Source organism: Hylobates moloch, unplaced genomic scaffold (genome assembly GCF_009828535.3).
Source record: "Hylobates moloch isolate HMO894 unplaced genomic scaffold, HMol_V3 SCAFFOLD_17, whole genome shotgun sequence".
Lineage (NCBI taxonomy): Eukaryota > Metazoa > Chordata > Mammalia > Primates > Hylobatidae > Hylobates > Hylobates moloch.
Genome location: NW_026652292.1, coordinates 79880490 through 80022255, shown reverse-complemented (window position 1 = coordinate 80022255; position 141766 = coordinate 79880490). Strand labels below are relative to the sequence as shown.

Genomic DNA, 141766 nt, shown 5'->3' with positions numbered 1-141766 from the left:
AAACTCCATCTCTACTAAAAATACAAAACTTAGCTGGGTGTGGTGGTATGTGCCTGTAGTCCCAGCTACTCGAGAGGCTGAGGCAGGAAGATACTGGGAGAACAGGAAGTGGAGGCTGCGTGAGCTATGATCATGCCACTGCACTCCAGCCTAGGTGACAAAGCAAGACCCTGTCTCAATAAAATAAAATAAAAATAAAAATTATGGCATGTTCATATTCATACAATGGAACATTATTCAGCCATAAAAAGAAAGAAGTACTGATACATTTCACAGCATGGATGAACATGTGTGAAAGCATGTTAAGTGACAGAAACCAGACACAAAAGGCCACATCTATGATTCCATTTATATGAAATGTCCAGAATAAGCAAATCCACAGAGACGGAAATAGTTGAGTGGTTGCTGGGGGTGGGATGGGGGAGAGAGGCCTGGGGAGGACCGATGATTGGCACAGGCTTTCCCTTTGGGGTGGTGGAGCTGCCTGGGAACTGGGGAGTGATGATGGTTGCACAACACTGAGAATTTACCAAAACCGCGGACACTTTAAAATGGATAAAAGGGTGACTTTGATGTTAGGAGAACTACGTCTCAATTAAAAATACAATTAAAAAATAAAGACCTGTGGGGTCACAATAAAACATCAAAAGTTTGTGCTCATCAGAGTCTCAGAAGCTGAAGAGGAAGTGGGTGATGCAGAAAAAAAGATACTGAAAGAAATAATGGCTGAAAATGTCCCATATGTGGCAAAAGACATAAACTGGAAACAAACCAAACAGGTAGGTAAATGGATGAACAAAGTAGACAACACCTACAGCCCACACAGACGCTGCTCAGCACGGAAAAGGAAGGGCCCTTGGCATGGGCAGCAATGCCAAGCGCACAGCCCTGCTACCTGGAGCACTCCTGTAACAGCGGCTCTAAAGTCTCTGTCAGAGGATGTCCATGTACACGGCATTCCCTTGTTCTTTTTTGTTTTCATTGAGACAGGGTCTCACTGTGTTGCCCAGGCTGATCTCAAACTCCTGGGCTTAAGGGATCCACCTGCCTCGGCCTCCCAAAGCGCTGGGACTACAGGTGTGAGCCTCCCTGCCCGGCCATGTGGCATTCTCAATAAGGCCAAGCTAAAGTGACAGAGAGCAGGTCACCGGTTGCTGGATGACGAGGGGTGGCGTGGGGAGTCTCTTTGGGGCAACTCAGTGGTTCTGCGTCCTCGCTGCAGGGGGGGGGGGGGGGTCACACGAATCCATACACCTGTTAAAGTTCATAACACTGTGCACCGAAAAAGATATGATGACGGCATGAGAATCTAAAAAGTAAAATATACAAATTTTAAAAAATTATTTTTCAACCTTGGCTCAGGAAGAGACAACCTGGGGACCCCAGAATGAGAGAAGGTGGAAGGTCATCACGGCTAGGATGCTAGGATTTTGTTTTCACAAAACACTCCGTACGCGGAGGAGTTTGCCGCTCACAAAGCCCAGTTCCACCATTTCCGAGCGCGTCCTTCACATCCACCGGGTGAATAGATGAGCAGAACTCCGCTCCCTGGTGAGGGCAGAGGGGCCCCTGGAGGCACAAAGAGGAGAGTGCCCAACATGGGACCACGTGTGGCTGTCCGTGGCAGGGCAGGTTCTCTGCCTCCCACACTCAGCTTTTCCTGCACACACCTCATCTGCCTGGACAACCTCGCTTTACCCCCGAAGCCTGGGCTGTGGGAGGGCCTTGCCTGAGCTGAATAAGGAGGCCGGAGGGAGCACGGGTCCCTTTCCCGAGGGCACTGCCAGGGAGCTGGGTTCCCAAGGGAGGCCCACTCTCTCCAAACACCACCCTGGATCCATGATGTGTGGGCACCACGCTGGGGCCCGGGAGGGAGCTCACACCCAAGCATTTCCTCCTCAAGCTGGGTGACCTAGAGCAGCCACAGGCTCTCCCCGTGCCTCGGTTTCCTTAGCTATGAAAGTAGAAACAAGACATGAGGATACAGAAATAAGGAGACGTAAAGATCCCAGCTCATCGACTGACCCTCCCACTTCCCGTCTCTGAGATAGGCTGCACCCCGCACCCTCACACTTGAGCCTGTCATTGGCCGGCAAGTCCCATGCACTGTTGGCAATGCATGAGTGATGGTTCTTTGCCATTTACAATGTCCTCAGATTGTCAGCTGGTGCCAGAAGGAAAAGCGCCACACATGCTTTAATTGGCAGCAGTTTTTCCTCTTAGTGATGTGGAGATGATGCCGCCACGTCTTGCAATGGGTGGTGTCCAGGAGTGGAGGGCATGTGGTATTTATTTATTCTTGCAGCCTCCCGCGAGCCACCCACTATGCTGGCCTGGGGTGTAGAGAAGAAGAAAGGCCACCCCCAGCTGGCCAGGAGATGGCAGCCCAGCAGGATGGCCACACACAGATGATGCAATTCTGCCCAAGCAGCGGGGACGGGGAGCGAGGCCCGCGGAACCTGTCCCAAATGCTTCCCGTCTTGAGGCTCGGCTCCAGCTTCCACACCACTGGGGGCCTGGTTCTGCCACAGCCCCCTTCATCCCCCCACACCAGCCCACGTGCTCCCCAGAAGTGCCCTGGCTCACCGCCTCACTGCAGAGCTGCCCCTCGGGAGCCGGCAGTGTCGCCCCTAAAACAAGAGCCTAGGCACGCCCATCTCCAGAGGCCTCCTCGGCCCTCGTGGCCCAGGAACATAAATTTTCATTTCTTGTAAACTTGGAATGTTTGGAATTCCACAAGTTGCCCCATTGAACTTTTCCAGAAATATTTTCCAAGCAGCAAATTCTTGGGCCTCCTTTGAAATGCATCTTCCTTCAATCCTGCTTCTCTATGCCCTTGGCCTCCCCTGAGGTCCAGAAACTCCTGAGGTTCACTGGGAGGTCTTTTGAATGGGTCTCCCTGAGGGGTCTCCATGAGAAGCTGTGAGCTTTCAACCCCCATGCCAGGGAGACCAGGGGGATGGGGCTCCAGGAGGTGGAATCTGAAGCTCATGTCACCCTGGAAACACCTCTTCCAGGAAGGCCCCCTGACCACCACCCCTTCTCCCAGCAGGGTTACTTGGGCCAGCACATGTCCAGCCGTCTGTGGGAAGAACTAACCTACCCTAGGCCATCTGCAGTCCTTCTGAGTGTGACTAGCATGCGGCTCTCAGCACACGAGACTCACCGTATGAACAGGTGTGTGCACACGCTCCAGCCAGGTAAGCCATCTCCCAAGGATACGCCTGGGTGATACCACAAGGCCAGGCCACAAGAAAGTCTCCAAATACTCTGATTTCTGTACTTGTTGTGGGCCTGGAACAAACATTTTGCAGACAGACCCCAATCTGTCAACTGTGCTGTGTCACCCTGTAGGGGCCCCTTAGCTCTGTGGCCAAAGGGCCCACTCCAGAAGGTCACCACATCCCATTCAACCCCACATACCCAGCACCCCAGGACAGGGTGTCCTGATAAGGAAATGGCAGGAGGAATCAGCGCCTGAGAGCGTGAGCCAGGAATAAGTGCACGGAGGGGCGAGTGCAGGGATGGAGCCGTCTTTTCCTCGCTGATCTCTGGAAGTGTGGTGTGGGTTTGGATGCCAGTCCTCTGGTTCCTGTGTGGGAAGCGTTCTCCCATCTGTGGTTTGTCTTTGCACCTTCCTTGTGGCACGATTCTGCACGCAGAATATATAAAATCCTTTATGGCTTGAACTCTTCATGTCCCAGCTGAGAAATCATTCTCTTCTTTTTTTTTCTCTTTTTTTTTTGAGATGGAGTCTCACTGTTACCCATTGCACAGGCTGGAGTTCAGTGGCGTGATCTCCGCTCACTGCAGCCTCTGCCTCCTGGGTTCAAGCAATTCTCCTATCTCAGCCTCCCGAGTAGCCAGGACTACAGGTGCACGCCACCACACCTGGCTGATTCTGTATTTTTAGTAGAGACAGGGTTTCACCATGTTGGCCAGGCTGGTCTTGAACTCCTGGGCTCAAGTGACCTGCCTGTCTTGGCCCTCCAAAGTGTTAGGATTACAGACGTGAGCCACTGCGCCCAACCCTTCTTAACATTTTTGAGTTTTGCTTTTCACGTTTAGATCCCCGATCCACCTCAGATTTGTTTTTGTGCATGGCGTAAAATAGAGCTGAAAGGTTTTCATTGTCCATACAGATAGCCAGTGACTCCAGCCCTATTTGTCAAAGTAACTGCCCCTTCTACACCAAATGACATGGAAAAGCCACAGCCACTGTCTGGCGAGGAACCTGGTGTGCTCTCCCTCACCTCCTCCGCTGGCCAACTCCTGTTCATTCCTCAGGACCCAGTGGTGTGCTCAGGCCTCCAGGAATGCCCAAGTTTGATGCCTCCTCTGGGCTCCCACTAGCTCTCTGTTCCCATCTGTCAACAGCAGAAAATAAGTGGACAAGCCGTCCAACCCCCTGGGATCAGCCATCAGAGGCTAGAGCTGCTTCTCTTACAGCTGTGTGACTTTGGGCACATTCCTTAACTCCTCCAAGCTCAGTTTCCTTGTCTACAAAGACAAAGATTTTAATGTGTGTCACAAAGTTCTGATAAATATTAAGTAAAATCATCTTTATAAGCTTTCTGGCCTATCAGGAGGTCTTTAGAAATTATTGTTATTATGGCTGCAGTGCTGCTTGCAGATGTGAGAGCCATCTCTTTCCTCGGCTGCTTCCCCACAAGACTGAGCACTGCCCGGGCTTGTGGCCCTGCACTGAGCTGGGGCTGTCCCCAGGCCTGCCTGTGGGGCATTTTGTTTGCTGAACTGGGTGTACACAGCCCTGGACGAAGGCGGGAAGAAGGGAGGGTGCCATTATGGCCATCGATGGGGAGAGGAACATCAAGAAGACAGAGCAGCCTCGGGCTTGGCAGGGAAAGTGGGTTCCAGTCCACGTGGCCACCTCGTCCCTTCCAGGCGTTCCTTTCACTGTGGAAAATCAGCCCTGGCACCCTCCTGGCTGAAGGCACAAAGCCCTGGCAAGTTTTGTGAGGACTTCTCCAGATGGCCCGGGAAGGCCTTGGTGGCATTCTGGCTAAACACCCTCCAGTCACCCTCAGCAACCCTGAGCCGGGCACAGATTGGGGAGCGGCTCAGCACAGTTGCTGGGAACAGGAGTCCTCCCCTCGACACCACTCTGGCCTCCCCCAATCCCCGCCTGCCTGTCACCCCACCAGGGACACAGCTGAGCAGCCTCAGCATCGAGATCTCAGCCTTCAATGTCCTCTCCCCAACTAAAAGTCAAAATGGGCAACTTGAAATGTTTAAAAGGCATCAGTTTTCTCAACAAGGCTTCCCCAGGCCCTCCCAGCATCCAGCCCTGTGATAAAAGCAGGAGGTGGGAGAGGATGGAGACCCCACCCTGCCCTCCACTCGGGGGCTGCTACCCAAGTCCTGGGCCACGACCTCATTGTGAGAAAGGAGCTGGCGAGGCCGACAGAGCCAGCCAGTCACAGTGTCAGGGCCGCTAGCTCTCCTGTCCAACGGTCTGTCCTCACCACCGAGCACATTCACCACCAAGCCAGGCCCAGCTCCTGCCCTGCTCCTTCTGGCCAAACCTGGCCCTTCCTGTCAAAGGCAGTCTCTCATTTCGAAGACCCTGAGCTTTGGGGCCAAACTGTCCATTCATTCATTCATTCATTCATTCATCTCTCTGTGCTTCAATGTCCCCATCTGCAAAATGAGCATAACCTCAGCACCCACCACCCCACAGGAATGCGATGTGGATTTCCTTTGTGGGTGAAATCTCAGTTAATCATACTCTCTCTTTTACCCTGCCTATGATTGGAACCTAGAGATGAAGACATCAGGCATACAGGAATGAATATAAAATATCACCTTTATCATTTAAAAAAAAAAAAGGCTAGGTTCAGAACATTTGCAGATGTGCAGCAATGACTTCCTAATGCCACCAGGGTTAGGTCACCACCCGGCCACAGCAGCACAGGCCACACAACCTCCCCAGGTGGGCTCCCCAGTCCTGGCGGCTGGAAGGAGCTGGCCATGCCCAGAGCTGGGACAAAGAAGGGAGCTGGACACAGTATCCTCCCCACAGGCAACTCCCTCCCTGCCGAAAGGCAGGGCAAGGAGCAGGGCAAGGGCTGTCCAGTGCCCTGGAAGGTTTAGGAAAGGTAAGTAAACCAGGCAGAGGAAGATGCATTCTATGACCACTCCTACCCACATTCCATCCAAACAATGTCAGGATATCAATAAAGGGCTTAGAACAGTGCCAGGAAGAGAAAGTGCACAAAGACCATTAGCTATCACCATTATTATGACTTGTACTTTTCAAGCCTTTACTATGTGCCCGGCACCAAGCGAGAAGCTGAGGATGCAGAAGCGTGCAGGGTGGGCACAGCCCTGCCCTCCTGAGCCTCAGCCCCTGGCACTCACTCCTGTGTGATGTTGAGTAAATCAGTCACTTTCCCGAACGTGTTTCCTCCTGTGTCAAAAACCAGCTACCCTTCAGAGCTGTTGAAAGGATGTCACGAGATAAAGGTGTTATAACACCTCCCTTCTTCAAGACATGTTAATTCTGCAACTTTGTTATTTTTCAACATGTTTTAGACACTTTAGGTCCATTGCACTTTCATATGAATTTTATTTTATTTTAGTTATTTTTTCTGAGATGGAGTTTTGCTCTGTCACCCAGGCTGGAGTGCAATGGGGTTATCTCGGCTCACTGCAACCTCCGCCTCCTGGGTTCAAGCGATTCTCCTATGTCAGCCTCCTGAGTAGCTGGGATCACAGGTGCACACCACCATGCCTGGCTAATTTTTGTATTTTTAGTAGAAATGGGGTTTTACCATGTTGGCCAGGCTGGTCTCAAACTCCTTACCTCAAGTGATCTGCCCACCTTAGCTTCCCAAAGTGCTGGGATTACAGGTGGGAGCCACCATGCCTGGCCTCATATGATTGTTAGAACTGATTTATTGATTTTTACAAAAAAGCCTGCTGATGCTGGGCAAGGTGGCTCAGCATAGAAGTTCTCTTCTATTCCTAGTAAGCTGAGAGTTTTTATCAAGCATAGATGTCAGATTTTGTCAAAGCTTTCTTGCATCTATGGAGATAATCAGGTGGTTTTTCATCATTAGTTTGTGAATGTAGTAAATTATATTAATTGCTTTTAAAATGTTAAACCAACCTTGCATTCCTGGGCTAAAAATGCCTTGATTATAATTTATTATCCTATTTTTATATTATTAGATTCAATTTGATAAAATTTTATTAAAATTTTTGCACCATGCTCTTAAGAGGTATTCGCTTATTTTCTTGTAATGTCTTTGTCAGGTTTATGCATCAGAGTAATGCTGGCCTTACAGAATGAGTTGGGAAATATCCCTTCCTTTTCCATTTTCTAGAAAGCTTGGGTAAAATTGGGGTTATTTCTATCTTAGATTTTTGGTAGAACTTGATAGTGAAACCACTTGGACTTCAATTTTTTTATGGGGAAGTTTTTAGCAACAAATTCAATTTCTCTAATAGATGTAGAGCTATTCAGGTTATATTTTTCTTCTTGAGTGATCTTTGGTATTTTATCTTTCAAGAAATTTGTCCGTCAAGGCTAAGTCATTAAATTTATTGGCATGGAGTTGTTCATATTATTTCTATTTTCTTTTCAATATCTATAGGGCCTGTAGTGATGTCATCCCTCTCATTCCTGATTTTGATATTGTTGGGCTTTGCCCAAACAGGATCTCCTACAAAATAGTAATAATCTTTCAAGCAGACATGCTCCATTAGCGTTTCCAATAGTTATTTCACTTTCTTCCTGGAATCTCCCAAACATTTTCTCACTGCCTTCACCTCTATTTGTACCATCAGGTCCTGCATGGAGTTTTGCCCCATGGGATGGTAGTGCAAGGTAGGGCTAGGTACAACTGTATACAACAGAGGGCAGAATTAAGTGGCTTAAGCAAATGAAAGGTTTACTCTCTCAGGTAAAATAAAAGATATCAGGAGATGGGCAGTCTGGGGCCAGCGTGACAACCCCACACTGGCTCCTTCTCTCTTTCTGCTTCAACATATTTGGTATGTGGTGCCCATCTTCAAAGTCACAATCTGGCTGCCAGAGCTCCAATAACCACATCTGCATCCCAGGCAAGAAGGGAAGGGCAGGGGTCAGAAGGGGTGAGCACCATTTATCTATTCCCTTAGGGAACTTTCCTGGAGTCGGCTCAGGTAAATTCCACTTGCACCCCATGGGTCCCACACTGCAGATTAAACTGCCTGCCTCTGCCTTTAGCCTGGGGCCTCTCCCACGCCACACCATCCCTAATACTTCCCTTTGCCCCCAGTACAACCCCACACCTGATGAAGCCAGGGCACCTTCCCTAACTAAGGCCCAGAGGATGGTCTTCATTCCTCTGTTCTACAGATGGGGAAACTGAGGCCCAGAGAAAAGGTGTTTGGCCCAAGGTCACTCACAAATTTGGTGGTCAAGCAGGGCAACCACACCAGCCACTCTTCCTAGCCAGAGCACCTTTCATTGCATTCCTTCTGGTTCTTTGAAGATGACGTTCAGGGAGATTGACCAGGTGGACCCAAGACCACCCAGTAGGCGGCTGAATGAGTCGTCTCAGGGTAAGTGTGCCAGGTGCCACTGAGCCCCCCAGAACATGGCTGGGTGTGGTCTTACTTATCACGAGTGATCTCTCATTCACCCCACGGGTTTGCTCTACCCTGACCCAGACCAGAGCAGAGCTGCAGGTGGGGCACCCCGAGAAGGTTCCTTTTGTCTTCCTAGAGCAGGGCTTCAGTACCTGACACTGCTGACTCATGTTCCCATCTCCCAGAGTGAGGGATCTCACACACACACGCAAGTGCACGCACAAACACAGACATGCGTGCACACTCTGGAAGAAGCAGGGCTGTGCGATTTTCAGGGAGGCATCTTGCACGTGGGAATGAACAACTCTAATTCCACAAGCACTCACTGAGTGCCTCATGGGCTTAGACCTCTGCGCCCTTGGAAGCATGAGTGTTGGCCACAGGGCTGCCCCAACGGCACCACTGACCAGGAGGGAGTTGACAGCCCCTGGGATGGCAGCCAGCTTACCCTTCTCCTCAACTGAGATAATACTGGGACAGAAAAGAAGATTTCGAGGCAAACAACACCCCATGCGTGGCACATCCCACCCCGCCTTCAGATGATCAGAGTCGGAGAGAATGGGAGAAAATATTAGATGAAGCTGCAGCTGTCTCCCTGTCTCCCCACACCCCTGCCCATTTGACAGGGGCAGCCCAGGAGTCCCAGTCACACCTCTGCTGGGCTGGTGCAGCTAGAAGAGGAGAGGCAGCTCCCAGAGGGGCTGTGAGCAGAGAAGGGCCTGCATCAAAGGCCATTATTATTATTATTATTTATTTTTTTTTTTTTTTTTGAGACAGAGTCTCGCTCTGTCGCCCAGGCTGGAGTGCAGTCACGCAGTCTTGGCTCACTGCAAGCTCTGCCTCCCAGGTTCACGCCATTCTCCTGCCTCAGCCTCCCAAGTAGCTGGGACTACAGGCACCTGCCACCACGCCCGGCTAATTTTTTATATTTTTAGTAGAGATGGGGTTTCACCGTGTTAGCCAGGATGGTCTTGATTTCCTGACCTCGTGATCCACCCGCCTCGGCCTCCCAAAGTGCTGGGATTACAGGCATGAGCCACCACGCCTGGCCTGAAGGCCATTCTTTACCCAGGATGTGGGGACACCCTCTGACATTTCCCAGCCACCCCGCATGGTGAGGGCTCCTTTCTCATTTTGCAGAGGACAGCTTAAATTGCCTGAAATTAGCTGGGGGCACATGAGACCTGGTACCCAATTGTCCAGGCCAGAGCCCACAATCCCCAAATCCCAGCATCTTCACTGCTGCTTCTCTCTGGGACAAGGAGAAGCCCAGCAGCTTCCTCCCCCTCCCTTCTGCCCTAATGCCCAGCTGCAGCCTGGATGGACAGAATCAGTCCCTTCTAGGAGTGCCGGCTCAGAGAAAGGTCACTTTCAAAATAGAGAGATTCTAGAATGCGCTTCAGTTCTTGGAAGTCACTTTTTCCTTCTCAGCCAAAAGAGCGAAAGTAGTTCCCCAGGCCCCCGCCCTCTCTTGTCCATGCCAGAAGTTTGTGCCTCGTGCAAACTCAAGAGAAATGGGCGCCTCCCAGCCATGGCCCACTGCTGACGTGGCCTCAAGTCTGGGCCACCACAGGGAGAACTGGGACCTTCCAGAGCTTGTGCAGGAAGAAGCTGGTCATGCCAAAGTGTCAGGCCCTGCCCTGGCCAGAGAGACTGGGCTCCAGCAGGCATGCCTTTGGGGGCTCTGTGAGTGAGGGGCTGGAGGTGGAGCAGGAGAGGCCCTCGGCTGGGCTGGTGACCCTCTCATGCTGTCACTAAGTTCCAGGGATATGCAGACCCCACAGGGCCCCACCCAAAGCTACCCCACTGGCCCCACCCTCGCTGAAAGCCAGGAGGTGCCATCCGAGCACCCACCCTGTGTAGGCAAGGACAGGAAGGGCCTAGCGCAGGTTACTCAGGTACATGGGCAAGGCCGGGTACCAAGCCAGGTGTGTCTGACCCCAGAGCTGGTGCCTTCTCTCCTGCATGCCCTACCCTCCCCCGAGCCACAGCCTCATGGGGCCAAAGACAGACTCCTTGAAAGGGCATAACACCCGGCCGGTCATCAAGGTCAGGGGACTCAGGACAACTAAGCTGGAAGGACTCTAGAGCCATGTGGCCTGTGTGCAGATATCAGATGAGGATCCAGAGGCCCAGAGAGGACAGGACTCCCCCAGCCTCACATGGCACGTTGAGGAACAGAGTCAGGACATGCCTGCTGCCCCCTCCTGAACCCTGGAGACCTCAAGCTCCCCACCAGATGGCTGTTGCTTCCTCTGCCCCCCTCCCTCTTCTGCTCCCTGGCACTGAAGGAGGGGCAGGAACCTCAGGAGGGCCCTGTCTTGACATGCCATGATCACCACTAGATACAAATGAATTTTTCAAATAAATTTCTGGATGAATCATTATACCAGGAAACTTTGAAAACTGCCTGTGTCTCCTGGAGGCTTCTGTCTTCTGGTCCAACAGCTGCCTGCAGTCTCCTTTCTTGAAAACTTGTAAATAATTCATTTGGCTGACGGGGCTGTTGATAACTATGCCAATGCCTGCTGCAGCCCCAGCAGCTGGAACCCCAAGCCTAGCGAAGGCCTCTGGCTGTTAAAATCAGCACTGAGTCCTTAGCTCCTCCTTCAAGTCCATTCTCTCCCCAGACACTCACGAACTGGGCAATAGAGCATGGCCCTCATGAGGCTCCATCTGTCTGCACACCACTCCTTCAGGAGTGGAGCTGCAGACCTTCGCGGTGAGTGTTACAGCTCTTAAAGCGGCGCGTCTGGAGTTGTTCTTTCCTCCCAGTAGGCTCGTGGTCTCGCTGGCTTCAGGAGTGAAGCTGCAGACCTTCGTGGTGAGTGTCACAGCTCATAAAAAGCAGTGTGGACCCAAACAGTGAGAAGAAGCAAGATTTATTGCAAAGAGTGAAAGAACAAAGCTTCCACAGTGTGGAAGGGGACCCGAGCGGGTTGCCACTGCTGGCTTGGGCAGCCTGCTTTTATTCTCTTATCTGGCCCCACCCACGTCCTGCTCATTGGTAGAGCCTAGTGGTCTGTTCTGACAGGGCGCTGATTGGTGCGTTTACCATCCCTGAGCTAGACATAAAAGTCCTCCACGTCCCCATCAGATCAGTTAGATACAGAGTATGGACACAAAGGTTCTCCAAGGCCCCACCAGAGCAGCCAGACACAGAGTGTCGATTGGTGCACTCACAAACCCTGAGCTAGACACAGGGTGCTGATTGGTGTGTTTACAATCCCTGAGCTAGACATAAAGGTTCTCCACATCTCCACCAGACTGGGGAGCACAGCTGGCTTCACCCAGTGGATCCCACACCGGGGCTGCAGGTGGAGCCGCCTGCCACTCCCGCACCGTGCACACGCACTCCTCAGCCCTTGGGTGGTCGATGGGACTAGGCACCGTGGAGCAGGGGGCGGCGCTCATCGGGGAGGCTGGGGCTGCACAGGAGCCCATGGAGGGGGTGGGAGGCTCAGGCATGGCGGGCTGCAGGTCCCGAGCCCTGCCCCGAGGGAAGGCAGCTAAGGTCCGGTGAGAAATCAAGCGCAGTGCCGGTGGGTCGGCACTGCTGGGGGACCCAGTACACCCTCCGTAGCCGCTGGCCTGGGTGCTAAGCCCCTCACTGCCCAGGGCCGGCAGGGCCGGCCGGCTGCTCTGAGTGCGGGGCCCGCCAAGCCCACGCCCACCCGGAACTCCAGCTGGCCCACAAGCGCCTCGCACAGCCCCGGTTCCCGCTGGCGCCTCTCCCTCCACACCTCCCCGCAAGTCGAGGGAGCCGGCTCCCGCCTTGGCCCGCCCAGAAAGGGGCTCCCACAGTGCAGCGGTGGGCTGAAGGGCTCCTCAAGTGCCACCAAAGTGGGAGCCCAGGCAGAGGAGGTGCCGAGAGCGAGTGAGGGCTGTGAGGACTGCCGGCACGCTGTCACCTCTCACCGGGGTCACATCCCCCTGGAAGCCTTTCCTGACTCACCTGACTCGGCTTGGGTAAGGCACTCCTCTGGGCTCCCACAGCCCTGACCCTGCCCCTGGTGACACTTGCTGTTCTTCTGTCTCTGTTAGGCTGGGAGCAGCTTGGGAGCAGGGGCAGCGTCTGCTCAGGAAATGCTGTGGATGCCAACTGCTGTCGTCATTCTCTGGGCCTGCTGCAGGGGCAAAGCCAGGACAGGCCTTCATCGCTGCCCTTCGCTGGACCGTGAGTTCCCAGTGGTCAGCCTGAATCCTCCATGACCATTTCCTCCGAGCCTAGAACAGGACCCAGAACAAATTGGGTGGTAAATAAATAAGTGAAGCCAGGTGCATTGGCTCACACCTGTAATCCCAGCACTTCGGGAGGCCAAGGTGGGAGGATTGCTTGAACTCAGGATTTCAAGACCAGCCTGGGCAGCATGGTGAAATCCTGTCTCTACGAAAAAATACAAAAATTAGCTGGATGTGGTGGCACACACCTGTAGTCCCAGCTCCTTGGGAGGCTGAGTTGGGAGGATCACTTGAGCCCAGGAGGTGGAGGTTACAGGGAGCTGAGATCATGCCACTGCACACCAGTCTGGGTGACTGAGACTCTGTCTCAAGATAATAATAATAAATAAATAAATTGAATGGTGCCCCACCAAGTGCCCAGTGCACGTGGAGCAAGCATCACTCTGCGGCTCCACACCCTGTCTCCTCCCAACACGCCTGTGTGCTCCGCACTGCTGCTGCTCTTACTGGGTAGGCCTGAGCTTGGGGGCCTTTGCGGGTAAATGTGTTAAGTATAACATTTTTAGAGAAAGTACCAAAGCAGTACAACTCAGTGAATTTTTATCATTTGGACACATCCATGCTGCACTCCCTCCTCAACCGGGTCCCAGATCAGAAACTGTAGAACATGACCTCACTCTGAGGTCCCCTGTTACCGCCTCAAAGGATGAGGGCAGCCACCATTTCACCCTCCATCCCCACAGATGCTCCTGCCTGGCTGGAGGGTTGAGTAAAAGGTAATGCACGCAGTGGCTCACGTCTGTCATCCCAGCACATTGGGAGGCCAAGGCGGGTGGATTGCCTGAGGTCAGGAGTGTGAGACCAGCCTGGCCAACATGGTAAAACCCCATCTCTACTAAAAAAAAAAAACAAAAATGAGCTGGGCATGGTGGCAGGTGCCTGTAATCCCAGCTACTCAGGAGGCTGAGGTTGCAGTGAGCCAAGATCACACCACTGCACTTGAATCCGGGAGGCAGAGGTTGCAGTGAGCCGAGATCGCACCACTGCACTCCAGCCTGAGCAAAAGAACAAGACTTTGTCTCAAAAAAAAAAAAAAAAAAAAAAAAAAAGTCAGAGCCTGGGCCTGGTCTTCTGGGTACAGCGTCTGCTTGGCTTGTTGGCAGTGATATGTGCCAGGTGCCCTGTGCAGAGCTGGCTCATCCCTGCTCACCTAAGCTTCCACTGCACGTGTGGACCACATGTAGTGCCTCCATTCCCTATGGACGAGTGCATGGTGGCTTCCATTGGGCTGGACCTGCGCTTTGGTGCACATATGTGTATGTTTCAGTTGGGGGTTTCGCCAGGAATGGGAAGGCCCGGGCACAGCAGGGCTGATGCTGCTAGATGGTTTGGGTTCAAACCAATCCTTTCCCACCAGCCCCACCCAAGAGTTCTGGCTGCTCCACACAGCACTTGCAGGCATCTGCCTGGAGGGTTTTGGGCACCCTGGTGGGTGTGTAGTGATCTGGCATTGTGGTCTCAATCCTCATTTCCCTGATGGCTGATCAAGATGAGACACCTTTCCATGTATATTGATGATCTGAATATGCTCTTTTGTGATGTGTCTTTTTAAAAACCTTTATCTATTTTTATGTTTGATCTAGCGTTTTCTTATTGATTTGTAGTGATTCTTGATATAGTCTAGGTTCCGATTCTTTGTCAGGTTTGTATTAAAGGGATCCATTACAGGGATAGATTAAGTCTCTCATCTCAATCAATAGTTGCTTCTCATCGTTTAGGACCTGACTCTCCTAGAATTTCATCAGCTGGAAGAAACGCCAGTGCAGGCAAATAATGCAGTTTTAAACCGAAGTTTTTGTCACTACCATACTGCCTGGCCAATCCACTCATTTGGATTTTTTTTTTTTTTTTTTTTTTGCCAAATGCATTGGGCTGAATGGAAAAAAACAAACTTTATTGCTAACACCTTGAAATGTGCTTTTAGAAGCCTTGATTGAACCTAATTCCAAATCTGTCATTATGGTTTAGGGATTCAATCAGATGTTAGGGATTTTAGGCTTTAGGGATGTTGATCTTTCAGGATTTTGACATTCCGGATCCTGGCTTTTGGGATTGTGTCTTCTGGGGTAATGACCAGCACCAAGCCAAGATAACCTCCCCATCTCAAGATCCAAAATCACTTCTGCAAAGTCTCCATTCCATGTAAGGTCATAGGTACAGGAATTAGAGATTAAGAGGTGGGCATTTTGCGAGGGAGGGGGGAACATTATTCTGACTCCCAGTCAGCGAAACTGCAAGTGCAGACCACCACGGAGAAGGGAAGCACCTCCACAACCAACCCCCAGGATCCAAGTGCTCTTAACATTTTCAGGCCTGTCCCTCTGGGCGTTTTTCGGACTGTGTGTGTTTTCGGAATGGGCCCACACACTTCTGCAACTCGCTGTTATTAAAGCTCACGGCGCTCCGGGCATCTGCCACATCGCTAAGCATAGACACTTCCCCCACGCTGCCCCGAGGCTGCCTGGGGTTCTGCTGGACCACATTGGAGTAACCAGTCTCCCATGGGGCTGCCAGGCCGTTCCTGACCTTCTGCGCCATGCACAAGTACAGGGAGCATGCTCCTGACCCATCCATGCTCACCCTTCACCAGTGGGACCCTGGTGCCAGCTCATTCCCCAGGACATCTCAGGCCAGCCTCAGCTTCTCTCCATCCTCACTGGGTGATGATGGTCACTGCTGGTCACTGCCGTGGGTGCTCAGGCATGGGAGGAGGGGTGCGGAGCAGCGGCGGCCCTGAGGCAGACCCAGGACCTTGGGGAGCCCTGTGCCCCCTCCACCCCACGACTCCCTCCTTGGCCTCCATGTGCTAGAGCCGCAGGGCAGCCCCCCAGCTTCCCCTACCAGCTCCACCCTGCTGTCCCATGGGCACCTCACACCCAACACGTCTAAACCAAATGCTTTCTCCTTGCCGGGCCCTCTTCCCCTGACACCCCCTGAGGTCCACGCTTCTCTCTCTGAACACATCCTGGTGTTCTCTTCCCCTCCCACCACTCCAGTTGCCATCGGGGGTCAGCAGAATAATTCCCCTCACCCAAGATACCCCAGTACCAATCGCCAGGACCTGTGACTATGTTAGGTTGCATGGCCAAGGGTTGGAGACACCATGCAGGCATGACGGCAGCTCACCGGCTGACGTTGGAGGGAGGCCACCTGGATTGGCGGGTGGGCCGTGTGATCACAGGGGCCTTCAGTGTGGAGGGAGGGCCAGAAGCAGAGCCCCATCGAAGGGGCACATGGCTGCCGAAGGTCAGGGGACACACCATGGCCAGCTCTGAGATGGTGAAGGGCCCCTAGCCCAGGAACGCGAGAGGCTTCTAGGAGCTGGAAAAGGCAGGGAACGGATTCTCCCCTGGAGCCTCCAGGAGGACGCAGCCCTGCCGACACCTTGACTTCAGCCCACAGGACCCGGATAACCAAGTCCAGTGAGAACCGATCACGTGTCTGGGCATTCCCACCGCTGAGTTCCTGGGGATTTGTTGTAGCTGCAAACAGAAGCAGGCCACCTCCACTGTGTGGGTCCCCGTGTCTATGGCCAGCCCGGATCTCGCTCTGGAGCTGCAGACACAGGTACCCATTCTCCCTAACATCTCCATGGGGATGCCAAATCACTCAAACTCACACTCCACCCCACCTGGCCACCCCCTCGGGTGCCACACCCAGGGACCCAAAACCTTAAGGCCTGGCTCAGAGTCCCGTGTGCGGCAGAAGCAAGTGAACGCCTCTGACATCCAGACGGCAACACCGCTGCTCTCGCTTCCCTGTGAGGTCTCGCTCGTGGCTCACACCCGGCTGTGTTCTCCTGCCTGCAGTGTGGAGATGGGGTCGCTGGATGCCGCAAACAAGGGCCTCCTCCTGGTGAGAACAGCGACGTGGTGCAGGACTCCAGCGCCGCCCCTCCTGGGTGTGGTGTGGGGCCTGGGCAAGGCCCTGGGTCTCTCCAAGCCTCAGTTTCCTCATCTGTGAAATGGGGACAAACACACCACTGCAGAGAAAACTGTTGGTCCTGATCAGGCCCCTTCAGGGCCACTGCCCCTCCGTGGCAGCTGGGAGCGCCCTCTGCAATGGAAAGTTGCCCATGGTCAGTGCCGCCCTGGCTCGGAGTTGGGGCAGGGAGCAACTTCTTAGGAAGCACCCCCAATCGCATGATCAGGAATCCCCATCTCAGCTCTGCTTCTAGGGAACCTGGCCCAAGGCTGCCCGCTTCACGCAGGGCTGCCCGCATGCCCCTGCCCAGGCACCTTACACACCCACTCACTCGCCACTGCCACTCGGGGGCAGCCACCGTCTTACACATGAGGCTCGGGAGGCCCAGAGGGATCACTGCCACTTTCTGCAGTGGCCTCCCTCCCTCCCCACTCCCTCCCTCCCTCTCCCCTCCCTCCGTCCCTCCCTCCCCCCTCCCTTCTCCCTCCCTCCTTCTGTCCTCCATCCTCAGGGCTGCGAAGGAAGGGAACTCTTTCGTTCCTTCAAAGCCTCAGCTTTGCATTTGCAATGAATGTCCTTGTGTTTTTTGGTTACCAGAGAAGAGATGCAACTACAAATTCTCAGATGCATCTGTGTTCTATTTTCCAGTGTCCATAGTAACTCCCAGTGTTATCTGTCATCTGCTCAAGAGACGGGTGACGGCTGGGCCCTCTCTGGGTCCTGCCAGCTGCCAGCCCTCCAGGGCAGCGGCCGGGGTGGTGCATGAGGCTGGGCTGGTCAGTGGCACGGCCGAGAAGAGGAAGGGACCCCAAAATAGGTGGCAGGAGAAGGAGGAGGAAGGCAGCCAAGGACACAGAAGAGACACTTGCTCAGACAGGGGCGTTCTCCCTCTTCACAGGTGAGCATCTGTAAAGGAAGGGAAGGGCCTCACCCCAAACCCAACAGACCAAAGCCTCAAGATCTATCAGCGAACACGGGGTTGTATTTGTGTGTCTGTGGGCTCACGGGAGGTGCAGGCGCCAGCACCTCACACTCGCGGGGGATCTGCAGCCCAAGGCACCGCAACCCCATGGCCACAGTCGGTCTGCCAGACCCCGGCCATGAAGGCTGAGGATGGGGTCCCTTCCATCCAGTCCCACAGACACTTTCGAATGTCTGCACCACTCAGAGGTGACTCCGAGCAGACATCAGGTTCAACTCTGCAGCCCGGCAGAGGGGGGCAAGGTGGCCAGGCCTGGCTGGGGGTCACTTGGGGAGGGGGCTTGGAGACTCCTGTGGGCTCCCCAGGCCCAAGCAATAGCCCACACAACAGACACAACCCATGGCACCCAGACCCACCCGCAGGGCCCCAGCAGGCCAAGCTCCAGCCACAGCCCCTGCTAATAACAAGGTCATGTCCTTAAAGTACCTCCTCACCCTCCCACAGCCATAAGAAATTGCCCAGGGGCTGCCTCGGGACCCCACACAGAAACCTGAGCTGCAAAACCTGCCAGGTGTGAGGCCGGGCGTGGTGTCTCATGCCTGTAATCCCAGCATTCTGGGAGGCCGAGCAGGGCAGATCACCTGAGGTCAGGAGTTCGAGACCAGTCTGGCCAACATGGTGAAACTCCATCTCTACTACAAATACAAAAATTAGCTGGGCATGGTGGTGGACACCTGTAATCCCAGCTACCTGGGAGGCTGAGGCAGGAGAATCACTTGAACCCGGGAACTGGAGGTTGCAGTAAATCGAGATTGCACCATCACACTCCAGCCTGGGTGACAAAAGTGAAACTCCATCTCAAAACAAAACAAAAACCTGCCAGATGTGAGGCCACACCTAAGCTTCCCAGGGGGCCTGGACTTTCTGGGCTCAAGGCTCTGCCTGCTGCCAGATCCGTCACTGGGGGACGGGGCAGGGGTGAAGGAGCAGGGGCCGGAACACACTGTGGCTCCTCAAGCTTTTCCTGGACTCCTGTCTGCACATGGAGCGACAGCCCTACCTCCAGATGACCAGGGGCAGGACCCAGGATCCCAGCAAGCTTGCTTGTTTGAACCCTTTTTGGATGCAAGTAACAGAAATGAATTCTGGCTTCAGCCAGGAAAGAAGAAAACAGAAAGAAGGGGAAAGGAAAGGAGGGGAAAGGGGAAAGAAAGGGGAGGGAGATGGCAGGATGGTCCCAGAACCCACAGGCAAGTTTGCACGCCGAGCTCGGGAACGCCCGGAGCAGGCGCTGGGGGAGGATGGGAGTGCTTCCGGCACGCAGCCTCCCCTCCTGGGGTTTTCAGCCACGTCCCTCTGGGTACAGTGTTACTCAGCAGAAGAATTCACTGCCAGGCGATTCTGGGCTTCTCAACTATCAGCCAGACCCTCAAACAGACTTGTCCTTCTTTGCTCACTTCCCCAGGGTGGACACAGCCTGGTCCTGCCTGGTCAGGGGCCCCCGTGGTGTGAGCACGTCCTCTGCTGTGCCCACGCAGGCCAGGGCTGAGGTGGAGGGAAACGGCCCCCATTGCCTGCTTGGAGCCGGCCACGCTTCTGCAGGAAACACAGCTCCATCCAGCTGTGGGCGCTGAGCTGGGAAGCCCTGAAAGGTGCCTGCTGGCCTCCAGGCCCAGGCCAGGTGGGAACCTGCTGTGGTCGCAGGCCTCCTTGTCCCATCAAGCAGCAGCTGACTTCCTGTCCACAGCCAGCTGCATTCCAGTGGGGAAGCTCCATCCCAGGCTGGTCTGATGACAATTCCACAGTTCCATCCATGCTGCCTCCAGGAAGCTCTGCTGATGAGGTTCCCGTGGCCCTGCCTGTTGCAGGCAGCTGACCGAAGGCCGGCGGCCCGGCCAGCCCAGCTCACCAAGCAGCATTTCTCACTTGGAGCACGGGAGAGCTGGAGTTGTGTTTTATATTTGTGCCAAGAAATGGCTCCAAGCACTGCAGACGTGGGCTCTGGCGGAGCCTCCAACAGGGCAGGCCACGCGGGGCCAACAGCCTCCTTCCGCCCAGGGGCTGGCCCAGGAGGTGAGAATTCCACAGAGGAAGTGCACACGTAGCACTTGGCCCGCTCCCCCTGGGGCAGAGCCGTCGCCTCCCGGCCCAAGAGGACCCCAGGCTGACGGGGTGGATGGGGCTGCCCAGGTCACACAGGGACCCTGGAATGCGGCAGAGCCCAGCACCAAAGGTTAAGTGAGGCCAAATCAGCACTGAGGGTGGAGCAGTGCCAGGGCTGGAAGGACAGTCACTACCTCCCACCCCAGCAGGCGGCTGAGGGCTTCTTTGTTTTTGGTGGAGTCAGGATCTGGCTAAACAGACTGTTAAAGAAATGCGGAATTCCAGTCTATGCCGTTTTCTGGGTAACAGAGGGTTTAGGAGAAATCCCTTCTGCTCCACTTCTGTTGAAAATATTTCTGCACTCCAAGCGCCCTCAGCAGTGTCAGCAGGGCACAGCCCCTCAGGAGCTTGTGACGCCCATGTGCCCTGGTCTCAAGGAGGTTCCCAGACGTTGCACTGAGCACCAGGTCTCCTTGTGAACGTCCCCATGAGAGCAGGGAGAGCCCCTTCTCTAGCTGGTGTCCCATGTCCTCATCAGGAGCACATATTCAGGGCCACACAGCCCTCGTCCCCAACTATGGTGCTGCGATTTGCTGTGTGTATTTGTCCATTTTCACGCTGCTATGAAGAAATACCCAAGGCTGGACAAATTACAAAGGAAAGAGGTTTACCTGACTCAGTTTTACATGGTTGGGGAGGCCTCAGGAAACTTACAATCATGGTGGAAGGGGAAGCAGGCACATCTCACATGGTGGCAGGAGAGAGAAGTGCGAGAAGGAGGAAGAGCCCCTTACAAAACCATCAAACCTCATGAGAACTCCCTCACTATCACCAGAACAGCATGGGGGAAACCGCCCCCATGATCCAATCACCTCCCACCAGGTCCTTCCCTCAGCACCTGCAGATTACAATTCAAGATGAGATTTGGGTGGGGACACAGAGCCCAACCATATCAGTGGCCTTGGGCAAGTGTCTCAGCCTCTCTGTCTCTGCTTCCTCATCTGAATGACAGGGTGACAGTGAGGACTCCCATCTCTTAGGGTTATGTGGGCATGAAACAGCGCAGCTAGTGCAGCTGAGGGCAGGCACATTTGCTGCTCCCCTTACCCCACAGGGCATGAATCGCGCCCCCCACACCAGCTGCCTGTCCAGGGCCACAGAGGAATCCTGGGGATCTCCATCCACCCTACCACGTCTTGCAGACGAGGATGCCCAGGCTGCAGAAGTGCTGGGAGATCAAGGTGGCAGAGCTGGGGCTGAGCGCTGGCCTCCCGGGGCAGGAGGCTCCTCCTGCGCCCTTGAGCCTGGGGCACCCTCCCTGCATCTGGCTTCAGTGCATCTGACTTCCCACAGGCAGAGATGCCACCTCCTCAGGGGCTGCAGGCTCCTGTTCGCAGATAGAAGATGCGGCTCTGAGGGGTGAGGAGTCACAGCCAGAGCGGCACCCGGTCAGAAGCCTGCTCCAGCCACAGTTTCTGCCACCTCTGTCCTATCTCTCCTTTGAAAGGTGGGGGACAGGGACCTAGAGAGGCTGCCAGGGCCCTCAGTGTAGCACCAACTCTTCCTGAGGGGTCACGCAGCCAGGAGAAAGGACAGATCAGCTGTTGTTGGTGGAAAGAGTGGGACATGGAGGGGGCATTCCTCTGCAGCTGAGGGCAGCACGCAGGGGAGGGCGGGTTGAGCAGAAGGTGAGTAATGACCAGAATCAGGAGGACCCAGACCAGGAGGCTGGGGGAAGCAGTAGATGCAGCAACAGGTACCCTGCAGGGGCCTATTTAGAATCCAGAGAAGTGGCATTCAGCCCCAGGGAGCTCAGGGACTGGGGTGGTGAGGCAGAGGGGGCTGGCACTGGCAGGGCAGGGCTGCCACCAGAGTGCAGTTTGCAGGTGCGGCCAGGGTGCCTGGAGTGTGACAGGGGCGAGAGCAAGGGTTTGGAGCAGACCCTTAGGACCCGAGGAAGAGCTCTGCCAAGCCTCAGTGCCCTCTTCCCCACAGGGAGGATGATGAGAACTTCCTCCCGGGTAGAAGAGATGAGCTATTGCAGGTGGATACAGACTTGGCGCAGGTCCACACCCAAGGACTGGCAGGACCTTCGTACACTACAGACTCGGCACAGGTCCACACCCAAGGAATGGCAGGAGCTCCGTACATGCTGGGGGTCAGGAGCTGCCGGCTGAAAGGCTGGAGCTGGCACAGCTCCAGGGGAGGGCAGCAGCCCAGGCCCAGGAGGAAGAGGGAAGGCAGTAAAGCTGGCGCAGGGACCTGGTGGGAAAGGGAGCAGGCACGGGCAGAGGGGATTCCCTGCCTCAGTGAATGGGGGCCGTTGCTCAGCCCTGCAGGAGCTGCAGGAGACTCAGGTGGGCCATGGGGAAAGCCTAGGAGGTGGGGGCATGAGCAGCATGGAAACGGCGCTGAATGTCAAGCTGAGGGGCTTACACCACGCCATGTCCATTCCATGTAGTGCAGACCCGTGATGCAGCCCCTGCCCTGCCCTGAGACCCGCCCAGCAGCCACCACCAAGATGCCCACCAACCCCAGAGGCTCAGAGGCTGGAAGGGGAGCAGAAGAGAGCAGGTGTGGATGGGTGTGGGGACTGCAGAGGGCACCGCAGGCTCGGGAGCCTCGGAGGAGATGCCCTGTCCCATAGCTTGGGAGCGAGGCCAGGACAGGCTGAGGTTTGCAAGCCTTGGCACCGAGGTGCGTGAGGGCTTGCTGGAGACGAAGCTAGCCAGGAGGATAAGAACAAGAGGGGCTCAGAGCCTCCCGGAACTCCAACATTTCGGAGGGTGGAGGGGAAGCAACTAGGGCACTGAAGAACAGCATCAGGTTGTCGACGAAGAGAGTAGAACCCTGTAAAGTATCTGTTTTCTGTAAAATATTTGAAGAGATTTATTCTGAGCCAAATATGAGTGACCGTGGCCCGTGACACAGCCCTCAGGAGGTCCTGAGAACATGTGCCCAAGGTGGTCGGGGCGCAGCTTGGTTTTATGTATTTTAGGGAGGCATGAGACATCAATCAAATACATTTGAGAAATATGTTGGTTTGCTCCAGAAAGGAGGGACAACTCAAAGGTCGGAGAGGGGGAGGGAAGCGTCCAGGCTACAGGTGAATTTAAACATTTTCTGGTTGACAATTGGGTGAGTTTGTCTGAAGACCTGGGATTGGTAGAAAGGGAATGTTCAGGTTAAGATAAAGATTGTGGAGACCAAAGTTCTTTGAAGTCTGATAGTGGCTGCCCTTAGAGACAATAGATGACAACTGTTTCCTATTCAGATCTTTCAAAAGGTGCTAGAGTTTTATCTCCTCAGGATTGGGAGGGTCTGGAAGAAAAAGATCTAGCTATGTTAACAGAGATTCTTTACAGATGCGAATTTTCCCCCACACAGAACAGCTTTGTAGGGTCATTTCAAAATATGGCAAACACATTTTGAGGTAAACTACTTTGATTTTTTTCTTCCTTGACTTGTAATGTTATGCCAGGGTCAGGTTGGAAAGTAAGTCATAATATACAGGGTTAAATAAAACCATCTGATGAGAATTTCTGATTTGCAGGGCAGGACTCCCCAGACCCCTTAGATAGGAATTTGGGCAAGATGAAAAATCAGTTTAGTCCTCAAGGTGATGGTCCTGCAGTTGTTACACTGGCTGTCTAAAAATGACCATTGGTTGCAGGCGCCAGGGAGAGGCAACTTCCCAACAGATAAAGGCACTTGAAATTGCTCACCAGCGGCTTCCAATAAAATCTCAGGAATTGGGTGAGTGGGCAGAGCAAGCGCATTAAGAGACAAAATGGCAGAGCATGACCCTCTGGGGGCATCCTACCGGAAAAGGGGAAGCAGCCTCAGGTGAACATACATACAACTTCACAAACCCACTGTAAATGCTCACGTCCTGAGTGCAAGGAGGGCACCGTGCATGCAGGCAGCCCACCCTAACAAAAGCATCACAGGAAAAGGGACACAAGACCGCACAAGTATGCCAATATATGACCCCAAGTCAAAAGGTCAAATGCTGCACTTCACCTCCACAGTGCGTGTTTGGGTCTCTTCCAAGTGTACTTTCTTTTCTTTCCTGCTCTAAAGCTTTTTAATAAACTTCCACTCCCGCTCGGAAACTTGCCTCAGTCTCCTTTTTCTGCCTTATGCCCTTCAGATGAATTCTTTCTTCCGAGGAGGCAGGAGTTGAGGCTGCTGCAGACCCATGTGAATTCGCCACTGACAGCTCAGATATTTGCCACCCCTAACAGGAGGATCGCTTCAGTCCAGGAGTTCAAGACCAGCCTGGGCGACATGGTGGCACGTGCCTGTGGTCCCAGCTACTTGGGGGGCTGAGGCAGGAGATCAATTAAGCCCAGGAGGCTGAGGCTCACTGTAGTGAGCCGGGAGGGCGCCACTACACTCTAACCTGGGCGACACTACAAGACCCCATCTCAAAAAAACAAATAAAAAAGTAAAAGGGAAAATATTTTTGTACAGCTGTACAGTGTGTGTTTTAAGCTAAGTGTTACTAAAAAAGAGTCAAAAATGTTTTTAAAGCTCATAAAATTTAAAAATTAGAAAAAAGCTCAGGTGAACGTGTTATTGAAGACATTTTTTAGTATAAACTGAGTGTGGCCTAAGTGGGCTGTTCATCCAGCCTGCAGCAGGGCCTCAGAGGCACTCCCTCTCCCTCACGGACACCCACAGCCTTGTCCACAGGCCTCAATCAGGGTGAGTGCTCTCCACAGCTGAAGCATGTTTTCTCTTTTACATCATATTTTCACTGTGCCTTTTCTACGTTTAGATATACAGACACTTACCATTGCGTTACAACTGCCTACAGCATTCAGCACAGTTAACGTGCCGTGCAGGCGTGTGGTCCAGGAGCAACAGGCCGTCCCCCACAGCCTGGGTGTGGGGCAGGCTGTCTCATCCAGGAGCACGGGGCACACTCTGATGTTGCAGGATGATGAAATCACCTAACAACGCATTTCTCAGAATGCATCTGCACTGTTAAGTGACACATGACTGTGCTTTCTCGTGAACCACCTTTTCCCTGAACGATGAGGTCCACAATATAGTTTTCTGAGCAAAAACAGCAACAAGAAAGGGTCAAGCAGAAATGAGCCGGGGGCAAGTCAGCAGAGGGCTCAGCTTCTCCTCTGGGACTCTCACCCACACAAGGCTCTTCTGCACGAGGCCCGGGTTCCTCGTCCTGTGACAGTTGTGGCCCTGGAGAGTAGCCCCAGCTGATGGCAGGATGAGAGGGAGAATACGCAGCCTCAGTCCCTCCTCTAGGAAGCCTGCCCTGCCAACCTCGACAGACCCCAGGGCTTGGCCATGCCACGAGCCAAGGCCTGTGTGACCTGGTGTCTGAATCCCTAGCACCAGTCCAGGGGGCTGCGGTCACCATGGCAACTCCACAAGGGTGCCTGCAGGCCCCAAGACCACAATGCTCACCACAGGTGGGCCTCCTCTGCAGCAGATGGGGCAAGTCGGGGTGCCTGGGGACAGAGGCTGCCCCTCAGCCAGTGAGACCTAGTGCCTGCCTGGCACTAGTCTGGAAAGCAGTGTAGACAAGCTGTACCACTGGTGATTCCCCTCATGACCACCTTCGTGGCATTCCCTCGATCCCACCTGTACAGGGGAGATACTCAGGCTCCGAGAAGTCACCGGGAAGCCCTTGGGGCTGGCCACGGCAGGCTGCCATGATCAGTGCCCCGCCCCACCCGCTGCCAAACGTCTATCTGCCCACCTTCATCCACAGATGTATTGTTCATTGCTGCAAGGGAACCGTGCCTGACACCCAGTCACATGACCTGTGGACAGGGGCACAGTGGTGCTGGGGGGCAGTAAGAAACGGTACCTGGAACCTGGAGATCAGGTCAGGTGATGTGGTCCCCAAGGGCTGTTTCTACCAGCTGATTACGCCAGGTGACACGGAGGGGCCTATGGCCATGGTGGGCCCCACTAGCATAGCTCTTGGTCTGGCAGGACCCCACCTGGGAGAGCCAGGGCCACCCCACATGCCCCCAGCCCCATCTGATGCTCCTTTGAGACTGTGTCCTTGCGGCTTATGACTGGAAACTGCCATACCAAGTGCTGGGGAAGCTCATCTTCCCCAGGGCCACCACCCTCACCAGGACTGCAGCGCTGGAGCCAGGTTTGGAGTCCAGCAGCACATAGCACAGCATCAGGCTCTGTGGCCACTCTCCTGTCTCCCCACATGAAAATTAAAGCAGGGGCTCTGGGCTTGGGAAAGACCTGGGAAGGGGAGGGGAAATGGGAGTCCAGCCACCTGGAGCTATCCCGGGCCTGGCAGAGGCCGCACGCTCGGGCATGGGGGACACCCTGGGAGGCCCCGAGGCTTGGGCGGCATCCTGGGCTTAGCTCAGGTGGTGTGCCCCTTCCAGGAGGCGGCAGCAGGGCTGCTCCTCTGGGCCGGGCTCCCTGCATTCCCCGCTCTGCCATCCCTTGACGTCGCCCCAAGCCCCTTTGTGGTTGGGCTCAGCCCTTCCTGCTGCAGGGAGAGCTCCGGCGAGGCTGCAGGGCTGGGGGGCTGAGGGGCATCAGGTGGCTTGTCCTGAAGTGCGTGACCCTGGATGTGCTGAGCAACAAACCCCGAAAGCCCTGAGGCAGCTGGGCAGGAAGATGCCTCACGGCCTAACACAGGGGCTGAGGGAGGGTTGCGGCTCTGCGGCTCATCTTCGGGAAGAGAGTTCTTTCCATCTTCCTGCTCCACCATCCTCAGTGCTGGGCTCCCGGCCGCTCCCTCGGGGCTTCTACACCAGGTGTCCCCTGCAGGGAGAACTTCCCTGCGTGGGGACCCCAGAGGCCTCAGCAGAGCTCCCTTGTGCCTCACTAGTCAGAGCTGCAGCTGCTCGACCAACTGGGGCCTGCCCCAAAGGGCCACGGAGCGCCTGTCTCCCAGTAAGATGAAGGGTGGACCCTTCCAGGGCCAGGCACCTCCTGGCACATCCTCAGCCTGGGATCTGCACTCTGGGACTGACTTGGAACTCAAAGGGCAGGGTCTGGGCCCGTGGCAGCGCCGCCCCGTGGTGCTGCAGAGCTGAGGTGCCTTCAGAGAAGATGCCCGTTTATTCTCACTGCTCAGCAGTGATGAGTGCAGCGCTGCCACGGAATGCCACAAGGCTGCTGCCAATAACCAGGCAGATACACCCAACGGAGGGGCACCAGGGTACAATGCAGAAAGTCAACAGCAGAACAGTGTGGACTGCATGTGACCTTTTGTATAAAACCACAGAAATAACTTTAAATAGAAACATCGGGCGTCAGATGCCATGGCTCACGGCTGTCATGCCAGCACTTTGGGAGGCTGAGGTGGGAGGACTGCTTGAGCCCAAGAATTCAAGGCCAGCCTGGGCAATACAGCGAGACCCCGCCTCTAAAATTTTAAAAGTTGGCCAGGCATAGTGGCGTGCATCTACAGTCCCAGTCACTTGACAGGCTGAGGCAGAAGGATGGCTTGAGCCCAGGAGTTCAAAGCTGCAGTGAGCTATGATCTTGCCACTTCACTCCAGCCTGGGCGAGAGATCAAGACCCTATCACTTCATAAAAACAAAAGAGAAGCAAATCAGGACTTTTTTTCTGGAAGGACTAAAAAGGCCTGCTGCAGTATTTCTGGGGAGACGGTCTCGTGGAGGAGGGAGGAAGGTGTAGGTCTTACCTTTCTGTCATCTGTGATATTTACATTTTTAAAGCCCTGTCAACAATTCACTTAGGATTTTTTTTTCATGCCACTTAGAGTGGCCCATGTGAGGAAATTATGAGTGTTTTTATTCTCTGTAACTCTAAAAACAACCTCAACATAGCGAGCCTTATGCCTTTTTTAAAAATACCAATCTGACGGATCCCTGCTTCAGAGCAGCTGCTCTCCAGTGTGGTGAGAAACGCTGGCAGATACGGTCTTACTTCTTGAGAAGCCCCATCCTCTTCACAGATGTGGACATGGCGTCGGACAGCGCCCTGGGAAGGGCCTGTGCGAGGCAGCCTCAGCCGCTCTCCCCCAGGAGACACTGTAAGGATCCATGCACAATCTTTATGATATGAAGATGCTGTGCACATTTCAAGTGGCTGCATCTGAAACAAGCCAGGCACCCAGCTGGGGGCTTCCCAGTAACTGTGGCTTCTCTGGCGTGTGATGTTTATGAAATATGGTTCATCACTGTGAGGATCTGGAGAAAGCTGGGAGGAGGTGGGCTGAAACACAGCCAGAGCAGAGACCGCAGCACTGAGGACTGCCAGGGAAGCTCTCCTTGGTTTGGCCTTCCCGACCAGGCCTCAGCTGGCAAGGACGCAGCTCACGGAATCTTCTTCCTCGGGGTGGTCCGGGGTGGCCGCAGCTCCGCAGGCCCATGGGCAAACGGACAGCAGTCCGTGGACAGAGCACAGCCATCAGGGTGATGCATGAAGAACCAGCAGAGGCGGGTTTTGCAGGCTTCGGAGAGCAGTCTCTGTTTCGCTTCCGGTTGCTTTGTCTTCCACAGCGCCTCCTCTCGCCAGTCACGGATGTGAACTCTCCCATTCACAACTATGGTTTGGAACAGAGAAAAGACACACTGAGAAGTAAACCTGAAAGTTCCTTAATTCACCAGCCTCTGTTTAGCTCCCACGCCATGGCAGGTGCCAATCCAGGGTCAGGGATACCACCAGAACACAGCCTAGAGTTCCTGCTGGTCACAGTGAGTTTGCCTCCAGTGGGAATGACCGAGGTATGGGATGCATCTTCAGGCAAGGCCGGGGAAGGTGAGCCCTGGGGGAGGTGAGCAGCAGCCCCGCACAGACCCAGGAAGAGCATTTTAGGCAGAGAGGCAGCAAACCCGAGTGTCCCAGGACAGACTGCACCAGGACTGGCCGCATTTGAGGGACAGCCAGAGGGGAGGGCAGAGGACAGAGCTGGGTCCCGTGTGGCCTCATCATTGAGGCCACGACCTTCCCTCTGGCTGAGTGGCAGGTCCTGCAGAGCCACCATTTTAAAAGGATCACTTGAGTAGAGGAAGGAGGGACCACGGTGTGAGAGCCAAAACACGAGAAAACATCTGTGCTGCAGCCCCGACCTCCGAGGACTGTCTCAGCATTACAGGCAGAAAGAGGGGCAAGGCGCAGGTCCCTCCACACAGTCTAAGGACAGGGCTGGAGCAGGGCGGCCTCTGCTCCTTGGTGCCGTCCCGGTGCACTGGGTTTACATGAGCCTCCCAACCAGAGCCCCTCCAGGTGCAAGTGTGGAGTAGGAGAGGCCAAGGAGCTCTGGAACAGGAACACGAAGGGGGATCTGCCTACGTGCAGTGGTTTAGATACCCCCTCTGGAAGTGCCACTGGGACCCAATGGCCAAGGCTGATCTCCAAACTGGGGAGCTGGAGGGACATCAGAGTGGGGTGGGGCCAGGAGAGGGCTGCTGTGGGCCCGCTTGTCACCTGGGTGCCAGGTCTCACGGGCCTCCTCTAGGTTGCCTCCTGACCGGGCCGCCCAAATTGGGCCGAGATAACCCCCTACATTCCCATTTGGCCGTTTCCTTGTGGGAAGCCAACAACTCCCCGTGAAACGTGGCCAAAGCAACCACCTCCTTCCTGGTTCTCACTGGAAGCTAGGAAACCGCTCGCAACAGAAGGCTCGGGGGAACAAAGGAGCCTCAGTGCGGAAGTCTGGCTCACCGACTTCCAACGAGAACTTGAAAGTGTAGGAATTAAAGCCTGAATTCTGCTTTCAAATCACCTTGTGTGTGGCAATAACGAGCCTGTGTGCTTTTGACAGACCGATATTTTACAAAGTTTCCCCTGAAACTAGAGAAATGAGCCCAGAGAGCGGCGCCTCGCTGCGTCCAGGGACACAGTTGGGGGCTCACCCTCACAGCCTGGAAGCACTGCCAAGGCCAGGCCTGACCCCGTTTGCCCTCCCACGGCCGCCTCTCTGTCTCGCCTCCCAACATCGGAGCTGAGGTTTCTTAACCTGAAGGCTCGGGTGAAGGCAGTCCCACGACACTCTGCCCATGTCCCCACAGCAGCACCTCCTGGCGCAGCACAGAAGGGCACATCCTGGCCACTGAGGGATCTGGAACCCTCTGAAGGGTGCTCAGGAGAAGCCCCAGGGGCCAGAGCTTCCCCCCAACTCCCATGGGGCACATGATCCCAAACAGTGAGGGGCCTCTGGCCTGACGCCCTGACCTATCAAGAGAATGGGGGGTGGGGATCACTGAGGCCAAAGGCTGAGCACAGATTCCCACCCTCAGAGCCAGCCTCTGCACCCCCTTCCCCAGCGCGATGTGACAGGCCAGCTGGCGGCAGGCCCTCCCACGCGGCTCCGGAGTTAAGAGCACACCCAGCCATGTTTTGGAAGCAGGACCTGCAGGGTGTCTAAGGACTGAGGAGCGGGTGCTGATGATAGAGATGAGGCTCCCAGAACGGCGCAGGCAGGCTCCAGGCTGGCCCAGCCTCCCTGACCCACTCCCCGTGTCTACAACCCCGGACATGGCAGGCAGCTCCCGGCCGCCCCTCCTAACACCTGAGCTCCCATCTGGCCAGGTGCCAGAAGTGGTGGCCTTCCAGGGGCACTCGCTCCAGCCAGCTAGAAAGACAACCAACAGCTAGAAAGACTCTCCTCCTCTGGAAATGTGCTCCTCATTTTGAAATGGAACCACAGGGCCACAGACTGCTCAACCCAAGTTCCTGCCGCCTCCTCCCTCCCTACTGTGCGTGTCCCCTCGGACTCTAACAGCACAGGAACTGCCATCTCCACCACTGCTTCTGACAGCAGACACTCCCTCTCACCAAGTTGTTCTGAGGAACGGGTTGAGGATTAGAGTCCTCGGATGATGCCATAGGCTCAGGGGTGCCAGTGCTGGCTCAGACCTGGCCTGGACTGTGGCGTGGCCTCTCCACTCACTGGGAGACTTCGGGCCGGTGCGCTGACCTCTCTGAGCCGTGTCTGCGTGTTCAAGGAGGAAAGGCCTGCTCTGCCATGAGTGCAGGATGAGATGAGGCCCCGCGTGTACCCAGCAGCACGGTGCCAGGCTCCATACCAGACAGCATGGATGGAGCAGCCACCCCTTGGCGGCCTCAGGAAGGGGCGGGGACAGAGGCAGGGCTGGCCCTCGTGGCCCTCACAGGTCATGCTCAGGGCTGGCTGACCTGAAGCCATCTGGAAACATTTCCAATTCCTCACTCTCATAAACATTTTCTGAGACTAGCCACGTTAGCTTAAAACAAAACCTAAACCTCATACAGAGATAAGACCCAGCTTCAGAGCATAGTTTTCACATGACTGGAGGAGTATGTTTATTTGGAACCCAATCCCCAGGCCTCCTACTCAGAAGCGTTTCCAAAAACAAGTTTGCCCCCCAGGGTGACCTGCACAGAAAAACACTGACATACAAGCAGACTCATCGTGGGTGAAAAAGACAGTATTTCAGGAAATCAACAAAAACAAGTGTTGGGAAAGACAGAAAAAGGCCCCGTGGAGGTGGGAAGTATTCTAACTGCCTAAAGCTCTATGCAAGGAAGAGCAGACTCCAGGCAGCAGGCCCAGCCCAGCCAGCACTGCAGGCCCAGTGTCTACTCTGGAGGCAGCCTCAGGGACATGCTTCTGCACCTGCCCCGGGAAACAGAGGCTCCAACCATGCTGACGGGCCCCCCACCCAACAGCAGCTCACCTAGACAGGCCAGTTCAGCTGAAAGCCAAGTTCAGCTCTCCAGGAGCAGGCAGGCACACAAAGGCAGTGTGTGTGTGTGCACAAACCCACACGCTTGTGCTCTGGTGTACACATGAGGCATGGCACACACACCTGTGCTCTCTCACACACCCACAGGGCCAGATACTGCACTGCACCTGACCCCCCACAGCTGCCTCATGGGCAAGGGACCCAGAAGCCAGGATGTGAGCCAGGCCACTCCTTCCCACTGTGACTTCGGTGTCATCCCTACCCATCAGTCAGAGGCCCAGTCCTTCTCCTGGTCATGGCGGCTGTAACCTGACCAGCTCCCACTCTTACTCCTCCCAACCCTGGCTCTTTGCAAATGCTGTTCGCTCTGCCTAAAGCTGTTCTCTGTTCCTGACTCCTCTTTTCCTTCCAGGCCCAGCTCAAGTGTCATTTCCTAAGTAAAGCCCTCCTGAGCCCACTTGGGCCAGGCCAGTTCTCCCTGCACATCACAACTCACAGAAATGTGTGCTTGGGGCATGGTGGTGACACAAGAAGACACCTACTATTCTTAAAGATGCACGTGGAAGTACTTAGGGGTGAAATAGCGTGCTAGCTAGAATTTGCTTTAAAATACTTACAGAAAGAGGAAAAAAAAAAAAAAAAAAGCTCCATAAAGCAAGTTACGGCAAACTCCCCAGCCGCTGGCGCTGGTAAACCGTGGCTCCCTGCCGTTTTCCCGCCCCCTCTGTGCACACCTGGAAGCTGCAGATGATGGAACTGTGTACACCGCCGGCACCTGGGTGAGCCCCTGCTACATCTCCCCCTCCCTCACTGCACCGCCGGCTCCGGCAAGCCAGGGATGTGTCTGCCTTGCTTTGAGGGCTGAGTGAATGGCCAAGCGGGTGGAGGGCCCTCCTGCCTCCCTATACCCTGGCAGTCCTGGAGTCACAGGGTGTTGGGGAGCAGGAGAGCTGGGTACCAGGACCTCCCCTTGCCCAGGCCCGCGGGGCGAGGGCCACAGGAGTCCAGGCCTCCGCCTGTGGGGCAGGGCTCACTCTTCCCACTCCCCACTCTGGCTCTGTGGCTCGGGATGCTTCCAGTTTGCAGCAGCTAAAGATGACGCCAAACAATGACCCTCAGCCAAGAGGGGCCCGGCCAGCGGCTGCCCGACTTGCTCTGTCCTGCATGGAGCAAGTGCAGCTGAGGCGTCAGCAAGCACAGCATAGGGGGAGGGAGACCAGCCTGGGGACATCGCATGGGACGAGGTCCAGAGGAGCAAGGAGGGAATGAGGTGACCCACGTCCCACCCTGAGGTCAAATGCCACCCATGTCAGAGCTGGGTGGGGCACTGCGGAACTTGGTGCTTCTGCCAGATTCTTCTGTGAGTCTAAACCACTCTAAAAGAAAACATTATTTAACTGAAAAAAGGGGGAAAAAGAAGGAAAGCACAGCGGGGGAGAGGCGGACTCCATACCTCGGAACACCTGGTGGCTGTTCCGGAGCAGCGTCTGCAGGCCCCCACACTCCCGCTTCAGCCTCCGCAGGGTCTCCGTGTCCAGCTCATTGGCTACTTCTGCCAGAGATAGGCTCTCTGTGGACAAATGGGGTTTTTTTCCCCAAAACAACAATAAAATATTACGAACCTGTCACACAGGCAGAAACAGTCCATTTCAGTTCCATACACTCACACGCTTTATGCACTCCAGCATGAAGGACCACGATTCCATCTCACCTAACCCACACCACACTGCAGCCAAACCGTGAGGGCCGCGGTGTCTCCACCCAGCTGAGGTGGCGCAGTCTGACAAGGCGCAGCCCCACACATGCCCCATGCCCGCACAGGGCCAGGTGTCAGGTGATGCGGCCTGCTCTGGGTAGTCACCTCAAGCTCTTCTCACTGGTGACCCATGAAGGGGGGTAGCTGTTTGGAGCCAGGGTTTCTCAGACTAAAGGAGGAAGGCCAAGCTGGCAAGCCTGGGGCCTGAGCCTTCCCAGTGGCTGCTCCAACCATGGGGCAGCCAGCCTGGCGCTACCAGCTCTAGGGTGGCCAGCAAGGCCATGCTAGGCGTTAAAAAAAGGAACAGCACAGATACCACAGTGATGGTCTCTTTCCCATTCGAATTTCTGCTTTGAGAGCCTGCATGTATTTCAAAACGCTCTAATCAGAAAACCTGGTGACAATAAAGTCATTTATTACTGAAACATCAAATTGGATATGAATGAAAGCTGGTTTTCCTGCGTGTATTTGCCAGGAACTTCCTATCTGCCAGGCGCTGCACTTCATGTCTTATCCGCACCCTCCCAAGCTGCAAGAGAGCAGAGGAGACGGCGCCTGTCTGCATGCAGCTGAGCCTGTCGGACCCCCACAGATCAGGGGGGTCTGGACCCAGCCTGGCCAACCTTCTGAGTCCACCTTTCGGCTGTCTCAAATCCATTCTGAGAGGAGTGTGAGTGTTTTAAAAAAGATAACATATTGTCCCAGTCAGCCTTCCCTGTCCCCCCGGCTCTGGCCCAGCACGGACTCCATAACGGGGACTCTCACTCTCGCAGCCATGGGTGCCTCCGGGCCTGGCACATCCGACCTCTTGGTTACTCATCCTTTGGCGTGTGCGGTCTTGACTCCTAGCCAGGCAGGACTTGAAGCCTCTAGAGGGCAGGGCCCTTTCCTACCCTATTTCTCAGCAATGTCCCACAGGGACAGACGCCGAGCTAGGATGGGTGAGGTCCTGGAGACAGAGCCACATATGGCCCACAGGCACAGAAATGCAGAGGTGCCTGCCTGAGGACAGGCTGGGTGGGGGCGACCAAAGGCCCTGAAGGCCACCTGTGGGCGGGAGGAAGGCAGTGGGCTGAAAGGCCAAGGGCACAGCTCCTCCCTTCTCACAGCAAGGCCACATGGAGAGTCCCCAACAAGCCCCAGACCCACGGACACCAATCTGATGGGGACGGGGGCCCAGGGCCTGTTAGGCACCCTGGCTCCCAGGTTCCAAGGGGCAGGCAGGACTGAGCCCACCGCTCAGCCATCCCCACTCTCCATCTCCAGGTCTGTTCCTCCTTCCTCCTCACCCACTGAAAGCTGCCCATCCCAGGCACAGCTGATGTCTGTGCGCCCCTCATCTCCTGGGAATTTAAAGGTCAAACTGCACTCAAGAACTGTCACTGTTTACTGAACATGGGAACTTTCAGACCACACTGATGTCCCTGGGGCTCCGGGGCCCAGTTGCCTGTGGTGGGCTCCACGCTCTGCCAGCCTCAGCCTTCTTCCTCTGTGCTCCAGCCCCACCACAGCAGGGTGCCTTTAGTCAGCGGGGCCAACCCAGAGACCCCATGGTACCTGGTGGTTTGCAAGCAGCTAGTCGGCCCCATCAGCCACTGAGCCAGGGCCCCTCTCGCCAGATGGCTAGAGGCTCTGCTGACCAGGTGCCATCAGGTTCGAATGATTTCTGGAGGGGCTGTCTGTGCTCGATGGCCCGGCCCCATCCCACATACACATGGTGCAAGAGGACAAAGGATAAAGAAGGAAACGGGCATGATTTTGTCCCAACATTCACAGGTGAGGAAAGCAAGGCCTGGAGAGGAAGGGTTTCCCTCAAATGGGCAGCCAGGCAGGAGTCACTGACAGAGGGGATGGGGCTCCGTGCCCTTCTCCAGTTCCCAAAACTGCAAGAGAAGCCAGGCTCCGGCTGCAGCTCTACACCACCCTCTGGCGGCCAAGCAGTATCCCTGCCCGGAAGGAGGCGAGGTCCTTACAGCCCTGGCTGGCTCACTGAATGCCTTTAACTTCAGCACACCACTCACCCCATGAGAACATAGTTTCAGCACACCACTCACCCCATGAGAACAATCGATGTAATTTTCTCCTTTTGCCATGGCTGATTGTTGTGTTTTGGGGATTTCAAAGAGAATTAAATTATCGAATCACAACAGCTCCAAATCTTACCACATACTCAAGGGGACAGTGCATTTTGCTTGCACTCAGTAACCTGTTTTCTCTTTGGATAATTTCTAGATTGAAAATGAGTAGTTCTAGCCCCTAAACCTGCATGTTTGGTAAAAGTTAATTAAGGGTCCAAACTCTGTCACTCCCTGGCCTGGCCTTGGCCTTCCTCCCTGGAAATAACAAAGTCCTTTATGTTTGTAAGAACTATTTGGAAAATTTTAAAGAATTTGCTTGAAGAGAGCCTATTCACCCACCATCAACGGCTTTTTCAAAGTGTGTGTAGTCACAGGGCCACACCATTCCATGTCGGTTATGAAGACGTGAATTCCTGCCCTCAAGCCTGGGAGCATGCTAGCCCCTAAGGTGGTGGGCAGCTTACCTCCCCCGTTCCAGGTCTTCAAACTCCCATTTTGAGAACTTCTTGTGTTTAATTTCTTTCCACCTAACAATAAATTCGCCACTTGCAAAACTACTTGGTCAATAAAATCTCGCGGCAGGGCGGCACAGTTTCTTACGCGCTCAGCCTTTTCTCTAGGATGAAATCCAGGTAGCCAGGGTCCTTCAGCCTGGGACCCTGCTCCATGCTCAGCAGCCCAGGCCCTGGCTACACACCCGACCCCGGTGTCCAGAGCTTGCTGACCGTCACAGTGACCAGCACTGCCAGCAGCAACCCAGGGTGGAGAAGGGGAAAGCTCCCGGCCAGGTGGGCTTACAGGGCAGCCCCGCCTGCTCTTAATGTACTGAGTCCTCTTTTCATCCACGGAAGCTTCTCTGGAGGAAGGGTATGTTCTGGATTTCCCAACGAGACAGACCTGAGTTTGAAAAGAGCAAAGCAAGTATTTTAGCTGGCTAGTCTATTTCAACGTTCTCCATGGAATTCTCTCATCCTGGAGTACAAATCACAAGTTTTAAAAGTCTATCATGAAAAAATCCTGATTTAAAAAACTGACACCAGCTGGGTATGGTGGCTCACTCCTGTAATCCCAGCACTTTGGGAGCCCAAGGCGGGCGGATCACTTGAGGTCAGGAGTTTCAGACCAGCCTGGCCAACATGGCAAAATCCCATCTCTACTACAAATACAAAAATTAGCCAGGCATGGTGGCCCTCACCTGTAGTCCCAGCTACTCAGGAGGCTGAGGCAGGAGAATCACTTGAACCCAGGAGGCAGAGGCCAATGAGCCAAGATTGTGCCAATGCACTCCAGCCTGGGTGACAAGAGCAAAATAAATAAATAAATAGAAAATAAAAACTGACACCAATATAAGTGACTTAAAAATTAATAAAACAGTAAAAGCCCATGGTTCCCTCTCATTACTTGGACCTTCACAAGATCTAACAAAGGCACCTAAACTCAGAGTCCACACCCCTGGGCCCGGCAGCCGCACCGTCCTAAAGGTTTCCTGCTGCCACCCCTCACTCCACCCCTCAGCCGCCCCGGGGGGCACATGCTGATGGTAACACTGCAGAGCGCCCCAGGGGCTTGGAAGGGAAGCAGCTTTGTCCCCACCTTGCCAGAGCCAGCGAGTGCACACGGGGGCTGTGCAGAGGGCCTGGAGCCATAGAGGTGCTCATGCGTGCTCACCTCCCTTCGTGGCACACCCCGACGGAGGGTGCCCTTCAGACAGTCCCCTCCGGACAACCAGGCCCAGCCAACCATGGCAAGGGCGCCTCATTTCTGGGCTTCTTCTCCAGGCATCAACTACAAGGCCAGGCGCAGGTGATAAGGAATCCGACGTCCTCACTATGTGACAGCCACACCTCTGCTCCCCAGCTCTTCCGGTGGGATTTTAAATTCTCAGTGCCTGTCACACACCCAGTCCCCACCAGACATGTGCTGTGTGTGAACTGCTTTAAAAATGACAAAGCATATTCACATCCACTCTTACATTTGATCCCCAAACCTGCCACTGATAAGGAAACTGAAGCTCAGAGAGATGAAGCAACAGTCCACGGTCTCTACCAATTAGTAATGGGGCAGCAAGTGCAAAAATCAAAGCCACGGGCTCCACGGACCTGCCCAGAGGACCCAAACTTTAGCAGTTTCTCCAAATCAATTCTGACCTCAGAAGCCCAAGACTTGCCAAAAACAGAGGACACTGAGAGGATGACGGGATGGTTCAGCAGCGAGTCCTAAGGTAACTTCCCACGGTAGCAGGGCAATGACAGCACCAGCGGCCCTGAGGCCTGTGCCACCAGCCAGCGCTGCTCCTGGTGCACGGCTATGACTGCAGCTGGCCAGCGAGTGCCCACGACATGCCCTCCCCGCTGTGGGCTCTGAAGACATCATCCCGTCCAGCCCCCACAAAGCCCCGGGCAGCCTCCTCCTGGTCTCACAGATGAGGACAGGCTTGTGGAGCTCTGTAATCAGCCCGAGTGCACGGCGGGCAGCAGCAGAGCCGAGGCTTCGCTCAGATCAGCCGGGCCCTTTCCTGCTAAGGCAGCCATCAAACTCTGTGGCCTGGACACGATGGGGTTATTTTTTAAAAGCACACTGTCTACCAGCCACAGAGTCTTGTCAAATAAAGTTACCAGAGACTGAGGTGAGCTGCTGTAAACACTTCCACGGTACTTTCAAAAGGTCAAGTCCTCGGAGCGGCAAGAGGGCATAAGTCTGCCCTGTCCACACAAAGGTCAGAGGCACAGTCCCACTGCTCACAGAAAGCCCCCGCGCCAACTTCTGCCCAAATGACATTTCAGGTGAATCTGAATGAACTAGGCCTTTAATGAGAAAATGGGAAATCATTGTGAACTTCTGAAACACACTTCAATCGCAGCCAATTATTTGCGACTTGAAGGAGCAGGAACTTTCCACAGGGAGTTCAGCCACAGGCCACACTGAGGCCTCCTCTGGGCAGGTCCCCTGGGGCCACTCAGAGCTTCTGGAGAGGCAAGGAGGGCTTGGCGAGGGCTCCTGCAGGCCTGGAGGAGGGAGCACCGGGGTGCCTTTAAGGAGGGCACCACGGGACAGAACAAGCCTCTGGGCCTCGTCGGTGACAGAGGCACAGAAATCAGCACCGGCACATTCTGGAACATTGTGAACGTTACAGCATGGTTCACGGCTCTGTGACAGAGCCCTGAGCTCTCCATCTGAATGCCGACACACTGCCAAGAACAACAATGAGAATCACGACATACTCTTTTGGTTGAAGGAATCCTGAGGCAGTCTTCGTCCACGTGAAACCCACAGGTGAAGCCCACTTCTTTAATGAAGTCAAGGTATTCCCGGTACTGAGTCTTCTTACTGTGCCTCCGGGAGTATCTTCCAACGAAGTCAAAGAAGCAGCAGGGGAGGACAAAGAAGCGGCAATTGTAGGAAGACCTCCAAAAAGAACCAACAACCACAGTGTCAAGCATCCTGAGCAGACGCAGTCAAGGAAATTCGGCACAAAGCCACATGGCAATCGCGTATCAGGGCAAAATAGGGGAGTGATGTTCCTGGCCAGTATGGTTTCTTTTTTTTGTATATAATGTCCACTTTTATTTCAGCTTCAGTGGGTACGTGTGCAGGTTTGTGGCATGGGGGTACTGCAAGATGCTGAGGTTTGGGGTAAGACAGATCCCATGACCCAAGCAGTGAGCATAGTAACCACCAGGGGGTTTTTCAACCTCTGCCCTCTCCCTCACTCCCTACTCCAGCAGTCCCCAGTGTCTACTGCTACCATCTTGATGTCCCTGTGTACCCAGTGTTGAGCTCCCACTTATCAGTGAGAACACGCGGCATTGGGTTTTCGGTCTCTGCAACAGTCTGCTGAGGATAATGGCCTCCAGCTGCACCCATGTCGCTGCAAAGGACATGATCTCCTTGTCTTTGTGGCTGTGTAATATTGCTTTTCACATTAAAAGATGAATTACAGCCTTCCCCAAGTTAATTTCTAGAAATAAGGCAACACAGTATATCTTTTCAATAAAATATGAATCTAATTACTTTGATAAAAATGATTTTTTTTCACAGTTACTGTTATCAAGCATCATCTAAAACTTCTTGAAGTACTTTAAGATGTCAGCTTTTAATAGGAACTGTTAGAGGGAAGCACAACCAAGCCCGAGTGAAGACCTGATCTTTAACCTAGTTACTCCTTGAGAATGAAAACAGCTCAGAAGAACCTGCGATAAGGAGACTCAGCAATGAAACATCAATGCGCAGCAGCACAACCTGCTTTGTGACCAAGTCTCTCGGACACACACAGCTCCCCGTGCAGAGGCAACTGTGGCTGCAGAGGGTCTATCGATGGGTAGATTTCCCCTTTAAAGGCAAAGCCTCATGTTTTTCAGAAAAAAACTTCCAAAAAGGACACCTCTTTTGACACCGGATATAAATACTGTAGAAGTAATCACAGTGCCAATCCGTGCTGGCCAATAGAGATATAATGTGAACAATCTCAGTAATTGTATATTTTCCAGTAGTCATATTTTAAAAGGTAAAATAAAACAAGTGGAATTTATTTTAAATTTAACCCAATATAGGCAATATGCAAACATCTCAAAAATTGGAACTACCCACGGTTCAAGTGCTTGACAACCGCACACAGCTAGTGGCTACCCTTTTGGACATCACTATTTAGAAGCTGAAGCATTTCCCAGCCATTCACCTGATAACTCCTCTACTTCTCACCTGGCTGCAATGACAGGTATCCATGGTGTGAGTTCATCAGAATGGTTACCGATTAACCAATCAACATCAGGGAAAAGGGTCTTATCATTGGGTGTGACTGCATCTTCCTAAAGGAATAACAAAACAAGACAAAATGTTTTGTGAATCAATGTAGAGCTACTGCGTGGGCAGGACACGGCGGGAGGGTACAGGCTCTGGAGTCACACAGCACAGAGCCGCACAGCACAGTACAGGCTCTGGAGTCACACAGCACAGAGCCACACAGCACAGTACAGGCTCTGGAGTCACACAGCACAGAGCCGCACAGCACAGTACAGGCTCTGAAGTCACCTGCTGCATGACCAAGAGCGGGGAAGTCGATATATCCACCCTAGGTCTGCCTAGAGGGCAAGAAACGCTGGCAACTTGTAGAGAAATCACCAGACAAACTAACAGCACTTTTCTGAGTGCTAATCGCCTTTGGATCATTTAAAAGCTGATTTTTCCATAGGCATGAGAAGGAGCTCTAGGAGAGACAGCCACGGAACGGTTTCACCTCTGGCAGAGTATGGGAGCAAGCAATGGCTTCGGAGGAGGTGAATAAAAGGCAGAGAGGTCTGAAGCTGATTTAAGTGCATAATACAACACAGGGGTCTAGCCTCACAGGCCTTTCAATCTAGGAAACCAAGTCTATGAATAGACAGAGAATTTACATATGTAAATACACAAAATTCTTTACCATTAGGCTATTGCCTTTTGTAAACTATCAGAAAGTGATGAAGATCCCCCTGAATAGGCACTCTAACCATTCTGACAAATTCTGCAGTTAAGCCGAGGACAGCTTGCTTTTATGATTTAAGAATTTAAATAGGCACCCTACCCTTTCTGGTAATTAGCAGGCCATCATTAATTACTGAAATCAACAGTTTCAATAGCAATTCTGTCAGTAAAAACTGGAAAGAGGGGGAAGGGAGACCACACAACCACTGAAAATCTTCTTAATTTTCCAGTGGTAGGATGAGTCCCCAAGGTAAGTACACAGAAGTTATTCCCTGATCATAATGGGGAAGACATTCTGAGAACACTCACTCTTCAAGGCTATTCTTTCTAACAGCAAAACTATAACACCAGAATGTTTTAGACATGATAAGTAAAAAACTAAAACTGGAATTCTGTCTCTCTCTGGTTCTTCAATAAGCATATGTGCTTCTATATACATAGATGTTAAAATACTGAAAATAGTGTTGTTCAAGGGTATATGTATAATCTACAGAGATATCAAACCTTTGGGACTGTTTATTCTTGATTCCCACTCATTCTAGATATAAGTTTGCCTATCTGTCTCTTTAAATGGCATGAATAAAGCATAAGTGACATTTAGTAAAGACCATAATCATATTTTATATTATCTTGCCAACAGCACTAGACATCAAAGCCCCACCTGTTTTATGAAGTTTTTTTGTTTTGTTGTTGTCGTTTTTGAGACGGAGTCTTGCTCTGTCACCAGGCTGGAGTGCAGTGGCGCGATCTCGGCTCACTGCAACCTCCGCTTCCCAGGTTCAAGCAATTCTCCTGCCTCAGCCTCCCGAGTAGCTGGGATTACAGGCACCTGCCACCACACCCAGCTAATTTTTGTATTTTCAGTAGAGATGGGGGGGTTTCACCATGTTGGTCAGGCTGGTCTCGATCTCGTGACCTCGTGATCTACCTGCCTTGGCCTCCCAAAGTGCTGGGATTACAGGCATGAGCCACCACGCCCGGCCGTTGTTTTTCTGTGAGATGGAGTATCGCTCTTGTTGCCCAGGCTGGCGTGCAGTGGTGCGATCTTGGCTCACTGCAACCTCAGCCTCCCTGGTTCAAGAGATTCTCCTGCCTCGGCCTCCCGAGTAGCTAGGATTATAGGCATGCGCCACCTCGCCTGGCTAATTTTGTATTTTTAGTAGAGATGGGCGGAGGGGGGGGGGGGGGAGGGGGGGGGGGGTGGGGGAGTTCTCCATGTTGGTCAGGCTGGTCTTGAACTCCCGACCTCAGGTGATGCACCCACCTCAGCCTCCCAAAGTGCTGGGATTACAGGCGTGAGCCACCACACCTGGCTTTTATGAAGTTTTAATTGGCCTTTTGAACACAGCAAATTCCAATATTCCTGTTTCATATACAGGTTCACACAATTAAGACAATTTGTGTCACCACCAGGCTGTTGTTATAAACAGGTGTTTTGTTTTTAGTTTTTTAACACTCTCTTGCTTGCAATCAAATGAGGTTTTTGAAAGAAAGAAAAAAGTTATATTCTACATATATTCTACGCTTGGCCTTTGACTTTCTAGATTGTACCTGTTCATGGAAACCACCCAACTGCAGCTGGAAGGAAATCATTCACTAGAAAATCCACAAACACCATGTGCATGTCAACGGAACCACCCTCATTCTGGCCACACTCCTCCCAGGCAGAAAGCATGACAGAACTCCTGGCATTTATTTAACACTAGAATAAACATGGCTATTTTAGCACCGAGACTGAAGGTTGGGAGGTAACAAGGAAAAAACCTACAGACTTGATTAGAATACAGAACTCTCATCAGCAGGCCTTTCCTGACTAAGTGCTCGGGCTAGGGTCTCCCCAGGGCAGACGACCCCACAGAAAAGTCTGATGCAGGCTGCTGGGGAACCTCAGCTAAAGAACTAGAGCTTCTGCCCGTTTTCCAAGGGGCACCCCCAGCACCAGCTCTTCCCTAGGGTCTGGGCTTACACAGATGGCCTACTCACTGCTGCTTGAATTTCCTACCCAAAGGTGCTTTTTCACCTGGGGACACATGGAATTTTGAAATCAACCACATCACTACTGCTTTAGCTTTGGTCATTAACTTCACAGCCAAGTTTAGAGGCCGATTCTGGGACATGTGTGAGAAACTACAGTCTGCACACACATTTGCAGAGCCTCCCCAGTGCACTGGCTAGATTACCAACATTCCTCAAACCTGAGGTTTTGAAAACATTTCCTAATGTACTGTAATGTATGAGTGGACAAGCAACTGCCAATCACTGTAAAATAAAGCAAAGAGTAAATATACAACCAAAGAGTAAGCACCCCGGCCTGGCGCAGCGGCTCACATTGTCATCCCAGCCCTGTGGGAGGCTGAGGTGGGAGGATCACTTGAGCCCCAGAGTTTGAGACCAGCCTGGACAACACAGGAAGACCCTGTTTCAACAAAAAACAAACACAAAATTAGTCAGGCGTGGTAGTGTGCACCTGCGGCCCCAGCTACTCGGGAGGCTGAGGTGGGAGGATCACTCAGTCCAGAAGGTTGAGGCCACAGTGAGCTGTGATCACACCAGTGTACTCCAGCCTGGGCAACAGAATGAGACCCTGTCTCCAAAAAAATAAGAGGGGGGCTGGGCGTAGAGGCCCAGCACTTTGGGAGGCCGAGGCAGGTGGATCACTTGAGGCCAGAAGCCAGATCAGCCTGGCCAACATGGCAAAACCCTGTCTCTACTAAAAATATAATTAGTCAGGCGTAGTGGTGGTGCGTGCCTGTGGTCCCAGCTACCTGGGAGGTTGAGGCACAAGAATCCCTTGAACCTGGGAGGCGGAGGCTGCAGTGAGCCGAGATCACGCCACTGCACCACTCCAGCCTGGGTGATAGGTCTCAAAAAAAAAAAAAAAAAAAAAGGGAGTGAGGCCAATGGAAAACATAAAAATAGTTTTGGAATATTTTTCTACTTACTTATTTTTTATTTTCTATTTCTATGAAATGATATGCCTGAGATTTGTTTCAAAATAACAGTGGGAGCTGCTTGAGGGTAAGTGATAGAGAAAAGAATAATCCTTGCAGCTGGCTGGGTGACTACGTGGAGTACCTACGTTCCTCTCTCTACTTTTGTATATTCCTGACATTCTCCATGATGAAAAGTCAACATTTTTTCATTTCATAAAACAACATTCTGCCCTCTGGCAGATGAGGCTCTGTGACCTAGTCACACCCAGAGGGAGAGGTCACTCCCACACCACCCTGGGAAAGTGAGGCCATGCCCACAGAGCCACTATCACCTGTCCCAGGACTGCTCCTGAGGCTACTCATGACTTTTTTCCCATTAGGGAGTCATTTCTCTGTCCTCAGTACCAGGAGAAGCAAGCTACTCTTGACCAAGGTCTGACTGACCTGAGTGCACTTTAACCCCACGGTCACACGGCTCTAGTGCCCAGGGCTGGCTGACAGCGTGGAAGAGATGTGCTGTCAGGCCCAGACCCCCAGGCATCTTGATGTCTGTAGCCCACCCCGGCCCAGCCTCTGTTCTGTTCTCTTCTCCAGTGGCGGCCACTATGCAACACCCCCGGCCTCCTCCTCAGCACCTACTACCAGCTTCCAACCTGCTGCACACAGTGGCTGTGTGTCTGCAGGCTGTCTGCCTCCCACCCCCTGCCCATGACCATAAAGGCAGGGGCTCTTGTCACTGTTGAATCGTCGGCACCTAAGAGTGCCTGGCAGGTAGTGGGCACTCAAATATGTGATAAATGTGTACAGCTGTTTTTTCTCCTATTGGATGCATCTCTTGTAGTGCTCAGAATTCTTGCTGAAATGAAGTATATCTGAAGTAGGACCTTTTTGAAAAGCATTATGGCAATATGTATTGAAAATCTTTAAAGTCCAGGTAGGAAAAATATTTTTGAAGTGGACTACGATTTACACACAAAGATTCATGTAGTGGAATTTTGTAATGTGAAAACAGATGGTCAAGAACACAAGAGCTGAGTAAATAATTCTGCCTTCACCGCTTGCCATACACATGGCTGACCTAACTTCCCCAAGGGTACCTCAGTTTCCTTGCCTGTAAAATGGGGATAATAAGAGAATCAACCTCCCAGTGCTGTTGTGCGGATTACGGTAAGTTACTGTACATAAAATACATCTACCTTTAGGAAGGCATCCACACACAGCACTGGATGACTGTCAGTTTTTATTACTATACAGCTGGCCCTTGAACATTGTGGGGGTTAGGGGGTTCTGAACCCCTACAGATGCAGTTAAGAATCTGTGTATAACTTTTGGAGACAGAGTCTACTTGCGTTGCCCAGGCTGGTGTGCAGTGGCACAATCTCGGCTCACCGTAGTCTCAACCTCCCCAGCTCAGGTGATCCCCCAACCTCAGCCTCCCGCGTAGCTGGGACTACAGGTGCATGCCACCACGTCCAGCTAATTTTTTTTTTTTTTAGTGGAGACAGGATTTTGCCACGTTGCCCTGGCTGGTCTCGCACTCCTGGACTCAAGTGATCCTCACGCCTTGGCCTCCCAAAGACCTAGGATTGCAGGTGTGAGCCACTGTACCTGGCCCATGTATAACTTTTGACTCCCCCAAAACTGACTACTCATAGCCTATTTTGACCAGAAGACTTATCAACAATATAAACATAAAAGTCGATTAAAACACATTTTGTGTATTATATACTATAACCTTAAAATAAAGCTAGAGAAAATGTTATTAACAAAATCGTGGCTGGGTGCAGTGGTTCACACCTGTAATCCCAGTACTTTGGGAGGCCGAGGTGGGTGGATCACTTGAGGTCAAGAGTTTGAGACCAGCCTGGCCAACATGGTGAAACCCCATCTCTACCAAAAATACAAAAAATAGCCGGGCATGCTGGTGGGCACCTGTAATCCCAGCTACTCGAGAGGCTGAACTGCTTGAACCTGGAAGGCAGAGGTTGCAGTGAACCTAGATCACACCACTGCACTCCAGCCTGGGTGACAGAGCGAGACTCCGTCTCAAAAAAAAAAAAAAAAGGAAAGAAAAGAAAAGAAAAGAAAAGAAAATCATAAGAAAGGGAAAATTAACTATTCATTGAGTGGAAGTGGACCGACCATCACAAAGATCTTCATCTCCACCCTCTTCACACCGAGCAGGCTGAGGAGGAGGAAGAGAAGGGGCGGGTCTTGCTGTCTCAGGTGTGGAAGACATGGAGGAGGTGGAAGGGAGGCAGGAGAGGCAGGCACATTCAGTGTAACTTCATGGAAGTACATCATAATTTCTGTCTGCTTTACTTTTTAGTTTCTCTAAAAATGTTTCTATCAGTGCCAGTCCTTCTTCCACCATTTCCTTTAGTTTCAGTGCATATCGCAGAAGAGTCTATGTCATAAAAGAAGTCAAACGCAGTCTTGAATAATCAGGACCCTTCTGCCAAACTGTCTGCTGCCAACTTGCTTTCTGGCGCTGTCTCTTTTACATATTCTTCTTCATCATCTGGCGCTCGGTTGGAAGCACTCATCTCCATCAGGTCGTCTGTAGTTAATTCCTCTGGAGTGGTGTCTATTAGCTCCTGAATTTCTCAAGATCCGTATCTTGCACTCTTCATCTCCTGCCTTTGTTTGCCATATCCACAGTCTCTCATGATTTCCTTGACTGGTTCTGTTGTAAATCCTGTGAAGTCAGGCACAACACTTCCACTCTTCATCGCCCACCTTTGCCATATCCATAACTCTTTCATGATTTCCTTGACTGGCTCTGTTGTAAATCCTGTGAAGTCAGGCCAACATCTGGACACCATTTTCTCTGGCGGGAATTTGTTTCAGGCTCGGTAGCTTTCATGGCCTTTTCTGTAGCAATGACGGTGTCTTCAATGGTAAAATCCTTGCAGGATTTTCATGATATTCTCTCTTGTAGTTCTCTTCCACAGCATCCAATCCTTTCCATTGAATACTGTGCATAATGAGGCTTAAAGGTCCTTGTAACTCTCTGATCTAGAGGCTGAAAAGAGATGCTGTGTTTGGGGTCAAGCAGACCACATCAACACCATTGGTGTTAACTCAAGAGGTTCTGGGTGGCCAGGAGCATTGTCCAATATCAACAGAACTTTAAAAGGTAGTCCCTTACTAACAAGGTACTTCCTGACTTCAGAGACAAAGCCTTGATGAAACCACAATAGAGTTCTTGCTGCCCAGGCCTTCTTGTACAATCAAGCGACTGGCAGCTGGTGTTTCTCTTTTCCTTTCAAGACCGGGGCTTAGCAGCTTTACAGATAAGGGCAGTCCTGATCATAAATCTGATTGCATTTGCACAGAACAGCAGACCTAGCCTGTCCCTTCCTGCCTTAAATTCTGGGGCTTACTTCTCTCCTTTTTGGCATTTTTTTCCAGAATAGGGTACTTTCATCTGCATTACAAATCTGTTCAGGCAGACATCCTTTCTCCTTGATGATTTTCTTTTTATAATGCTTTATTTTTTGTAGAGATAGGTGAGGGGGTGTCTTGCTATGTTGCCCAGACTGGTCTTGAACTCCTGGCCTCAAGCGATCCTCCAGCCTTGGGCTCCCAAAGTGCTAAGATTACAGGCATGAGCCACCACACCTGGCCTCTCTGGTGATTTTTCTTAATGGCGTCTGGGAACTCATCTGCTGCTTCTTGGTCAGCTGAAGCTATTCCTTCTAGATATTCCTCCTAGTTATCTAGATATTTTTAAAACCCAAGTCACTTTCTAAAACTACCAAATCATCTTTTGTTGGCATTAAATTCTCCAGCTTTAGAACCTTCACCTTCTTTCTGCTTTGTCATATAATGACTTCACCTTTTCTCAAATCATGTTAGAGTCTGTATGTATGCTTTTCTTGCAGGAATCCTGCAACCACATCAAAGCTGCATTCTAGATATGAGATGAAAAGGTATTTTGCAAAAAGTGAAGGTTTTCCTGCCTGCTGGTGTAGCTGCAGTGACAGTTTCACAAATTTCTTTCCCTCTCTCTTTTTTTTTTTTTTTTTACAACGGTCCTTACACTGGATTCATTTATCTTGAAATGGTGGGCAACTGCAGCTGCAGACCGAAATCTGTAAGACATATCAAGGAACTCAGCCATTTCTTCTAATGCCATAACTTTTCTCTGCTTCTTGGGAGACTTCCAGCATCACTAGTGGCATTGTGTATGGGTCCCGTGGTGCTACTCGAGGTTTACAGTATTGCACCAAACATGTTGGAAAATACCAGAGATCACGTTTCACTGGGCTATGCAACTGACTGGAGGAATGAGCTGGTGCCACGGAGGTGATCGGTGTCACACAGCCTTTTAAATGGGCACTTGCAACACTTGGGCTCACTGCAGTAGCAACGAGCAGTGACCAGGAAATTTTACAGTAGCACAGAATGGACTACAGTTAGTTTCATGCAATTATGATTCAATACTGCATCTTTACGTTCGCGTTTCTCATGACAGAGAATGACACCACATACAGTCTGGGTTTGTGTAAGTTTTGATAGATTTTAACCTCTTATAATAGATTTGTGTATATTTCATGGTTGTAAATGGTAAAATAGACTAGTATGTATGTATATTTAATGCATTCAGGACATATTTAACTTTTTCTGAATTTTTTTCAATATTTCTAGGTTATGCATTTCATCTGTAAGTTTTTTCAAATTGTTGCAAATTTCCAAAAAAATTTTCCAATGCATTTATTGAAAAAAAATTGCATAAAAGTGGCCCACAGAGTTCAATCCCATGTTGTTCACGGGTCAGCTGTACTTGTGTTGTTACCTACAATTCAACGGAGCACTATACGGCCATTAACAACATGCTTGCAAATAATTGTCAAAGACCTTCAGAAAATGCCTAGAACGGGATGTTAAACAAGCACACGCAGCCAGGGTCAAAGTTCTGTATACACCATGGTCATAAATATTATTTTTTAAAACTGTAAATGTGTACATATTGATTTCCCTAAATAAAAGAGAGTGCTTATCTCTGGGTGGGGGCATTAAGAAAAGTGAGACTGTCTGTTTCAAGTCCTAAAAAAGGGAAACGTGAAGGGTAAAGAGGACTGGCCCAAAGATACGAGAGAAACTACGTGGGACTGCACAGTCTGCCCTACACATCATCTGTGTGCCTGGAGGTGATCCCACCACGGGGGCACCTCGCTTCTGTGCTGGGCACCTGGCTGCCTCCACTTGCTCATGGGGGTGCTCCAAGAAGCCTTCTCAGAGGCCCCAAGTGGGGTTAAGCCCCTCCTCTGAGTCCCCACAGCCCTCTAAACCTTCTATCCCAGCCCTGTCACAGCCACCACCCTTTGTGGCTCATCTGCAGATGTCCCCATCCCTGGTGCAGTCCTGGCAGGCAGGGTACTAATTGCTTGCTGACTGAACGAGCAGCCTTCGGGAGGCCTTGGAGAAGACTTCGCAAAATGCACGGGGCACAGCCCTCACCTCAAGGCGGCACGGGAGCACCCCACACAAGATACAAACGGCACCAACAGACTCAGGGAGAGACAGCACTTCCGCCTGGAGGTCAGCGCCCTTCAGTCAGTTTAACTAGAAGGTTCTGCAAAGTGTAGTTTCATCTCTCTTTTTCTCTTCTCTAATTTCAGAGCACTTAGATTAATGTGAAGGTTTACTATCAGCATGTCTGCTTGACCTATACAAAGAGACACATTCATTACAGCAATTCCCACTGGGAGCTAAGCCATGCTGAGATCAAGGGCATGCGTAATAAAGACGGTACCTCTAACTGAGTTTGTGGTCCATACATGTCCCAGATTTTTCTTCTTCGGACATCAATCCCTCTGCCTGGATGCTGAAAAAATTAATTTTAGAAATCAAAGGTTAAGCTTAGTACTTCATAATAAGTTAGCAAGAACACATTAAAGTTGTGCAGGCACTGCCAGCAGGACAAAGGGCAAGAGAAGAGCTTCCTGCCAGCAACTCATACCCCTCCTGATGCGTCCAGCGCACCAGGTGCCATTACCCCGTGATACGATGGCCAGCTTAGCCACTTCCTGCCAGCAGCAACAGCTGGAACCTGCAGCCCAGTCTGGTGGTACCAAGCTGATTTTCTTCCTGCTGTACTGTACAGTACTGTACTGATGGGCTGCACATATTTGCCTATGCCTCTAAGAGCTTGGAATGGTTGTTACAATGCCCTTTTTCAAGTGTGTCATTAGCATTCGTGGATGGCACCAGAATTTCTCAGCTGTCTAAAACAGACACCCACACCCCTGCAAGGCAGGTAAGAAGGTGTACTGTGCTAATGGTCATTATGAGTCTTCAAGATGGGACATGGAGTTGAGTGACCACAGTGGCTTTTAGTGTGGGAACATTTCCAGGGCCAGTGCCCCAGGGAGCACACCTGAGAATGTGAGCCAATTCTCTGCTCTCAGTCAAGGTCAGCTGCCGGCTCTTCTTGCACCTTGGCCACACTCATTGGCTCTCATAGGGCAAACGTATTTATTCCAAGCCTGCAGAAGAAGAGGGGTGCACGAGACACCTCCCAGCTGTCTCCAGGTACCGGCTTCCAAGCTGCCACCTGATACGCTACCACCCCCACAACCAGCTTATAGGTATTATGATTAGAAACTCATTCTTTAATAACACACTTGAAGCATTGTAACAACCATTTCAAGCTCTTACAGGTGTAGATAAATATGTGCAGCCTATCAGTACAGTACTATACAGTACAGCAGGAAGAAAATCAGTTTGGTACCAAGACTGGGCTGCAGGTTCCAGCTGTTGCCACCTAGCAGGAAGTGGCTAAGCAGGCCATCATATCATGGGGTAATGGCACCTGATGCGCTGGACGCACCAGGAGGGGTATGAGTTGCTGGCAGGAAGCTCCAGGCACAAGACACCCACCCCTACTGACCCTGCTACCTGGGCAGGTGCCACTCTCAGCCCAAGAGTGCTTTCACTGCCATCAGCTGAACATCCCAGAAAATGAGGGCAAAACCCAGTACCACACTGTTCCATACTGTAGTCTGTGTATACATGACTGGCTGTCCGAGCCAGAACTGAAGCTTCTCTTATTTGTTTTTACTTTTTTGCAGAGACAGGGTTTCACTATGTTGCCCAGGCTGGTCTCAACCTCCTGGGCTCAAGTGATCCACTCACCTTGGCCACCCAAGTGCTGGGATTGCAGGTGTGAGCCCCATGCCTGGCCTGAAGCTTCTCAAGTGCAGAACCTGCCTTGCTTTTTATCTCCCTCCAGCTCCTTGAGACGGTGGGTTTCAAAAGAAAAATCTGACAGCAAAAAAACATCCATACTACTCAAAGCCTGTCATCTTATAGGTCCATGCCGGGGCCTGGGGACTTCCTCTTAGGTCCAATGAGATCACCACGTTTCCCTAGTTTTAGGAGCTGTTTGTTTATCAAATTAACAGAAATTTATAAGTCTACCTACTCTGATAGCTGGCTGACTCCAAATCCAGGCTGTATCAGCAGAAAAAGATGTCAGTGAACCCTCTGCCTGACTTGAGCAAACTCTGGACAAGTTACCAGAAAAGGTGATGGAGCCGGGCCTTACCCCCTCACTGCTCAGGATGTGGACCAGGAGGCCATTTCCACATCCCAGGTCCACAAAGGACTGCCTGGCAGTTAGTCCCCTCTCAGCCCTTTCTTCTTCCCATAGAATCTAAGTGAAGAGAAAAACAAAACAAAGTCAGGTGGTAATTCACTCTACGCAAGAATAATTCAGACACAAACTGAACTCTGAGTGAAAGGAAACTGGAAATTATCTACACTAAACATTTTTTTTTTCTTTTTTTGAGATGGAGTATTGCTCTTGCCGCCCAGGCCGGAGTGCAATGATGCAATCTCGGCTCACTGCAACCTCTGCCTCCTGGGTTCAAGCAATTCTCCTGCCTCAGCCTCCCCAGTAGCTGGAACTATGGGCACCTGCCACCACGCTTGGCTAATTTTGTATTTTTAGTAGAGATGGGATTTCACCATGTTGGCCAGGCTGGTCTCAAACTCCTGACCTCAAGTGATCCGCCCACCTTGGCCTCCCAAAGTGCTGGGAATTACAGGCGTGAGCCACCAAACCCAGCCTACTCTAAATATTCTTCTAGATAAGTAAACCAAGACAATTAAATCAGAGAGCATGTCCAAATGTTGCCAGCTAGCGAGCCAGCTGAGGAAAGGGCTAGAAGGTTTTAGGCCAGGGCCGGAAGACACGCGTTCCTCAGTGCTTCCCTGTGCCAGCCGGCGCCTCCACGATGACTACTGAGTGCGGACATACAGTTCCGCCTTCAGGTCAAGTTTGAACCCGCAGTCAGGTTTCAACCCAAACTTGTTGTACACATGTCAAAAGGACCACATGAAGCCAAACCATTACATGGGTAACCAACCTTGGCCAGCAGAACTGTGAGCACCAGCAGTTATGGATTTGGAAAATGTCCTTCACTACTGGGAGCATCTGCCTGTAGCAACCTCCACCCACTCCAGAGAAGCTGAGGTCGCTTACACCCTTACCAGCAGGTATGCTGCGATAGCCACATCTTCATACACGAACTTCTCAGGATCAGTGACTTCAGGCCACACCTAAAACAGTTTCAAGAGCAAACGTAAATTGTTCAGTTTCCCCACCATTTCCCAATACTTAAGTATCCCTATAAAGCATAAATCAAACTGGACTAATCATGCACTAAAATAGGAAATATAAGCTCAAAGGTAGGAATTCACAACTGGTTTCTTACAATAAAAGATTTACATAAAGAAACAAGGCATGCCAAGAACAATGCAATCCAAAGCAAGATTTCACAATCAACAAAATGTACCTAAGGCATTTAGCTGATGCAGTGGACATAGAAGAAACACTTAGCTACACTGTGCTCACTGTCTATGCAGATAAGGGCAACGAACAAGGAAACTAGGCGCGGGAGTGAAACTAGGGCAGGGAAAGCCGCGAGCCACGAACTAGGAGACCAGTGCTCCAGCCCCTGGTCCATCAGTGGCTGCTGTCGCCCTACCTGTCAAACAGGGATAAAGCCCATGCCTCAACTAACACACAGGATAATCAAGGTGCTCTGAAAACTGTAAAGCACTAGCTGTGCAAAAATGAGCTCTCATTATTAAAATTAGTCGTGTTCAGAACCGGCATTAGGCAAAAGAGGAAAAACCAACGGCCAATGTTGAAAGTTGAAATTTCTATTTCCAGTCACAGTGCCTTAGACAATACAGATGAACCACCTCACTAGAAACAATTCCAAAAGCTGGAAAAACATAAAAAGTACCTTCTGGACAGTACTAAATAGCTAACAAGATGGCAAAGCACCACGAGGCCAGGATGTGGGAGGGAGCCCAGCCTCAGTCAGCCAACCTCAGGGACCCACAGGTGCTTCAGCAATAATGAAAGGTCACAGCTTTAAGCCTGTGACCTTTGGGGTGCTTTTGTTACAGAGCAAGAGGTGACTGATTAAAAAAATACGTGGAAGCTGGGCACAGGGGCTCACGCCTGTAATCCCAGCACTTTAGGCGGCCAAAGCGGGCAGAACACTTGAGCCCAGGAATTCGAGAACAGCCTGGGAAACACGGCAAAACTTTGTCTCTACAAAAAATACAAAAAATTAGCCAGGCATGGTAGCATGCGCCTGTGGTCCCAGCTATTAGGGAGGTTGAGCTGGGAGAATCGCTTGAGCCCAGGAGGTTGAGTCTGCAGTGAGCCGAGATTGCACCACTGCACTCCAGCCTAGGCGACAGAGTGAGATCCTGTCTCAAAAAAAAACAAACAAAAACAAAAACAAAAAAAACATGGAAATGACAAATTGTGGTTACTCCCAGGAGGGGGAGGAAGATGGGAACTAAGAAGAATAGTAAGTAGCTTTGACTCTACCAGCAATGCCTTCTGCCTTAAGCTGGGCATAAACACACAGATGTATTCGGGGAACCCACCCCCAATTTGGGGTCCCTGACTTCCTGCAACACAGATGTTTCTTGTTATACAGTTTTTACGTCTTAGATAGAAAATTTAAGCACACGTTATCATGAAATGTATCTCCTTTTGGGAGCTCTTTTGTACTTTAACTTTTCATATATTTTTTTAAAATATATTTAAGTTTATACAAAGAATTATGGTAATGTAGCCATTTTTTTCAAGATTCCATTACTTTTTAATTAAATATTTCCCTTTAGGTCTCTTGAAAACAAATAATATACAAGTAAAGATCAATCCTTTTCCATTATAATATCTGTCTATGTTTTTATGGTGTGCACCCCTAAGTATGTCAAAGTACAGCCTGCAACAGGAAAAACAATTTTACCTGGCAGAGTTTGATTATTTTACCTCATTTAAATTAAGGGGGAGCTGGGCACGGTGGCTCACGCCTGTAATCTTAGCACTTTGGGAGGCCAAGACGGCGGATTGCCTGAGCTCAGGAGTTCAAGACCAGTCTGGGCAACATGGTGAAACTTCATCTCTAATAAAAATACAAAAAATTAGCCAGGCATGGTGGCGTGTTCCTGTTCCTGTCCCAGCAAGTCAAGAGGCTGAGGCAGGAGAATCTCTTGAACCCAGGAGGCAGAGGTTGCAGTGAGCCAAGATCACACCACTTCACTCTGGCCCTTTTTTTGGGGTGACAGAACAAGACTGTTGCAAAAAAAAAAAAAAGAAAGAAAGAAAGAAAGAAAAGAAAATCATGAAGGGGGAAAAATCAGACATTCTCCACCAGAATTACCTTAACCATTTCCTTATACTTCTCTTTAAGTTCCTGGTAAGCCTTGCTATACTTCATAATGGAGATGAGGGAAAGGGTGCTTTTAAAGTCACTCTTCTTATTCTCTACAGACCACTTGGCCAACTTGGCCAGCAACTCTTCTCCAAGCCACGTGGGTTTGGGATACACGATTCCATCTGAATGCCATCTTTCTGGACAGAAAATTAAAACAGATATGAACCTTTAAAAATAAGAGAAATATGAATAAGCACAGATATGTTCAATTCTTATTTTAAAATTATCTATTTATTTACCTAATGAAGAAAACAGAAGCTAAGACATCTATATTACCAAAAACATAAAACGAACTAAAACTAGTTGCAGAACTTTCATCTAATAGAGAAAAACATGTAAAAAGCACAGAGAATCCCTCTTTTCTTGCAAACTTTGTTAAGAACATATTTACACACCGCAAAGCCCCTGAGGCGGCCGAACAAATAAAGGCCTCTCTCCTGCTGCTTCATGCCCAAGGAGCCACGGTCTAAGTGTCCGAGGATTTTCCTAACATTTCTATTCTTTACCATTTTCACACGTGCAATTCACATGAGTATACTAGCTCACCGAACAGCTACTTGCCAGAAGGCGAAATGCTCGGCCACAGACATAAAGGCTGCTGTGCATTTTGCCAGCTTATTTTGTCTTTCACATGTCTTCTGCCATCAGAAGGTTCACGACGGCGGGGGGCTTCGGTCTGTCTTGCTCACTGCTCCACCCCCAGGTCCCAGCAGTGCTGACACATAGCAGGCACTGTTCATGGATGCATTCAATCAATAAGTAAAAGCTCACAATCCTTGGGAGGACTGGCGGGACAGATACAAACCCAGATAACAATACACTGTCCAAGGGCTACGTTTGGGGCAGCACAAGGAAGGGGAGGGCATTAAGTTTGCTGGGCAGATGAGAGAAAGCTACAATAAAAGTGGCATTCAATGGACATTCCTAAGAACAAGCAGATCCCAGACACTGGGTGAGCGGGGCAGAACCGGAGGGCCTCACAAGTGTGCTGAGGGCGCGACAGCAGCATGGCCCCACTGCAGGGACAATGGCAAGTGGTCCGTCTGGTGAGAGCTGTGGTTTCCAGGTTTTCTGCCACCACGGTGCATCAGAGGGACCCAAGTCACTTCCAGAAGATTCTCCAGAGAGTCAACCCCAGAGTGGGTCTGAACTTTTCCCCTGGCCCAGCTCCCTGCTCGGGACTGTGAAGTCTGCCCTGCTCAGTCCAGAAGCATTCCTGCTGGGCCTGACGCTAACTTTGGTGGCCCCTGCACGCTGCAGACAGATTCTGCCCAAGGGGCGTTCCTCGCTCTTCCCTGGGCCTCATGCTCTTCCCCAGGGTCCCCCAGAGGTCCATATGGCCTCCTCCTTCATCCGCCTCTCTTCCATGTCCCTTCTCAGAGGCCTTCCCACATACCTCGGCCACACTCTGCCATTTCTAATGAGGGGACACAGTCCTGCTCGGCTGAGTTTTCCCCCCTGCACCACCTAGTATGGGAGCAGATATTCTCCACTGCCCCAGGAGACTCACTTCCTGCTGCGTGCCAGCCCTAGCACATGCTGGGCACACAACAAATGTTGCTGAAAATGAATCAAGCTGCAAAGAAGCACACACATCGACAGTGGAGCCCCTCATTTGTGTCCAACTCAGTGTGACCTGTGCCCAGAGACTGCGAGGAACAGCGGCCCAGTGAGGCTACGACTAGAAATGCCACCCTGGGAAGGTGGGGGCAGCAGCCACGTCCTCGGTAGCTCATCAAAGAGCAGTGAAGGTCACTCCCATGCTGACTAGAAATGCCACCCTGGGAAGACAGGAGCAGCAGCCATGTCCTCAGTAGCTTGTCAAAGAGCAATGAAAGTCACTCCAACGTAACAGGCACATGCCAAGCACCTCCTGCAACCCCGCCCTGCACCAGGTGCCCACTGCACCCAAGACAGGCACCACTTTCTGGCTAACGGGCACACAGCTCAGCATCGCCGAGCACGGAGGTGCCTGGCACAGGTAAGCATGGCTTCTCCTAGTGTCTGCTCTCACTTCCCACTCTCCAACAAGGGCATGCTGGCAGGAAGGGACCTCAGGGCAGGATCCCCTGACAACTCGGGGCAACCTCTGGATGGTTCTCAAAGGGCTTCATGTTACAGGGCCTGAGCACCCCTTTCAAGCACGAAGGCTGCAACAGGTCCATGTGAGGCCCAGCCCTGCCACCTCCTCAGAGGCTCAGGAATGATTAAACCCATTTCAAGGTGAGCAGACGGAGGGCCAGGAGGTAGAACACATACCCAAGACCACACTGCTAGTGGGAAGCCCACGCTCTTCTCGCCACACTCCTCTGCTTTCTAGGAAGCCCCGGGCAAACTCATTCCAGTTACTCAGACATTATGACTGTTTCAGAAAGTACAGGTTGGATGCAGCACTCAGGAAAATATCAGCTGACGAGTCATGAATGAATTCACCCCTCTGACTTTTTCGTTTTAAAAATACCAAACGGTATGAATTAAATTTTATACTTTCTATACAGGCCCAAATACCATATGGAATTAAGGGTGCTTATTAAACTGTTGCTTTATAGTAAGTATCACTGAATACTTACTATAGAAGGAACCATCACCTATTCCCCATTACTAAGTCATAAAAAATAACAAAATAGGCTGGGCGTGGTGGCTCATGCCTGAAATCTCAGCACTTTGGGAGGCCAAGGCAGGTGGATCACCTGAGGTCAGGAGTTTGAGACCAGCCTGGCCAACATGGCGAAACCCCGTCTCTACTAAAATACAAAAATTAGCCGGGTGTGGCGGTGGGTGCCTGTACTGTGGAGACTGAGGCACAAGAATCACTTCAATGCTGGAGGTAGACACTGCAGTGAAACGAGATGGCACCAATGCACTCCAGCCTGGGCAACAGTGTAAGACTGTCTCAATAATAATAATAACAATAACCATAAAGAAATTTGAGTTTGACTTCAGAGCTAACACTGAGGGCTGCTGATCATCACAGCCACAGGGAAGGTAGAGATCAGAGACCCCAGCCAGGCTGTGACCACCCAGACTCGAGGCTAGGCACCAACAGGAAGAGCAACATGGCATGGGCACACAAGCTAGCAGCTGCATTCCTACAAACCATAACCACCTCAGAGACACGACCTTAAGCTCTCTGGCAACCCAGAATCCTTTGGCTACCTAAAGAAATCCTCAATGGAAACCATAAAACTAGGAGTCCACTGTCCAGCTCTTACCATTCTTCTTTGCTATGACTGAGCTGAATTTGATACACATTGCTCATCTTAACCTTTAAGTTCCCCTCATCATCTTCTTCCAAAGGCAAAAACGTTACGGTTCCACTGAGGACATCTGGAAAGAAAAAGAGAAGAAGGACAAATTACTACTGCCTAGCTGCCGTCTCATTAGAAGCAGTATTAAAAATAGGGATGAGTCAAGCACGATGCTTTCAATCCCCCAGCACTCTATTCACAATGGCACTCCAGGAGAGGAGCTTTTGTCTTTCATTCACTGCTACAGCCCAGAGCCTAGAATGTGCCAGGCACACAGCAGCCATTCTCTGCAAGTATCTGTTGAGAGATGCATGAGCCAGGACATGAGGGAAGAGCCAGCCAATGTGGACTCTATGGGAACCTGAGAGCTACAATCAGAGAAGACAGGGGACCTCTGCCCTAGCTGAGTGTCTGCCACAGCCTGACCATGATCTTCGAGTGTGAGCAAGGCACAGAACGCTGCTCAGCCGTCAGAGGCCAGTTCAGAAAGTGGGTATCAGTCCAGGCCTTCCTAACAACGGCTTTATGTTGTGTGGAGCCCTCGCTGCATGTAGGGACTTTGCAGTCACCTTCCCATTAAAATAAAAGCAGAGTGGCATATTCCTAAGCTAAATTTACAGCATTCTGTCAGTTTGGGTGGATACTTAAGGTTTGGTTGTATAAAGTTCTATCTCTAAAATCAATCGTGTTTACCTTTGATATTAAAAAAAATGCAAACTCTCAGTTAAAGAGGAATATACACTTTACAGGCCAAGTATGCACAACTGTGGTTCACCTTCCACAGCAGATGAAAGAACAAGACCTGCCAAAAGGAGGCAGAGGCTGAAGGGGCTGAGTGGATTCAGATGGAAAGCAAGCAGTGTGGGGCCGAGAAAACTCTATCAGAGTCTACTGCTATGGAATACAGGGTGGCCAGGGAAGTCCTCCCTAGTAAGGTGACATTTGTGCAGAGAGCCGAAGGAGGTCAGGGAGTGTGCCATGGGGCACCTGGAAGAAGAATGTTTCAGACACAGGAGCAGCAATTGCAAAGGCCCTAGGGCAGGCGTGTGCTCAGATGCATGGGGAATGGAGGTGAGTGGCGTGGACAAGGTGACAAGTGGTAGAAGGTGAAATCAAAAGGTAACAGGGCCCACCCAGGTCACATAGGGCCTTGCAGTTCACAGAAGTACAGCTTTTACTGTGAGTGAGACCGGAGAGAAGAGGACTGACACAATGCATCATTCTTTCCATGAATTATCTCATTTAAAAACTGCAAAAGGACCAGGCGTGATGGCCCATGCCTGTTGTCCCAGCACTTTGGAAGGCCAAGGTGTGAGGCTCACTTGAAACCAGGAGTTAGAGACCAGACTAAGAAACATAGTAAAACCCTATTTATACAAAAAATAAAGTAAAATAAAACTCACAACTTTATCATCCAGTATTATTTTCACCATCCCCTGGATCAGGGTTTCTCAGCCTCATTGTCACTGGCATGTGTGGCTAGATAACTCCTTACTGTTGGGAGTTGTCCTGTGTACTGTAGCATGTTTACCAGAAGCCCTAGCCCCTACCCACTAGATGCCAGCAGCATCCTCTCCCTCCCTGCCCAGTGTGGCAACCCCAAATCTGCTGTCACTGTTGTTTCTACACAATGATAAATTTCGATTTTTTAAATTTTTAAACTTTTCATTTTTGTGGGTACATAGCAGGTATATATATTTACGGGGTACATGAAATGTTTTGATCCAGGCATGCAATGTGAACTAATCACATCATGGAGAATGGGGCATCCATCCCCTCAAACATTTATCCTTTGTGTTACAAACAATCCAATTACACTCTTTTTGTTATTTAAAAATGTACAATCATGGCCGGAGCGGTGGCTCACACCTGTAACCCCAGCACTTTGGGAGGCCAAGGCAGGCAGATCACATGAGGTCAGGAGTTGCAGACCAGTCCGGCCAACATGGTGAAACCCCATCTCTACGAAAAACACAAAAACTAGCCGGGCGTCGTGGCACATGCCTGTAATCCCAGCTGCTTGGGAGGCTAAGTTAGGAGAATCACTCGAACCCAGGAGGCGGAGGTTGCAGTGAGCTGAGATTACACCACTGCACTCTAGCCTGGGCCACAGAGGGAGATTATTCTCAAAAAAAAAAAAAAAAAAAAAGTACAATTAAGTTATTATTCACTATAAGCCCCCTGTTAGACTATCATATACTAGGTGTTATTCATATTCTATGTTTTTCGTACACTTTAACCATCCCACCTCGCCCCCAACCCTCCACTCCCTTTCCCAACCTCTGGCAACCATCCTTCCACTCTCTACGTCCATGAGTTCCATTGTTTTGATTTTTAGACCCCATGAATAAGTGAGAACATGTGATGTTTGAATGACAAACTTCTGAGGATCAAAACTGTCCCGACTGAAACCTCTGTTCTAGATGAGAAAACCAGGCATTAAAAAGATAAGTAATCTGTCTCAAATCCACACAGCCTCAAACTGAATTCTGTTCTTTAACTAAAGAAGTTCTTAACCACTGTGTCATCCTGTCACCTGCTACTAACAGTTAAGATTTCTTAGTCACATTACTTTTTTTTTTTTAGACTGAGTCCCCCTCTGCTGCCCAGGCTGGAGTGCAGTGGCACGATCTTGGTTCACTGCAACCTCCACCCACCGGGTTCACATCATTCTTCTGCCTCAGTCTCCTGAGTAGCTGGGATTACAGGCACCTGCCACTACGCCCGGCTAATTTTTTGTATTTTTAGTAGAGACGAGGTTTCACTATGTTGGCCAGGCTGGTCTCGAACAGTCACATTACTCTTAAGACCTTCGTGATCTTACCCAGAATAGGGCCAAGAAATATACAAAAGTTGCAAGAGCATCTCCACTTCACACAAACAGCAGCTAGCGCTTATTAGGCACTCACCATGTGCCAGGAACTATTCTAAGCACTTTACAATGAACTAATTCCATTTAACTCTTCCAGCAACTCTATTTTATTATTATCCTATTTTACAAATGAAGACACCGAGGCACAGAGAGGCTCTATAACCTGCCCACAGCCATACAGCTTATAATTGGCAAGACCAAAATTCAAAGCCAGGCTGTCTATACTCCATGGAGGATGTAGGTCCTCTGGTGAGCCTTCCTGGTGGGAACTGAACATAGAAAGCAATCCTGAAAACATACTCCTTGTTGACAGGGAAAACTGCCTCCCTGAGAGGAAGAAAGGAAAAAGTTCAGTCCTTCCTCTCTGTTCAGCGAAGTCTACACATGAAGGCCTCATGGGCACTGCCTCTCCGGTCCTTTCAGTCCAGTGGATGGACAACGTAAAATGGTTAAGATTAGAACACAGCTGATAAGAGCTGGAAGAACTCCTAAACTAGACTGGACTGGCAGAGAGGCCCCCGGAGGAGTGGACACCTAGAGTCTCACAAAGGCACAGAGGCAGACAGTATTGGGAGCCATTAGAGGGGACTATGTACCTCCCAGCAATTGCTGCCTGAGGTAGGCAGAAGAGCCTCCCAGAAGTGTCCATGCCGTAATATCCAGGACTGGTGAATATACTGTATTATATGGCAAAAGGGACACTTTGCAAACATGATTATGGTTACAGACCTCAGGAGGGAGAGTACTCTGATTACCTAGGTGGGCCCGGCCTAACTCCATGGGCCACGAAGAGCAGAGAATTTTCTCTGGCTGGAGGCGGAGGAGAGAAGCAGCAGGAGAGGAAGACAGAGATTCCAAGTGTGAGAAGGATTCAACCCCATTGCTGGCTCTGAGATGTAGGAAGCTGCATGGAAGAACCAGAAAGAAGCCTCCAGGAACTGACAGCCAGCAAGGGAACAAGGACCCCAGTCCCACATAAAAAACTTGATTCTACCAACAAACTGAATGAGCCTGAGAACAGATTCCTTCCCAGAACCTCCAAATAAGAGCCCAGCTGGCAGGCTGTTTGATTTTGGCCTTGTGAGAGAGACCCACAGCGGAGAAACCAGCAGAGCCAACGGGGATTCCTGACCTACAGAACTGAGACAATCAATTTTTTTGTACTGACCAACGAATTTGCAGTAATTTGTTACAGTGGCAATACGAAACACATGCTGCTGAATAAAGTTTGAGGTAAGAGTGGCTGAGGCTGAAGTGTCAAGGTCACGGGCAGTAAAAATAAATGCCAGAGATTTAACAAACGCTGAGGACTAGTAGGTTCCCATCCATCCAGTCTCCATGCTCTTTCACAGTTACTTGTCTCAGCATAAATAGCTCCTTTTATGTTGGGGAAAAGGCTTACGGGGTGCCTGTATAAACTGGCCATAAAAATATGAGACAATAAGTTGTGGAAAGCCACAAGAGGGCTCTGAGGAGGAAAGCCTTCTTATCGCCATGATGTTCCCATGCTCTGGGCGAGACCTACTGTCTTATCTATAAACACTGTATTCAAGGAGAAAGACATTCCTCTAAAGCACCGAAATGTGGCCAGACATGCAGGCTCCTAGTTAAGCCCGCTCCCACTAGTTATTCTCCAATAAGTTAAAGATATGCTGTTTCAGCACAAAGGAGATTCATTTAAACCGCCACTGCTATAGATTACACGTATGATGCACTGCCTCCCTTTCACCGTTTCGCCCTGAACGTCTGCTTCTTAGATCTAAGTAATTGTACTCAATAGTATGGAGACCAGAGCTCTGAGCCTTTTGCAGCCTCCATTTTGCAATTGGCCCCCGGCCCCCACTCTTTACGCACTCTTAACCTGTCTCATCTCATTCCTTCGTTGCCACCGGACTTTGAGTACCCTACGGGTGGTGTTGAGGCTGGTCCCCAACACTTTTACACCTACAGCTTTACCTGCTAAACTCCTAGTTATTACGCAATATCCAGCTAGTCCTTCACTGTCTCTTTGAAGCCTTCCAGACACCACCCCAATCAATTATCCCATCTTCTGTACTAAGGACACACATTTCTATGCGCCCACTCAAAAAACTATCAAACACCTAACAACCTCAATAGGACATCGCAGAGGAACTAGTACCCTTAGGACCTTTTCATTGACCCGAGGTTCTATGAATGCTTTTTTATCTAATCGTATCCGTCCACTATCAAAACACTCTTACCTTGCACGACTATTTCCCTCCTGGGAGTTGTAAGGGGGCAATGTGGGCTAGTTTTCGGGATGACGGTTCTGAGAACCACGTCGAGCTCACGCTGCCCCTCTGGCTGCGATCCCGCCCCGGAGCAGGTGAGGAAGGCCAGCATCTCCGAATTGCCACTGGCGAGACTTCGGGAGAAATCCTCCCAGAGCGAATCCAGATCTGCGGCGGGGAAGTCGCCCTCCCTTCCTTCAGCATGGCCGGGGTGCCCGGAGTCCCTCAGGGGCACTGAGGCGGCTTCACTCTGTGCCTCCTCTTGCTGGCACTGGCCCTGGGCCTCCTCCAGTTCGCAACATGCCGTGCACTGCTCTGGTCCTAACAGCGTCCTGGGACCCAGGCCCCCTCCGGGGGAACCCTGGCCGTGTCCCAGACCCCGCTTCTTCTGCTCCGAGCCTGCGCTAGTCCCGGGGCCGCGGGCCTCGGCGTAGGGCAGGGTGGCGCTCCAGCGGGCCTCCAGGCGGGCGCCGCAAAGCCGTTTGTTCGCCACCTGCGGCCTCTCCAGCCACACTTCGACCGCAGCCCAGAAGCCCCGTGGGAGAAGCGCGCCTGGGTCGCTGATCCCGGTACGGCCCACCTCAGCCATGGCAGCCAGCAGGTGTAGAGCCCTGGCAGCGGCGCGCCGAGATGACGCAGCCCGGTGGCGCGGCGCGTTGACGTCATGGAGGCGGGGTGCTGGGACCGGAAATGAGAATGGCACGGCTGGGGATCCTTTCCTGCTTTTGGTTTCCCTGGCGGGGGTTGGACTGTGGAGTGTGTGGATGAGGAATTTGGCCTGTGTTTTATTCCCTGCGTATCCACCCAAGGGGCATTGCTGCCTGATAGTAACATGATCTGAGCTGAGTTTTGAGAGAATTCTGGAAGTGGTATAGTTATAGAATCAAACATCAGCCAGCCAGCGGGTCTGGAACACATTGTCCTCAGTACTGATTACCAATAAAAGTCAGGGAGCCTAAGTTTGTGAACGTAGAAGATGAGTCCTCTTATGAAAGCTGACTGTTCTCCACTTGGGTTCTGGTTTGCTTTTAGTGCTGGCATTACAGCCAGTGCCTTCCTAAGTCTGAGTGCAGCCATGGCTGTTTCATAGGGATGATGTAACGTTGTCCCATGAGGGATGAAGGTCATCTGTCACCTACTGTAGTAGGACAAACCACAGACAAAACTCCTCAGACAACGGATTAAAGAAGGAAGAGGTTTATTCGGCCGGGATCATCAGCAGACTTGCATCTTAAGAGCTGAGCTCCCCAAAAAATAAATTCTTGGCCTGTTTAAAGGCTTACAACTTTAAGGGGTCCACGTGAAAGGGTCGTGATAAATTGAGCAAGCGTGGGAAACGTGACTGGGGGATACGTGCATCAGCTAACAACAGAAAGTTTTGCAATGCTTTTTTCATACAATGTCTGGAATTTACAGATAACACAAGTAGTTTAGGTCGGGGTTGATGTTATTATTATTATTATTTTTGACCCCCAGGGCCGGGTGGTGGTACCAAGGTTGTCTGGCTATTTATCTTACTTTTGTTTCTTTCTAAGTTTTTGCTTTCTCTCTTTCCTCCTGTCTTATGAACTAGGCAAGGTGGGGAAGGGGGAAGAGTAGTAGTGGTCTCCTTCCTTACTACATGTCCCCAGGAGGAACAGAGAAGGTTGGATATTGCCAATTTAGTCCAACATCATCAGCAGCTGGTCTGCAGAATCTCTAGTAAAATCCAAAAACCTCCAATATTCTTAATTATTTTTGTACATTAATCCCTCCATTGGGATTTTGCCATTCCCTAAAGATCTCTGTTGGAGTAAGAGAAGTGAAAACTAATTCAAATCATATGATTTATTAGAGAGAAAAGCATAGACCAAATGTTGGCAGAATTAAGTAAAAGGCAAATGAGACATATCCTCCCAGACACACCGGCTCACCCTAGCCCATTCAGTGTTTGATCACATACAGTAAGTGATTTTTATGCTATCTTAGTTTTTCAGGGCTTCCATAACAAATTACCATAAGTTTGGTGGCTTAAAACAACACACATTTATTCTCTCATAGTTCTAAAAGGCTCTGAGAATCCATTCATCTCTCCTAGTTTGTGGTGGTTGCCAGCAATCATTGCCATTCCTTGACCTGTGCCTCCAGCACTTCAATCTCTGCCTCCGCGGTTACGTGGTGTTCTTGTTTCTCCGAATCTCTTTTCTTCTTCTAATAAGGGCAACATTCATATTGGATTAGGGCCAACCCTAACCCAGTATGACCTCATAGTGAATAACTGCTGAATGAAACAGTCACTGAAATTAGGGAGTGTGTCAGGAGAATGGTACAGATGGCAGAACTATCTCAGACTGTTTCCCTGTGGGGAAGCAGGCCCCAGCCAGAAGCTGCGGGTACAGGGAGCAGGGAGAAAGCTGGAGATATCCAGGCTTAGGTCAAGGATCTGACCCACTGCCTGGGGCTGGAAATAGTGTCTACATAGCACTGTCCTATAGGACTTTCTGTGATAATGGCAATGTTCTATGTCTGCACTGTCCAATACAGTAGTTACTTTTGGCTACTGACCCGCACTTGAGTGCAGCTAGTACAGCTAGGGAACTGATTTATATTAGATTTATGGGAAATTGAATTTATTTAACTACTGCACATTTAAGTAGCCACATGAGGCTAGGGCCTACTGTTGAACAATGCAGCACTAGAGACACTCACCTGGGACCCTAAAGCCCCTCCATTCTGAGTCGTCAGCGTCTAAGTGCTGAAAGCTGGGTGGAACTCAAGAAGCAGCAGTGGAGGCTCCAACTGGAAGGCCTTGGCTGCTCTGAGTGCCCTGAGTGGCAGCCCTGTTGTGCTCATCAGAATGAGGGCTCCAGCCACTTCACAGCAGCCCGCATTACCTTCCAGGGCCTCAGCCAGAAACTCATCTGATGCCAAGAACTTAACAGCATAGAAACCCATTAAATTCAATATGTTGGGTTTATAATTAAAAAAAAAATTCAGGCTGGGCGTGGTGGCTCACGCCTGTAATCCCAGCACTTTGGGAGGCCGAGGTGGGTGGATCACGAGATCAGGAGATCGAGACTATCCCGGCTAACATGGTGAAAACCCGTCTCTACTAAAAATACAAAAAATTAGCCGGGCATGGTGGCAGGCGCCTGTAGTCCCAGCTACTCGGGAGGCTGAGGCAGGAGAATGGCATGAACCCGGGAGGCAGAGCTTGCAGTGAGCCGAGATGGCATCACTGCACTCCAGTCTGGGCAACAGAGCGAGACTCCATCTCGAAAAAAACAAAAAATTCATTGGCTCATGCCGGTAACATTTGCCATAGGGACAGCCATTTGTATGTGCATCTTATACAAAACCGCATTTATGTTCCACAGCTCTTTCCCAACACCATTCTGAGCTGCCTACCACTTAATGTGATGTGACTAGGGGAAATGAGGTGGCTGCTGGGTGGTGGTGACGACTGTGGCCGAGCTGTGACGGATCATTCTTGGTGCCGAATCATCAGAACCCATTCCCTTCCCAAGGACCTGGTGACTTCTTCCAGCCACTCTTCTGGGAATGCAGAACCAGCCAGGGAGGTGGTGGTGGGAAAGACAGAAGGGATAAAGGGAGACAAATGACCAGAGGGTGGGAGGCAACTTTAGCTTTAACAATGTGTGCAAATAACCGCAATGGCCAATGACAGTCAATAGCACCAAGGTCTAAAACTGAGCAGGGAATGGGTGTGCCAAAGGGAGCAGAAGTGTGACAGAAGTCAAGATAAACAAGAAAGGGGGTGGGTGAAGCCCTATGGCAGTGCTCCCATGGGTCACTGTCCACTGAGTTACCGATGACACCCCAACCCTACTGTTCACACTAGGGGTCCACGTGCAGCTCCTGGTGGTTTCACCCACAAATAGCTAACAAACATGTATAAAGCCAAATTCCCTTTTTTTTCCCCCAAAGTTGCTCCCTTGGTGCCAGTCCCAGTGGCAGCTCCATCCACCCAGGTCCCAACAATACAACTGAGCGTAGCACGACCCCTTCCTCTCTTCCTACCTCCCCACCACCATGACTCACAGAAAGGCCCGTGTTCCCTGTCAGATGCAGGTCAGCAGTGTCCTCAGGCCAAGAAGGGGAGCACGGTGGATGGAGAGTGCTACAGGGTGAGCAGGCAAACACCAGAAGGTGGTCCCGAGGTGAAGTCACAGTCAAAGCTGAGAACTACAGTCTCACCTGCAGATGCCAATCCGGGAAACTAAATGGAGAGAGTGAAGTCAGGGGGCCAAAACTTGCTACAGGCCAGCTCTGACAAGCCAGAGGGTAGAGGCAGACAAGTGTGAAAAGAGGAGGGCGAAAAGGGACAGGCAGACAAGGGAGGGGAGCCTGAGGACCTGGCCAAGGCTGGAAACCTGTGCTTTGTTTTCTCCATGTCATTTTGTGATGATGCCCTAACTTAAATAGAACCAACAATAAAAAGCCACTCAGCTCCCTCTCCACCCTCCAGCTCCACCAAGATGGCCTTATCTCAGGCCCTTGTCTGTTACCTGTACTGGCCACCAGATGCCCTGAGCTCTTCCCCTTTAGCCTGCCTTCCAGTGTCTACCTAGAAATGGCTTCCCTCTCCCTCTCACTCCTGCAATGGACCCAAATCATTTCCCAGTGGGAAGATATTTTCATTTTTATTTTTTGAGATGGAGTTTCACTCTTGTCACCCAGGCTGGAGTGCAATGGCGCTATCTTGGCTCACTGCAACCTCCACCTGCTGGGTTCAAGCGATTCTCTTGCTTCAGCCTCCCAAGTAGCTGGGATTACAGGCACCCACCACCATGCCCAGCTAATTTTTGTATTTTTAGTAGAGATGGGGTTTTGCCATGTTGGCCAGGCTGGTCTCAAACTCCTGACTTCAAGTGATCTACCCACCTCGGCCTCCCAAAGTGCTAGGATTATAGGTGTGAGCCACCACACCCAGCCGAAATATGTTTTTCTAATGTCAGTAACACATGTGAACCCAATTTATTAGTAGTTGTAATTTTGGCAGAAATTGTGACCTAAAGGAGGTGCGAGTTCTGCAATAAATGGTTATTTTATTACTCTCAACAGGATCTCCAAACATTTGAAAAACAGTGGCGTGTATTTTTTATTAGACCATGATTGCTTTGTCTTTAGGCAATCCTGGTTGCTCCCGGGGATTCAGGGACCTCTGCAACAACACAATAGACCCCTGGCTGGGAGGGCTGGTCTAGACTAAGGATCACTTCTGACTGCTTAGCAGGGTAACTTCCAGGCCCGAAATGATCGTTCAGTCCCTTCCTTCTGCTTTTGCAATTGGATGCTCCCACTGATACCCATAATTATATGTGTTTTAAATAAGAGTAATAACTGTGAAGAAAAACGTTGCCATGGAATCAAGGAGAAGGTATTTCAGAGTAGAACAGTAGACAGAATTTCCAAACATGACCTGAGTATCCCCACCCAGATGTCCTACCAACATCTTAAACTTGACACACATTTAAAATTGTACTCATCTTTCTCCTCCCCATAACTGAGCTGCGCTGCCCATCTTTTAGTTCCCTGTAAATGCAAACCTTTGTATTTATTTTTCCTTGTTGTGCTTTTTTCACTTTTTTTTTTTTTAACACAGAATCTCACTATGTTGCCCAGGCTAGACTCAAACTCCTGGGCTCAAGTGATTCTCCCGCCTCAGCCTCACGAGTAGTTGGGACTGCAGATCAGAGAACCATGGTGCACAGCACCTGGCTCTTCCTTATTCTTTACATGGTGTATTGCTAAGTCTAGTTGATTGTTGTAATGCCCAACCTTGTTTTTACTAACCCTGTTTTTAGACTCTCCCTTTTCCTTTAATCACCTAGTCTTGTTTCCACCTGAATCGACTCTCCCTTAGCTAACAGAGCCAGACAGACTCCATCTTGGCTCTTTCACTGGCAGCCCCTTCCCCAAGGACTTAACTTGTGCAAGCTGACTCCCAGCACATCCAAGAATGCAATTAACTGATAAGATACTGTTGTGTCCGGAATTGGTGGGTTCTTGGTCTCACTGACTTTAAGAATGAAGCCGCGGACCCTGGCGGTGAGTGTTACAGCTCTTAAGGTGGCCCGTCTGGAGTTGTTCATTCCTTCTGATGTTCGGATGTGCTCAGTTTCTTCCTTCTGGTGGGTTCATTGTCTCGCTGGCTCAGGAGTGAAGCTGCAGACCTTCGTGGTGAGTGTTACAGCTCTTAAGGCAGCGCATCTAGAGTTGTTCGTTCCTCCCGGTGGGCTCGTGGTCTCGCTGGCTTCAGGAGTGAAGCTGCAGACCTTCGCTGTGAGTGTTACAGCTCATAAAAGCAGTGTGGACCCAAAGAGTGAGCAGTGAGCAAGACTTATTACAAAGAGCAAAAGAACAAAGCTTCCACAGTGTGGAAGAGGACCCAAGCGGGTTGCCACTGCTGGCTCGGGCAGCCTGCTTTTATTCTCTTATCAGGCCCCACCCACATCCTGCTGACCGGTAGAGCCGAGTGGTCTGTTTTGACAGGGTGCCGATTGGTGCGTTTACAATCCCTGAGCTAGACACAAAGGTTCTCCACATCCCCACCAGAGTAGCTAGATACAGAGTGTCGATTGGTGCATTCACAAACCCTGAGCTAGACACAGGGTGCTGATTGGTGTGTTTACAAACCTTGAGCTAGATACAGAGTGCTGATTGGTGTATTTACAATCCCTGAGCTAGACATAAAGGTTCTCCAAGGCCCCACCAGAGTAGCTAGATACAGAGTGTCGATTGGTGCATTCACAGACCCTGAGCTAGACACAGGGTGCTGATTGGTGTATTTACAATCCCTGAGCTAGACAGAAAGGTTCTCCACGTCCTCGCTAGATACAGAGTGTTGATTGGTGTATTCACAAACCCTGAGCTAGACATAAAGGTTCTCCAAGGCCCCACCAGACTCAGGAGCCCAGCTGGCTTCACCCAGTGGATCCCGCACCAGGGCTGCAGATGGAGCTGATCCCGCACCAGGGCTGCAGATGGAGCTGATCCCGCAACAGGGCTGCAGATGGAGCCGCCTGCCAGTCCTGTGCCATGCACTCGCACTCCTCAGCCCTTGGTGATCGATGGGACTGGGCGTCGTGGAGCAGGGGGCGGCGCTCGTCGGGGAGGCTGGGGCTGCACAGGAGCCCACGGAGGTGGGGGAAGGCTCAGGCATGGCGTGCTGCAGTCCGGAGGCCTGCCCCGTGGGAAGGCAGGTAAGGCCCGGGGAGAAACAGAGCACAGCGCCGGTGGGCTGGCACTGCTGGGGGACCCAGTACACCCTCTGCAGCCGCTGGCCCGGGTGCTAAGCCCCTCATTGCCCAGGGCCGGCAGGGCTGACTGGCTGCTCCGAGTGCGGGGCCCGCCAAGCCCACGCCCACCCGGAACTCCAGCTGGCCCGTAAGCGCCGCGCGTAGCCCCGGTGCCCGCTCACGCCTCTCCCTCCACACCTCCCTGCAAGCTGAGGGAGCCGGCTCTGGCCTTGGCCAGCCCAGAAAGGGGCCCCCACAGTGCAGTGGTGGGCTGAAGGGCTCCTCAAGTGCCGCCGAAGTGGGAGCCCAGGAAGAGGAGGCGCCCAGAGCGAGCAAGGGCTGTGAGGACTGCCAGCAAGCTCTCACCTCTCACTGTGGCGAGCAATATCCGCAATTCCCAGGAATTCATCTGATTGATAGCGCCCAAAGCCCCGCATCTATCACCTTGTAATAGTCTTAAAGCCCCTGCACCTGGAACTGTTTACTTTCTTGTAACCATTTGTCCTTTTAACTTTTTTGCCCATTTCTGTAAAATTGTTTTAACTAGACTCCCCTCCCCTTTCTAAACTAAAGTATAAAAGAAAATCTAGCCCCTTCTTCGGAGCCGAGAGAACTTTAAGAGTTAGCCGTCTCTTGGCCGCCGGCTAAATAAACAGACTCTTAATTCCTCTCAAAGTGTGGCGTTTTCTCTAACTCGCTCAGGTACAACACTGTCTCTGTAAATTTCATAAGCATAAGAGGTGTGTGTGTCTTAGTTTGGATCTCCCCAAGCAGACCTTGAGACGAGGATTTGGGTGCAGGTAATTGAATATGGAGCTGATCTCGGAGTGCACGAGTGAGGAAGTGGAAAGTGTGAGACAAAGAAAAACAAGGAAAGGGTGGGTGATTGAGCTGGTTGCTGCTCTGGTCAATGACGGCCCACTTCCACTAGGGGCTCTCTGAGAAACTCCCTAGAACCATGGTTCTCAAACTTTAGCAAGCTCTTGGGCATGCCGGGTCTTGCTATGTTGTCCAGGCTGGTCTCAAACTCCTGGCCTCAAGCGATCCTCCTGCCTCGGCCTCCGAAAGCGCTGGGATTACAGGCATGAGCCACCACGTAGAGCCTGTTGATTAATTTGAAAATGCCCAGCCCCAGACTGGGGGTCCTGGTCCAGTAGCCTTGGAGTGGGCCCCAGGAAGGGCCGCGGTGTGAACTGCATCTCAGAGCTACGGCGCTCCGAGGGCAGCGACTCGCCAGAGTCTTTCAACCAGGCCTCGCCTAAAGGCGGAGAAGCCAAGAGTGCCCGGGAGCGCCTGGCGAAGCTTCCTAGCTCCCAGCCTTGCACGGGTAGCAGCGGCGTCCGCGTTTCCCGGGCGACAAGGGTGGCGCGGCTCGATGATGTCAGGGCGCCCGCGGCTCCGGCCCCGCCCATGGGACGGACGGAGGCCGAGAGGCGTTGCGGGAGAGCAGTGGGGCCAGGCAGGAGACAGCTGCGCTGTGCGGGCAGCTAGTCCTAGTCCTCCGAGTTGGTCGCGGGCCGACAGGCATCCCCTGAGCGCCTGCTGCGTGAGTTGGACGGTGCAGAGCAGCGGGGACTGGCGAGCCCGAAGGTGGAGGCTGCGTTAGCCCCAGGGGCGCGGACGCGGCGGGGCGGAGCGGGGGCACAGCACGTGCCAGGCCGGGGGGTGTGGGGGCTGTGCGGATTCGCGGGCGGGGGGGCCAGGGTTACCCAGAGCAGGGGGCCGGGAGGGCCGGTGGCCCACGTACTGGGCGTTCGGAGGACTTTGCACATTGAACTGGGCAGCTGTTCACGAAAGGGAAGTGATCCACATCGCAGAGAAGACTGGAGGCGGCTGTTGCCAGAATAGTGATCTTGAAGCCCCACTTCCATGCCAGAAACTGCTCCAAGCCTCTCATGGGAATGACAGCAGCCTAGACGGTAGACCCTGGGCACTAGGCAGGCGTCACCGTATTTGGATGACGGTATCCCCAGACGGTAGACCCTGGGCACTAGGCAGGCGTCACCGTATTTGGATGACAGTATCCCCAGACAGTAGACCCTGGGCACTAGGCAGGCATCACCGTATTTGGAATGCAGTAGCCTAGACAGTAGACCCTGGGCACTAGGCAGGCGTCACTGTATTTGGATGACAGTAGCCCCAGACAGTAGACCCTGGGCACTAGCCAGGTGTCACCATATTTGGAATGCAGCAGCCCAGACAGTAGACCTTGTCTAGACACTGGGCACTAGCAAGGCATTGTTACTTGCTGGTCTTTGCTGCCAGAGCTCCCAGGGTGGTGGCGAGTCGCTCCCAAGATGGCAGCAACCCTCTTGCTCTCTGACCTGGGGTTCTTGGCCTCGTGGATTCCAAGGAATGGAACCTTGGGCCATGCAGTTAGTGTTACAGCTCTGTTAGAAGCTGTGGGTCACGGAAGAGAACTGTGGAACCCAGCGACTAGCGTTCACCTTGATTAGGATGAACCCAGGCACTTAGCTGCGCAGGAACAATGGCGAGCCTCTAGCCTGGGAGTGGCAACGGGTGCCTCACTGGATCAGAAGTGCAGCGGACACCTTGCTGGATCTGGAGGGGTGGAAGTCAGCGGGGAGTCTACAACAGTGGCGATCAGCAGTGGTGGATGGCAAGCGAAAGCTCAGCTTAAGCCGGAACAAACATGGACCAGAAGAGTGTGCAGTTGCGAGATTTAATATAGTGAAAACAGAGCTCCCCTACAACGGGAGGGGACCCAAAGAGGGTTGCCCGATTAGGCTTGAATGCCTGGGTTTATATCCTGATCATTGTCCCTCCCCCCTGTGCTCTCAGGCGACAGATGATCTGATTATTTATTTACCACCTGTTTTTAGCCTCATTGGTACTTTAGTGAGCTCTCTTTACTACCTGATTGGTCTGGTGTGAGCTGAGTTACAAGCCCAATGTTTAAAGGTGGGTGTGGTCACCTTCCCCAGCTAGGCTTAGGAATTCTTAGTCAGCCTAGGAAGTCCCGCTAGTCCTGTCTCTTAGTCCCCCCTCTCAACAGGAAAACCCAAGTGCTGTTGGGGAGGTTGGCCGACGACCGCTCTAACTGCTTCCTGCTGAATTGGGGCATAGTAGGGGTCATGCAGTTGAGATTTCCTCGGGAGGGGTGCCTTTGATGTCATCAACATCAGAGCATGGGCTAGCAGACCAGTCCAGGGGTCCATGGTAGATCCTAGTCATGGACTGCATCTGGGGCTCCATTTGAAGAACATTTGTAGTTTTACAGCTTTGATTCTGGAAGAGACAAACTTAAGAAGGAGGTTAAAGATACAGGGATTGAAATGTATGGCCCGAAGTGCAGGGGCATATGGGTGTGGACGGTGAAAGTGGGGTTTCCTTTAGAAAAACTCTTATACGATGGGGCATCAATATTTCCGGGAAGCCGCATTCTCCATAGAAGCTCTTGGTAAGGGGAGCTACTGGTAGTATAGTGGCATGGAGGGGGTGTGGTGATAGTGAAAGGGGGGTAAGACAACAGTAAAGAGAAAAATATGACGGGGGGCCATGGAGATCTACGATTCCCGTTACTTTCCTCACGGTTGTTACTTGAAGAGCAGGTGCAGATCCTCTAGAGGTTCACAGGAATAGCTAGTGTTGTCTCCTGGATTTTTGGGTTCCTTTGGCGGTATCCAGGGTTTGATGTGTCCAAGACTCCACTCCAGACACTTTAACTGCAGTCAGGGTAGATAAAATGACTGGGTAGGGCCCTTCCCAGGATGTATCTAGGGGTGGGGACTTAGAGGGAAGGGATTTGACTAATACCATGTTACCAGGGTGGAATTCCTTTCCCTCCTCTCGGGTACAGGTTTGCTGTAATGTTTTAAGAACTTGTTGATATTTGGCTAAGAAGGCGATGTTTGCAACTAAGTTGGCTGTCTCTCGGTCAAGCACAAGGTCATTGGTTAGGAAGTGCTGTCCATACAGCATTTCGAATGGGCTAAGTCCTGCTTTTTGGGGGGAGTTTCGGATGCTTAATAAGGCTGTAGGCAGCAGAGCAGGCCGTGCGAGGTGGGTTTCCTGGGTTAGCTTTTTTAGATGTTGTTTGAGTGTTTCGTTCATTTTCTCCATCTTCCCTGAGGACTGTGGCCTCCAGGCGCAGTGTAAGTGATATTGTATGCCTAACATCTGCCATACTCCCTGGGTTACTGCAGCCTTGGAAGCGGGGCCATTGTCACTCTGTAAGTCTCGGGGAAGTCCGAATCTGGGAATCATTTCATGAATTAGTGGCTTTATTACCTCTTTGGCCTTTTCTGTCCTACAAGGGAAGGCCTCCTCCCAATCAGTGAAAGTATCTACCCAGACTAGTAGATACTGAAATCCCTGAGATTTGGGCATGTGGGTAAAATCTAGTTGCCAGTCTTATCCTGAGTAATGGCCTGTTCCTTGTTCTCCTGAAGGAGCTTGGCAATAAGGCAGGGAATTATTTCTTTGCCACACTTCATAGGCCCTGACTATCTGCTTGATAGTTTTGAAAAGGCCTGGTCAGTTAATAGTGATTTGGCCATCTGATAGGTGCTATCAATGCCTAAGTGAAAGGTCTGGTGAAGGGTTTTAAGTAATTTCAATTGGTTAGCTGCAGGCAAAAGTATTTTTCCTTCTTTGGTGGCTAGCCATCCTGAGAGGAGGAAACTATGTCACATGAGGTTCCCCATTCTATTTCTTCTGAGTACTAGGGCTTGGTTTCCTAGAGGGGATTACCCTATACTAGGGGTCCTTCTATAAGCATTTCTAATGGAGGGTCCCACCTTGCGGCTCTTTTGGCTTCAGTATATGTTTCGTGGTTCCCTTCTATTTCCCGTTCCTTTCCTTTCTGATGACCCTGGCAGTGTAAGACTGCCACCTCTTTAGGTTTCTTCTGTACAGCCAATAATAATCTCCTAATGGCTTCCTGATGTTGGATAGGTGTTCCCTCTGAAGTTAGGAATTCCCTCTCTCCATATTGCCGCATGGGCATGGAAGACTAGGTAAGCATACTTAGAGTCTGTATATATATTTACCCTTTTTCCTTCTCCTAATTCTGTTGCCCAAGTGAGGGCTATTAGTTCTGCCAGCTGAGTGCTAGTTCCTGGAGTGAGGGGATTACTTTCAAGTATTCCATTATCACTGACCACTGCATACCCCGCTTTTCGAAGTCCTTTTTCTACAAAGGAACTTCCGTCAGTATACAAGTCGAGGTCGGGGTCAGTCAAGGGAACCTCTAGAAGGTCCCCTTGAGCAGCGTAGGTTTGAGCAATCACCTGTTGACAGTTATGTTCCATCTTTTCTTCATTGTCTGGAAGAAATGTGGCTGGGTTAAGAGTTGCACGAGTGTGCAGTCGCAGCACTGGCCTTTCAAGTAATAGAGCCTGATATTTAAGCAAATGGTTGTCCGACAGCCGTAAGTCTCCTTTAGCAGTGAGTATGCCGTCCACATCATGAGACGTCCACACAGTAAGATCTCTTCCCTGTGTCATTTTAACTGCTTCAGATACTAAGACTGCTACTGCTGCCACTACCCGTAAACAATGAGGCCAACCCTTCGTCACTACATCAGTTTCCTTACTCAGGTATGCCACGGGTTGCAACCTGATCCCTCGGACCTGTGTCAGGGCTCCTAGAGCTATTCCTGTTTTTTTCTGTGACATATAAGGAAAAGTCTTGCCCCTTTGACAAGCTTAACACTGGGGCTTGGGTTAGGGCCTGGAAAGCCACTTCTGCTTCAGGTGTCCATTCTACTAAATGGATATTGGCTTTCTGAGTTTCCTTAATTAGTGTGTATAACGGCCTGGCTATTTCAATGTACCTGGAAATCCATATTCGGCAGAAGCCTGTTATGCCAAGGAACCCTCTTAATTGCTTCAGGGTTTTGGGATGAGGATAAGCTGGTATAGGCTGGATGCGTTCCTCACTGAGGACCGTGGTGCCTTTGGATAATTTTAGCCCTATGTATTTAACCTGCTATAAGCAGAGCTGAGCCTTTGGTCTGGAAACCTGTAGCCACAGGTGGCGACAAAGTTTAAGAGCACTTGGGTGCCTTGATGGCACAAGGCTTCTGAATGGGCGGCTAAAAGTAAATCATCTGCATACCGAAGGACAAGAGTGCCCAAGTATGAGAACTGGCTCAAGTCTTGGGCTAATGCCTGGCCAAATAGATGGGGGCTGTCCATGAACCCTTGGGGTAAAACAGTCCAGGTGTGTTGAGACATTAGATTCAAAGGATCTTCAAAGGCAAACAAGAATTGAGAGTCAGGATGTATAGGGATGCAGTAAAAGGCATCCTTAAGGTCCGGGACTGTAAACCACTCTGCTTCCTCTGGTATTTGAGAAAGCAGAGTATAAGGGTTAGGTACAGCTGGGTATAGAGGGACAACAGGCTCATTGATAATCCTGAGATCTTGCACCAACCTCCACTGTCCGTTGGGTTTCTGTACTCCTAAAATTGGAGGATTGCAGGGGCTATTGCATGGTGTTACTAGGCCTTGGGCTTTTAGGTCCTTAGCAATCTTTTGGAGTCCTTGTTGGGCCTTGGGTCTAAGAGGGTACTGCCTTTGGTAGGGAAAGGAGGCAGAATCCTTTAGTTTAACTTGAACGGAATGGGCATTCTTCGCTCATCCATATTTTCCTTCTGTTGCCCAGACTTCAGGATTAATTCCTTCCTCAAGTAGGGGACAACAAACTGTGTTCCTTCTCCTATGTTCAGGTGTTTAATGGCCCCTGCTTTTGCTAGAATGTGTCTCCCTAACAAGGGTGTGGGGGTTTCAGGCATAATTAGAAAGGCATGTGAGAAGAGTGAAGTTCCCCAGTCACAACTTAGTGGCTAGGAGAAGTATCTAGTGACTGTTTGTCCTAGGACCCCTTGGGTAGTGACAGATCTGGAGGACAGTTGTCCAGGACCGGAGAGTAGGACTGAGAAGGCTGTGCCAGTGTTCAGGAGACAGTTAACCTCCTGGCCTTCAATGATCAAGCATACCATGCCCGGCTAATTTTTGTATTTTCAGTAGAGATGGGGTTTCACCGTGTTGGCCAGGCTGGTCTCAAACTACTGACCTCAGGTGATCCGCCCATCTCGGCCTCCCAAAGTGTTGGGATTACAGGTGTGAGCATGCCTGGCCTTTCCTGTATTTTTTGGCCATTTGTCTGTCTTTGGAGAAATGTCTATTTGAACCCTTTGCCCATTTTTTAATTGGTTATTTGTCTTTTTATTGAGTCTTAAGATTCTTTTTTTTTTTTTTTTGATTGGAGTCTCACTCTGGCACCCAGGCTGGAATGCAGTGGTGCAATCTTGGTTCACTGCAACTTCTGTCTCCCAGGTTCAAGCGATTCTCCTGCCTCAGCCTCCCGAGTAGCTGGGATTACAGCCATGTGCCACCATGCCTGGCACATATAATCTTTTTTATATGTTGCTGGATTCAGTTTACAAAATTTCATTCAGGATTTTTGCATCTGTATCACAAGAGATGTTTATCTCTAGTTTTCTTGTGATGTCTTTGTCTGGTTTTGGTGTCAAAGTAATACTGGCCTCATAGAATGAGTTTGGAAGTATTATCTTCTCTTCTGTGTTTGGGAAGAACTTGAATAATTGATCATCTTCTTTAAATGTTTGGCAGAATTCACAATTGAACCCCTGGTTTTTCTTCCTGGACAGTTTATTGATCGCTAATTCAATCTCTTCAGTCATTATAGATCTGTTCAGATTTTCAGTTTTTCATAAGGCAGTTTTGTTAGCTATGTCTTCCTAGGAATATGACCACTTCATGTCATTTGTTGGCATACTGTGGTTCACAATATTCCCTTACAATCCTTTTTATTTCTTTAGGGACAGTGGTGATGTCCCGTTTTTGATTCCTGATGAGGAATTTGTGTTTTCTCCTTTTTATTTGGCCAGTCTAGCTGAAAGTTTGCCAATTGTGTCAGTCTTTGCAAGGAACCAACTTGATCGTTTATTGATTTTTCTCTATTTTTCTGTTCTCTATTCCATTCACAGTTGCTCTGTCTTTTATTATTTTCTTCCTTCTGTTTTAAGAAGGAAGGAAATAATTGAAGTTTACTTTGTCTTTCTTTTCCAGTGTCTTAAGGTGGTACTTGAAAGGCATGACTCTGTGGTTAGACATTGCTGGGCTTGAAGCCCTTCTCCCCACTTCTCAGCGGAGGGGGTTTGGGAAACACAGCCTCTCTGAGCTTCCATTTCTCCGTCTTTTTGGGGTGGGGGGCAGTAGTACATGGCTCACAGCTGTTGGGAGGGCGAAATAAGATAAGACTATAGAAGGCAGGATTCCTGCTGCAGACTTGGGTTCACCAGCCATTCCCCTCAATGCCTTCATTAGCCAAGCTACTTGGAAGAGGACCCAGTCTCTCCAGAAAATTCCAGAATGGTTATTTGGTCAAGAGAGCTGAGTTTTGGGAGGCCTGCTGTGTTAGCGGGAAGCCAGGTGTCTATATGTCGAGGAGAAGCCAGTGCAGAAGCCTGTGAACAGAGGTTCTGTGCTGGAGGCCCTGTGTCCAGGTGGACCGGCGGTGGTGGGGACGTGAGGTACCGTTGTGTGTGGCCAGAGTGGACCGGCTGGCACTGGCTGGATTCCAGAGGGAATGTTTCCTGACCCTGGATTTAGTGAGCCTTGGGGATGGGTCTGGATGTCTAGGGTGCTCCCAAGAGGGCAGAGTGCTCTCAGGCAAGTCTGTGCGACAGAAAACCAGACCTCCGACGAACCCTCTGCACTGTGTGCCTGCTGACCCCCAGGCTGTGCCTGGCTCTCTTCTGTGTCCTTGGCATCTGTGTTCAGGTGTGGACGAGGGAATTCTTCTCACCTTTTCTTTTGGGAGAATGATGCTAGCCATTCACAGAGTGATTCTCTTTTGCCATCCTTTTGGATTTTGAGTTTGCTTTTCTCTGATTTGTAAGGTGTTGCGGGCTCTCCTGTTGGTGGGGGTGGTTTGAACCCATAGATGGGAGAGCATGGATTCAGGTTGCATGTTTTGTGCAGGCTCTCATCACATGATGGCGTCCACTGTGGAAGGAGGCGACACAGCTCTGCTCCCAGAATTCCCCAGGGGGCCCCTCGACACCTACCGAGCAAGAGCGTCCTTCAGCTGGAAGGAGCTGGCGCTGTTCACGGAAGGGGAGGACATGCTCCGCTTTAAGGTGAGGTGTGCGCTTGCGCGCAGCTTCTTTCTTCCCAGTGGGGTCTTAGTTCGTTAGCACAATGGGATTTCTGGCTCTTACAGCTGCTCCTCTGCCGGGCGAGGCTCATCCCAGGCAGTGAGGCCTCTCTCCTCTCTGCACCCCAGGACAGGCCTCAGGGAATTGATGAGGAGTCTGGAAATGAACACGGATTGTTGATGTTTCTTAAGCCTCCAGCCCTCTAGTCCGTAGGGAATGATAGTCATATCTCTGTCTGGGTGTCTCTGGGTCAGACTGTGTCCCATGAAGCCTGTGGCCTGGAGGTAAACTATATAAGGGCACATGGAGAGTCCATCTTTTACTCCAAATAAGCCTTCCCCATCTCCTGCGTTTCCAGAAAACCATCTTCTCAGCTCTCGAGAACGACCCTCTTTTTGCCCATTCCCCTGGAGCCGATCTGTCCTTGGAGAAGTATCGCGAGCTGAACTTCCTTCGATGCAAGCGGATCTTCGAGTATGACTTCCTCAGTGTTGAAGACATGTTCAAGAGCCCTCTGAAGGCCCCCGCCTTGATTCAGTGCCTGGGGATGTATGACTCTTCTCTGGCTGCCAAGTACCTCCTCCACAGCTTGGTGAGCATACGGCCTAGGGGGGAGGGAGACGGCTTTCACCCTGCACTGAGCCTTGAGGCATGCCTGTCGCAGGGCCAACCAGGAGGCAGAGAAACTCCAGTTTTTCCAGCTATATATTTGCAAATTTTAAAAATTATCCTTTTAATGTTTTAAAACAAATTTCAGTCCCCCTTTTCGTTCTTTTATTTTCAAGCCCATCCACCATCATGTATTTGCAAATTTACACACATAAGCCCTTGAATAAAATACAATGTGGTGAAGCTTCAAGTCCCATCAGAAGAGGAGCTGTTGGGACTTTTTTTTTTTTTTTTACCTCATACAAAAAAAGAGACAAATGATTAAAAAACAACAACAACAACAACAAAAAGTAGGCCAAAGGGAGAAACCTGTGTTTTTCCTTCCTTTGTAACACATCAGCAGAGCTGAGCTTGGGCAAAATGGCTTTGCCCTTAGCCTTGCCTGCACTGTTTGATGGGCTGGTGGGCTCTGCTCTCCGTACAGCTCTCCCTGCTGTCCTCAGACCCCCAGGACTCCTTGCAGGCGTCTTAAGTCCCAGGTGATTTCTGTGTGCCTCATACAAGCTGTTCGGCACAGAGATGTAGGTCTTACCACCCACATGAACTCAGGGACCCGGGGCACCTGTGTGTCGGGAGACCCTGGCCTGGGGCATCCGGGCTGCTGGCTAACCTCTCAGCGCTTGTTCTCCACCTTGGGGAAAGTGCAGTGTGGCGGTGAAGCAGCGTGGGCGTGGTGTTAGAGTGCCGTTGTGTGTCGTGATGTTCCGGAGGAGCAGTACTCTTCTTACCTGCCCCCTGTTGATAGGACGATGTTATACTTTCAGGTTTTTGGATCAGCAGTTTATAGTTCTGGTTCTGAAAGACATCTCACATATATTCAAAAGATCTTCAGGATGGAGGTAAGTTCTGGTTCATGGTGAATTGTGAGCCTGGTTCTCTTGCTTGGTCTCTCTAGAGATTTGTGAAAAGAGAAGATTATAGAAGGGGGTGCCCAGGGGGCTTATGCTCTTCTTGTTTCCTAGTGTTCTCAGGCTTCTCACCAAATAGCTAGCACTGTTCTTTAGCAAACACAGGCACATTGACTTCCTAGCACCAGGTGAATTGTCGCCGAGGCCTTCCACTGTCTTTTCCTGATGAGCAGTTCCTGCCACCTTACTGACTTGGAGCAGCTGCGGTCAGCTTGGTTTAGGCTGCTGTGGTTGCCAGCTGAGTGTGGCAGCATGACTCAGTCAAGTCACTAGTTGGGTAGATGGAAATGTGGGGCTTTGATATGTGGTTTCATCTTTAAAGGAAAGATGTCAGCGAGGTCCTTCTGGGAATGTGCACAAAGAAGTTTTCTTGCTTTCCATCATTTTCTGCTTTGACGTTTAGATTTTTGGATGTTTTGCTCTGACCGAATTAAGCCACGGCAGTAATACCAAGGCCATTCGCACGACTGCCCACTACGATCCTGCCACTGAGGTAGGTATTACCTTCCCCTGGGTCCCTGGGTTTGGAGCATATGAGACGTCATGAGTGCAAATGCCGTAGCCAAGAATAAGGAAAAACCTTAAAGCAAGAGGCCTGTCCACATACACATGTGTAGAAATACCCACTGAGATTCATCACACTGAAAAGTGGGGCTCAGGAGATCAGGCATTGGAGGACAAAGCCTGTGCCCACCGTGAACTTTATGGGAAATTGATCGTGGTTTGGATTTGTGTGTAATTTGAGTGCAGTGAAGAAGCCCTCATTCTGTAAAATTTATTGCCTTGTTTACCTGGCTGCCTATTCGTAGTGGATTCATAAACCGTTCACATGGCCCATGGTTTCTACAGTGGGCCCCATGGAGACAACATGCTCCCTGCCCTCTGCCCTTCGTGGCTGTCCCTCTGCGAAGAGCCTGCCTTATCCATTTCCGCCACCGCAGTCTGACTCCTTGGGCCCTTACCATCCTCTTGACCTCTCTGGTACCTGCACTGTGGCTGCTGCCTGGGAGTTTCCAGAGTGGTGCAGTGAGACAGGCCACAGATGGATGCCCTGGGGCTCTCAGTGCTGTGGAGGGGTGCAAGGGTGGAGGGAGATGGGCCACAGATGGATGCCCTGGGGCTGTCAGTGCTGTGGAGGGGCGCAGGGCAGGGAGGGAGGATGGGGAAGGTCCCCACCTGCCCTGCTCTGTTCCCTGGCCCTGCCTCCCTGCCGCCATGTCACTCTCCTTGGCCTCCACTTGTCCCTGAGGCCTAGGTCTCCCTGCCAGTCTTTCCTCACCCACCTTCCACCCTCCCCTGTTGGCAGTGGTCAGGAAGGACTGTTGTGTGGCAGGAAGTGAAGCTCTGCACCTGCGGATGTGCTCAACGGTCATCCATCCATTCATCCTCTCATCCATCCATTCATTCTTTCATCCATCCATTCATTCTTCCATCCATCCATTCATTCTTTCATCCATCCATTCATTCTTCCATCCATCCATTCATTCTCTCATCCATCCATTCATTCTTGCATCCATCCATTCATTCTCTCATCCATCCATTCATTCTTCCATCCATCCATTCATTCTTTCATCCATCCAATCATTCCACAGCCTGGGCTGTGTGGACTGTGCCTGGGATACTGCATGGAAGAGCTCAGGCATGAACTCAAGCGGACCCCCGGCCCAGCAGGGATAAGAGGTGGTCCTCGCACAGGGTGCCCCCACTGTGGGGCCTTGGGTGTGGGGCCAAGGCTCCTGCTCAGAGTGGGGCTGGGAGAAAGTAGGGCATGAGGCTTTCTTGGGAATTTTCTTTTAAGCCATAAGATATCTTTATCTGAACTCAGGTCTTTCTGGCCCCATGGCTGCTTCTCCTCCTGCTGTCCTCTTTGCCTGTGGCCTGCAGTGCCAGGAGGTGGGGCCCTTTCTGACAGGCAGATGGATGACAGCACCCCGGGGTGGGGCATCAGAGGGCCACTTCCCATTTCCACCTCCTTCTTTTTGGCATTTGATCCCTAAGCGGAGGTCAGAGTGTGGCATCAGATCCGTAGAGTTGGGGTGCCTGGGATCCAGGCTGGGCTGCTGGCTGAGCATTTATTTGGACAGCAGGCATTGCTGGGTACCTGCTGTGTATGAGGCACAGCTTTCCAAGACTGGGCAGAAAGCAGCGTGCTGAAGAGTGAATGGGGAGGGCCTGGCTGAGACTGGGAGCCCTCCTTACCCTGGCAGGCGAAGAGCTGGTGGTCCCCTGAGAGAAGAGAACAGAAGGCATGGCTGGCAGCCACCCCACCTCCTACTTCTCCTCAGTGAAACTTCAGGATCTATAGGATGATTGTTCACTACTCTCAGTTTACAAAATCCCACTGTCTAGACAGGAGGAAGCCCTCCCCGGCACATTATTTTGTAGCTTCCGCCCCTGCAGGGGCTGGAACCAAAACCAAAACTTACCCCCGACAGCCCTTAGCAGTGACTGGCAAGCTCCGTGTGGAGGATCAGTGTCTCCCGAGGCGGCCCAGGGCAGCTCTGTGGGCCACCTGCGGGCTGTCTGCCTGAAGGCACTCATCTTTGTCCCCTTGTGGATCCCGGCCACGTTATGCAGCGCTGCTGGTCTGCATCCTCCCTCCCAGCCTTACTCTCAGGGCTCCCAGCAGAGGCCCCTGGGGCAGGCCCAGCCCCAGCAGCCCAGCTCTTGCCTGTTCCCACGTGCTCTTCGCTCCTGACTCATGCAGCACCCTCAGTGTTCCTGGGGGATCTGTCCACACCCCTTCTAGCCAAACACCGAACGCTGTGATGCCACAGCCCATCTGCTAGTTCACGCATGCGTTCATTCCTTCCTTCTGATGTTCTGAGCGGCTGCCTTGTGCTTGGGGCATTTGGGATATAACTGTCAATCATGGATCTGTGGATGGGAGAGACAGCAAGAGGGCAGTGGTGTGTTGTGAATTAGAGGTCCTAAAGGACTGAGTGGACTGCACGGCATTCCCACAGCCCTGCCCACAGTGCACAGACAGCTCCGCCCACAGTGTATCCCACAGCCCCACCCATAGCGTATCCACAGTGTTACCACCTAAGGGGCGTGGTCAGGGACTGAAGACTGTATGATAATGAAAGCTCCCCGGAAGCCTTTGCCCGCCTGCGGAGTATTTTGCATCTGAAGGTTCTTTAAGTCAAAAGGCCCAAGAATAGGCTCTGTTTAAAAAATAGGCCTGCCTGTGCCATACAAGAACTAAAATGTGCGATTAGTTTCGACTCTTGCCTCAGAGATTTTGAACGTAGAAAATGGAATCTGTCTAAAAGGAAAACACCAATTCTGCATGTGCTTCAGTTGCTAATTATAACTAACCTTTTTCCCTTGTGCAGGAATTCATCATACATTCCCCTGATTTCGAAGCTGCCAAGTTTTGGGTTGGCAACATGGGCAAGACAGCCACTCACGCGGTGGTGTTTGCTAAGCTACACGTGCCGGGGGACCAGTGCCATGGGCTGCATCCCTTTATCGTGCAGGTAGGACACTGGGGTGGCCCTCAGTGGGGGCAGTGTTTACCCAGGAAGCACTGGGAATGTCTGGAGTCATTTTTGTCATAGCTAAGGTGGGGGATGCTTCTGGCATCTGGTGAGTGGACCAGGGACACTGCCCAGCACCCTACAGTGCATCCCATAGCCCCGCCCACAGTGCAGACAGCCCCGCCCACAGTGCACAGACGGCCCCGCCCACAGTGCATTCCACAGCCCCGCCCACAGTGTATCCTACAGGCCCACCCGCAGTGCACAGACAGCTCCGCCCACAGTGCACACACAGCCCCACCCGCAGCGCACAGACAGCTCTGCCCACAGTGCACACACAGCCCCTCCCACAGTGCACAGACAGTCCCACCCACAGTACAGATAGCTCTGCCCACGGTGCACAGACAGGCCTGCCCAAAGTGTATCACGCAGTCCCGCCCACAGTGTATCCTACAGGCCCACCCGCAGTGCACATACAGCTCCACCCACAGTGCAGACAGTCCTGCCCACAGTGTACAGACAGCCCCGCCCACAGTGCAGACAGCCCCGCCTATGGTATATCCCACAGCCCCTCCCAGGGTGCATAGGCAGCCCCACCCACGGTATCTCCTGCAGCCCCACCCACGGCGCGACAGCCCTGCCGGCAGTGCACAGACAGCCCCGCCCTTGCCTTAGAAAGAACCATCCAGCCCAGTGTCCCCCAGTGACACAGCTGAGAGGGCCTGGCCAAGCCTCCTGGCCACAGGAGCTGCAGGCCTCTGAGACCATCTGGTTGATTTGATGCACAAAGTTTTTCAGTTTTGATGAAGTCCAGTTTTATGTGTGTTTTTTTCTTTTGTTGCTCATGTTCTTATTTTTCAGTTGACCTGACGTTTGAGCTGTTGCAGACGAGAGAGATTTTTTTCATTGTAAGGATACAGGACAAAACCAAAGTGTTTTTCCTACTGTCATGCAGCCAACACAACGCTTCTGACATTAGATGTGTGTGGGTTTCTCCCCACCAGCACGCAGCTCTGCAGCAGAGAGCAGCTGGGCGTCCTCTAATTTAACTGCATACTGATGCTGTTCACCTGGGGTGAGCCTCAGACCCCGCCCCACAGTGAGGACTCAGTCCCACAAGAAGCTCCCCAACCCTTTGGATGCCGATGGCAAGTCCAGGTTGTGGCCTGTGCCTCTGATCAATCCCCTAATTGCACCTTGGTCTTCATCCTGAAGCTATCTAGGGGTCTGCGGCCATCTCATGAGTACACAAAAGACTGTCACCACTGCAGAGAGTCAAGGGTTTTAGGAGTCGTGTGCTGGGAAGCAGGGACAAGGCCAAATATGTATTTATCACAGCATCATAGTTACCTGAGGCCAGTGTACCTTGTTTCTGTGATTACAGATTTCTACCTGGAGTGGACTTCTTGCGGGAGTTGCCTGGACTAGAATTCAGCAGCTTTCGGCATGTCTGATTTTGGGGCCATAGAGCTGCAGTGTTTTAGACTTGTTTATGTTGTGCTAAAAACACTCCGCAGGATTGTGTGGCTCCTCTCGCCTCTGCACCAAGTGCTCAGGGCACCCGAGTCCACCTCCCAGAACCACGGCCTCCTGCCTGATAAGGAGGGATGAAACAGTGGTCTTGGGGTTATTTGGACGGATTGTGATCTGTGCCCCAGACCTGAGCTGCGGGGCGGAGGGGCGGGCATCTTTTGCAGGTTTCTTTCTTTTTTCTTTCTTTTTTTTTTTTTTTTTTTTTTTGTGAGACAGTGTCTGAATCTTTACTGGGCCTTGCTGAAAGATTTTAGAAAAGGAGAGGATGTTTACATTTGGGTTTTAGCCCTTTTTGAGTGTTTCTTTATTTTAAAGTTCAGTGAAGTTAGATGGTGAATTCACAGACATACACAGAAGCTAGCCAGCAGGTCATGCACATAGCTAAATTCCCCGTAGCACCACCTCCATGTTTCTCTAAAGCAGCTTTTCCAGTTTGGCACTGTTGACAGTTTGGGCTGGGTAGTGCTCACTGGGGCGCCTTGGATGCCCAGGGCTGGGCTGAGCACTTCTGGCTTCTGGCCATTCTGTGCCATAGCTTCCTGCAGTTAAGACAACCAGAATCTCTCCAGATACCACCCGTGTCCCCTGGCGGGGAAGGGGAAGGTGGCGCGTCCCATGGTTGGGAATCCCTGCTGTGACAGTGCCCAAGGATGAAGCTCCACGTCCTTCCCTCGAGTTCCCACAGTGTGCAGCCATCAGCTGGCTGGACCTGTATCTTGGGGAGTGGTGATTGACCAAATATTCATAGCCGTTTCTCCCACTGCACCTATTTGCACAGCCATTTTGTCACTTTACTAAAATCTAGCAGGAAGTCCTGTGTCTAAAACGTGAATATGAAATTCCCGACGTCCTCCCGGCAGCACCGGGCCCCATGTTAGTCTCTCATGGCTGCCACAGCAAAGCACTACAAAGCAGGGCGCTCAAAACAGCGTAATGTACTCTCCCAACTCTGGAGGCCAGGGTCTGAAATCGAGGAATCTTTAGGGCGGCATTCCCTCTAAAGGCTCCAGGGGAGGATCCTTCCTATCTCTTCCAGCTCCTGGTGGCCCCAAGCCTGTGGCCCCATGTGGGTGGCAAGCCACCCAGGTGCCGAGGCAAGAGACCGAGGACACGAGCTGTTCTAGTATAACAAAATATAAAATAAGAATGGTTATACCAGATACAGGTCTTAAATATGATTATATATGAATATCAATAATCATTAGTTGGTAGCAATTACTCTTTATTCCAATATTATAATAATACTCACTCTATAATCATAACCTAGGAAAAACCAGGCCATACAGAGATAGGAGCTGAGGGGACATAGTGAGGAGTGACCAGAAGACAAGAATGCAAGCCTTCTGTTATGCCCAGACAGGGCCACCAGAGGGCTGCTTTGTCTAGTGGTGATGCCAGCGTCTGGGAAGATGCCCATTGCCAAACGGACCGTGGTCTAGCGGTAGCGTAAGTGTCAAGGAAAAACACCCAGCAGACCGGGAAAGGGAGTCTCCCTTTCCCCGGGGGAGTTTAGAGAAGACTCTGCTCCTCCACCTCTTGTGGAGGGCCTGACATTAGTCAGGCTCACCTGCAGTTATCTGGAGGCCTAACCGTCTCCCTGTGATGCTGTGCTTCAGTGGTCACGCTCCTAGTCCACTTTCATGTTCCATCCTGTACACCTGGCTCTGCCTTCTAGATAGCAGTAGCAAATTAGTGAAAGTACTAAAAGTCTCTAATAAGCAGAAATAATGGCGTAAGCTGTCTTTCTCTCTGTCTCCTCTCTCTGCCTCGGCTGCCAGGCAGGGAAGGGCCCCCTGTCCAGTGGACACGTGACCCATGTGGCCTTACCTATCACTGGAGATGGCGCACTCTCCTTATCCTGCCCCTTTGTCTTGTATCCAATAAGTATCAGTGCAGCCTGGCATTCGGGGCCACTACCGGTCTCCGCATCTTGGTGGTAGTGGTCCCCGGGGCCCAGCCGTCTTTTCTTTTATCTCTTTGTCTTGTGTCTTTATTTCTATGCTCTCTTGTCTCTGCACACGGGGAAAAACCCACCAACCCTGTGGGGCTGGTCCCTACAGCTCCAGCGCTGTACTCTGTGCCTCCGTCTCCACGTGGCCCCCTCTTCCCCACGCCCACTCCTCTTCTGACTCTCATAGGACACTTCCCGTGGGATTTAGGGCCCACCTGGGTGATTTGGGATGAACTCATCTTGATGCTGTTAAATTCATTATATCTGCAGGACCCTATTTCCAAATAAGCTCCCATTCCCAGGTCCTGGGGTTAGGACTTGGATGTATCATTTCTGGAGGATGGTTTAACCCACAGCCGCCCAGCGTTGAGCCCATGGCTCACCCTGTGGGTTTCTGAACACATTTGTTTTGATTTTTGTGCGATTGTAACAGTTGCTGTTTGCTGCTTTCTGTGGCTTTGTATAGATCCGGGACCCGAAGACCCTTCTTCCCATGCCTGGAGTGATGGTTGGTGACATAGGGAAAAAACTCGGGCAGAACGGTCTGGATAACGGGTGAGTGATGGAGGCTGCTGAGCGCTGAGCTTCCTGCCAAGGCCGAGGCTGCGTTGTCGCTCGTGTCTGAGATCTCACCGGCCCCATGGATGCCATGCCCTGCCCTCTTAGACTCACATGCGGTGGGGACCTACGCCTCGCCCCTGGGCGTGCACTGGCCACGTCCTGCTTGAACTCCACTTTGGGAGGCCAGTTTGATCAGAGACCTCAGCAAACCAGCTTCACCTTGGCAGGTGGCTCCCCACTCTCACATCAGACGCAGGCCTCTGTGTACAGCTGGTGGGGCCCCTGCCTGGGAGGCTGCCTCCTCTGTGTGAGGTCCTCCTCAGCATCCTCAGCCTCCCCCGGCTCGGCCTCTGCACACATCCGTGCTGATCTCGAGGGACCCATATCTGCAGTTTCTATCTCCAGAGTGGGCTTGCTCCCTTCCGGGTAATCTCAGTGTCACAGCACTTAGAAAGAGAATTCCGCTGGTTTATTTGTTTAATCAACCCACAGATATCTATTTAGCAGCACAGATGTGACACCGGGTTGATGTGGCCAAGGCCGGGCTGAAGGTTTGGATGGGGCGTGCAGAGGGGAGGGGCCTAGAAAGACTAATGAATGCTTGATGGCCACATGGAGGCCTGGGTGGCCGGGGAGAAGTGGCCAGTGATTTTGGAATGTGCAGTGTTTCAGGTGGAGGGAGCAGTGGGAAGTGTCAGGCCCAGGCCTGTGCTGGGATGCAGGTGGGGTAGGGAGGCCAGGCCACAAGGGTCTTGAGGGTCTTTGAGGGATTGGATTTTGGAGCTGCAGGTCGTTAGCAGCATGACCTTTGCAATGAGACAGGTGTGCAGCCAGCCCTTTGTGTCATCTTGACTAGCTTTCTTGGCATTTCCTCATCCGTAAAGTAGGTGACAACGGAGGTCCCTGTGCCAGGGCCCTGCCAGGCCCACCCGAGCAGGCCAGGCTTGAACTTCCTGGCCACTGGCCCGGTTGGTGCCTCCCTCACTGCGAATGCTGGACTCCACACGCTGTCTTCTTGAGAGCCTGATCCAGCAGGGTGTAGACCCCTCTGTGCCCACGAGATGTTTTATAACTTGGGGGTAGTGGGACAAGGTATGACCAAGCCTGAGCCTGGTGGCCTGAAAGATGTCTCAGGAGTGTTTCTAGATACACGTGTTTCATACAGTATTTCATAGCCAGGCTGGTGGAGAGGAGAGGAGGCTGCCTTGCAGGAGTTAGGAATAACTGGTTATCGTGACCAGGTTGTCTCCAGAGGGAGAAGATGGGCCAGTGGGTGTCTGAGCGCCCAGCGATGGAGAAACCTCCTTCTGCCTGTCTATTCTAAGAAGTCAGGGTGATGGGCAGGGAGTGTCTTTAATCTCTGCTTGGCCCTTTAAAACAGGCAGGGCCCCAGATTGTACTAAAGAGGAAAATCTTGATTGATTTTTATACAGTGTCAACTTGAGAAGAAAGTAAAAGGACATTGTTAAAAAGCAAATTCTTGTGATTTCAGGCAAAAAAAAAAAAAAAATGCAAAACAAGACACATATGCACAGCCCTTCTAACTCCTGTCCTGCAGAGTTCTGGGTTCTCACTGGCTTGTACTAAAATAATACAAGGAACCTGCTAGTTAATGTTGGAGTTGGCAGGGAGGAGAGCGCCATCTTGACCTGCGGCTGTCAATTCTCTTGAGTGACTCTTTCACAGGGTGCCTGAGAGGCGCTTGGCAGGGACGGTGCCCGTGTGGTGGGTATGGAGGGTCGCTGTTCAGGCCCTTCGCCCTCAGGGCAGCGGGAAGCCCCCAGCCATCTGGAGGACGTAACGCGGCTTGGTCTGTTTGAGAAGGATGGCTCTGGCCTCAGGGTGAGAAGCTCTGAAGCGCTGTGCAGGAAATGGGGTGTGGGAGGCGCTGTGTTGTTCTGGAGAATCTGCATCCTTTCATTAGACCCGGCTCATCCCGTTTAGGGCTCTGCAGCCACAGGCACTGTTACCCATCTACTGAAGTGTCCTATGTGTGCACGTAAGGCCCGACAGGCATCTCCGCCCAGGCGTATGGCGGTGGTGAGTTGTCACATCCAGTGGGTGGCCTCGGGTGTGAGCAAGCCTCTCCTTCACTGCTCATTCGGTTTCGTGAATGAGAGGCTTTGACGTTATTTTTGGGGCATTGCAGAGAAACTTCCCCACTAATAAACGTATTTCTAGAGATTGAATCCACACCTCTTACTGGGATAATATTCAAAGGAGCATTAGATCAAACCATTAATGATTAATACATCACACTGATATGGTAAAGGCTCCTGTAAGACTCAGAAATACAGTCTCCTATAGGATCGCCATGGACACAGTAACCACAGCCCTTTGACGCCGCTTCAGAGCTGCTCCACCAAGCCAGGTCCCCGTGCCCCCAGAGCCTTTCCACCGTGTCTTTCTGCAGGGTGACAGGGATGCAGTGGGATTCATCCATCTTTGATCCCTGAGCCTTTGAAGGCCTCGGTTGGGCTGGGATGGGGGCCAGCAGGGGTGATGCAGGCGGCCTGCTCTCCGCCCCTTTCCAGAAATGCACCTTTCCCGTCCGGGGCTGGCGGGTCTGGGCAGCGCGCCCAGCAGGGGGCGCAGTGATACCAGTGTTCCCTCCAGGTTTCCCGGCTGGTTTCTGCCCGGATGTCTGTCTTTTCCAAGATCAGCGTTAATTTAGTGATTTTTGTTACCAATGTTGAAATCATTTATCTTGAAAAAAGTGGTTACAATTTGTAGGTTAGATTTTGTCACTTTACAAGAACTCCTGAGTATGTGGGATGACTGCCTACGAATCTGAGGTAAACGTAAATTGTGTGGATTAATTTTAGCCAAATAGCTCTAAAAGCAAAATCATAAAGATCTTTTCAAGTGACAGTTTCAGCCAGACTCTTAAGGTGGGCTGCACCTTAAGGGTCTTTCTCCATGCGTTTGCCCTGAGCTGAGGCGGTGGCTGGGAGATGCCTGCCAAACTCAACGGCCTGCTCTGGCAGGCTGGGCTGGGCTGGGCTGGGCTTGGGGGGCCTTTCCAGGCCCCAAGGGAGGAAGGAAGCTGCTGTAATAAGAAGCAGGATGCCCAGGGCACGGGGTGTGTGCTGAGGTCTGGGCGCTCCTGGGATTGGAGTGTGGGTTTCTGTGCCACACTCAGGCCTCCCGTGCCACATGCATGTCCAGTGACACACACACCTGTGACACACGCACACGTCGCCCGCTGGAGACGCTGGATCTGGCTTGCATTTGAGTTGGCCGCATCTGACCACCACTGGAATAGCTTTTGTGGAACAGAAGGGATCCCATGAGAATTCGTGGAAGTTTGCTTTCCTTTGAAACTCACGGGAATGTTTCTGCAAGTATAAATATATTCTGTGTGGTGAGAATGGGCGAAGAATTTCCACTCCGTAAAAAGGGCGCTGACTGTGACCCGATCTTACTGGAAAAGGCATTCCTTGGCTTTCAAGTAACAGGCTGGGGCATACCGGGGCCGTTGGCACCGAGGCAAGGTTTTTCTCACGAGGTGGGGTGTTCTGAGTGTGCGGCTGTGGCATGGGGGAAGCTGCCACCAAACTGGGCAGCTGGGCCTAGGGCTTTGGAGGAGCTGCCCCCCCCCCCCCCCACTGCCCTTCACTTCCTGCAGGTGGGCAGGGGCCTGGCAAAGCAGCCGAGAGCTCTTCCCTCGCCAGGTCACCTGGGTCTCCCTAAGGAGCTCCAGCCCCATCCCCACCCGGCCCCAGGGCCTTGCTCCTCCTGGGAGTGTGGAAACTGTCGCTGTCTTTCCCTCAGGCTGTCCCGGGAGTCAGGATCATGGCCTGGCCCTTGTGCCTCAGAGGATGTCATCTGACCCCACCTGACTTGTTCATACCATGCCACTTACGTGCCCGTCCCTTAAGTCTGGCAGGCCCCATGCACGGTGGCCCCCTCATGGAGGGGGGTGAGCCCTGGGAGACTGCTGAGAGGCAGCTAGCTTACCCAGGAACCAGGAACGGTGGTGGTCGAGGGAGCCCACCCTGGGGTCCACCTCATACCCTTCCCAGGGTGGGGCATAGAATTTCCAGGTGGGCCGAGGGCTGCCTGGTGTCAACAGTGACTGCATGGAGGGCGCGAGGCCAGGAGAGAACCTGGCAGACAGGGCACCACAGGCAGGTGGGACCATCTCATGGCAAGGCGGCGATGCTGTTAGAGGGGCAGATGGGGCACTACAGGCAGGTGGGACCATCTCATGGCAAGGCAGCGATGCTGTTAGAGGGGCAGATGGGGCACCACAGGCAGGTGGGACCACCTCATGGCAAGGCGGCGATGCCGTTAGAGGGGTGGATGGAGGTCAGCTTGGGGGGATCCTCCACATTGGCCTCCGCCATTCTGAAGGCCTTTGGGAAAGGGCCCTGCTCCCACAGGGAGGACGGGCTGAAGAGGCGGAGTTAGGGAAGAGCCAATAGGGTTGCTGCAGGAAGTCAGCCCAGGAGAGCTGAGTAGGGATGGAGGTGCTGGGTCCTAGGTGGGGATGGAAAGGAGAAAGTGAATCGGGCCAGCACAGCAGAGCTGGCAGCCCAGGACCGGGTGACGATGGGGTGTGGGGACATCCAGAGCAGGACTCAAGGAAGAGCCCACGCAGGAAACAGGTGCCTCCGGTTCCCTTCCAGCATGTGACATTGTTCTTTATAGATGATGTTTTCTGTGGTTTAGTAAAAGACTATTCTGTAGGCAGGGGTCCCCAACCCTGTGGTACTAGTCTGTGGCCTGTTAGGAACTAGGCCACCCAGCAGGAGGTGAGCATCTGGTGAGCCAGCAAAGCTTCCTCTGTGTATTTATAGCCACTCCCCATTGCTCACATGACTGCCTGAGCTCCGCCTCCTGTCAGATCGGTGGTGGCATTAGATTCTTACAGGAGTGTGAATCCTACTGTGAACTGCGCATGTGAGGGATTTAGGGTGAGCACTCCTTATGAGAATCTAATGCCCGATGATCTGTCACTGTCTCCCATCACCCCCAGATGGGACCATCTAGTTGCAGGAAAACAAGCTCAGGCTCCCACTGATTCTGCATTATGGCGAATTGTATAATTATTTCATTATGTGTTACCATGTAATAATAATAAAGTGCACAATAAATATAATGTGCTTGAATCATCCGAAACCACTCCCACCTCCCCCTCATTCATGGAAAAATTGTCTTCCATAAAACCAGTCTCTGGTGCCAAAAAGGCTGGGGACTGCTGCCCTAAGGCATTGCAAGTGATCTTAGGAATCAGACAAGTTGCTGTAGGAACTATTGATGTTTTGAAGTTTGTTTTGGGGGGTTTTTGCACAGTTTATGTAATATTCTTAACCTAGCATAGCCTTATTCCCTAGACTGTTGTGAAATAGGTTTTCCTGACCAGACAACCATAACAGGTATCTTTGGTTATTAATACATCATGATCCATAACAGTGTGTGTGTAATCCTATGCTCAGCTGTTCAAAAGAAGTGAATTTGCTTGCCGAGGGGGCACCGATGCCATCACACCGGTTATTTTGTTTGACTTAAGAGTTTTAAACCTCAGTTTGCCGATATTATCACATTGTGGGTTCTGGTTTGAGATTGAAGTATGAGAATCAGAGATTCCAAACTTTGGAAACACAGTTCCCATCTTTTCTGTTGAATATCTGGAGTTCTGTACCTGGAGTACAACTTACCATATACACAATGCTTTTATTATTATTATTATTATTATTATTGAGATGGAGTCTTGTTCCATCACCAAGGCTGGAGTGCAGTGGCGTGATCTTGGCTCACTGCAACCTCCGCCGCCCGGGTTCAAACAATTCTCCTGTCTCAGCCTCCTGAGTAGCTGGGACTATAGGCACATGCCACCACTCCTGGCTAATTTTTTTTTGCATTTTTAGTAGAGACCGGGTTTCACCATATTGGTCAGGCTGGTTTCGAACTCCTGACCTGAGGTGATCCACCCGCCTCGGCCTCCCAAAGTGCTGGGATTACAGGCGTAAGCCACCACACCCGGCCTATTTTTTAACCTACATTTTTTTTTTTTTTTTTTTTTAGAAACAGGGTCTCACTGTGTTGCGCAGGCTGGTCTCGAACTCCTGGGCTCAAGCAATCCTTCTGCCTCAGTCTTCCAAAGAGTTGGGATTCTGGGCGTGAGCTACTGTTCCTGACTAGACTACTTTTTTGAATAGAAAGTTGGTTGAATGTTCCTGTCTACGTTTAACAGAAGCCCTGCTGCTTCCCCACAGTTTCGCCATGTTCCACAAGGTCAGAGTTCCTCGCCAGAGCCTCCTGAACCGGATGGGAGACGTCACCCCCGAGGGCACCTACGTCAGCCCCTTTAAGGTAGAGGCATGGGGGGCCGTTTGTGTGCCGTGCTTCCCAGGTGCCTTCCTCTGCAGGGCCTGGCTCCGTGCTCCTCCCTGCACCTGGTAAGGAGACCCCTCCACGTGAGCCAGGCATCACTGGGGCATACTTCTCCTGGTTCGGGTTCTGGTGCTCCCGCTAGAAGGGGACTCTTGGGGGCAGCCACAGCACCAGGTGCTGGTGTCCAGGGGGTGAGTCCGGGCCTGACAACGCCCACTCCCCATCGGGGGCTGCGGTTAGAGGACTGCCCGCTTCCAGTGATGCTTCCCTGAGGATTCGAAGGAGACAGGTCGCCTGGCGAACTGTCTACAAAGGGGGACGACAAACAGAGTTCCCCAGTGTCCAGAACTCATGCCTGGCTTAAGTTCATGGAGAGCAGAAGAGAGACCATGGTCCCGGAGAGCGATGGCCCAGGTCGTAGCTGATGGCCCTCAGGAATCATGAGCTCACAGCAGGTGGGCCACCCCGAGCACGCACCCTTGGAATAACAGTCCCCAGCAGCATGCAGTATCTGACATGCAGGAAGCACGGATGGAAAAGGAGCATGATGGGGATGCCCAGAGACACACAGGGTGCACAGAGTGGGAACAGCAACACGAGACCAGGAGCCACTCACAAACGGAGATGTTAATCCAACATCAATTAAAAATAAATGATTGGAAGAACAACACACCAGATGAGATAGTTATTATCTCAGGGGGATGAATTAGGGATTGGAAGCTTGTCCTCTAGAAGGCAGAAGGAGAGGATTAAGGAAAATGAAGGCTGGGTGCAGTGGCTCACGCCCGTAACCCTAGCATGTGGGAGACCAAGGTGGGCAGATCGCTTGAGCCCAGGAGTTCCAGACCCACCTGGGCAATATGGCAAAACCCCGTCTCTACTAAAAATGCAAAAATTAGCCGGGCATGGTAGCGCATGCCTGTAGTCCGCTACTTGAGAGGCTGATGTGGTAGGATCGCTGGAGCCCAGGAGGTCAGGCTGCAGTGAGCTATGATTGCACCACTGCACTCCAGCGTGGGCAACAGAGCGAGACCCTGTCTCAAAAAGGAAAGAAAGAAATGAAGTTTAGAGAAATAAAGGAGAGAAATGTCTCTAAATGAGAGGGGAAGAAGGCTTTTGGTTGAAGGGACTCTTGGAGGACCAAAGAGGAAAAGTAAGGAAGCACCTATGCACGTATCCAGGCACACGGTAGAGAAATTGAGGAATTTCTAAGAGAAAATTCTAGAATCTTCCAGATCTGACTCCAGTGGAATAAAAAACACCTGAACTTCAGATTTCTTAAACATGACAGTGAATGCATGAAGACAGTGGAATCATATTTTATACTCTTAAAGGAAAATCACTTTAAATATATATTTATATATATTTTTTGAGACGGAGTGTTGCTCTGTCACCCAGGCTGCAGTGCAGCAGCACGATCTCAGCTCACTGCACCCTCTCCTCTGCCTCCTGGGTTCAAGCGATTCTCCTGTGTCAGCCTCCTGAGTAGCTGGGACTACAGGCACCCACCGCCACGCCTGACTAATTTGCGTATTTTTAGTAGAGACGGGGTTTCACCATGTTGGCCAGGCTGGTCTTGAACTCCTGACCTCAGGTGATCTGCCCACCTCAGCCTCCCAAAGCATTGGGATTACAGGCATGAGCCACCACACCCGGCTTAAATATGTTTTTAAACACAACGAGACTGTGATTCCTATGTGAGAGTGTGATTAATATGCTCAGACACACAATTACCATGCTGCCTTGAAAGAAGGACCTAGATGGTCAGAGGAGCAGCCCGATAGGGGCAGCAAGGGGCAGGGCAGGAGGGACGGTCAGATCACAAGGCAACGGCTGTAGATTAGATGTGCCCACAGCAGCCTGGACAGGCCTTAGCAACAGCCTCTGCTGACGCCGGTGATGTGTGCGAGGAGATAGTGGACGGAAGATTCCAGCTAGACGCACGTAAAGGAACTGCCTGTTCACAGGCACACAAGGAACAAGAGGTGTCCGTGAAACCCCCTGGAATGGCTGCCTGTAAGGGACTCCGCCCCTGCCCTCTGGCAGTACAGGTCACTTCTGATTCTTGCCAAGGTTAAAGGTGGGCCTTGGAATCTCCAGGCAGACGGTTTGCAAGTTCCCAAAGCGGGAGCACCTTTACCCACCGCTATCGTACCATTCCCTCTGCTAGGACTGTACCTTCTCCAGGCAGCTGGGTGTCCCCTCCCCGGCACCCCCATTCCATCCATAGTTCATCAGTGACACCTGTACCCACCTGCTGCACCGTCCTGTGCCTGGGGCACCCTGGGGATGGGGCCTGGGCAGGGGGGCACAGGTCTACTTTGGATGAACAAATGAGGGCACCTTCGCCTCTGGGCCGCTCTGCCCAAGGTGGCCGCGCAGCCGGGCTTGCGCTTAGCATCTGCATCCCTCCCACAGGACGTCAGGCAGCGCTTTGGAGCGTCCCTGGGGAGCCTGTCCTCGGGCCGGGTGTCCATCGTGAGCCTGGCCGTCCTTAACCTAAAGCTGGCCGTGGCCATCGCTCTTCGCTTCTCAGCCACTCGGCGTCAGTTTGGACCCACAGAGGAGGAGGAAATACCAGTGCTTGAGTATCCAATGCAGGTACAGGGTTTTCAAGCATCCTTTCACTGTCTCTCTATTTTATGTGAAAATTCACTTCTTTTACATAGTTGCAGTTCGGTTACTGGGAGTTGATCAAAGCTCTTAAGGCAATTAACAGGATGATTAGTTAGTGGGAGTGCGGCATCTCAGGCCACAAGGCTTCCAGCAAATGGTTTTTAATTTAGAAAGAGTAGATACGAAGTAGCCAAAAAAGGAAGATGGAAAGAAGCAAGTCTTTTTTTTTTTTTTCCAGACGGAGCCTTGCTCTGTCACCAAGGCTGGAGTGCAGTGGGCATGATCTTGGCTCACTACAACCTCCACCTCCCAGGTTCAAGTGATTCTCATGTCTCAGCCTCCCCAAGTAGCTGGGATTATGGGCATGCACCACCATGCCCGGCTAATTTTTGTATTGTTAGTAGAGACGGTTCCGCCGTGTTGGCCAGGCCGGTCTCAAACTCCTGACCTCCAGTGATCCACCTGTCTCGGCCTCCCAAAGTGCTGGGATTATGGGCGTGAGTCACTGCGCCCGGCCAGAAAGAAGCTAGTATGGGGCAGCTCTGGGAGGTGGGTGTGTGCACGGCCATACGTTCAGGTGAGGCTGCCACAGCTTGGCAGGCAATGGCCTTGCATGCCCTGTGCACGCTCTTTGACACTTTCATCCCATCCCTAAGAAATGATTCCTGGCAGGTGATCTGGAAGAAGCAGCAGCTGAGCGTGCAGCCCTGTTCACTGTGATGGCATTTAGAACAGTGGCGTGGGCACAGAGCCTGGGCCCTACACGTCCTCAGAGATGGGGCAGCTGTTGACATGCACAGATGCAGCCCAGGCAGCAGCATACATTGTTACATGGAAGGGGGACGTTGTTACATGGAAGGGGGATGAAAAGCACGGACGTTGTTACATGGAAGGGGGATGAATTGTCACAGCGAACGTGCCCTGTGCTCTGGGTTTGGTCTTCACAGCTAAGAGGGTTGGGATTACTCCCATTTTATGGATGGGGGAACTGAGGATCAAATAGGAAATCCAGTTAAAGTGCACAGGCTAACTCAGGCACAGGTCCGGGGCCAAGCTATGCATGAACAAAGGTAGATTTGGGTGAAACTTCCAGGAAATTGTAACAGAGTTGCGGTTGTTTCTTTCCACATCCTTTGACCAGGGCTATGAGCCTGTTGAGTAAGTGTTCCCATTCATGCCTGTGTGGCATCCATCCCCTCCTGTGTGTGGTCACAGCACTCTGGGTGCCAAGGGCAGCTCGCCAGTCAAGAGAGCGCACTGGGCCCACCATGCTTGTCCTTACCACCAAGGTCCACCCCCAGCTGTCTGTGTGCCCTCAGGCAAGGTCCTTAGCCTTTCTGTGCTCTTGTTTTATCATTTGTAAATTAGAACTGTTGATAAAACTTCTTCCTAGGATCAGTGTGCGGATTCACAAAGTTAGGGCATGGAGGCAGCTGGCGCCATGTCTGCCCAGCACTCTTGACACGTTAGACCATGGTGGTGAGGGCGGTTTCCTCAGGATCCTCTCAGGCTTGTCCTGCCATGTACCCAGCCACCCACCTACCCGTCCATGCATCCACCCACCTGTCCATGCATCCACCCACCCGTGCACGCATCCACCCACCCGTCCATCTACCCATCTATGGATTCATCCATCCACCCACCCACACATCCACCTACCCACCACCCACCATCCACTCATCCATCCATGCATCCATCCACCCACCCATCCAACAATAGGTGGACCCTATCCTGTTTCAGACAAAGTGAAAAAGACATGCACTCAGCCTTTCGAGGGGCTGCCAGCTCTGTGTGGGCTTCAGCTTTCCCATCCGTCCCAGGGTGACGGCCTCATCCTCACGGGCTCATGAGGCACATGCTATCAACCAGTCAGTCCGTGTGCCGGGGAATTGGCCCCTAGCAGTGCTGCCTTCTTAGTTCACAGATAGGCTGGCACTTTGTTCTGAAGTGACTTTGATGGGACAGCTGTGAATAGCGGCCGTTTAGGGAATTGCATTTGAGGTTGTCCATCAAGGGCCATGGGTGAAAGCCGAACTGGCTGAGTTGAGAGCGTGTCAGGGTGAAGGCTTTCTGATGTGCCAGGAAGACATGTGGAGACCTTCAGCACTAGTGGGTGCATGGCCCTGACGGCCTCTTCCTGCACTGGCTTTCATGGTCCCTGGGATGGGCTGCCCTTCATGGGAACCGTGATATGTTCACGCAGGTGTCTTGTCTGTTCTAGCAATGGCGCTTGCTTCCATATCTGGCAGCTGTCTACGCCTTAGACCACTTCTCCAAGTCGCTCTTCCTGGACCTGGTGGAGCTCCAGCGAGGACTTGCATCGGGAGACCGCAGCGCCAAACAGGTGAGGTGGCGTCTGCTTCCTCAGCAGCATCGTTTAAGTTCACACAGTTGGAGCAGCACAGATTCAGCCTTCATTTCAAAGCAAAATCAGTCCTTTGATTTGCGAGGACAGAGCATTCCTCCAGTTGTTCCCACCCACTCGGAGCTCTTGGCCTCTGCTGCGATTGAATGGGCCGGGCACGCCTCCACACTCCTGCCTCTCAAGGATGTGCTGACACGACTCCTGGTTCCAGTCTGTGAGTTCAGCTGTTGGTCTCCTTTTGAGAACATGACGGTTTTGCAAAATCCACATTACCCGCCCCTCAGTGGATTTCATGGTTCTGAGCCTTTTGTAAACAGCTGCACAAAGGTCTGAATCCCACTGACTGGATTTGAGTTGACAGTCAGAGGATTTGTGCCAGAAACGAGTGTGCAAATCCCGAGATCAGCCTCGGCTAAGGAGACGTTGGGAACGCATTTCTTTGTAGATGGGTATGGACTGATTTTCCGTTGTCCCTCCTGCTGCCTCCTGAGCAAGAGTGAAATGTGAATCAAAAGAAATAACCGTGTTTGAAAGCAGAGGAGGAACGCCACAGATTGTACGGTTACGTACAACATCAGAAAAAGCCTGTATCTAATTAGCATATCTTGAAACATTACTGGTGTCCGCATTCACGGCAGATGATGGCGAAGGGATGACCTGCAGGACTGATGGCAGAGCAAGCCCCAGGCCTGGGAGGCCTGAGGAGGGAGCGCTTCTGACCGCTGAAGGGGTTAAGCCTGTGTTCTCCCGGGAGCGTGTGTCAGTGGAGCTTTTGCCAGCTGACACTCGCATTGTTCTCCTGTGAATAATGTTGTAAAGGGTGACCGGGCTCATTCTTTCTGAAACTCAGTGGTTTAACCCGGGCAGAGGAGGGCCTCAACTCAGCCCCTTATGTGATGCTGAAAACACTCATAAAATGGGTCATTGGACTTAACGTACGTGTGTGTGTGTGTGTGTGTGTGTGTGTGTGTGTGTGTGTCTTCCTCTTAATTGTTTTTCCTTTTTAATGTCTTTATTTCTTTTTTAAAAGTAAAAATTCTTCTTTTACCCTGAATCAGTCTGTTAAGTTTTTTGTTTGTTTGTTTGTTTTTGAGACAGAGCCTCACTCTGTTGCCCAGGCTGGAGTGCAGTGGTGCGATCTTGGCTCACTGCAATTTCTGCCTCCTGGGTTCAAGCAATTCTCTTGCCTCAGCCTCCCAGAGTAGGTGGGACTACAGGTGCCCGCCACCACACCTGGCTAATTTTTTGTATTTTTCAGTAGAGACAGGGTGTCGCCATGTTGTGCCCAGGCTGTTCTCAAACTCCTGAGCTCAAGTGATCTGCCCGCCTCAGCCTCTCAAAGTGCTGGGATTACAGGCATGTGCCACTGTGCCTGGCCCAACCTCTGAAGTTTTCATCATTAGATATCAAGCAGAAGCAAAGGAGTCTTCTTCTTTTTTTTTTTCCTTAAAGCCTGCAGCACCTGGTATTCCCAGGCGGTCTCCCATCCGAGTACTAACGAGGCCCAACCCTGCTTAGCTTCCAAGATCAGGCTCATTCAGGGTAGTGTGGCCGTGGACAGCAAAGAAGTCTCGATAAAACATGTTAGGCCCGAGAGAGGGGCACAGTGAGCCCCCACACAGTGCAGACCGTCAGTTACCGAGGCGTTTGCAGCCTTCTGGGAACAGACTGGTCCCGGCCCTTCCCTGTCCTGGGAGCGAGCACTGTCTGCGGTGCTGGGTCTGGTTCCCTGGCCTTTCTTCATGGTTTCGCTGCAAACAATTGCAACCTTCCATGGCGTGTCATTCACTTTGACATTTGTGAACTTTATATAAAGTGGGCCATGATGCACATTCTTCTGCAGTTTGCTTCTGGGACCCATGTTAGGGCCCTGAGAGCTATTTGCTGTGTAGAGGTGTGTTTTCATTGTTGTGAAGTGGTATGAGCATACCACAGTGTACCCATACTTGGATAAAGACCCTTTTTTATTTCTAATTACAATTAGGTTTCCTCTTCTGTCATTTTCAGGATGTCTTGTATTAGACCAGAAGTGATATGGTGGTTTGATGTTATTGCTGACTTCTGACTTTTTGGTGTCAAAAGTCTCTTTTCACCTGTTCTTGTTGGATTCCCTCACCCAAAGGCAGAGCTTGGACGTGAGATCCACGCTCTGGCATCGGCCGGAAAGCCCCTGGCCTCGTGGACCACCCAGCAAGGAATTCAGGAATGCCGGGAGGCGTGCGGAGGACACGGCTATCTGGCCAGTAGGTTTTGGAGAAGCGCATGGTGGTTTCCTGTCCTTAGCCCTGCTGTTTGACTCTAGACCAGGGGTCGGCAGACTGTGGCCTGAGGACCAAATCCAGCCTGCCACCTGTTTTTGCAAATAAAGTTTTATTGGAACACAGCCAGCCACCCCCGTTCATTTGCACATTTCCTGCAGCTGTTTTCACACTGCAAGGGCAGTGTTGAGTAATCGCAGCTGTGACAAAGACCATGTGGCTTGCAGAGCTGAAAATATTTACTCTCTGGTCCGTTGCAGAACAAATTTGCCAACCCCTGCCCTAGATAGATCCCACTGCTTTCAGCTGCCTGATGCTTCTTGGCCAAAATATAGGCAGATTGCAGCTGATCTGCTCATTTGAATTTTAACTATTTGGTTAACAGCTTGGTAGTAAACTAGCACCATGTTTTGTTTGGATAGAAAATTCCTACACTTAGATAAAGAGTTAGTTATATCGGCATTGACGACGACTGAGGCAGCTGTTATGTGATTAAGAGCGGAGGCCACTAGCTTGCCTGGGATTGAGTCCTGGCTCCATCTAACAGCGTGGTAACTGTGGGCAGGTTGCTTGGCGTCACTGTGCTCAGTTTTCTTATTTTTAAAGTGGGGGTGATAATAGTGTACCCACAACATAGGTTCTTACCAGAATTAAGTGAATTAACACGTGTGAAGTGTAAGCATGGTATCTGGCATGTAGTGCGTGCCCACTGACTTTTTCATTTGCTAATGCTGCTATTATTAGAATTATCATCAGCATTATTTACAGCTTACCTGCAAAACTTCCCATGTGCTAATCTTAAATAATTAACTGGCAAAAACTCATTGCTCAAAGAAGGCCATGTACACACTCAAAACAGCCACAGCATCAGCAAAACTCTCTTGCCCTCCAGGAGCACTTGGCCCTTGCCAAGTTTGTGAGACTTTTCGCGATGCTCTATCTAGAACTACACACACACTTGCAGTGATCATCCTCCCACCACTGCAGTTCTAACTCGCACCTGTTCCAGCATGGACTGGCAGCAACGTGGCCCCTCACTCCCACCACACTCTGTCTTTGTCACTTACTGACCTGTGGGTAGCCATGGCTGTACGTAAGTTACTCATTTGCATGCTTTGTCCTCTGCGCAGTGCCCTTAGTAGTTTTTATTTGTCTTGGTAACTCATCGGGATTCTACAAATAGTTGAATAAGGAAATTAAATCTTGCAGTACTGCAGACAACAAAGACAACGGAATCAAGATCAATCGTATACATATACATATACATATACATATACATATACATATACATATACTATACATATACATATACATATACATATACATATACATATACATATACATATGGTGGGATTGAGACCAATATGACTGAGGCTCCATCTAGGTTTAGAAAATCAATTGCAAATGTTTCTGCTGAGGCCTCTCCCAGGTCTTGTTCAGTGGCCAACCTGTTATGTGGCAGGAAGCTCGTGGCATGATTTGACAGCAAGTCAGGAGAAAATGATCAGGTGTTCTAGGTGATCACAAGGCTAATCACAAGCTTGTTGGCAGCATGGCTGCAATAGGACTCCTTTCATGCTCTCAGGATCCATCAGTCACAGTATGTAAGTGTGAGAAGTCAGCTCCACTCCCTTCCTGCTGGGCCCATCCCAGCCTCACATTCAGAGAACACTTTCCATCAGAGTAGGCAGGCTCAAGTGCTTGAGGGTCTGCAAAGCAAGCCTTATAACATATGTGAAGGCATCCAGCTGACTGATAGGAAAGACAAAAAAAGTTGTCTTGAAATTTCCTGTGTTAAATGAAAGAAGAGTTCATTCAGTTATGGACGGAAGAAGGGCAGCCCTGGGGGCATCAGCTTGCTGAGATGGCTCCCTCCTGTCAGCAACCCCATGCCAGGGGAGGCTCTGCAGGGCTTGCTGACAGCAGTGAGGAGGAGCTGGAGCTGGGATATGAAGCATAGGTGGCAGTTCTTTGTGTCTGGTCAAGCTGAGTTCAGGGCTTTTTTTTTTTCTGGACAGAGTCTCGCCCTGTCCCCGAGGCTGGAGTACAGCGGCATGACCATGGCTTACTTCAGCCTCAAATGCCTGGGCTGTTAAGCAATCCTCCCACCTCAGCCTCCTGGGCAGCTGGGACTAAAAGTGCGTGCCACCATGCCCAGCTGATTTTTTTTTTTTTTTCATTTTTTGTAGAGATGGAGTCTCACTATGTTGCCCAGGCTGGTCTCAAACTCATGGCTTTTTTTTTTTTTTTTTTTTGGTTGAGACAGGGTTTTTTTTTTTTTTTTTTTGGTTGAGACAGGGTCTTGCTCTGTCACCCAGGCTAGAGTGCAGTTGTGCAATCTCGGCTCACTGCAACCTCCGCCTCCCAGGCTCAAGCGATTCTCCTGCCTCAGCCTCCTGAGTAGCTGCGATTACAGGCAACACCACCACACTCAGCTATTTTTGTATTTTCAGTAGAGGTGAGTTTCACCATGTTGGCCAGGCTGGTCTTGAACACCTGGCTTCAAGTGATCTACCCGCCTCGGCCCCCAAAGTGCTGCCATTACAGGTGTGAGCCACCGTGCCCAGCCTCTTAGGGCTTTTTAAATTCTCACATAGTGACAGGCTGCTTCTCAAATATGCATCTTAAATGATGGTACTATTGTGGCTTTGTTGCAGTGAACCGGTTGGGTGTCCTTAGAGATGACAACGATCCCAACTGCACATACGAAGGTGACAACAACATCCTGCTGCAGCAGACAAGCAACTATGTGCTGGGCCTCCTGGCACACCAGGTCCAGGGTGAGGCTCTGCTGCACACTGGTGGGGGCCCTGGAACCCCACCGGGGTGGGGGTGGGTTCTCCTGGCCTCACTGATTCAGCTGTTCTGTGAATGCATCCTAGGTTTGCAGAAGGAAAGAAATGTTATTAGATAGTGCCGACCAACTCCCCAGGGCATGGGCAAAGGCTGGAGTGGGGAGGGTCCTTGAGACCCAGACCCTGGGTCTGTGGCCGTCGGGTCCTCTGGACACTCTCCGTGCTTTGGGGTGCCCCCAGCTTGAGGTTCCCAATGGCTTGGGTTCCTGTCTTCCACCGAAGTCACTGAAATGTGTGTTCTAGATGGAGCTTGCTTCCGCAGTCCGCTGAAGTCAGTGGACTTTCTGGACGCCTATCCCGGCATCCTTGACCAGAAGTTTGAGGTCTCCAGTGTTGCCGACTGCTTGGACTCTGCAGGTAAACACACAGGTGGACGGCTCCCCTGGCCTCCTGATTTCCCGTCATTCCCACCAAGAAATGCACCCTGCCTCGGTGAGGGGGCCCTTGGCAGTTCCAGCTGGGGCAGCAGTGGTGGTGGGAAGCCCCGCATACAGCTTGTCCTGGGCTGGCTCGTGGACTATCTCTTTGCGCCTGACGCCGAGTTAGGCACTGACTCCACAGATGAATTGAAGGATGCCCACTTGCTACCCTATACCTTGCCTCTTGCCTTCCCATCCCATAGGATAAAGGGCGTGAGAGGCCACCTGGCCTGGTCTCTGTCCACTAAGCAGCCTCTGCCCCCTGCCCTGGCGCCTGGGCTGCTGCTGTCCCTGGGCCCTCCCAGCCACCTCACCTGTCAGTCTTCCCCACTCCCAGCCCCTCCCGACTCCCCAAACAGCAGATGCCCCTTCCCGCCCTGGCGCACCTCACGCATCTCCTTCCTTCGGCCCCTGTGGCACAGGCTCATCTCCTGTGGGTGCGGTGGTCGGGGTGGGGCCTCCTCCCAGGGCCCCGCACAGAGCCGGCCACGGACAGCCTCCTGCAGGTGTGTCGTGGGAGCTGCTGCAGGCTCCACCTCACCCACACGGGGTCTGTGGCTCAGAGAGGTAGGAGCGAGAGCTGGGAATGAGGTGCCCGGCCGTGCTGGCAGCATCGAAAGCAAAGCAGCTTCCCTGTAGACTGCACTGGATCCTGACAGGATCCCTCTCCGGAGAGCAGCTGCTCTGGTGTTCCTGGGTTAATTCTGCACGTGCTTGTTATGCGCTCACTCTGCAGTTCTGGGGCTGGCGGCCAGCATGATGGAGACCCCGTGCCTGCCCTCATGGGACTTTGCAGTCTAGACTAGCAGACACAAAAACATCCCAAGGCCTCAGTCTTCAGGCAGCAGAAATTCTGCAAAGCAGTGATCCTGGCTGGTGAGGTGGAGCATGGCTGGTGACCACCTTGCGGGGGCCTTGGCCTTTGAATTGAGGTCTCAGTGAAAGGCCGGGGCAGCCGTGGGGACCCCCGATGGACTGGTGTGTCAGGAGGAGGAGGTAGCAGGGCCCAGCCCGTGCCGAGCTCATCTCAATGCGAGCGTGCATCTCGTTCCCCTGCCGTGAATGACGGGAGGTGACCGCAAGAGGCCCGGTGGAATGGGGTGTGCTATTTGTTTTGATGATTCATATTTTTAAAAATGTTCCTCATGGGAAAAGGCCACTCTGGCTGCTCTGTGGAAATGGAGGTGAGAGGCGGCTGGGACAGGTAAGAGGGGCTGCCCTGCGCCCCCACACAGAAGCACCCGGCCGAGCTCTGCGTGTCCTACAGGGCACTCCTAAAGGCTCCCTCGGCTCCGGCGGCCTGGGCGCAGGGAGGGGCAGAGCGAGGGTTCAAACCCAAGCCTGTGGGGCCACAAAGCTCGAGATCTCTCGTTACTGCTCCTGGATGCTTCTTGCCCAGTGGTCTGGGTGAGATTTGACAGAAAGAGCAGGGCTGGAGCTGCCCCCACCTCCGTGCCACCCGTGTCCCTGTCAAATGCCTTCCTCCCACCACAGCCTGTGTCTGTCAAGCCATGTATCACAGAGAACAGCTCGAAGCCGCAGCGACGCCTCCATCTCACCATCGCCTCACTCAGCGGTATTTAGTGAACGTCTTCGCTTTGCCACCAAAGCACCTATTTCTGCAGAAGAGAAGGGCCGAGAGGGATCCCGATGCCCTGTCCCGGCGGGCCAGGTAGAAACTGATCGCTCCCGTGACACCCAAGACGTGGAAGAATAGCTCACCCTCCTGAGCTAGAGAGACGTCAGCTCCCGCCAGGCTGCTGGGGGTTGATCCCTGTCCCTCCTCCTGCCGGCCGTGGAACCTACAGCAAGTCCCTCAGCCTTCCTGCCTCGGTTTCCTCATCTGCAGCGCGGGGACGGTGATGGTACCCCCTTCATAAGGTTTTTGTACCGTGGACTGAGTTCATGCACGTAAAGCACTTAGTGCTGCACTTGGCGCCAAATCAGTGCTCAGCTCAGCAGCCACAGAGTTTGGACAGGAACCTCCCTCAAGGTGCCACACACTCAACTGTGCGGATAGAGCAGGGATTTGGAGATGGAGGACGCTCTTGGCTTTGCATTCAGAAGACCAGAATGTGAGGGTCTCCGGGGGTTCTGGGAGGCCCCTGGATCCTCGGGAGGAGGGAGCACTGGCCTCCCTCATGCAGGGGACAGGCGCACGTGGAGGACGCATTCCGGCTGTCAGGACCGATGCCGTGGATGTGATAGCAGCCCCCGAGCATGTGCCTTTGTCCGTCTCCAGCCCTGCAAGCTAATTCCTTGTTCACACGCAAAGAACAGGACAACAGCCGTGGCCGAAGCCAGTGTGCAGCCTGGGCTGGTCCAGCTTCCCGGCACCTTCCCCTACCCGCACCGTCAGCATCGTCATCAGGAAGCATCTGCGTCACTGCTTTCTTTCTCGTGGGCACTGCGCTGGGTTACAGCTTCTGACAGTAACTAACCGTGCAGATCTCAGCCTGCGTTTTTGGGTGCCAGTGGGAAACGGGGACACATCTAATGACCTATTTTTGATGTTTGCAAGTCACTCTCTTTTTTTTTGAGACGGAGTCTCGCTCTGTCACCCAGGCGGGAGTGCAGTGGCGTGATCTCGGCTCACTGCAAGCTCCACCTCCCAGGTTCACACCATTCTCCTGCCTCAGCCTCCGGAGTAGCTGGGACTACAGGCGCCCGCCACCACACCCGGCTAATTTTTTGTATTTTTAGTAGAGACGGGGTTTCACCGTGTTAGCCAGCATGGTCTCGATTTCCTGACCTTGTGATCCACCCGCCTCGGCCTCCCAAAGTGCTGGGATCACAGGCGTGAGCCACCGCACCCGGCCGCAAATCACTTTCTAAGCTTCTCAAATGTTGCCACAGAAAGAACTAGAAAATGACCTAATCATCATAGTAACTTCAACCCAACCAAAACCTTTTTCCTAAAACCATCACTCCTTATATTAGTAAAATCAAAACATAAATGGGACAGCCAGCTTCTCCATGTGCCCATGACACTCTGCTCTTCCCTCCCCTTCCCCTGAGACTGAAAGCAAAAGCAATTTTACAGTCTCTCCATCATCGGGAGAGACACTGAAGTCATCTGCTTTTCTGCAACTGCCCTAATGTTTACAAGATGCAACAAAGTGAAAACATTTTCCAGAGTAACAAAGGCAAATGGCTTTCACTTGTTGAAAGTGGTATGGGAGAGAGACCACCATTATCCCTCACGCTGCAGGGAAGCTTCTGGGTTCTGCCGGCCCCATCGTCTCAAGAGCATTTGGCCACAGATCCCAGGTCTCAGGGCTGACTGCAGCCTGCGTCATGTGGATCTTTGGTAAAAGCGGTGTAAGTGATGTGGGGCCCTCAGGCTCTGTAGGACTGGAGAGACACAGGCCTCTTCCGGGGTTGCACTCACCTATGAGGAAGGGTGGAGGATTTGCGAAGCCCATGGCTGGTCCTTCAAGGGTTCTGATTCTGACTTCGGTAGGGGAGGCTGGGTTTTCTGTTGCATTCCTCTGATTTTTGCACAGGCGTGTGTGCTGAGCTGAGTGTCACAGCCCTGTGCCTCGGGGTCCTGTGCTGTTGCTTCCTGCGGTGGGCCGTTCTCCTTTAACTGGCTCGTGTGCATTCATAGGAAGCAGTTGCTGTGTTCACTACTCCGACACGTGTGTATTTGTGGACTGCAAGGTTATGGGATGTGGGCCAGAGGTGCCATGGGGTCATGTGTGAGCAGTGGGATTACATGGGGTGAGTGGTGAGGTCACGTGGAGTGCACAGTGAGGTCATGTGAGCTGAGCAGTGGGGTTCATGGTACAGAAAGTGTTCCTAGAGGGTGGGAGCACAGGTTCTTGGGTCAGCACTGTCCCCCGCTGTGACCTTGAGCTAGGCTTTAATCTCTCTGAGCCTGTTTTCCTCCTGCAAGACAGTGGGGAGGGAATGCGGTCACCCCATGCCACCTGGCAGGGGCCAGGCTATGGTGCCCTAGGTGGGGGGCTGCTGTGTGTGGGGGGCCACAGTCCTGAAAACTTCCTTGGAAACAACAGACGCAGGTGAGGTCTGCCTTGGTGGGTCAAGGAATGTTTCCCACAAAGCCGGCACCTGAGGGTGTCTCAGAGGGTCTGTGTGTCGTGCTTTTGGGGAGCACCGGCCATTCAGGAGTACTAGAGTGGCAGGCATGGTCAGACCCGGGCCCATGATCTGGCTGAGGAGTTGGGGCTGCCGTCCAGGCCTTGCTTTCCAGGGCTTGCCTGGGTCAGATTCCGAGTTAGGAGTGCTCTGATGCTGACGCAGAGGGGACTGGACCCAGAGACGGGAGAGGAAACCAAGACCCGAAAGGCAGGCAGTGCATGCGAAGAGCTCACCACGGGGTCAAGGACAGAGTCCCGGCTGGGGAGGGGGGAAGATCGAGGGGCAGTCATTGGGTGCACAGGGCGGCTGGGGGCACCTTCGAGAGTCCATCTGCTGTGAGGCACATGGAAAGGCCGTGGTGACCCAGGATTCTGGGAGAGCCTCGAGGACAGAGGTTGTTGACGCTGGGTGTGTCCTCGGGCTGCCAGCAGCCGCATTCCGAGCAAGAGAATTCACTGCCCGTCAGTGCCCGTTTTCCTGCCTAGTTTGTTTCAGCGATACTTTCTCACTTCCAAATTAATTCTGAAAGTGACACACACGGCACCCACCTTTCATTGTTTGCTTTCATGTGCTTCTTGGGGATCTTCTCCCCTGCACGTGAACACATCAGACTGACATTTATTTTTTCACAAAAAGCCAAGAACCAAAAGTAGAGTGTAAGGAAAAAACACAGTGCAAACATAACTCATTTCTCAAGCATCCCTCTCACTTGAAGCCCACAGCACAGTCTAACTGGCCGTCGACATGAAGCCTCATGGGTTAATTCTGGTTGCAGAGACAGATTGGAAAACTCGGGTAACTGCCGTGAAGTGTCCACCGCAGAGGGACACCTCCTGGGGCAGTGTTTGGGAACGGCCAGGACAGGCTGGGAAGGAAGCCCAGCCATGGCTGATGCGTGGTGGGACACGGGGGCCTCTGGTGTGGTCAGAAGGAATTTGCACAAGCGGTTTCTGGCCGGACCGTTTCCTTGGTTTTGTTGCTGTGTAAATAAGTCATGGAAAACACAACTGTACAGCGTCTACCTTTCCTTGCTGTTCGTGACCATCTGCCCTGCTGGAGAGAGCTTGGGATGTTGCAGAGCCTTTAGGGATAGGCGGTGGTCACAAGGGCCTCCCCTCAGCATTGGCTGCAAAATGGACCTGAGTTTTCCAGTAATGTCCTGAAGGGTAGCGTGTGAGGCTCAAGGATGACCCCTGGGCAGCTTGCCAGCAGCAGAGGGCCACGGCCTGGGCACTGAAGACAGCAGACAGTGACTCCCTTGGTGCAGAGGCAGAAACCCCAAGTCAGGATGAGGCAGGGCTACCTGCCTCCCTCTCGGGGTGTGGGGGCTCTTCCCGCCCAGGCTCCTGGCAGCTCCAGGAGTCCTTGGCTGTGGCTGCATCATGCCGGCCTTTGCCTCCTCTGTGACTTTGCCATCTCTGCATCTTGTAAGGACACGTGTCATTGGATTTAGAATCTACCCTAGTCCAGGAGTCCCTGATGACCTCACCTCAATACCTCAACTTCATGACATCTGCAAAGACCCTCTTCCCAACGAAGGTCACATTCACAGCTGTGGGGGTCAGTTGGGGCCACCATTCAGCGCCCCATGCCTGGCAGGACTTGGTGAGGGGAGCCTTGGCTCCCTGAAGATGCCTGCATGGAGGAAGCCTCTGCCCAACCCTGCCTGCGCCCTGCCTGCTGGGTCAGCAGCACCTGTCTTTCCATCCCACTCCCTCTGGTGAGCTGAGGCCTCCGGCAAGCCGCCTGACATGTGAGCCTGGGAAACGGCCTGCTCTGGTTTGTGACGGGCTTCTCAGTTATGCCGTGAGGGTGAACGGATGTAACAGCCAAAAGCAGTCGGGTGTGCTGTGGCAGGAACTGCAACGTTGGGTACTTTCCTCCCAGTGACCTGGGCTGTGTGACATAGAAGGAAATCCCAACCGCCCATGAGTTCAGCCTTTGGGCTCAGACTCAGCATGGCTGATCCCCATTCTCCTGCCTGGGATCTCTGAGCAACGCCGGCTGCCAGACAGAAGGCCCCCTGCAGCCTGGAGGTGCCTCGTGTCCGGGCGCCAGGCCCTCTGTGCCTGGGCAGGGGGTGGGTGTGAGCGTGGCCTCCACATGTGGCTGGTCCGCACCCCTCCCTCACATGCTTGCCATGTCCCTGGGTCCCTGGTCCCATGTCCTCATCAGTGGGGTAGTAGCAGTACAGCCTGGTGGGGTCTCAGGACCACACCTGGTCCATATGGAGTACTGTGGGAGACCAGCTCTGGCTGCGCTGTGGGGGGCCCCGCAGATGTGGGCACCACTGCCAGGGGAAGGGGAAGACGAAGGGGGGGCTCCAGCTGTCCTGCCTGACACCCCACCCCGGGGCCTCCCTGTCTGCAGCATCTGCTCCCTGCTGCCCTTTTGAGCTTTGTGGGAGGGGCCACGCAGGGGGTGAGGCCTTAGGTGCCCCCTCCCGCACTGTGTCAGTCCCCAGTTCCACAGCTCCAGCAGGCAGTGAGGTCCGAGGGCCAGGCAGGGGGAGGTGAACGGAAGCACCCCTTCCTCTCGCCACTGGGCACCACCGCCGGCCAGTTGTCCTACTGCCCATGCAGTTCTGGCTGATGCTGCGAGGGCAGCACCACGCTTCACACAGACTGAGCCTGGTGCATGCGAGCACGTGCAGGCGTCGCACTCGAGGGCCCACTCTAGCGGTGGCGCCGTGTTCCTGTGGCCTCCAGGCTGCTGGAACAGTGTAGAACTCAGGACAGCCCTGGGCTGAGCCAGGAAGTGCCTCCAGCCAGGGGGGCCCTGGGCAGGTGCCCGCCCTGTGCCTCAGTTTCCCTACCTATAAAATCAGACCCACCCCATACACTTGCTCGTCATGAAGATGACACAGTACCTGCAGGATGCTGGCAGTGCCTTGTCACTGGGGGTGAGTTGTGACAAGTGCTGGGTTCTCTATTGTTACTTTTTCTCCTTCTGTTTCTCATTCCGAAGTCGCCCTGGCAGCATACAAGTGGCTGGTTTGCTACCTGCTCCGAGAGACTTATCAAAAATTAAACCAAGAGAAAAGATCAGGAAGCAGTGACTTTGAAGCAAGGAACAAATGCCAGGTACGTATTTGTTTTCAAAATTCCCTTTTGTATTATTTGCTCTTAATTCCCTGGCCATTGTGTCCCTGGGAGGTTGAACATCCTGGCAATTCAGGCCCCAGACCCCGAGCTCCTGTGACCTTGGGCAGATGACTTGATGACTTCGCTGCTTGCTCAGCTCCTCTGTAACACAGGGATGGCGGCACCTGTCTTGCTGGGCTGGGGAGGTCACGGATGTTACATTTACCATGGCTGATGCTTCCCAGCCCGTAAACCGGAGCAGTGAAGCGCTGGGTTGTGAGAGCCTTGGGTGCACAGAGTGGCGGGGACACCGTTGTGGGCACTCAGAGCGCTCCCTCCTGACTCGTGGGAGTGACGCCAGCGCCGTGCTTGGTTTCCCACAAGTTGCTCTCTCCTTCCCGAGGGGCTGGGGTGGCAATGGTGAGTGGGTCATCGTCGGCCTCGGAAAGCACTTTGGTTCTCACACTTGGACAGGGCTGTCTGTCATGTTCCACGAAGCCACAGGGAAAAAACAGCCTGTTATAAAACACCTTGTCATGCCAGGAACCTTCCAGCCCTGTCCCAGCTGTCTGTCCTAGAGCAGAGCCCAGCCCCCACCCTGTCTAGGGGGCAGCTGGTGGGGGCAGCGGGGCTCCCAGATGTGTCTGTGGGTGCCGTGAGCACTCTTGGCTGGAGTGCGCCAGTCCTAACCCTAGCTGTGGGGACACTTCATCCATGGGGGAGGGACTGCACCTGAGGCATTACTGTCCCCCCAGGTCACCAGAGTCCATACCACTGGGTGCTTCCCGGGCCCCAGCCCACCTTGGTTAATGTTGTGGTCAGCTCTGCTGGTTGCCATGGCAGACACTGTTTAGGGAGCCCATCCCCAGAGCCTGTGCCCCCCCGGTGACTGCTGGCCTTATGTGGACCTTTCCTGGAAGAACAGCACAGTGTCATGCAGGCAAATCCTGGGGACCGAGATGCCATCAAGTACAATAGAGCTGCCATTGCAGGCGCTTCCTGTGAGAGGGCCGACCTGACCCCAGCAGCACCACACAGGAGGCAACACTGAGGCTTGGAGCCATGACGCCTTTTCTCACGCTCACAGCTGCAGAGCCGAGTGACGCTGTGTTTCAAAACTCACTGGCACTCGGGATGCGTTATTTGACAGCAGCAAGGTTCCAGGTGGGGCTGTCTTTCTGGCCCCTGCAGCATGTCTGGCCTGTGCCATCGCTGTATTGAGCTGTGTCACTTTCATGGAAAAACACACTGAAGCAGCGTGGCTTTAACACAGCAACTGTGCAGGTGAGGGGGAGAGTGGTGCGGGGCACAGGGCTCAGACTCAGATTCGGTTCAAGGACGGCCTCTCTGTGCCCGGGCCCTGCTGGGATTGGCCTCATCTCTGGGTTCGCAGAGGACCCATGGTGAGAGGAGAGGCCCTTGTAGTGTGGGAGCACGTTTTGAGGTGTGGGCAGGAGTCAATGGAATTACCGTGTTCTCGTGGATGCAGGAGCAGCCTGCGGGGGTGCAGGTTTACCCGCTTGTTTCATGGAAGGTGGAAGGAGGAGGGGCTGAGGCCTGGAGCTGCAGCACCATGCCTGGCAGCTCCCCCACGGGCCTGTATTATCAGCCTCCTGCCAGAGGCCTCGGGTGAGAGCCTGAGGGGTGCCCCACCTCACTCGGCAGGGCTCTGGGAAATCTGGGTGCCAGTCCTAGCTGGAGTCTGTCAGGCAGTCCCCACTGCCCCAGTGCAAGTCCAGATCCTGCCAGCAGCCCTCACTCACCAAAACCAAGGCCCAGAGCTATAGCGCATGTGAGATCAGGAGAGGGCGGGAAGCCCCAAGGCCCCGGGCTGGCATGCTCCACACTCAGACAGCAGGGAGCAGGATGGGCCTTCCTGGCACCGACGGGACGGCCCACCCAGAAGTGTGCATGCAGGGCCCAGCGGGGGTCTTGGGACAGGACCAGTCAGGCTGGCACGAAGCAGAGCAGGAAAGGAGCTTCTCCTGGTTTCTGTTTTCCCGAGGCTCCTGATCCCAGCAGGGCCCTGGAGGACACTGGCTTTGTGACTGGAGACCCTGCTGCCGTGTGCTTCACCCTGCTGTGTTCTGGGAAGATTTGGGGCAGCGTCACAGCAGCGTCATAGGCCAGGCATGCCGCCGGGTCCTCCTGCAGCAGTCAGTCCCCCATACACCATATTTCATAACTTGGCTGGATTTTTTTTTATTTTAAAAGTGGCACCTGCTCATCCTAACAAGTCAAGCAATGCGTGTGTTCTTTTCCTAATTTAAAAAATCTGGTAAGATGATAAATGGGAGATAGGGAAAGAAAGGCTAATAAGTGAAGTTGATGATTATCAGCAAGTGTTTTTGATACTCATTAAAAAAGAAAAATAACAGATGCTGGCGAGGCCGTAGAGAAAAGTGACACAGATACACAGTTGGTGGGAACGCAGATTCATTCAGCCACCGTGGAGGGCAGCTTGGCGATTTCTCAGAGAGCTAAGAGTTGCCCTTCCCCTCGACCCAGCGATCCCATTACTGGGTATGCACCCCAAAGAAAAGCAATCATCCTGCCAGCCGGACACATGTACCTCTATGTCCATCGCAGCACTATTCACAATAGCAAAAATGTGGAATCAACGTGGGTGCCCCTCAGCGGTGGACTGGATAAAGAAAATGGGGTACATAGACACCATGGGATACCGTGCAGCCATCACTACAAACAGTCATGTCTTTTGCAGCAACATGGATGCAGCTGCACGCCATTATCCTCAGCAAACTAATGCAGCAACAGAAAATCAAATGCTGCATGTTCACACGTACAAATGGGAGCTAAACATGGGGCACTCATGGACATAAACGTGGGAGCAGCAGAGCCTGCGGGGGCCGTACAGCAGGGGAGAGGGAGAGAAGCCTGCTTTGGAGGCTTTGGAGGACGGCGTGGCAGTTCCTTGGGAGAAGCGAAGTCAATTCTGAGTTCAGGGAGGAGCTTGACAAGCCCCCTCTCCAGCTCCTCCGTGTCTTCCCGTGTGGAAGAAGCCAGGTCCTGGGCCGCTGGGGGCCTCCTGTGGGCGCCCACGCTATAATAGCCTCAGAGCATCCGGAGGCCGGCTCCAGGCTCCGTATGCAATGCCGGTGCCACCCCCAGTCCCAAACGGGAGCCGAGCTGAGACTGAGGCCTCGGAGGGCGTCGGTGGAGCCAGAGCAGTCCCAGCTCCATCTTCACATAGGTCTTTTCCATTGTTTTCTGGAAACATGTCTCGTGCTGCGCCGCATCTGTGCGCTGCCTCACCTTGTGTTACCGTCCTAGGGCATGCACGGGAGCGCAGACCCGCGTTCATGTTTCCCGAGAACTTCCTCCGCCGGGAATCTGGGCGGGGCTGGGGCCCTCACGGTCCTCACAGTGCCTTCCTGTGTTTCAGGTGTCCCACGGCCGTCCGTTGGCGCTGGCCTTCGTGGAGCTCACTGTGGTCCAGAGGTTCCACGAGCACGTGCACCAGCCCTGCGTGCCGCCCTTGCTGCGGGCGGTGCTGGGACGGCTCAGTGCTCTGTACGCCCTGTGGTCCCTGAGCCGCCACGCGGCCCTGCTCTACCGAGGTGAGGCTTCTGACTGCGGGCTTGGTGTCCTCCCCAGAGTCAGGGCCCCCCTGTTGTATCTAGGAAGCTGCTTCCTGCATCATCGTCCTCCTTCCACAGGACTTACTGAGCACGGCGGATGGCGCTGTGGACAGATGAGGAGCCCAGTTCTGTAATGAGAAGCATATGGGGCAGAGCAGCGTCAGGGTGGCTCCGAGAGACCCAGTTTTCCTTTCACTTGGGGTTTGGTTCAGAGAGTACTTCCAGAAGGACCCCTCATGCCAGGCAGCCTGCTGGGCTCTGCAGAGAGCAGAAGCCCACCCCCTAGGTCCCATAAGGCACAGACAGACACGAGCCTAGACAGAAACACTGGAAGGCTTCCTGGAGGAGGGGGTGCTGGGGCTGATTCCTGGAGGATTAGTGGGAATAGGGTAAACCAAAGTTTGTCAACTTTTTGTTCGTTGTTGCCCCCCCAGGAAGTCTTTTTAGGTGGTTTTTCCCAATGGCTGGCACCCATGCATCTTTGGTACTAGGATACACTGTGTATCCATTCATGTCCTGTGTCTCTGGGCTTGTAAAGAATAAGATCCTCCCCACCCCAAGAGCCAGCATTTACCCCCTGGAGGGTGATGCTGACCCCGTGGAGGCCTTGACAGTGCTCAGGTGCACCAAGGAAGGTACACAAGTGTCTGCCAGAGAGGGTGGGCACAGGGCAGGAGCCCTACTGCTGCCTGAGAAAAACCCTAAGTGATGCGACACAGTTCTCTCCAGCAAAAATCATAGCAAACACAGATCCCGCCACAGATGTGCTCCCGAACGCACAAGGCCACGGCCTTGGACCTCTTAGGGCCCTGCCAGAAACCACAGCGGCTGGAGGTGACACCAAGGACCAAGTCCCCCTGCAGCCTCTGAGTCCCTGCAGGCACCCGCCCCCCCAACTCCCCTGGGTGGTCCCAGGCACCCCCTCGCCCCTGCACCCCCTGCCGTGCACCCCTGCTTCACTCTGCCCAGGAGCCCCTTCCTCGCTTCCTCCCGAGGAAGGAACCCGCCCAGCCTCCCTAAGCCCCAGCAGGTGTGAGCCCAGCGGCTACCTGTCACCTCCCAGCCTGGGACCTTGCCTCCCTCGCTGCCCCGGGCCGGAGACCATCAATGCCTGAGTGGGAAAAGGGTCTCAGAACTCGGCCCCTGAGCAGCACATTCCTTGGGTCACAGCTGGGCTGGGGACAGCAATGACACTGATGTGTTCACCCAGAACAGGCCTCCTGTATGGCCAATTTGGAAAGTGCACTCGGCCTGTTGGTGTTGGGGATGGTTTTGGACTGAGGACCCAGCCCCCATGTGACTGAGGCTGTGCTTGCAGGAGGATACTTCTCCGGTGAGCAGGCGGGAGAAGTGTTGGAGAGCGCCGTCCTGGCCTTGTGTTCCCAGGTGAGCCGTGGGTGCTGCCGCGTTCTCTACATCCACGTTACACAACCGCCCAGAGCCGACACTCATCCCCTTAGCATCACCCAGACCGACACGCACCCCCTTAGCATCACCCAGACCGACACGCACCGCCTTAGTATTACCCAGACTGACACGCACCGCCTTAGTGTCACCCAGACCGACACGCACCGCCTTAGTGTTACCCAGACCGACACGCACCGCCTTAGCATCACCCAGACTGACACGCACCACCTTAGTATTACCCAGACTGACACGCACCACCTTAGCGTCACCCAGAGCTGACACACACCCCTTTAGCATCACCCAGACCAACACGCACCTCCTTAGCCTCACCTAGAGCCGACACACATCCCCTTAGCATCACCCAGAGCCGACACGCACCGCCTTAGCGTCACCCAGAGCCGACACGCACCGCCTTAGTGTCACCCAGAGCCGACACACATCCCCTTAGCGTCACCCAGAGCTGACACACACCACCTTAGCGTCACCCAGAGCCGACACGCACCACCTTAGCGTCACCCAGAGCCGACACGCACCCCCTTAGTGTCACCCAGAGCCGACACACACCGCCTTAGTGTCACCCAGAGCTGACACACACCCCCTTAGCATCACCCAGAGCTGACACACACCGCCTTAGTGTCACCCAGAGCCGACACGCACTGCCTTTGCAACCCAAACATTCATGTGTGTTCAGTGTTCAGTAAAAACTGTAGGATTACAAGAAAATATGGCTACATCAGAAATTTTTGCAAAAGAAACCTGTCGAGGCTTCTCCAGATCTGCACACACCCAGGCACCACATACCTTTTGCAGCTACTTTAGAATTCTCTGAGTGTTCAGGGGCCTCAGCCTCCAATTTAAATTTGTTTCCTGGCAGTTTCCTTGTTTATTATATTCTTTTACCTATGTCACCCAGGAAATCAGAGGGCCCCAACCCCACGTTCCAATCCAGCGGCTCTCTTCCATCCAGGGACAGAAGCTACATTGCTGTGCTGTTTAGCATGGTAGCCGCTGGGTTGGGGGAAGGTGGCTGTATGAGTGAGGGTCTCCGATTTCCTTTCATTGCACTGATTTTGAGCAGCCACTTGTGCTGGTGCTGGTGCTGCCGCGGTGGGCAGGGCCACTGTGTCTGTGGAGACGTCACTCCACTTTTGCTGGTAGGAACTGGACCGAGTGCTGCTGCATTTTAGCACAGTGTCTCAGGAGACTGCAGACGTGGCCTTTCATCTCCCCTGTCGCTGCTTTCACACTTGATCTGGGACCAGTGGAACGTCCCTGTGACTGGCTCTGAGCCTGTCTCGGGATTCATTTATAAACCCTTTCCCTGAGCCGGCGGTTCTGGAGAGGGGCGTGTCTAATTGTGGTGCACGTATGTGGCCACATTTACTCCTCTTAACATCAAACCGGCCACGGAGGGGTTTTCCTTGGCTCCTCCAAGAGCCAAATTTTACTCCCTTGGGGCAGTATTAACCCCATGGAGGCCTTCAGAGTATGCAGGTGCACCAAGGAAAGCACAGGGGTCTCCTCGCAGAGAGGGGGGCATAGCGGGGAGGTGTTGTTGATAAAAAGTGCCCGGGTGTGGTGGCTCATGCCTGTAATCCCAGCACTTTGGGAGGCCAAGGCAGGAGGATCACTGGAGGCCAGGAGTTTGAGACCAGCCTGGGCAACGTAGTGAGACTTCATCTCTACTAAAAATAATTTAAAAAAATTAGCCAGGCTTGGTGGCACATGCCTTTAGTCTCAGCTACTCAAGAGGCTGAGGTAGGGTGGCTTGAGCCCAGGTGTTCGAGGTTGCAGTGAGCCATAATTGCACCATCACCCGCCAGCCTGGGCAACAGAGCAAGACCTTGTCTCAGAAAAATAAAAGCCACAACTGATTTCCCAGTGAGGCTATGGCCAAGGCGGGCTGACCATTGTGTGCCACTCTGTGTATGCCCATCCACACCACTGTCTTGGGGAGGCCAAGGTCAGCCAGGTGGAGAGGGTGCCAGCCATCCGCTAGACCAGGGCCAGCAAACTCAGTCCAATCCTGCCGTTCACCTGAGTGTCGTTTGTGGGTGTCTTTGTGCTTCCACGGCACAGTAGGCAGTTGCCAGAGACCATGGCCCGCAAAGCCGGTAACATCTCCTACCTGGACCCTTACGGAACACGTTTGTCGGGCTCAGCGCCTGTGCTCTGCCGAGAGCTTCTCTCCAGGAGCAGTGGCGTTTGTCTGCGGCCTCTGTGCTGAAGCACGTGGACCAGGACCAGGTGGCCACGCCCTGCAGAGCGCGGTGCTGAAGTGCGGAGGTGCACTCAGTTCCTCCGTTGTGGCCTTTGTTACTCTGTACTGACCGATTGCCTTTGATCCATATCATTAACGGTGTCTCTTATTCCTGCATTCTATGCAGTGTAGCCATGGCATTTCGTAATGTTTTAAGGATAATTATTTTTTTTTGCATTTTAAGAAAATTCTTGAGAGTCCACTCATATAAATTTCATGTGTCATATTGAAGAATAATTTGTCCAGTGGAATGGGAGAATAATAAAACCACCGCCAACCGAGGAGGCTTCATATGCTTATGGCTTTTCCAAGTGCTCATAAATGCCTTCTCTATTACATGTTTTCTGGACATTTTTTCCTTTACTGGAACAGCAGTTGCCCAGATAAGCCAAGGCTTAGAAACGAGCCTCTGAAGGCAGTTGCTAATTCACAAGCTTCAGGGTCGTCACTTTTAAGGGCCTTTTCTACCTTGTTGGGAAGAAACAAGCCCTGGAGGTCCTGAGTGAAAAGCAGCATGGTGAGAACATTCCAGCACACAGCAAGGGCCTCGCATCCAGGCCGGTGAAGAGATCACGCATGGGCAGCAGAGCCGCACGTGCCGCTCAGGTGACCGGTTGCTAGTGGGTCCTGGCAACCACGGACGGGGCTGTTACCCTTTAGTCACCATGGAGATTCCCGGGAGGTGCCAAGTGTCTGGGCTTTGTTTTCCAACAGCTGAAAGACGACGCAGTTGCCCTGGTAGACGTGATCGCTCCTCCTGACTTCGTTCTGGACTCACCGATTGGCAGAGCTGACGGCGAGGTAAAGGGAGGACGGGGCCTCGCGGGGGTGCCCCAAGGGTCGACGGGCATTTCTGCGGAGCTGAGATGCTCCTGTGGGTCAGGGGTCTGGTGTCTTCTGGAAAGTGGTCACACGTCGGGGAGCTTCTTGGGGAGGGCCCGGGACAAGTCGGGACTGTCTCACTCTGGTGCTTCCCCACACTGGCTCTGTGGTTGCAGGGGACTTCCCCGTCCCCTGCCTGCCTTTTCCTCCCCAGATGGGGTGGTAGCACTGCTCGCCTGCACAGGCAGAGGTTGGAGGTCCACACACTGTGGCCTCTGCCCTCCTCCTACTCCCCGCTGGCCTCCCCGGTCCCAGGTCTTACCCCCATCTGACCATGCAGGCTCCTGGCTCTGCAGGCCTCTCCCCCATCCCTGTGCTGGAATCCCCAGGCCCCTCTGTCCCCTCTGACCATCCATGGTTGTCACCAGGGTTACTCTCTCCTGCCCCACTTTCCCCCAGCCACCTCCCCGTGGCTTCTCAGCTCTCCTCCTGCCCCCCATGTTCCATGATGATTCCTTCAAAGCAGATGGGGTCAGGCCGCCCCCCTGAGGGAGCCTCCACCAGCCTCCTCGACTGCCTGCCACACCCCAGCCCCACGCAGCCACTGAATCCCTCCAAGGCCCTTCACCCCACACTCCCCTCCTGCCCACCAGATCTAGCCTTACTGGCCTCCCCGTCTGTTGTGTCAGGCCCACGCCCACCCCAGGGCCTTGTGCCTGCTGCTCCGGCTGCCTGGAGTGCCTTCCATTCTTTCAGTATAAGCTGACTGTCGCTGCCTTGGAGAGGCCTTCTCTGGCCTCCAGCTGAGGCAGTGCCCCCAGGCACTGTAGTGCGGCCTCATCACTGACCTTGTGTCTCCCTCCCACCTGATGATGCCCTCAAGGGGCGATGCTCACAGGTCCACTGGGTACCTTCCAGCACCCCACTGCTTATGGGGCTGTGTCCGTCTTCTGCTAGAGGGACTGGGCGTGTCAATGCTCACGTCTCGTGCCTGAGGTCCCCCGGCTGTGAGCCACAGAGGGGTTTGACCCCATCCCTGCCCCCTGGCCCCGTGACTGAGTTATTTCTGCTGAAGCACCTGCTGACACCTGGGTCTCTGCTCAAATGGAGATTGAGCCTTAGTGGGCAGGACCCCCCCTCAGTCCTCAGGGAATGCTGAAGTCTGTACGGGAGCCCTTACTGGCTTAGCCAGGGAGGGCCCAGCGCCTGGTCTTAGCACAGCCCAGGCTACACCTGGGTTGGGCTACACCTGGGCAGGTAGTGCCAGGGGCTGGGGGGGGGGGGCGCAGGGCAGGAGGTGAGAGTTCCCGGTAGTAGGAGAGGCAAGGATGGTCATCTCTGTGGAGGACCTGCTGTCCTGCATCGGGGACTGACCACTGACCATCCCCTGAGCCCATACAGCCCGGATGATCACTGCTGCTGAGAGCTGAGATCCAGAGAAGCCCAGTGGGTTTCCCAGCCAGGGAGTGGCAGAGCCAAGGTTTGAAGAGACTGTGCCCTGCTGTAGGGAGAGAAGACTTGGGGGGAGCCTTGGGTCCTAGGGGAGCACATAGGAGGGGGACTTGCCCTACCCATCTCCCTGGGAGAGGCAGTCTCACCAGGAGGTCCAGGCAGACAGGCATTCAAAGAGACAGTGGAGCCAGACCTGCCATGGAGGACCCCCGAGCACACGGGACTGTCTGCCCCGTACAGGAGAAGCCGGAGTGGCCTTGAGCGTCCACCCGCTGTGCCTTGCTCTGCAGAGGCAGGCCCGTCTATGAGGCAGGGAATGACCAAGGAAAGGAGAGACATTGCCCATGATGGAGGGGCCCCCTGGCTCTGGGTTCCATAGTTAAAACCAGAGCCAACTGGAGGTGTCGCTGGCAGGATGGTTTATAAAACGTGCATTCCTGGCTGAGCGTGGTGGCTCACACGTGTGATCCTAGCACTTTGGAAGGCTGAGGCGGGCGGATCCCTTGAGCCCAGGAGTTTGAGACCAGCCTAGGCAACATAGTGAAACCCTGTCCGTAAAAATTACCAAAACTGAGGTGAGAGGATCCCCTGAGCTTGGGGAGGTCGAGGCTGTGGTGGGCAGTGATCGCGCCACTGCACTCCAGCCTGGGTAACAGAGTGAGACCTCATCTCAAAAAAAAAAAAAAAAAAGTATATTCCTCCCAGTTGCAAGGAACTGGTGTATTAACCAGGAGCTGCCAGGTGAGAAATTCACTATAAATGAACAAACAGCGCCGTAGGGGAGTTGAGACCATCCTTAAACCAAGCCCGCTGCTCCAAACTGTGAAACATAAGCTGGAACCTAGGCCCTGTGGAACAGCAGCCTGGGTCTGTGTCTGTGGAGCCCAGAGTAGCAGAGTGGGGAGGAGGGGTTGCTAAGTGCATTTAGCGGGTGCAGGCAGAGGGGCTTCTTCTAGATAAAATGGGTCAGCGTAAGCTGGATGCAAAATAGACCACCTCCCCAGGCTCTGGAGATGGGCTGGGCTGCCCCTTCCCACCCTGCATGGGTGAAGTGCCTGCTCAGCCGCCCTTCGCCCTTCCTTTGTACAGACTTCCTCCAAGACAGGAGCGTCTCTCCCCATCTTCCCAGTGAGGCCACTTAGGCTGAGAGCAGTGACGTCTGCATGTCCCGTAGGGGAGTGCTGGCCCGGGGCAGGGCGAGAGGAGCAGGGTGTGGTGGCCCAGTCCAGGAATCAGCCAGTAAGGGCCACCGGGCGAGGGCGTCCTGCTGCTGGTGGCCACGTGCCACCTGTGCGGCCTGTAGTGGCCTGGGGTGTGAGAGCAGATTTCAGAGCAGCAGTCGATGCAGCCTTGCAGAATCCTGTGGTGGCTGCAGTTACTAAGAAACAGGGTGTCCACTGCCTGCCCACAATCAGTTCCTTTTTTTTTTTTTTTTTTTGGAGATAGGATCTCACTCTGTCACCCAGGCCGGGGTGCAGTGGCACAATCTCGGCCCACTGCAGCCTCAACCTCCTGGGCTCAAGCGATCCTCCCACTTCAGCCTCCCAAGTAGCTGGGACTACAGGTGAACTCCTCCATGTCCAGTTAATTTTTTGCATGTTTTTTTTTTGTAAAGATGGGGTTTCACCGTGTTGCCCAGGCTGGTCTCGAGCTCCTGAACTCCAGTGATCTGCCTGCCTTAGCCTCCCAGAGTGCTGGGATTACAGGCACAAGCCACCTCACCCAGCCAATAATTTCCAAACAAGAGGGCGAGGGGGTGATTTTCATTATGAATATGTTTTATGATACTTTCTAATTTAATTTTCCTAATTGTTTTCCACTAGAAAAAAAAAAGAAAATGTTCATATAAATTTAAACCATTTTAAAATTTCTCTAAAAGGTGACAGAGAATTTCCTGGTTTTTTTTGTTGTTGTTGTTGTGGTTGTTGTTTGTTTTGAGGTGGAGTTTTGTTCTTGTTGCCCAGGCTGGAGTGCAGTGGTGCGATCTCGGCTCACCAAAACCTCTGCCTCCCAGGTTCAAGTGATTCTCCCGCCTCAGCCTCCCGAGTAACTGGGATTACAGGCATGCGCCACCACGCCTGGCTAATTTTGAATTTTTTTTTAGTAGAGATGGGGTTTCTCCGTGTTGGTCAGGCTGATCTCGAACTTCCGACCTCAGGTGATCTGCCTACCTTGGCCTCCCAAAATGCTGGGATTACCGGCGTGAACTACTGCGCCCAGCCGAATTTCCTGTGTTTTTAACAAAAACTTTGAGGAGTTGCATTTGCACACTCAGCTGTCTAGGAATCTTATTTCTTCATCTTCATTTGCTGTGTACGTGTTGTTTGCAGCTCTACAAAAACCTCTGGGGCGCTGTCCTGCAGGAAAGCAAGGTGTTGGAGCGGGCGTCCTGGTGGCCAGAGTTTTCTGTGAACAAACCTGTCATAGGAGGTCTGAAATCGAAGCTGTAGTGGGACCGGCACACATTCAGCCAAATCTAATGAAATGAAGGGAAATCTAATGAAATCAGACGTGGACCTCAACTTCTGATTCCAGAACACGCCGGAGATTGCTGCTGCCTTCTAAGCCCGCACCTCTGCGCCTAAACTGATTGACCTCACCGCCCAGGCGGACGGGAGGGAGGCGCCCGGCCGGCTGGGCTAATCTGGGATGGTGGTGATTTGCAGTGTGGAAATGAAATGCAGATGATCATGTCTACCTGATGCGCGGTGGGTTTTTTGATAGAGTTTCACACATTCGGTTTTCAGGGTTCAGCTCCTGACTCTAAAGTAGACAGCCCGTTGTCAGGGATTTTCTGGTCAGACAACCTGTGATTCATCTAGATTTTTTACGGAGCTCCACTTCATTAAAGAAGTCAGTGGTGCCAGTCTGGTTCTTTGTCAACTCTCCCTCGGCTTTGTCACATAATCGAATTATGTCATAACCTTATTAATTTGCACACAGATCATCTGAATGTCATGATTTAAGACTTAAGGAGGAACATCTGTTTGATTACTTTTGTGGAACTGGAAATTTCCGTCGAGGAAATGTTTTTTTAAAAAGTCTAATGATTTGAATGGGCAATTCAGTCTCCAACCGCCCCCCTCCCCCTGCCACCAGTTATATACAAATCAGTTTATTCGTAACGTGTTTGATCTGTTTGTCCCTGCAGAGTCTACCCAGCAAGTCCTTGCACACATGTGGCCTGTCCCCACGGCGCTGGCCACAGCCTGATTGCAGCAGACCAGGGCCATCAGTGCACGCCTCCCCCGGTCACTCCTGCTCCCCACAGGGCCATGGGCTTGGCTGCCCTTCCCAGTGTTAGGTTCCCGGAGCAGTGCTGTCTTTGCGTCTGGGTCCTGCTTCTTAACCTCTGATCAGCTCAGGGCACAGAAGGCCTTTGTTGTCAGTAGCAGGGAGTTGGGTCACTCTGGTGCCCCCTGACCCCTGTGGCCACACTCTTGTCACCACAGCCCATCAAACAGATGTAACCCAGCATGTCTCAGGACGGTGCTGAACCAACTAAGACCCGTTCTTATTTTTCCAGGTAGCCCAGAGAACTGCTGAGCATCTGAAGGGCAGGGTCCAGAATGTTTTTAAAAACTGAATTTCCAGTGGAAATCACTTCTCAAGCTCATTTTCATGTTTAAAAAAGGGGCAGAACACCCCCCCACCACCACATCCCACTGCTTTGGGGCTCCAGGGGCATCTGAGGGGTAATTAGTGGCTTCTTTGATGAGCACCTACCGCTGCCAGCACCTTGCTGAGCACTCAGGATTCATCATCTTGTGGGACCCTCAGCCAACCGTGTGCGGTGAGTTGTGCCGTTAGCTGCATCTGCAGAGGAGGAGACTGGTCCCAATAGGCTGGACACTGCCGCAGGCACACAGCAGGAGGTGGCCGAGCGGGACCAGAAGCCATGGGACCTCCCTGGTGCCTGAGGGCCCCAGCACAGGGCTGAGACGCAATAGGTAGGCGCTGGTATCCATCGTCACTCGGACCCAGGAGCATCCCCACCTGAATTCATCTTGCTCTGGTTTAGAAGCCTCCTTGGGTTTAAACAAACTCTTCATGGGTTACATGTGTTTTGTCTATGATACTCTTCCTGCTTTCAGAGAGAATGGGAATGAGAGAGTGCTCAGGCCCTTGGCGAATTAGATGGAGTGGTTCCGAGTACAAACCCAGAGAACACGTCAGTGGTGCCTGCCAGTGTCGGAGGGGCTCATTCTCCACTGAGGCTGCCACCCACAGGCCTCACGGGCCCGGGGTCCCCAGCCCTACTGCCTGGGGGTCCCAGCCCAAGAGAGCAGTTGGGCCTGGGTGGGCTGTCAGCTGGGATCACGCAGATTTCCACCAGGGGTCCCCCTCACAGGACACCTCAGGCTGTGTGTGTGTGTGGACAGCTCGTTTACCTAGACCTGTAGCTTTTCTAAGCGAGAAGGAACAGGCTCCCAAGTCCTCTGATGTGCCCGCAGCTAGAGTCGAGGTGGTGGCCAGCCTGAGTTAGAGTCACGGTCACTCCTGCCTCACCGCCCTCCAGAGCAGGCCCCAGCTGTCCTTGTCTCCCAAGTAACAGCTTTGGGCATCTCCCGGGGGTTTTCATGTTTTGCCTTTTTTATCACTTGGGACCTTGGTTTGTGGTCTAGTCCAGCCTTTGGTCTGAAACTACCTGTTTTTCCAGCAGCAGGTCACACAAGTTGTTCAAGGTCAAGGGTATGTTCAAGGTTTACAGAAATAAACACATTTGACTTTGGTGCCAGACATGACAGGTTCTCGTGCAGGAGAGCTTTGCGATGCCTGTGGCCATGATGTCACCATGTCAGACACGATAGATTTTCGTGCAGGAGAGCTTTGCGATGCCCTGATGTCACCATGTCAGACACGACGGGTTCTTGTGCAGGAGAGCTTTGTGATGCCTGGCCATGATGTCACCATGTCAGACATGATGGGTTCCTGTGCAGGACAGCTTTGTGATGCCATGATGTCACCATGTCAGACACGACAGGTTCTCATGCAGGAGAGGTTTGCAATGCCTGTGGCCACAATGTCACCATGTCAGACACGACAGGTTCTCACGCAGGAGAGCTTTGCAGTGCCTGTGGCCACAATGTCACCGTGTGAGACACGACGGGTTCTCGTGCAGGAGAGCTTTGTGATGCCATGACGTCACCATGTCAGACACGACAGGTTCTCGTGCAGGAGAGCTTTGCGATGCCACGATGTCACCATATGATACACGACGGGTTCTCATGCAGGAGAGCTTTGCAATGCCTGTGGCCACAATGTCACCATGTGATACACAATGGGTTCTCATGCAGGAGAGCTTTGCGATGCCACGATGTCACCACGTCAGACACAATGGGTTCTCATGCAGGAGAACTTTGCGATGCCACGATGTCACCGTGTGAGACATGACAGGTTCTCGTGCAGGAGAGCTTTGCGATGCCTGTGGCCACGATATCACCATGTCAGACACGACAGGTTCTCATGCAGGAGAGCTTTGCAATGCCATGACGTCACCACGTCAGACATGACAGGTTCTCATGCAGGAGAGCTTTGCGATGCCATGATGTCACCACATCAGACACAATGGGTTCTCGTGCAGGAGAACTTTGCGATGCCACAGTGTCACCATGTGAGACATGACGGGTTCTCGTGCAGGAGAGCTTTGCGATGCCACGATGTCACCATGTGGTTTGCATTTTCATATCCACCTGTTGGAAAGGTCCTCATTCCCCAACTGTGGGGGCTGGTACACTTTACTGGCAGTGTTGACAAAAAGCCAAGCTCTGTGAAATATTTGAAGAGGTTTATTCTGAGGCAAATGTGAATACTATGACCTGTGACATAGCCCTGGGAGGTCCTGAGAATAGCTGCCTAAAATTGCTGGGTTACAGCCTGATTTTATACATTTTAGGGGGACAGAAGTTAGAGGCAGAGACGTCAGTCAGTGCATGGAAGGTTCACGTTGGTTCAGCCCAGAAAGGTCTGAAAACAGGCTTCTAGGTATAGGTGTGTTACAGGGAACGGGGACCCGATCCAGACCCCAAGAGAGGGTTCTTGGATCTCATGCAAGAAAGAATTCAGGGTGAATCCATAGAGTAAAGTGAAAGCAAATTTACTAAGAAAGTAAAGGAATAAAAGAATGGCTACTCCATAGAGCAGCCCCAAGGGCTGCTGGTTGCCCATTTTTATGGTTATTTCTTGGTGATATAATAGTCAAAGGGTGGATTCATGCCTCCCCTTTTTAGACCTCACAGGGTAACTTCCTGACGCTGCCATGGCATTTGTAAACTGTCATGGTGCTGGTGGGAGTGTAGCATTGAGGACGACGAGAGGTCACTCTCATGGCCATCTTGGTTTGGGTGGGTTTTAGCCGACTTCCTTACTGCAACCCATTTTATCAGCAAGGTCTTTCTGACCTGTATCCTGTGCCGACCTCATCTCATCCTGTGACTTAACACCTTAAGTGTCTGCGAATGCAGCACAGTAGGTCTCAGCCTCATTTTACCCAGCTCCTATTCAAGGTGGAGTTGCTCTGGTTCACACACTTCTGACATTTCCCCCTCCCTTTTATAAGAGAACCTTTCATCCTAAGGGTTGCAGAGGGATGAAGATCCATCTTCTGTAACTTCTTCAGGATGAGTAGGGTCAGTGATACTCCTGCCTATTAAGGTCTCTTCTTTTCAGGGTAGAGAAGAGCTCAGCCAGAAAGCCTTGGAATGGGGAGAGCCATTCATAACTCTTGAGTTCTGACAAAAGATGATATCTGAAAGATTATTAAGTGTTTAAGAAAACATTCAGTAAGCATATCCTGCATTCCTACACAAAGAGTACAACAGCAATACAACAGAATAAGCAAAGCTACCCCAAGTAAACTAAATTAGAAGGCTTTCCATGAACTGAGCAATTGGTGGAACCAGGCTGACATGGGGTTGTTGGCTGATTCTAATGTGCCCAGAATTAGAATACTGATCCAGATTTTTACATTATCCATCCCTCTTGTTTCTTCTGAGCAGCAGCCAGAGATCACTGGTTGGTTCACAGGAATAAGCAGGGTTAGCCTAAATTGCAGAAACAAACTTAAAAACAACTGATGAAACTAGAATTTAAGAAGTGTACCATAGTTCTTGAAACATAATTTCTTTCTCTAGTTTCCTATTTTCCATTTTTACTAAAGACAAATCTTGGTAAGACTGATTTGATTATATTTGGCCTGATTGTTTGTATAAAGTACAGCCAGAATAATTATTTTCCACATAAGCTCTTTTTAAATTGGCTTTGATGGAACTCTGTTCCATAGAAGGAATCTCAGATAAGACTTTTTTAGAGCCAGGCCCTGCCATGGGTTTGTACCCTCAAATACCTATGAGTTGAGTAAATTGCTCTCCTCCTGAGCCTCAAGATAGCTTGGGGCTCCCGGACCTGTTAGAAAGTGACATTCTTCACTTACCACAGGTCAGGAACCCCATACGGGGACTGTGAAGACAAGGTATGAGGCATTTCCCCAAGGGGCTTTTATTGGCTTTACAAGTCTAGTTTGATTCCTTAATGCAAAGCATGATCCACCCACCTTGGCCTCCCAAACTGCTGGGATTACAGGCATGAGCCAACACGCCCGGCCTAAAACAATTCTTTAACTCTTTAGGTAAGAAAAATTCACATTTCCTTGTCCTACAATCTTTTACCAAAAGACACATTTCACTTTTCTTACACATCTTGCACGTAAAACTTTTTTTTTTAGCAGTCTTAATTACATGTGACGATGTTAATTCTTAGTGACTTTTACTCTTGGTGAAAACCTTGGTAAGCTGGGGATTCTAATTGTGTACCAGGTGTGGAACTTAGCCTAGGACACACCAGGCAGAAGTGCAGATAAGGGCTGACTCCAGCAGAGCTAGGGGCGTGGCTAACTCCACATGTCCCCGGCCTTATCTAGAATCTAATACTCCAGAGTAGGAAACTAAATAATTTTTAAAACTCAGGCCGGGCACGGTGGCTCACGCCTGTAATCCCAGCACTTTGGGAGGCAGGTGGGCGGATCACGAGGTCAGGAGATGGAGACCATCTTGGCTAACACAGTGAAACCCTGTCTCTACTAAAAATACAAAAAATTAGCCAGGCGTGGTGGTGGGCGCCTGTAGTCCCAGCTACTCGGGAGGCTGAGGCAGGAGAATGGCGTGAACCTGGGAGGTGGAGCTTGCAGTGAGCCGAGATCGCGCCACTGCACTCCAGCCTGGGCGACAGAGCGAGACTCCATCTCAAAAAAAAAAAAAAAAAAAAAAAGTCAAAGAAGCAGTTTATGACCTTAAAGCATTTAGCAAACTTAATATCTCACCTGCATAATTGAGACCAAATGTTTACATGTTTGAAGATATTTTTATTTTGCCAATAATCTTTAAAACTCCTTCTTTCCTAAAGATTACTTAAGTCACATGAACTAAAAGGCATTACACTTTTTACTTTACTGACAAAATATTTAAGCACTTATTTTTAAACCAATTAAAGCTCTTTCATTTATAAACATCACACACATAATACATGTAAATAGACAGAAGATAAAGAACTTATTTTCCAAGCCAGGAATTGAATGCTGAACCTGGGCCACCGTTGTGAAAAGAGAAACCATGGCCACATGGTTACAAGGTCAAGCTCCCAAGAACATAGAAGACAAGAAGGAAACCTCATCCAGTTTTTTCAGGGACCTGCAGCAAAGTTTGTAACTGACCAGTTTGCTGAGCTGTCTTGAAAAGCAGGTTTACAGGTGTCCTAAGTCCGTGCTCTATCCTAAGGTACTCCTCTTTATGACAGAACAATACAGAAAGACACGCAAAGCACACCAGACGTGGTTGGCTACAGCTTAAGACTAGCCTCACAAATCCTTTATTCATTAATTAAAACTTTACAGGAGATAAACAATTATTTTTACAATTTATTCAACCAGTTTGCACAGAGAGAGAAAACATTGCCTGAGGCAGGATGGGGAAGTTGAGGCGCTCAGGGAGGTCAGAAAAAGACCCACCCATTGCAGCAACACTGAAAAGTTCAGGTGGCTGCTTGTTGGTCATGAAGGGATCTTTTCCAGCAGTCCCGTCAGCTCTCAAGTTTCCCCGTTTAGTGAGGAAAAAACTCCCGAAGTCCCACAGTCCTGTACATGGCTAATTCTGTCACTCCCAGCCATCAGAGTGCAAGGCAGATTAATCCCAAGAGAGTAGCAGTTAACATCCCATAGTGCCAAACCTGTTCTTAGCCAGAAAGGACTTTACCGAGAGGGACCTTACTGAGAGGGGCCTCTAACCCCCTAAATCTGAGAAGGGACTTTAACCCTCCCGAGTTGGGCCTCTAACCCAAGGTTGGTCAAGCGTCCTTACCATTTCTTAAGAGGGGCCTCTAACCCACTGTCTTAGGAGAGACTCTAACTCCCCTAAGTTGCGCCTCTAACCCAATCCCATTACCCCACCACTTATTCAAAGTTGGCCAATCCGTGGTGCAGTCTACTTCTTTTGGGTTCAGGGGTCTCCTCAGTATCATCCCTTCCATGATTCACCAGAAAGATGTTACCAGACCCTACCACTTACCCAAAGTTACCCTTTGGGTTGGGGGTTTCCTCGCTATAGTTGCTTCTGTGGTCACCAGAAAGATGTTACAGGACCCCACCACTTACCCAAAGTAAACCTTTGGGTCAAGGGTTTCCACACTATGGTTCCTTCCATGGTCACCAGAAAGATGCTACAGGAAAGGGGTCCCAATCCAGACCCTGAGAGAGGGGTCTTGGATCTCACGCAAGAAAGAATTCAGTGCAAGTTCATAAAGTGAAAGCAAGTTTATTAAGAAAGTAAAGGAATAAAAAAAGTCTACCCATAGACAAAGCAACTCTGAGGGCTGCTGGTTGCCCAATTTTATGGTTATTTCTTGATGATATGCTAATCAGGGTGTGGATTATTCATGCCCCCCCTTTTTAGACCATATAGGGTAGCATCCTGATGTTGCCATGGCACCTGCAAACTGTCATGGCGCTGGTGGGAATGTAGCAGCGAGGATGACCAGAGGTCACTCTTGTGGCCATCTTGGTTTTGATGGAATTTAGCCAGCTTCCTTATTGCAGCCTGTTTTATCAGCAAGGTCTTTATGATCTTATCTTGTGCTGACCTCCTATCTCATCCTGTGACTTAGACTACCTAAACATCTGGGAATGCAGCCCAGTATGTCTCAGCCTCATTTTACCCAACTCATATTCAAGATGGAGTTGCTCTGGTTCACAGGTCTCTGACAGGTAGATTCAAAAATTTCCTGACTGGCAGTGGGTTGAAAGAGTTAAGCTTTGTCTAAAGAGTTGAACTCAGCTTGAGTTAAGGTGGGGGCGGGGGTGGTTGTGGAAGCCAAGGTTTTTGTTATGTTGATGAAGCCTCCAGATAGCAGGCTTCAGAGAGAATAGATGTGCATGTCTCTTACAGCCCTTAAAAGGTGTCAGAGTCTCCAGAAAAAGCCTAATAAGGGAAGCAGATTCTCTACAGAATGCAGATTTCCCCCCACGAGAGACAGCTTTGCAAGGGCCATTTCAACATATGTCAAGGAAATATATTTTGGGGTAAAATAGTTTGATTCCTTCAGGGCTACTATGTGTCATGTGATGCTATACCGGAGTCCCATTGAATTGGGTATCTTATTGCTACAAAGAGTCTGTTTTGTCAGTCTAGGATCTCTGTTTTTATTTTAATGTTGGTCAGTTGTGTCTAAATTCCAGAGCTGGGCGGGTATAATGAGGCATCCCCAACCCTCCTTCCCATTCATGGCCTGAACTGGTTTTTCAGGTTTCTTTGGGTCCCCATGGCTGAAAGGGGACGCACTTAGTTGGCTGGGGGACTTAGAATTTTAGTTTTGGTTTACAGCAGGATTTGATGGGCATGCATATTAATCAATGTGAAAGTGTTGTCTGTGGGCGGCGGAGGGCTTGGGCTGTGTCCAGGCCACGCACTGCAAGGGTGCAGCCCCCACATATGGTCCCTGCTCCTAAAGCTGTTGCCCCCACTGCAAGAGTGGAGTAGGTTGAGGTGTAGCCATGACATTCTAGAAACTACATTTTTTGTAATGGTCATTTTGAAAATAAAACATTTGAAAACACTGTGCAGCAAAAACTTGAATAATTGGAGTAAAAATGTTCAGTTTAATGTCATTGCTTGCTGCCACTCATCTTCTGATTGTAAAACTAACATGTGATTGTTAGGTACTATTTTGGTAATGTAGAAAAGTTTAAAGATGAAAATAGATATCACTTATAACTCCACATGGAGAAATAGTTGCCCCTCCAATTTAATTGATTTACTCTTGGGCCACAGGGGCTCAGAATTTGATTCATTATGCTTCTTGGTTCATGCCAGTGTTCCTGCACCCAGCACTGAAGCCGGACGTTAAGTGACTTGCCCCTGCCCCAAAGTCCTCCCTGCATTCCCCTCGAGGGGCCCTGTCCCCTGGCCCTGGTGTCCGCTTTCCTCTCAGCTGCCGGGAATGTGTTAGTGTGCACTGTTCTCCTTCCCCTCACCCGTTAGCATCATGTTAGCATGCACCGTTCTGCTCCACTTTCTTCCCCTCATCTGCCAGGGTCATCTTAGCATGCACCATTCTGCTCACTTTCTTCTTCTTGCCTGCTGGGATCATGTTGGCATGCACTGTTCTGCACACTTTCTTCCTCTCACCTGCCGGGATCATGTTAGCGTGCACCATTCTGCACACTTTCCTCCTTTCACCTGCCACCTGTATGGTGCATGTTAGCATGCACCATTCTGCACACTTTCTTCCTCTGTGTACGTGTGTGTGGTTTTCCTTTCAGAAATGGGTCATACTCTGTGGACATCTTTTTCCACTTAAAGTGATGGCACAGCCATTTTCCCAGTCAAGTAACATGAATGTACAAGATTAGCAAACTTCCTCCTGAGAGATGGAGAGTTGAAGGCTTCTGCTCCGTGGCGGCCATCCGTGCACATGCATCACTGTGCGTGAGTTGGTCCCAGTGGCTTGCTGAGACACGCTCTGCACAGGGGAGATTTCTGATACCACCAGGGTGGGAGGCAGTGGGGGCAGGTGGAGCCACAAGTGAGGATGAGAGAGCAGAGTCTAGGGCAGGCTCCTGGGTGGACACCAGCTGCACTATCTATTGGATGTGGGACTTCCCTCACTGATGAAATGAATAAGAGAATCTTCCTCATCCTGCTGTTGTTGGCATTAAAATGGGTTAATGCATGAAAGTAACAGAGCCCGACCTGCAGACAGCACTTGGTAAGTCTCCTCTTCCCAGCATGTTCAACAGGAAGCCCTCATTCCCTCTAGAATGTAGGAGTCTTGCCAGCGGTGGCCTGTTTGTTCTCTGCCTGTTGCCGACCTGATAGGAACATAAAATTGGTGTGTTCTGTATAGATTTCCTTCTTATTGCCCCTCCTGTGGTTGAACATACCTTCCCCTGTGCTTGAAGTCTGTTCATATATGTTCTGCTGTGATAACTGCCCATTCTTGTTCTCTATCTAATAAAGCATTTAGTTTTGAAAATATTTTGTTGGCTTGTAAGATATTTGTACATATTAAGCACAGCAAACCTGTAACATATTCACTGTAAATCATTATTCCTCATGCATCATTTGCCACTTAACTGTATTTTTTTTCTTTTTGATGTAACCTGCTAAAGTTTACATTTTTAAATCAGAAATACATGCACATTTTAAAACAAAGACTGTTATGCTCTAGTCTTTGAGTTCATGCTTGGAAAGTCCTTTCCCACACCAAGATTATTTACATTTTCATCTCTTTTTCTCTGAGTACGTTTCAGTGTTTAATTGACTGGGAATGTATTTCGAGGTGTGATTTGAGACAAGGATCTGAAATGCTTCGCCCACTGAATCATCACGCACTGACCAAAATGCCACCTGTGTGAGTGCTAAAATAATTGTCGCTGGACCTGTGTCTGCACTGTTTAATTTTACTGTTGTTTCTCACATCGGCTTCTGTTGTTTTCATGGTTATGGTTCTCATACTTTTAATATCTGTTGGAGCAAATAAAACCTCGTCTCTCATCTTTTCCAAAAATGTCTTATGTATGTGAACTTTAGTGTTATTTGTCAAGTCTGGGCATTCTCCCACCCCCATATTAAAGAATGTTCTCTGGAGTTTGTCTGGAGGTTTCGTTTAACTTTTAGATTCACATCAGAAGAATCTATGTTTTCATGGTAAGTGGTCTTCCCATTTTCATGGTAAGTGGTCTTCCCATCCAAGACTATTTCTTCAAGCTGTTTTTAATAAAAAGCTGTGTGTTTTTTGTATGTTTATTTTGGTCACCTTATTGAAACCTTATTTTAATTATGACAGTTTTTCATTGATTCTCTTTGGTTTTCCTTCTCTATCATTGGCAAATAGTGATGGTTTACCCTTACCCTTCTGATATAGTTTGGCTGTGTCCCCACCCAAATCTCATCTTGAACTGTAGTTCCCATAATCCCCACGAGTCATGGAAGGGACCTGGTGGGAGGTAATTGAATCAGGGGTAGTTACCTCCACGCTGTTCTTGTGATAGTGAGTGAGTTCTCATGAGATCTGATGGTTTTATACGGGGCATTCCTCCTTTTAATTGGCACTTCTCCTTCCTGCCATCATGTGAAAAAGGACGTGTTTCCTTCCCCTTCCGCCATGATTGTAAGTTTCCTGAGGCCTCCCCAGCCATGCTAAACTGTGAGTCAATTAAACCTCTTTCCTTTATAAACTACCCAGTCTTGGGCAGTTCTTTATAGTAGCATGAGAACGGACTAATACACCTTCCAAAACTTTTACCCATCATTTAACTTTCCTGTCTAATGGCATCTGCTGGCCCTGCCGGAACAAACTTTCACACCGTGCTGGGGCAGCATTGCTTGGTGTCTGCCATTATGGGAATGCCTTCAGCCTTCACATCAGTTTGATGCCATGTGGAGGGTGGACTGGAAAGACAGTCTTGCTTGGCAGCGGACACAAGTGTGTGCCCATGGCTGTGCCCACGGCCAGAAATCTCTGTGACTCACCAAGGGAGATGCCTGCAGAATGAGAGACGTTTCTCACCGTGAGCATAAACACAGAGTGAGCTTCCTGTGGCTACGGGGGGCCAGCTGGGATGCATGCCTGCAGAGACATCTCAAAACCACAGGCGGATGAAGAAGATAAAAATCAGCCAGACCCCATCATCTGTGAAAGCCCAGAAATATCTTGGAGTTGAGGTCTTTGCGGCTGTCACCGCTAAGGATCTTGATGGTGGTGGAGGCGTGGGAACTCTTTCGTTTTAGGATGTGTAGTTGACATGGAGCAGCCTCTTGGAAACTTGGTTTGGATGCACTTCTGACGGCTCAGCCCAAGCGTGAATCACGTTCCCCCATCATTGTGTATCCACCCCACCCTCCAGGTTTTAGGTGGTTCCAGCCCCTGGGCTGCCGGCCAGCAGGGAGTGTCCGTCTGACCAGCGTTTAGTGAACACCTAGCTACACATAGCACTGTGTGGGGACAGCATGTGCCATAGGACCACCTCCTTGTCACAAGAAACTGCCTTCCTGCTTGACTTTGTTCATGTGGGCCTTTTACTAAGACACTTCACAGGCTTTTCATGGGTCCCATGGGGCCGTGGCCCCATCTGAAGCGTGCCCCAGCCATGGGTCCCCTGGAAGTCAGGGGGTCTTGCCTTCCCTCTTTGTGTGGTGGACCCTGTGGGCTTCCTGTCCAACTTCCAACCCTTCCTCCTCACTAACAGAACCCCAGTTCTGTCCAGATTTCTCCCCGGATGTGGACAGCCCCAAGCCTTGGGAAGCTGCCCTGCCCCAGCACTGGCACTGGCTCGCCTTGGCTGAAGTGCCCTAGCACCTTCCATTCCCTTGGCCCCAAGGACTGGCTCAGTGATGAGGCAAAGCCCAAGTGTCCTGTTGAGTTGAGTCTTAAAGACTGGCTGGGGATGTTGGGACAGAAGTGGCCTCTCACTTCCGGGGGACATTGCCCTGGCCACTGAGGAGCTCCAGGTGGCCTCAGCCATGTTGCCACCATGATAAGGCCGAAGCCACCCTACGGAGCGGGGCATGCCATGGGAATCACGGACCACAGTGGAAGCACAACTACAGGCCGTGACTGCAGGAGGACAGGGACCCGGATGGACGACGACTCTTCCCTCTCTGGCTTGCAATTCTCCTGCAGAATTGACCGAATGCAACATCCTGGAAAAAGGAGGAAATGACCTGAACAGCCCAGGGTGCAGCCTTGGTCCTCCCAGATAGGATACTCTGCAACACGTCTGCTCGGTGAGCCCAGTGGTGCCCAGGGTATAAAAACCAGGGCAGAGCACTTTTGGGTCCCTCTGCAGTGCGAGGTGGGCATGCACAGATGCGACTCCGTCCACCCTGGGTGGCTCTCCTGAGCCCTGGGGCCATGGCTCGAGTGGAGCCCAGGCTTCTGTTTGGACTTGCTGCCTGCCTGTGAGCATCCTGTCTCTCTGTACCAGACCTAGGAACCTTGGGGGTGGCCTTCCTGGTGTGGGAGCCACCTCCTAATTGCTCGAGGCAGCTGGGCTGGGTGCGACAGACTCCTTGCATGGAGCCCCAGCATTGGCCACGGTGGGCACTGCTTGGACCCACAGGCACGTGCAGAGGAGCCCAGCTGGGTGGCTCCCCTGTGGCCCTGCCGGAGCCTCTACTCTCCACATGAGGAGGGGAAGACGTGCTCAGTCTCTGGCCTGGGCGGGCCTGTGCTGCGTGTGCTGTGCCATGGTCCCCGGCACTCTTGCCTTTGCATTCCCCTCTGGGGCCACTTGCTGTCACGCGGCTTACATCAGAGGGTTTTCCTTGGGCTCTGGGCTTTGATCCTAAATCTGGGAAGTCAGGGCCGCTCTGCGTGAGAACCCAGAACCCGGTGTCCCTGTGGCTTCCAGGAAGGCCCCACCCACCTGCACCCATTCAAGTGCAAGGACTGAACTCAGCTCATTTCCATCCCACCAGCCTGTCCAGCGGCCGCCCAGGAAGGGACTCGGTTTGCTTTGCAATGCTCGGAGGAGGATGCCCCAGCTCCGCAGAGATCAGTGGGAGCCCCGTGTTGTGTTGTGAAGGGAAAATGTGCAGTGACTTGTGGAAGGACCTTCCTCCATTCACCCCCTCCATTTACACCCATGCCTAGGAGATAGAAGAGGAGGTTTGCTCAGTCCCGGGGGGCTCTGTGCCCAGCCACTGCACTGAGTTGGGAGCAAGATTTGCTCAACCTTTTATGTGGTTCGCAAGCTCCATCTGAATTCTTTCAAGCAAGGAGGCCCACATTGTGCTGAACTGTTTGCTTTGCAAGAGAAAACACACGTCTAGTCTTACAGGGCCGAGCACTTGGGGAATGAAAGCAACCCAAGAACAGCTGCCCACGCATCCTCCCTGGGTGTTTGTTCTTCGATGCGTTATTTGTTTGCCAAAAATTCTTGACATCTCTTGAATTGTTTTTTTCTTTGCTTCGGAGCAAGGCTTCTAAAAACAAAATACTTTTTTAGGAACATTTTCCTACGTCGTCATCCTTAAAGACCCTGGTCGAAGTCTCTTCTGCCAGCCTTTGGGACGTGGCACAGGAGCGTATAAAGCAGACAGGCTTGGGAGTTAGGCCCAGGTTCAAACCTTAACTTTGTCATTTGCTGTGAAATGGCACGTTGGGAACATTTCTTAACCTTTCCAAATTGGTTTCCTCCTTTGTAAAGGTTGTAGAACTCCCGGCCTTCCAGAGTCCTAAGCATAGGCTGACATAATATATGTGAAAGTCTCTAACAGTCCTGAGCACACAGAGGGGCTGTGGCTAGACTGGACCCTAGGAGCTGGGCCCAGGAATCTGTACTCCTTCCTGTACCCTTAGACAGTTCTGATGGCCACAGTCTCAGGACCTCTGCCTATTCACTGGGCCTGAATTCTGAGGAGGAAAGGGGGGGTGGTCAGTGTCCCTGGGGGCAGGGGAGCGGCCATCTGTGCGCTGGTGAAGCTGCTGAGCTGAGGCCAACAGTCCCGCCCTGTGTTCTCTGTGCCCTTGCCCGTGTGTGCCCAGGCTGGCTCTGCTCTCGGCTTCCGGTTCTCCCTCTTCAGTGTGGGGCTTTCTCAGGATCTAGGGTGGCCACAGTGTGAGCTCTGGGCGGGCCCGGTCCTGCACAAAAGGCCTGGCCCCTGCGGAGCCTGTGGCCTTTGTATCTGTGTGAGCACCACCCCCACACACCCAGCCATCTAGGCCTTTCCAACCCAGGATGGCTGGGAGGCGCTTCCCCTCTGTGCCCTCCCCACCCTTCCCCACGTCCCTGACCAGCAGCCTCTGCATGGATGTGAACATAGTATAGGCAGCAAGACTCGAGTTTCCCCTGGCGTCAGGGTCACAGGAGCCTGACACCTTCCAACCCAGCTGTGGCCTGTTCTCCAGAAGGAATCACTTGGTGTGCCTCTGTTACCATCGGCTGCAGCAGCCCCAGCCCTCACGACAGCACTGACTGGGCCTGGCCACTCCTCTCGGCGGCCTGGAAGCTCATGGAGCCCAGGGCCCAGGTCTGGAGGGTCCCTGTCTCCAGCTCCCAGCACAGGGCCGCACACAGACACCGGGAAAGCACTCAGCAAGCCCCGGAGTGGAATGGGGGAATGATGAACAAGTGAAGTGAGTGAATGAAGAAATGAGTTAATGAATTAAAGGAATGAATTGGGCAGGTCTAGATGGTGCAGCAGGAAGGGGGCCATGCTGGCCACTGCGCCAGTGCTGCACTTCCAGTGGGTCTCTGCCCTCCCCACAGGAGACACAGGCTCTGCTGTCCCCCCACTATGGGCTGTGCATGAGGGGCCGGCTCCCCTCTGTCCCCCTGACCAGGGACGAGTGTCTCCTTGCTGTGCCCCTCACAAGACCCGCCCATGAGGTGCTCAGCCAAGGTCCGTGGTGAGCAGAGGAGCTTGGATGGAACCACCTCTACACCAAGCAGGACGTGTGGGCAGCCGCAGAAATCTTGCTGCAGTATGCCATGGCTAGGTGGAGTCTGCCAACCCGGGAGAAGTCCACTCTTCCTCTTGCAGCATCATTGCATTTTAAATTCTTTAAAAACCATCACCAGGAAAAAAAATTGTAAAAGCTGCGGCTCCCTTCCAGTCCTATTAAATGAGCAAATGCTCTTTCCAGAGGTCCTTACTTGCCAATTACAGTAACTGAGGAATTTTTTAAGGTATGCATTCCTTTTCGCATATAGGAATCCTGCATAAAATAACAGAGCACCGAAGAAAGATTCTGAAACTGCCAAGGGAGGTCGGCCCGCTGCCCTCAGCCTCTGGCACTCTGCATGGGATCCTGGCCTCTGGGTGCAGTGTGCTAGAGTTGGGCTTCAGAAACACAGTCAGGTTCCTCCTGGCCCCTCCAGAAATGAGGTCAGCATGGAAGAAGCCACTCCAGGGAGGAGGCGACCCTCTGCCTCTTCTGAGGGAGAGGAGGTCAGCAAAAAAGACCTTGAAGGCACTGGGTCTTCCTTTGCAAACAATGCTATGGGAGTCCTGGCTCTTTACATCCTTCCCTGGAGTGATGACCACACAAGGTGTTACAGGCTCAATTGCGTCCCCTACAATTTGTATGTTGAAGCCCTAACCTCCAGGAGTGCAGCGGCGCGATCTTGGCTCACTGCAAGCTCTGCCTCCTAGGTTCAAGCGATTCTCCTGCCTCAGCCTCCCGAACAGCTGGAACTATAGGTGTGTGCCACCAGGCCTCGCTAATTTTTTTTGTATTTTTAGTAGGGACAGGGTTTCACCAAGTTTCATCAGGATGGTCTCTATCTCCTGATCTCATGATCCACCCACCTCTACCTCCCAAAGTGCTGGGATTATAGGCGTGAGCCACCATGCCTGGCCAAGACAGGGATTTTAAGAGGTGATTAGGCTGGGTGTGGTGGCTCATGCCTGTCATCCCAGCACTTTGGGAGGCCGAGGTGGGTGGATCACCTGAGGTAGGGAGTTTGTGACCAGCCTGACCAACGTGGAGAAACCCTGTCTCTACTAAAAATACAAAATTAGCCGGGTGTGGTGGCACATGCCTGTAATCCCAGCAACTCGGGAGGCTGAGGCAGGAGAATCGCTTGAACCCGGGAGGCGGAGGTTGCAGTGAGCCGAGATTGTGCCATTGCACTCCAGCCTGGGTGACAAGAGCAAAACTCTGTATCAAAAAAAAAAAAGTGATTAAGGTAAAGTGAGGTCATCAGAGTGGGTTCTAATCCAGTCTGACTGGTATCCTTATAAGAGACGAGGACACAGACACTCACAGAGGGATGACCAGGTGAGGACACGGAGAGAAGGTGGCATCTGCGAGCCGAGGAGAGAGGCCTCAGGGGAAACCAACCCTGCCGACACCTTGGTCTCGGACTCTCAGCCCCTAGAGCTGAGAAAATAAATGTCTGTTGTTCCAGCCTCCAGTCTGTGGAACCCCACTATGGCAGCCCCCGCAGACTGATACTCATTCCCTGTGGGATTTTTGTGAGCCCAGCCAGATGATTCCATCTATTTTCATTTTATGATTTTATTTTATTTTATTGAGACGGGGTCTCACTCTGTCACCCAGGCTGGAGTGCAGTGGCGCGAGCTCAGCTCACCACAACCTCTGCCTCCCAGGCTCAAGTGATTTCTCCTGCCTCAGCCTCCCGAGTAGCTGAGATTACAGGCACCCACCACCATACCCAGCCAATTCTTGTATTTTTTAGTAGAGATGGGGTTTCACCAAGTTGGCCAGGCTGGTCTTGAACTCCTGACCTCAAATGATCCACCCACCTCGCCCTCCCAAAGTGCTGGGATTACAGGCATGGGCCACGGCGCCCAGCTGATTCCACCCATTTTAGATAAGGAAACTGAGGCAGAGAGAGGCTTAGTGGCTCATCTGAGGTCCCTCTGACAGTGGAGCACACC

At 51.9% G+C, this 141766-nt stretch overlaps 2 protein-coding genes across 6 annotated transcripts; one reads left to right on the top strand and one right to left on the bottom strand.

The window, feature by feature from the left end:
• Positions 1-22586: 22586 nt before the first annotated feature.
• Positions 22587-63431, bottom strand: TRMT44 (tRNA methyltransferase 44 homolog). Of its 2 annotated transcripts, none has more exons than XM_032135678.2 (11): positions 62767-63431; positions 57637-57751; positions 54371-54590; positions 52170-52238; positions 51223-51330; positions 49429-49500; positions 39976-40082; positions 38499-38682; positions 35742-36174; positions 32897-33013; positions 22587-28319 (listed from the first exon to the last, which is right to left on the bottom strand). In XM_032135678.2, exons 1-11 carry the CDS (start codon positions 63383-63385, stop codon positions 28090-28092), a joined length of 2274 nt encoding a protein of 757 aa, XP_031991569.1. In that variant the 5' UTR covers positions 63386-63431; the 3' UTR covers positions 22587-28089. The 2 variants fall into 2 exon arrangements, with proteins under 2 accessions (XP_031991569.1, XP_031991570.1); XM_032135679.2 differs by having other exon boundaries at positions 54371-54561; positions 62767-62875.
• Positions 63432-71484: 8053 nt separating this feature from the next.
• Positions 71485-125050, top strand: ACOX3 (acyl-CoA oxidase 3, pristanoyl). 4 transcript variants are annotated; one of them, XM_032135475.2, is made up of 18 exons: positions 71485-71583; positions 79013-79170; positions 79547-79780; positions 80622-80696; positions 81169-81258; positions 84104-84247; positions 88198-88286; positions 94514-94610; positions 97050-97232; positions 99469-99591; positions 101735-101855; positions 104528-104650; positions 104969-105082; positions 112216-112331; positions 115735-115909; positions 117249-117316; positions 120312-120398; positions 124202-125050. In XM_032135475.2, the coding sequence occupies exons 2-18, from the start codon at positions 79024-79026 to the stop codon at positions 124319-124321; spliced, it is 2106 nt and encodes a 701-aa protein (XP_031991366.1). In that variant the 5' UTR covers positions 71485-71583; positions 79013-79023; the 3' UTR covers positions 124322-125050. The 4 variants fall into 4 exon arrangements, with proteins under 4 accessions (XP_031991366.1, XP_031991367.1, XP_058286180.1 ...); XM_032135476.2 differs by having other exon boundaries at positions 71485-71627; XM_058430196.1 differs by lacking the exon at positions 71485-71583 and adding an exon at positions 71870-71956.
• The last annotated feature ends 16716 nt before the right edge of the window (positions 125051-141766 follow it).

Coding starts and splice junctions, on each gene's coding strand:
- TRMT44 (XM_032135678.2), bottom strand. CDS start 63,385: ATGGCTGAGGTGGGCCGTACCGGGATCAGCGACCCAGGCGCGCTTCTC. Junction 51,331..52,169: donor CTATCGCAGCATACCTGCTG/GTAAGGGTGTAA, acceptor CTCTTCACTTAG/ATTCTATGGGAAGAAGAAAG. Junction 28,320..32,896: donor CAGCCACCAGGTGTTCCGAG/GTATGGAGTCCG, acceptor TCCAAACCATAG/TTGTGAATGGGAGAGTTCAC.
- ACOX3 (XM_032135475.2), top strand. CDS start 79,024: ATGATGGCGTCCACTGTGGAAGGAGGCGACACAGCTCTGCTCCCAGAA. Junction 81,259..84,103: donor ACTACGATCCTGCCACTGAG/GTAGGTATTACC, acceptor TCCCTTGTGCAG/GAATTCATCATACATTCCCC. Junction 84,248..88,197: donor TGCATCCCTTTATCGTGCAG/GTAGGACACTGG, acceptor GGCTTTGTATAG/ATCCGGGACCCGAAGACCCT.